Source organism: Dipteris shenzhenensis, chromosome 24 (genome assembly GCF_047967505.1).
Source record: "Dipteris shenzhenensis isolate YYH24624 ecotype China chromosome 24, Dip_SZ_1.0, whole genome shotgun sequence".
NCBI classification, from domain to species: domain Eukaryota; kingdom Viridiplantae; phylum Streptophyta; class Polypodiopsida; order Gleicheniales; family Dipteridaceae; genus Dipteris; species Dipteris shenzhenensis.
In genome coordinates, this window is record NC_141619.1 from 42,145,957 (window position 1) to 42,290,135 (window position 144,179).

At 44.4% G+C, this 144,179-nt stretch overlaps 2 protein-coding genes and 1 pseudogene across 7 annotated transcripts; 1 reads left to right on the forward strand and 2 right to left on the reverse strand.

Annotated features, from left to right (window-relative positions):
* Positions 1-22,836: 22,836 nt before the first annotated feature.
* On the reverse strand, positions 22,837-119,473 carry LOC147886615 (3-phosphoinositide-dependent protein kinase 1-like). Of its 6 annotated transcripts, none has more exons than XM_087395603.1 (15): positions 119,293-119,473; positions 118,598-118,759; positions 74,703-74,790; positions 74,130-74,301; positions 43,236-43,416; positions 41,760-41,812; positions 41,436-41,537; positions 41,024-41,129; positions 40,720-40,798; positions 40,435-40,600; positions 40,180-40,317; positions 39,830-40,073; positions 39,583-39,655; positions 23,304-23,526; positions 22,837-22,974 (listed from the first exon to the last, which is right to left on the reverse strand). In XM_087395603.1, the coding sequence occupies exons 3-15, from the start codon at positions 74,780-74,782 to the stop codon at positions 22,867-22,869; spliced, it is 1,725 nt and encodes a 574-aa protein (XP_087251729.1). In that variant the 5' UTR covers positions 74,783-74,790; positions 118,598-118,759; positions 119,293-119,473; the 3' UTR covers positions 22,837-22,866. The 6 variants fall into 6 exon arrangements, with proteins under 6 accessions (XP_087251729.1, XP_087251727.1, XP_087251724.1 ...); XM_087395601.1 differs by lacking the exons at positions 22,837-22,974; positions 23,304-23,526 and adding exons at positions 23,952-24,879; positions 118,842-118,936 and having other exon boundaries at positions 39,830-40,076; XM_087395598.1 differs by lacking the exons at positions 22,837-22,974; positions 23,304-23,526 and adding exons at positions 23,952-24,879; positions 118,842-118,986 and having other exon boundaries at positions 39,830-40,076.
* On the reverse strand, positions 54,515-55,772 carry LOC147886616 (uncharacterized; annotated as a pseudogene).
* LOC147886617 (uncharacterized) lies at positions 97,380-98,147 on the forward strand. The gene has a single exon (XM_087395286.1). The coding sequence runs from the start codon at positions 97,380-97,382 to the stop codon at positions 98,145-98,147; it is 768 nt and encodes a 255-aa protein (XP_087251412.1).
* Positions 119,474-144,179: the final 24,706 nt, after the last annotated feature.

The following is a 144,179-nucleotide window of genomic DNA, read 5'->3' on the forward strand; positions in this document are numbered from 1 at the left end:
AGTGCTTCCAATGATGTTGGGAGGTGTCCTTCAGATTGAATCCCATGAAATGCACATTCGTAGTACATAGCAGGCGAATCCTGGGTCATGTCATCTCGACGGAGGTAATTATGGTTGATCCAAAAAAAGTGGTTGTGATCATGCAAGCGCCTGTACCAACAATGCCTAAAGAGTGCTTGTGGTTCCTGGGTCAGATCCGATGGCATGGCAAACATTTGCGGTTCTTAGCTCATATGGCTATTCCCTTGAATGCACTAGCTCATGTGGAGCCAAAGGCATTTTTGTGGATAGAGGAATGCGACAAAGCATACTAGCAACTCAAAATTCAACTCTCACGAGCACCATTGTTGATGTCCCCCGATTGGGAGAAGAATTTTCATGTGTTTGTTGATGCTTTAGATAGGGCCATTGGCAACATCTTGATGCAGGAGGATGCAAACAAACAGTATCGCCTAGTCTATTATGTGAGCTGAGATGACTTTTGGCCAGCTAAGAAGAATTATTTTGTCACTAAATGAGAAGGACTGGGAATGATCTATTCAGTCAAGAAAATTTGGCATTACCTGTTTTGGCATGACCTTTTGTGTTTCATGTTGACCATTCCACGTTGTTGTACTTAGTAAAATAGCAAAATCTTATGGGTCGATTGGCACATTGGGTGTTGTTACTACAGGAATGTGATTTTGATGTCATTCATTGGCCAAGATCACAACATGCGGTAGCTGACTACTTATCTCGACTAGATTTTGGGGAGATGCCAACTGGAGTGGAAGATGAGTTCCCTAATGCTGTGCTTGCGGCTATCTTCCGGGCATATCCGATTGACGTGGAGCCCAAGGTGGTTTCAGAAGTCCCGTGGTCTTGGTATGATGAGATGCTCTCGTTCCTGACTACTAGGGTGATGCCCAAGTACCTAAATCGAGATCAAAGGAACCGATTGGCATTGCAAAGCCAATCTTTTGAAGCAATTGAGGGACATTGCAAGGTTTTGGGTGGACATTTTGAGGGTGCTATAACCGCAAAGATGATTCTACAAGCAAGCCTATGGTGGCCAACTATGCAAAAAAATGGCCGATGATTCGCAAAGAGTTGCGATCTTTGCCAACATTTGGGTCAACCATACATCACGATCGGATGCCACTAAACCCCATCTTACCACTTGAGCATTTTTGAAATGGGGTCTGGACTTTATGGGTCCATTCTGGCTAGCTATGGTTGCACGTAGAATTGTTATGGGGTCTGGACTTTATGGGTCCATTCTGGCTAGCTATGGCTGGCTGTGGCTACACGCAAAATTGTTATACATTGGTGGCAATCGATTATTGTACCAAATGGGTGAAGACATGGGCTCTACAAGATAACACCACAAATTCTGTTGCAAAATGCCTCTAGCACGATGTGTTCACATGGTCTGGTTGTCCAATCAAGCTGGTCAGTGATAGGGGTACCCACTTTGTCATCAAAGTCATCAAGCAGATGGTGATTCACAAGAAGTCTTCTCCCTACTATCCACAGGCTAATGGATTGGTTGAATCGACCAATCATACATTTAAGTGGATCATTTTGTTGCTAGTGAATGAGCACTGCACAGATTGGGATGCAAAGTTGTTGGTAGCATTATGAGCCTACCACACATCCTTCAAGGTGGCAACGGGGTTGACTCCTTTCAAGTTGGCATTTGGGATAAAAGCAATTACATCGATCGAGCATGTAGTTCCTAGTTTGCGAATTGCGATGGAGGATAATCTTCTTCCATTAGAGTCGATGGTTTTCCATCCGGATGTACTTGGTCAGTGGGACAATATGCGGTTGGAAAGCTATTATTTGACTCTAGAGGTTCAAGAAATATGGAAGCAGAGGGTGGATTTGGCTTTGGAAAAAAAGCTATTTGAACGCGGGCAATTGGTGTTGCTGTTCAATAGTCATCTAAGGCCGATGCCGAGGAAGTTGAAGTTGCAGTGGTTAGGACCATTCTAGATATTTCATGGGTACAGGTATACAAATGGTGGCTGAGTTTGGCAACCCTGCTCAAGGTGAGTACAAGCTAAGCGCTTGTAAATATGTGCAAGTTTGTGATCTTTATCGCTGGATTCTGGAGTCCCTCTGTTTTCAAGCAAAGACCTATACAGTCACTCCCAAGTCTCATGGTATGATCGCGGTAGCCTTGGGCACGTGTTTTGAAGGAGAGAATCCATGCAGAGAGGCACAGAGGGTGGCAATGGCAGTAGAGAAGAAACAAGCTGTGAATTCAAAGATTGGGCAGATTTTGGAAGTTTTGTTTCCCTTACAGCTTGACTCTACTATTCCTTGAAGGAATACGGCACTAGTTCTGACCCTTGAGCCAGAAGGACCTCTGGAGGATGTGGTTGAAGGTTTAACTCTCTATTTTATGTATTATCAGTTGGACATATCACCTAAATTGTGCTCAATCAATTATCTATTGAGGACTATGTTTGCATTGTTTATCTTCATTTGTTGATTTACCACTCTTTGTAAAGTTTATCTTCCACTCATGAAGGGTCGGTCAAGCTAATGTTATAGATTTCTTAAAAAAGCAAAAATTGTGAGATACTAACAATATATATTACCTTACAAATATTTCCACACTTTTTTTTATTAATACCATCAAATGGGCCCTTTATCATATAAAATCTCATATCCTAAGGTGATATATATGAATTCCCAAGTCAAAACATTTATGAGGAATTCCTATTCTTACTACTTTATATAGCTTCAATCTGCTTTCCCACACGATCAAGATTGTACAAACAAATATTAGCATAGAACAAAATGTGGGCTCTTTGATTCAACAGATTGTCATGAGTTTAAGCATGGTTCTTTAACACAAAAACGAGCTTGGAAAAGGCATACCTAACCATAGTTTCAACACACAAAGAAACACATAAAAAATGATAGGAAGGTACACTAGAACAAAGAAAATTTTTTGTTTTCCTTCCCTCAAGACCTTCTTGAAATGAAATTATCATCCTTAGTTGAAGGTCTCACTACTGTAACTAGCCTTTGGGATCTCCAAAGGGTAGTGAGAAAATATAACCAATAAGTACTCAATTTACAGCCACTTATTTCTATAGCAAACCAAATCAAATTAGAACACAACACCTGAGAGCTAGATCGCTCCCATCTTGCACCAGACACTAGATTCGCCCCAAACACCCCTTCCGGTATTCTTTATCTTTTATTCAAAAGGCAGGCAAATACAAGTATAGCACCATAGTGCATCAGCCCATGGACAACCAAATGAATAATCCATCCACAAGCACTTCCATCCTGCTATGTAAGCACAGATTAGGCATGCTAGTCCAGTGCAACATTCCATGGCAGCCCTTCATCCAATCCTGGCTAAAAGTCTAACCTGGAAAGTGTGATACCGAAGTCTTGGCAGGAGAGAAATCAAGCCAACCTATCTTGGCATCTGTGAATACCCATCAAGGGAGTCCTAGCAAGATAGAGGCTAGCAAAATAACCATACTTGGCTATTCTTGGCAAACAACAAGGCCAGCTACACAAAGCAATAGGATCTAAAGGTTATGAGACAAACCCCCTCTTGAAATGTAGCAAATGTCCTCATTTGCTGGTTAAAACAATAAGCACATAAATAAAACAACTAAAAATATTGATTGGCAGACTTGGCCAATATTACAGGTACCTGTTCAAATATGTGCTTGAAACATCAGAAAGGCATAAACATCATAGAAAAAGTCAAAAATTTTATACAAGGGATGGCTCGGTAGAGCTTGAGATAAGTAGCCATTCCAAATATACAAACAAAAATTGATAGTGTCTAGCACACTGATCTAGAAGTCTTGCGGTAGATATACCGTCAGCAAGCAATACCTTGGGTGAGACTAACAGTGTCACCAAATGACCTCTAGATATCAAGAGTGATATGAACCAAGGGACTGGATGTGCTGCCCCAATAGGCAATGCTCTAGACACATGCTCTACTGAGCTTGAATGAGCCCCAAGTTGGATCAAGCTGAAACACCTCAGGTAGAGCTGTAACAAGTGAGCTGAATGTGCTAGTTCACCCTCCTCCCTCCACTTCACATCAATACCTGGACAATTTAACTCGATAGCAATGGATAACTCTGTCATTTACCTTGCATTCCTTGTGTGCAAGAATTTATTCCAAAACCAATTCTTCAACTTTAGGCTGATCTTAAGGAGGCATATCCTTTGGCACATCTCCCTAAATGGTTTCAAAAGACTCACATGGAACACATTGTGAATCTTCCAATGATCCGATAGCTTCAGCCGGTCAACTACATCATTAATCTTTTATAGGATCTAAAAGGGACCATAGTACATCATATCAAGTTTAATACCGAATTTGAAAGGGACCATAGTACATCATACATCTTGTCCTTCCCGTTCCCCTTCTTCTTTTTTAGTCATGCTTTTTGAAAGTGTAAGAGAACCCAATCATCTTCTTTGAATTGTAGCTCATGATGATGATGACCAATGGCTCTCTTTTGCTTGTCCTGAGATCTCTAGAGAGCAATCTTGATTTTCTTGTAAGCCTCATCCAAGTTTTCCACAAAGCTGATACGATGACGGTCAGTGGCTCTGTTTTGGTTGTCCTGAGATCTATGGAGAGCGATCTTGATTTTTTTGTAAGCCTCATCCAAGTTTTACACAAACTTATCAGCTTCAAAGATTTTATCTTTGGTGTGTAGAATGGGCAAAGCTTCCTGTATCCTTCTACAATCTTGAAAGGAGCCTTTCTTGTAGAAGTATGAACCATGTTGTTATAGGCAAACTCAATGAGTGGCAAGTATTGCTCCCATTTTTCTTGTGATCTAAAACATAGCACTTCAAGGGATTAGGGGCGGTGCTATTCGCCTTCTTGGACTGTACATTAGACTATGAGATTCAACGTGGTCCCCATATTTTCAAACAATCCTCTCCAAAATAAGCTTGCCATCCATGGGTTTGTGCCACTGATGATAGACTTTGACATTCCATGGTATTTGAAAACATGAGACATGAAAAACTTTGCCATCTAATCTACTGAAATTTTCTTCCTCACTGGAATAAAATGAGCATGTTTACTGAACCTGCAAATAATTGTCCACATACCATCATGACCTGACGGTGTGTGAGGAAGATCAAAGATGAAGTCCATAGCAATACTTTTCCATAGTCTATCTAGAATGGGGAGTGGCTATAACAATCCAGGGGTTTCCTGCCTATCATAATTCACTTTCTAACAGGTGATGCATGTCCTGACATACGCATCAACATCACACCATGGATGTTTTTATCGAAGGTATATATATATATAAATATAAAATCTTGGAAAAAGTTTATCAAGCTATTTTTTTAAGTTTCACAATATTGATAGCATATAGCACAATTTTGTATATTTTCTTTTGAATTTTGAGATAAAATATGTAAATCCTAGCGAAACTTCCAAAATTTTTACATAAAAGTTTCAAATCTTGGTGAATGTTTCTTGAACATTTATTTTTATTAGGGCAAACAAACTTTCGACACCAATATAAAAAATTCACTTCTTGATGAAACTAACATGAAAAAATCATCCAGCTAGCTAGTAAAAGAAGTGCTCAACAGCCTTCATAGTTGCGTCAATTCCTCTGTGTCCTGCATAAGGTAGAATGTGACTTTTAGCCATTACCTTGGCCCTCAACTTCTTTGTGCCACACAAATGGCCATGCCAATAGAAAACCATCTCAAAGAGCATAATGATAATTCCTCTATCCCTCACACAACTGAGCACATACCCATGCAAAGCCATCATTCGTAGCATAATGCTCTTTCATGGCATCCAATTCATCATGATAGGCAATAGAAACAAGAGAAAATTGTGGTTTCTTGGATACCGCATCTGGCAAAGGCCCTCTAGAGAGTGCATCTTCAACAACATTCTTGTTCCTAGGAACATGCACAATCTAAAAATGAAACATAGATAGAAAACTGGCCCAATGCATGTGCTTCTCATATAATTTTCTCTATGTGAGAAAATACCTCAGTAAAACAATGATCCGTTTGAACATAAAAATTAGCACCCAAGAAGTAGTGCTTCCACTATTTGAGAGCATGAATTACAGCAAGCATCTCCTCTTCACAAATCTAAAAATTCATCTCTATGGGCTACAACACCCTCTTCTTATAAGCAACGACCCTTCCATCCTGCATAAGAACTCCACCAATGCTATTACCACATGCATCACATTGGACAACGAAGGGATTTCTCAAATCTGGCAAGATTAGGATAGGGTCACAACACAACTTTTCTCTCAGCTCTTCAAAAGTTGCTTTGGAAGTCCAACAAAAAGATGCTCCCTTCTTTTGCAAAGAATGGCTGTAGTATGAGCACGACCCAAGAAAGCTCCATACTTCATGGATACTCCTAAGTGGTGGCCAATTCTTGATTGCTTTAATCTTTTCTGGATCCATACAAACGCCATCTTTGGATATGATATTCCCAAGAAAGTGAATTTTTGGCATGAAGAATTCACCTTTCTTTGCATTATAACCACCTTATGTTTCCTCAACGCTTTAAACGCAACTGTCAGATGCTTTCGATTCTCTTCCTCATTTTTGGAGAAAATGATGATGTCATCAAAGCATGTGCCCACAAAAGACGAGTGTTCTCTAAAAATCTTGTCCATCATTTGGCTGAAATCATTCATGTCAAAGGCCTCAAGCAACTTGGCCTTCAATGGATCCCGCTCATAAGTGGTCTTGCTAGCTAGTAGCATATCTTCCACATAAACTTCCAGGAGTATCAGGCTATTATCCTTAGCCCTTTTAGTGTAGAGGCAGTGACCAATCTCACTTCTTATGAAATCTTGGGACCAAATGAAAGCATCAAACTTCAGATACCATTATCTAGGCACTTGCTTAAGGCCATAGAGACTCTTTTATAGCTTGCAAACCAAATGTTCTTTGCCCTTTTCTTTAAAGCCTTCCGGCTGTACCATGTAGATTTCCTCATGCAGATCCCCATGCAAGAAAGTTGTCTTGACATCCATCTACATAAGCTCCACATCCTTTGCTGCCACAAGTCTAAGTATGCATCTAAGTGTGTTCATCTTCACAACCAAAGAGAAGGTCTCATCAAAGTCCATAGCCTCTCTTGCTTGAACCCTTTAGCAACCAAACGGGCCTTGTACTTAGGCACATCATCACCTGTGAACTTCATCTTGTAGACCCATTTACAAGGCAATGCTTTCTTTCCATGTGGCAAAGAAACAAAGTCCCAAGTCTTATTCTTCATGAGTACCTGTGGGAGTACCTTGTGGCACCATTTCCTACACATTCAGTGCATAGACAACTTGCTGTCTATCAACATATGCAAGTGGATTCACATCCTAGAAAGTGATTCTCCTCATGTCCACATCCCTCATGGGTGTGTTATGCATCTTCTCCTCATTGAATACCACATCATGGCTTCATACAATCTTCTTTGCTTCTGGATCCCAAAGACAATAGCACATCTCTCCACTTTCACCATAACCCAAAAAGATGCATTTCCTAGACTTAGGATCTAGCTTCTTTTAAAGCTCTTTTGGCACATGTGCATATGACTCACACCCAAATATACGCAAATGAGAGTAAAAGGGCTTCTTGCCACTCCATGTCTCTTCAAGCATACCACCATCCAAACTCTTACTAGGTGATCTATTGATCACATGCATTGCAGTCTTCATGCCTGAACCCAAAAACCACCAAAAAGACTTGCATTGGAAAGCATACATAGTAACCTTTCCTGAATGATACAGTTCATCTTTTCTGAAACTAGATTTTGCTCTAGAGTACGAGGGGATGTGAGCTCCCTCTTGACTCCCACGTGTATCACAGAAATGTTGAAAGTCATGAGAGAGATACTCTCCACCATTGTCAGTCCATAGGCATTTAAGCGTTCTACCTGACTGATTTTCAACCAAAGCTAGCCATTTCTGAAATATCTAGAACTTACCACTCTTCCAATCCATTTTTGAAACACCTAGAACTTATCGCTCCTTTAAGCCATAGCATAAGCCCACATTTTCCTAGTTGCATCATCAATGAATGTCACATAGTATTCAACCCCGCCTAATGACCATGTAGGCATGGGACCACATATGTGTGAATGCACCAAATCAATATTTTCAAGCTCTTTCTTTCCCCTCCTTTTATGGGATGATTTAGTCTGCTTCCCATAGAGACAATGCTCACAAAATTCAAAATTAAAAAAACTCAAATGCGATACATAACCCAAACGGCATATGAGTTTCATTCCACTCTGGCTTATGTGCCCCAACCACCAATGCCAAAAAAAAGTACTTGGCTTCTCACTTATTGCAACAACATGATCAGATAGCCTTGATACATGTAAGGGATGCAATGTCCCACACTTGACACCTCTTACCAAAACCATAGAGCCCTTCTGAATTTTCCAACTCTAAAAGCCAAAGGTAGTCTAAAAACCAACATCATCTAGTTGACCCGCTGAAATGAGACTCTTGGTCAGCTTAGGCACATGTCTCACATTTTTCAAAACAAAAGCAGAACCATTTGCAAAAGAAAACTTTATGTCACCTACTCCCACTATGTCACATGCATAGTTATTTCCAAGATGCACACAACCTATTTTCCACTGTCATAAGTGGAGAACCATTCCCTATGGGGAGTAGCAAGGAATGAAGCACCCGAATTCAAAATCCAATCCTGTCTTTTCAACTTGTAGCAATCCTTTTTTATGTGGCCCTTCTTGCCACAATGGTAACACTCAATGTTCCATACCCTGGATTTGCTACTACGAGACTTCCCTCTTTCTTGGGACTTCCCCCTGAACTGTGATCTGCCCTTTTGCACATTTAAGGCTATAATCCTGCTTGTTGTCATCCATAGACTTTCATCTAATCTCCTCAGCCAACAAGCTATCCAGAACATCATCAAACTTCAATACTCCAACAAATGCAGAGTTACTAAAGCTATACAAAAGCTATTCCATGAGGATGGCAATGAACACAAGAGAAATATTGCCTTAGTCTCCACATTAAAATTTAGCTTCTGATCCTAAAGCTTGCTGAAAATAATATTGAATTATTCAAATGAGAAGCAATGGAGATCCCTTCCTTCATTTGTAGCTCAAACAACCTCTTCATGAGGTAAACTTTATTAGAGGCAGTTTCCTTCTCATAAGTGGCACATAATTTCTTCCACAAATATTCCATAGTCTTTTCATTTACTACTCTAAAATAAACTAACTCTACAAGATGAATTCTAACAATAGACTTTGCTAATGCATCCAGCTCATACCAATCATCCTTAGACATAGTTGCAGGCTTAACTACAATCCCTTCCAAGGGTTTAATCTACTTCTTTTGAATAAGCACATTCCTTATATGTTCTTTCCACATAGAAAAGTTTGTCCCATCAAACTTTTTAATTCTGAAAATCTTTTTTTTAGACATGCAAGAGGATGCCATGATGCAAGTAAAACAAAATCCCAAATGCTAGTGCCTAAGAGAAATCACACCAAATACCAAGTGCACCCAAAATGTATGCCATAATAGAAGGTAGTATCACCAAACCTCAAAGGCTCAAAGCATCAAAAAAATGCAACTGACTCATGTGCATATACTATGCATGCATATGAGCAAATGTGGCCCAAAAGAAAAGTGTCAACCTGCAATGACAAAACAATGGCAAACCCAAGGCCAATAAGAGCCAAATTTCTCAAGCATAAACACCGTCCATCGGCATAACCATCAATAATGTCTCAACCAAGAGAGCAAAGCACTATCAGTGCATCAACTACAATGTGTTAAAGCTACCCCTCAGCATAAATTAGCATATGTGTGCTCAACGTCCATCAATGAAGCATCCCACAAGGTAAATTGGACCTATCATCACATCTAACAAGGATCACAATGCATCCAAATGGCCTGTAAAGAATCCACTATGACCCAATGCAAACCACGAATGAGTGCACATGGCTCAAACTAAAACTAGAGTGATCTACATAAGGTATGTCCCAAAAATCATAGCCCCATATTGATAATCACTACTACTGAAAATAAAACAGAAGAACCAAAATGACTTTTCCAAAGGTTGCTTCTAGGTCTCTGCACACCAGGATGCAAGTAAAGTCACCCATAGAGCTTCCCATAGAGCTTCTCCTTCCTCCCACAGAGCTATAGCATCTACGTAGACTTTGGGCTCCACGCATGCACACGAACTTAGCTAGACCACCCACAAGCATCAAATAGACTACCTGGGCTCTGATACCAGTTAAGAGTTCACTCAACGGAAGCTGAATGGAAGAGGGTGAGCTAGAAGAGAGCCACACAAGTTTTGGTGGGTGCAAAATACCATAATCTTCTATGTCATCCATATATATATATGTGTGTGTGTTTGAGTATTGTACATAATCGAGGTTAATAAGGCACAATGGCCTTTAACCCACACAATACTTAGCAGTATTTTATGCACTATCTCAGAAAGGCATGGTCTAGGAGTATTTGCATTGATTCTCGAGACTTTCCCTTTTTGAGCATGACAAGGTTTGCATCCCTCCTTGGCCTTCGATGTGAGGGCTCATGAACCTCAAACCATTGAGCAAGCTGTCAAGCTCGTAGAAGTATTTGAGCCTAAGTATTCTAACAAGTACAAAAATCTTATGGGTAACTCACATAAGACTACATTTGAGGTTGAAAAGAAACCCAAGATGCTTGAATGGCATGACCGGAAGGTTGTAGCAGCCCCATTTCCCAAGTTCCCTACAATATCGTGCAACAAAATGCCATACACAAGGCCTTACAAGCACCCCAATGCAAAGCATGGAGGGAAGCCAACTTCTATAGTAGAAAAACTAGATATTAAACAAAATCTAGAGCCATCATTTATAGCCAAAAGAGGGTAAATCAATGCTTTAAGTGTGGTAAGAAATGGACTTCCGAGCGAGATATGAAAAATGCAAATACTAGGACAGCCAAACTGAGCATAATAATTAATCTCTTTTATGATGAGGAGGACTTGGTTAATGCTCCTGAGATCCTTGATGTGGCTCATGAGGAGATAGATGGAGCACATGGGGCAAAGAAAAAATCCAAATTGCAGAGTCAGGAATGGTCCAAAGTTTTCCTTTGATCTAGGCAGTACTACTCAGCTTGGAGGGCACTCCTATGATATACAGGGCTTAGCCTAGCAAGGGCGTTCCATGTCATGTGCCTAGAGTCTCTTTCATTGAGATGTGTTGTTGTACCATTCCATGCAAGGAATGATGCTATGGAATGACCTTGTGGATGATGAGGAGCAATATTGGAATGCCTAACGAGTACTTTACTTAGTATCTTTTGATGCATTCATGGGTGCTAGGAGTGCCGAGATACTCAGATTGAAAAGTGGTATTAAGGGCAGGACTGTTCACATGCTTGTACAATTGCATCAACACTAGGACCTTGCAGAAGGTGGGACTTTTTACCATGGAGATAGATAATGGGCTGAGAGTGGTGGAGGTTGCTAATGGACAACATATGATTACCAAACTATGTTGCCAGGTGGCTCTCTCATGATTATGAATTTGCATGTGATCTCTTTGCATTGGACATGGTTCCGATTGATATTGTCTTGGGATGTGAGTGGATGAAATCCCGAGGAGTTTAATATTGACTTGAATGCCTCCTTCTTCTTCCCCTCCCTCCCTCCCTCCCTCCCTCCCTCCCTCCCTCCCTCCCTCTCTCTCTCTCTCTCTCTCTCTCTCTCTCTCTCTCTCTCTCTCTCTCTCTCTCTCGCAATCGTTTTGGCCACTAAGGCTCTCAACATCAAAGTCTGTGAGATCCCACGGATAGAGGTCACACCGATGGACAATGCAATCACCTTTGTTGTACCACTTTAGGGATTCTTGATCATGCTATTGTGGGATCATGGAGAGTGGGGAGAGACCCCAACAGAGAGCCTCATTATATGGTGCAGAGACAATCAGGGACACTTGCCAGCTTTGTGCCACAGATCGTCCTTACGAGATCACCCCTCGATATCCATGGATGAGGACCTGATACCTCTATCAATAGAGGAGAGAAGCTAAGTAGAAAAATTCAAATTCATGATTTAAAAAATTTGGGAAATTCGGATGAATAATTCATTTGGGAAAAAAAAAACGAGCAAAAATTTGCTACCACATCACGTTTTTTCCACAATTCACCACGTCATCCATCAATATTCGTACAAATAGGTATTAGTACGAATAGCTTATTCGTACGAATAAACCTAATAGTACGAATAATTTCTCCTATATAGGCCAATAGTTGTTTGTACTTTGCTCATCTCGCACTTGGTTCTCTAGCTGAGCAATAGAGATCAAAGAAGGAAAAGAAAACAAGGAAGGCCTCTTAGATCGCTCAAGCAATCTCTAAGGTCTAAAATAAGATGGAATATTTCTTTTAGTATGTGTGAGTTCTTAGGAGCTTTTTTTAAAGCTCTTAAGATCCCTTGTGTGAATTGTTTTTGTATTTTTGTTTGTTTGAGTTTATAGGATCTCTTCTGTGATATTTTTTTGTGTTTTTTTTTGTTAGAGTTCTTAGGATCTCTTTTTTGAGTCCTTAAGATCTCGTGTAAAATTTTTTTATGTTTTTGTTTATTAGAGTTCTTAGGATCTCTTGTGTAAATTGTTTTTGTGCTTTTGTTTGTTATTAGAGTCCTTAGGATCTCTTGTTTTTTATTTCTTAAGATCTCTTATGTAAATTGCTTTTGTGTTTTTGTTTGTTGAATTTCTTAGAACCTTTTGTGTAAATTATTTTTGTGTTTTAATTTGCTAGAGTTCTTAGGATCTCTTATTTGAGATCTTCATCTCTTGTGTAAATTGTAAATTGTGTATTTATTGATATTAGTTTAAGTTATCTATGTGAAATGTGATTGTTTGTGTTCTTTCTTTTGTGAAAAAATATATAAGAAAATTGTTTCGGTTGTAATTGTAATTCTCTTATGTGAATAAATACTAGATTATTTCTTATGTGAAAAAAGTTTACGTGAATGAATTTTGTGAAATAAAATTATTTCTTATATGAGTAAATAAAATTTTATTCTTATGTAAATAATTTTTTATGAATAAATTCTATGAAATAAAGTTATAAACCATTAATGTTGATAACTTGGTAGTGCATCATTTGTATAAGTCTATAATAAACACCTTAGTAAATATATTACTAAATAAATACCATAGTAATTATAATATAAAATATATTAATATAAATTCAAATATTTTGTTAAAGTAAAATAACTTCATTGAATAGATCATAAAAAGTTACACACTTTTTCCTTTTGCAGCTCCTTGATCCAAGTTGTAGATCACATGTTATGTCCATGGAGATCCCTATGGACATAACTTGAGATCGATAGCTTGGATTGAGGAGCTCTAAAAAGGGAAAGTGTGTGGTTTTTTATTATCTATTCAATGGCCCAATATATGATTCAAAAAGAAATACTTAATGTTTTTTACAAATAAATTAGGAAAAATCGTTGAATTCATTTTAAATCAGGAAATTTGTGATTTTTCACGTTTTTTCAAATTGAAAAAAAAAATCAAGCAAATTAATTCAACTTAGGAGAGAAGTTCTTGCTTGTAGTAGCGAAATGTTGCTCACAAGGAGGGAAAGGCAGTAGTGCAAGACGGATGTCCCCACCAGTCCTCCCACATAGGGGAGCAGGGTCTATGAGACGCAAGATACCTGAGATCCTTGCTTGCACCATTTGGAACTATAATGGTACCCTATGGTCAGAGCTTGGAATTTCTCAGATTCCTACATGGAGACATAGTTTTCTACACAGAGACACATCAGAGTCTAGAGCATCCCTTATCGAGTGTTAGTAAATACACTTCGTAGTCATCTTACAGGGAGGACATAAGGGAGACATGTGGAGTACGTGGTTTAGGAGGACTGGTAGTTCTATATAGATCATCTCTCATTGGGGGTGATTTCAATTGAGATGAGGTACATGCACTCTAGGTTCCTTTGGATCCAGCTACGATGTGTGACTAATTGAGATCTGTTCATGGCGATTTTCTACTTTCCATTAGAGACATCACACTTTGCCATGGTAGTGCAGGAGGAGGCTAAGACATCACCATACACACCCCTTCACCAGGATATCATGGATTTTTTAAGCCATGGAGATGTTCTAGTTGCAGACTTTAACACAAGGATGGGAGAATGTCAGGTATCATTGCTAGATTTTCAAGGGATGCAGTTCTACTTCTTGACATAGATCTTGCCGATGTTGGCATATCACGAGTGTTCACTGATAGGTGGACCCATGTTACCTCCTATGGGCATGCACTTCTTGATCTAGGTATGACACATGACCTTATTCTTTATAATGGTCCTGAGTGATGGCCCTCATCTGATGGCCTCACCTTCTTTCCACATGGAGGAGGGTCTAACTACATCTTGGGATCCCCTGCCTTCACATCACACATCATGGTCTTCTCTATTTCACCACCTCCACTTGGGATTGATCATACATATCTTTTCTTTAGCATCACCACTACTCACCCTGCCACACCACCCACCTACACAACCTATCATGACATACATTTCTATCACAACCTCTCACGAAGATACTCCGCATAATTCTACATGTTACTCACCTATGTTAATCACATACCTCTTCTAGAGGACCGTACTACTCTGATTAGCCGATCAGTGCACAAGGCTACCCTTCATGTCTTCTTGTACACCACACACTCCACCCATCCACCACCTCTGGGTTGTGCGTCATGCTATATTTGGTACGATGACAAGTGTAAGGCTCTTTGCCACTGACAACTCTAATTCGAATCCAAATATGGCCTCTTGAGTGAACTAGACACGATACGTGAGTACCATTATCTATTTCACTAGAAGAAATGAGCCTTTTTTTTGCCAAAATGAGGAGGAATTATTGAACATTTTGTTTACTAATAACTCCAAGGACTTTTGGCAGAGGTTCCTTGAATGGTAGTCCCCCTCACCACTCACAGGTACTGAGGTTTGGCACACGTATGTCCGCACATTATATGACATCCCCAATCAGCCCACTCTGATTTATCGCACATACCACAACCCACCTCTTGCACTCTATTCACTAAGGGGGGCATTAAGGATGCCATAATGATGCTTCACAATGGCCGAGTGAAAGATCGTGAGTACCATCATCTAGTTTGCCGGAAGAAATAAACCTTTTGTAAATTGCTAAAATGAGGAGGAATTATTGAACATTTTGTTTAGTAATAACTCCAAGGACTTTTGGCAGAGGTTCCTTGAACGGTAACCCCCCTCACCACTCACAAGTACTCAGGTTTGGCACACCTACATCCACACATTACATGACATCCCCAATCAGCCCACTTTGATCTCTCGCACATACCACAACCCACCTCTTGCACTCTATTGACTAAGGGGGGCGTTAAGGATGCAGTAATGAAGCTTCACAATGGCCGAGAAAAAGATCATGAGGGTTTATGCACCTAGTTTGTTTCATACAAAATTGATATCCTAGCCTATATCCCAGCAAATCTATTCAATGAAACCGTTTGCCTCAGTTTCCCTCGCACATATACCCTCAACACCATCACCTATTCACAAGGCAGGGGATCCATGAGTCGAGAAAACTACAGGACCATTATGATTGGGCATGTCATGTCTAAGATATATGCCCCAAAGTCAACATGGAGGTTAGATGTTCTATGCAGAGATGCAAGGACGTAGAGCAGAGGGGTAGGTAGGTTCTAACATGATCATGGAACCATGGACCACATACTTACACTCAAGAGTGTCATAGAGGAGGCCAGGACATGGAGGCATAGGGTTTATTGCTTCTTTTTGGATATCTGCAAAGCCTTTGACAACACAGTACCACGAGCACGTCTCATCCGGTGGTTGCAGGAGCTAGGCTATAGCCAGGAGATATTCTAGGATGTTATGGCACTATAAGAGAGGGCTTTTGTAGAGTTCAAATGAGGGATGGATGGACAGATGACATCATGAGCACTGTTGGGGTCAAACAAGGCTACTTTCACCGACGTTGTTTGGCCTTTATTTATGAGCTTAAGTCTCTTATGAGGACCCTAGGGAGAGTTGATTGCTCTCTTCCAGTTCCTTGCTCTAGATTCTATCATATGCTGAGGATGTGATGCTCTTATCTTCATCTACCACCATTGAGGGGCTCAAGATACACCTAAATGCACTAGTGGCTTTTTGGGAGTCCCATGACTTGAAGGTCAGCCTAGGTAAAACCAAGGTTATGATCTTTGTCATTTCCTGAGTAGCTATAGACAGAGAGCAGTTTACTTTTGACAGATCACCAGTTGAGATTGTCTCACCATACACATACCAAAGGGTTCTATTTTCTTAAGCAATCTTCATGATGAGACCGATGATGCAGGCCCGCTTGGGTAGAGGATACGCCTCCCTTGCCCACCTAGAGAGACAGTGCTTCCACTTGCATTTCTAGAATCCACAAACCAAGGTTCTCCTATTTGACTCCTTGGTCGGACCTGCAAGCATGTATGGTATCCCTTGTTGGGACCAAACCTGGTATAGAGTGGACTCATGTAGAGAAATTACATGCTCTCTTATCATGAATGATCCGTAGTAAGCCATCTATTCCCCATTAGATCATTCAAACTAAGCTCCGGGCATCCCCATTAGAGTTAGATGTGGCATTTCAAACTATCAGTTATCTATACCGCATGCGAGATTATGGCTCATGTCCTACTGGGGGCAATGCAAACTACCTTGGTTGGTGCTATCCTCTTCTATGGCATTAGCAGCTTAGGGTGACCATAGATGGTTGTATACACACACATGCACATGGTTTGAGAGACTGGGTATCCATATAGATAGGCTACCACCCTTCCAATATAGCATTGACGCTCCATTCATCCTGTTTTCGGGGAAACGAGTTCAATCCGACCGTTTGAGAGGATCTTTTATCGTTACACACATCAGGACCTAGTTGGCACAGACTGAGCTTCCTTTGAATCTTAGCTTCTATAGGGACCACTACTTAAGCATCTCCGAGAAGGGTTTCATTATCTTGCTAGGGTATACTCAAATCCTCCTACCATAGTTGTTTAGGATTGCCATCGGGCAATTTCATGTGTCATCACACTGACTCTGTGTCAAGAGTGGATGAGCTGAGGGGATCCCCCGAGAGAGTTGTATTTGCACACTATGTGATCGGCATGAGGCCCAGTCAAAGGAGCACTTCACCCTTCATTGCCCAGCCTACTGCAAGATCCGTGGACAATACCACTACCTTTTTAGAGACAGCTTTGAGGGCCTTTCTAGACTTCTCTCATACCCAGACCTGAGGTTCCTCACTGCTTTCCTTCATGAGGAAGTATGACATAGAGAGTGTCTCATCAGATCATGGATACAAGGTAGGGAGGCCTTATCTAACCCATTGAGTGTGATCACATGGTTCTCAGCCAGAGCATGCTGCCAGGATGGTACGACAGACAATTTACTCTTCTTTAACAATCGTGTTGATGTTTAAGGTTTCCAGGGTAAATACATTGAAAATTAGGATATGTTTCTCTAAAGTTTTGCATGTTAGTCGTATAATCGATAATTTCTTATGGTAACTTCAAGAGATAGGTCAACTACATCAAAAAGTTCCTCTGCTTTAACAATTGTGTCGATGCTTAAGGTTTGTACATGAATGAATCCATTGATAGTTAGGATCTATTTCTCAAAAGTTTCATATGTTAGCTATACTTTTTGTGATAGATAATTGATTAGTTTGCAAAAGTTATGGTATAACATGGTGTTTGATGATAAGGTGTTTGTAGATGTCATCGAGCACCTCAAATATTGCAATGCAATCACAGATGTTATTTTTAGCTTCTTGAAGACATTTATAGAAGATCCCCAAGGTAGAAAGATTGTAGTAGGGGTGATTGTTAAAAACATTTAGTTATTTTGCTTTCTTTGCATTGTCCTACATCCCACTCCTTAAGCCTCGAGGATTTTTGGAGTGGTTACGAAGACAATTTCATCTTATTAGGGACATGGTTGAGACAAAAAATATAGGTGGATTGAGGAAGTGGCAATGATAAGAGGATATGAACTCCAAAAGTGGGAAGAAGACAAGGAGAATATGCAACTATTAGACCTTGTTGTTGGCTCTGAGTTCACCTAGTCTAATAGACGGATTAGAGATAGAAAGAGAGAGAGGCCAAACTAGATATGATGCCATGTTAATGGCTTGTGCATGGTACTTTGGAATGGGTTAAAGGTCTCAGTCATAGTTTAAAGGGAACTCTAGCTTCTTCAATATTTAAGGTTGTATAAGAGCAATTCAAGCATCTAGGACAAGATCTTTACACCAAAGCTGATTTTTGGGCTGAAGCAAGGAACTCCACACAAAGATTCTCGAAGGATGTGAGAAAAAAAACCACAATAGCTAGAGCTAAAAGAAAGGATCAAATAGAAGAGAAGGTCGATCATAAAAGTTTAAGTCAAGGCTTAGACTGGGGACGTATAGGATCAATTGGACCTCAAAAATTGAAAAGCTTCCTGAAGTGAAAGGAATAGAGGCTCATATTGGACCAATCCAAGCGTTGTACCTCAAAGAATGGTGGAATAAAAAGATTGACAAGCCCACAAAGGAGACCTTCAAGGTAATGAAGAAAAGCATGCCAATGAAGAGATTCCCCTATTGATGAGGGAATATGGGACCACATCTACTTCCAAGGAAGATAATGCAAAGCTTATTCTCAATCATTTCCAAGAGCTACTTTGCTCTACCTCTGAGGTGAATGATGTTCTTCTTCAGGCCAAACAAAAATCCTAGCAAGCTAGGGAAAGGGCAATTGCAAACTTTGAGAAGGTTCAATTACAATCACCTCTTACCTAGCAAAAATCAAGGAGCAAAATTCAAGGATGTAGTAAATGCCACGCCTGGAAGAAAAACCTATCAGGTCCTACAAAGATTTTTGGGAGAGAGTTGGGTTCACACCTCCTTGAATTGAACAATTGAAGGCCTCTTACAATGCTCAACCATTGGCTACAAAATCCATGTTTCTTTAGGCTCCTACTCACTCATGCTTCAACCAAAGTCAACATCAATGGGGAGCTTTCAAGTTCTTTCCAATTGAAGAGCTCAATACGGTACGGATGCCCTATTGTTTTCAAGAATGATCAGCTTAGTAATGAGAATGTACCTCAAGCTTGATCACTTTTTAAAATGGAATGCAAGTTGAGATAAAGTGGAAGCAATACTCAAGCATAAGGAAGAAGTTTTGTCTCAACAATAGAGACAAGGAGCTAGTTTGCCAAAAGCTAGGTCTATGGGCAAGGAAAGACATATGGAGGGGAGGTGACCAACTCATTTTCAACACAGAGTTTAGATGTGTAACCACCAACTCCCTTCTCCTATACCCACATTCAAAGAGGACGCTACTAAGCTGATTAGAACCCTCATTGCCATGCGGTCATACTTCATTGTCTCGTGGTACAGCATATTAAAGACATATGGCCCAAAACTATACCTAGGAAAATATTTGTCCTTATGTGGCTCATCTTACACAAAGCTGTGTGAATAGACTTCAGGAATATAAGGGTAGGCAAGACAACGGACAATAACGATGTTTTCCACCTTGCTGTTTGCATACTTGCAAGGAGATTCTGGAAGAAAATTCCATTGCTTGTGAGATAACCACTTAAAGGGAGGCTATTCTTCTTGGAAATGCTTGCAAAACTAGCAAAGAAGAATGAGGAAAGTTAGACATGCACTATGATGCGAATAATGTCCTAAAATATATTTTCTGTTTTAGTTTAACAAGAGGACTAAAAATGCTATATAGAAGACACCATCCTCCAACGTAAGCAACTAAACTAATGCAGCTACTACTACCTTTCTTGCAGTTCCTTCTACTAATTGACATTGTCTCTGGAGCTGTAGGTACAGCTACCACTAGTGCCACTAGTTTCTCTGGAGTTGCTACTATCTCCAGAGCTATTGATACTACTACCACCTTTACTACTACTACTGATCTAGCTTTTTGAAGGCACCATACAAAAGGTTTTGGAATGTCTAGTAGCTCCTGTGCCGCCTATCTATATAGAGGGCTTTTGGATATCCACTGGTGCCTTTTGGGCACCTTTCAATTTGCTCCTACATAATATTTATTCTCCTATTACCAAATACTTTTGTACTTATAGATATTGATGTTAAAGCTTGATATATTTACAAACAAATCCAGTTGTAATCCAAAATATCATGTAAAACTATTTTTTCAATATATACAACAAAAGAAAGAGAAAATGGTGAAATCAATAAAAGAATACTAAGAGGCAAAAAGTAAAAAAGAAGGTAAAAGAGATTTTAGAAGAAGCAATAGAGAATGACCTTATTTAGATAAGTTAGCTCCATTACCAATAAAATGTGAAACCACATGGCTTGAAGAGATAAAATTGTAGGCTTGTAATAGATGAGAAATAGTGAGAAGCAAGAAACAAGAAATTACTTAAAGTCATAATGTCATGCTTCTATGCTAATCATGATGAGAAGATTGAAGTCACATCCATATAAAATAATGAGTTAGATTTTGTTGGAACCATATAAGATACCATAAACATGAGTTTTCGAGAGATATGTTGAATGTATTTTTGAGAGACCAACTTGTTTATATTGAACACGAAATGGTTTGTAGCTATGTGTACAGGTACTCAAGCACTTATGAGACAAGCCTCAGGTGTTGTTTTCCATTGATTCAATTAAAATTCATGATGGCCTTATAGACATTTTTTCAATACCTCACATTATAATCAAGTACTTTTTGTGCTACCATATTTTTTAAATAGCAACAAAGCGAGTTAGTATTGCAGAATTACAACTTCATGATGCGAGCAACGATATAATTGGCTATTAACGTAATTTTCCAACAAGATCACTTGGTCGCAAAATGTTGGAATGCGATTTAAATTGTTATGAAGGAAGCGACATGGCTTTGAAGATGTGCAGGTCAACAAAGAGATCCATAACGTCACAATGGACGATACAAAAGCAAAAATATCTTTAGTAACCTATTCAAATGCAAAACATGCACTTACCTCTTCACCACTTCACCGTGAAATATGTAAAGGGCACCACGTCCACTACTATCTGTTAAATAGATCCTTTATTAAACGTATATACTTTGTGAGATGATCATTTCCATCACAAAAAACAAGCTCTTTCAAAGATGATACACGTATTTGACACTTCGGGCACCTTTCATGCGAAGCCAACACTAGGAGTGTGTGATTCCCTTGATACACCTTTAAGTATGGGGACATAATGGCCAAAAAAACCCCAAGCCTAGTAGAAGATTTGCTAACCTAGCCTAACCTTACATGTCCTACCCTACCCTACCTAACCTAATAGCCTAGTTTAGCACAACCTAACCTAGCCTAACATAATCTAGTTGGGCAAGAAAAGAGAGGAAAGGAGAGGGGAAGCTGAGCAGGAAGGAGACGAAAGGTGGAAGGGGCGGACAGGAGGAAGGGAGAGAGGTGAGGCTGAGAGATGGAACGGGGAAGGAGATGGAACGGGGAAGGAGAGGGGGGGGGCTGAGTGACGGAAGGGTAGGGAGAGAAGGGGAGGGAGAAGGGGGGGGGGGGGGGGGGGTGAGCAACGTAAGGAGGAAGGGAAGAGAGAGGGGGGGGCTATGCAACGAAAGGGGTGATGGAAGGGAGAGGGGGGAGATTGAAAGATGGAAGAGGAGGAAGAGAGGGGGAGGGCAGCCGTGCAGAGAAGAAAGAGAGAGAGAGAGAGAGAGAGAGAGAGAGAGAGAGAGAGAGAGAGAGAGACGGTTGCCCAGGAGGAAAAGGGTTGGGAAGGAGTTTGAGGAGTTTGGGAAGGAGGAAAAGGGCTGGGAAGGAGTTTGAGAGAGAAAGAGAGAGGGAGGCCTTTGGAGAGGTGCCAAAGGTAGAGGTGCCAAAGGTAGGGGTGACACACCTTACCTTCATGAAGGATATTTGATTTTTCATTTGAAGGCGGGACACATTTCACCTTGTAAGCATTTTCAACTTCTAACATACCTATCATGTGCTTGCTATGTGCTTGCTAGCATCTAAGGATATTAACCATATATATATAACTTGGGAAGGCTAGAATATATCCAATTGTACAAATTCAGATTTTTGATGTTCTGAAGTCCAAATTTCTACAAAGAAAATACAAGAGAGAACGGAAGAGGAGAAAAATAAGGTAACAAATTTTTTTTTTGAAAAACATAAGGTAGACATACTTAGCAAGCAAAGCAACACTTATGTTATCATCATAGACTAAAGTGGTGGTGTTTAAGAATAAGCGTCTCAGAATTTTAGAAAGAATCCCATATAACTAAACTCATTTAATGGGTGTTAATTGATATGATTGATTATACCATCTTGATCTCAACTTTGTAACTCCCACATCAAAACCATGTAATTTTTTCTCATGCAAAAATTCTCATTTCTTTCTAATGCATACAAATGGAGATCTATTTTTACAAAAGCATTTGCTCAAAGTAATCATCCTGTTGAGTTCTGACCATTTTACGCATCAGGTAAGGTTGATTAAAATTTGGAGCATTTTAGAAGAGCTGATGAATATGACAACGGTGTATGGAAAACTAAACGTTCTACTTCACAGCCTTCTACGCTTTTGATGAGTAAAACCTGTAGAAACCAAAGCAAAAGTGAACATCTTGATCAAACCGAAACTGAACTACAGAACAACCAGAGTGAAAGCACTGTCTAGCTTGTCAATAGCTTTGTACAAATTTTTCACCTCTGGAAAACTTTTCAAACATCAATCACCACTCACTCATCTAGAATCTGAGACATCAGAGGCTGAATCTGACGTGAAGCACATCACATGCTTTCAAAGAATTACTCCCGAATGCCCTAACCGCTTTTGAGCTGTTTCGATTGCATCCTTCCACTGCCATGCCAATCCTCTTAGATCTTCAAATCCATAGGTCTGTTTTGGCTGCATGCAATTATAAGCTTCGTGTCTGAGATGACCAACTTCTAATTCAAAGAAAACTAACAAGACTAACGATAATCAAGCAAGCACGCATGCGCACATAACCCATGGCACAAATACACGCCTATATAGACGCATGGAACTGTGCACAGACACATATGAGGTCATAAATGAAGACCTATGAAAAGTGTAGGCATGCAAAAGACACCCCAGACATGGGGTGTCTCAAATCTTATTTTCTGATGGGGAGAGATCTAAGTGTAGCATCCTCCACAGCTCACTCACATCATAACCCAGCTCTCCTAAGACTTGGATTATATCGTGTCTATTACCGTCCAGATGATAAACTTTTTGTCATTCTCTGGGCACACAAAGAGCTCAACAGCATTCCAGGACCACTGTATTTCCCCTTTCTGAACCTTTTTTTTTGGATCTATGTATATTAGTCTTTGCTTATCTGTCAGTATCAACATCCTCCTTTTCTTGGAGAGCTTTTCATATTTCTTCACCAATGAAATCATTCTTATCTTCTCCTTTGGAAAAAGGAACTTACTCCTGAGAGAAAAAATTAAAGAAAAACCACAAACCAATATTTATCAGGCAAAACCACTGTCATCCTGCTCGACACAATACAAACCTGGACTGCAATGATGCCATGTGCAGGAATCTAACAGATGACTGAAGTATTCAAATGGACAAGGAGAGAACGTAAAAAACTTTCTTTATATGATGTAGTGCAAAACCTTCACTTGGATATGACAAAGACCCCATAATTAACTTTCAAGTCAACAGATAGCATCAAAACAGTCTTTACAGAAATACCATTAGCCTTATGCTACCCTCTTAATGTATAGAATTAACCACCTGAGCACTACTGCAAGCAAAAATGCAGGACATGCCAAACACAGTTTACTACAAAACCTTCCCCTCGGCAACAAGAATTGAATGCTGGAATTTACGATATTTGTAACTCGCCATATCTCATGAAGTATGGCTGACCAGCAGACATTTTATTGAGGAGATATTCAATGCTGCCAGAAACTCTAATAAACAATTTTCCTTTTGAGGTACATGCTCCACACAAACTGAGAAGCTGGAAACAAAACAAAGGTGCCTAGCATCCTCATTAGCAAGCATGCATCAGTAGGCTGGGAACCCAGAATGACTAGGCATTCCAAAACGCATCTCTATTTTCTTCCATATATTTCCAAACCAAAGAAAGTTTGTTATACAAGTAGTGGAGCCATGCTGCCATTTCCTTTTGACTCATGGTTTATCTTTCCAATTTGAACCTACTAATAAAACAATTGTGCAATAGTTAACAGCAAGCATCATTCAAAAGAATGCAGACCTTATGACAAATATTAACATTGGCTATGGAAAAATTTCCCTATTCGATAATATAAGAGAGGAAAGCTATATTTTCCTATGAACCACTGCCCACCATAATGTGGCGCATACTTCCTTTGTATTGCCAACAATTGCAATCATTGCCAAATGAAGCAATCCGAGCTGGACATACCACTGTCTTCCATCATTTCCATATGCACATATTTGTGTTGTGCTTTGTGATGAAACAGGTCTTCATTCATCGCCAACTAAACAGATCAATTGTCTTTAATTGTGATTAAATACTCGAATAGTCGGCATACATGGGGCAGAGGCATCAGGACTGGGCCCTGGCAATGACCATTGTCCAAGGATCATTGTCAAGGTGCTGAATCCATCCTCTACTCATGCAGAAAAACCATCGGAAGGCCAAGATGAAGATGCTCAGATACAACCCTTCTATACAAGCATTCCACCATGAAAACTGCCAATCACTCTCTTCATTAGCCACTAGCAACCATGATTCTTGCTTGAATGCCCACATTCCTTATTCCACAGCAGCCCTCTATTAACAATACTCTGCAAAATGCCAAACAGCTCTAGCATTGTCTCATCAAAATCCCCATCCACCAAAAAGTTGTCAATATTGCAACACCCAAATTCACATGCAAAGGCATCTCAGTTGAAAACTTCAAGAACAGCGATTACATTTTTGACTATCAACCTTCTGCCTTCCATGTCTGGATAAGCATGGTTAAATAATCTAGCAATACATTCAAGATCCCCTTCCACCTCTAAGAATCAATTATGGCAAACCCAATGGCATATCCAGAATAGTCAATGTGCAACACAAAATTTGCAGGCAAAGGCATCCAAATAGACAGCTGAAACCTTCAAGAACAGCAGGTACATTTCCGAATATCAACCTTCTACCTTCCATGTCTACATAAGCATGGCCAAATAGTTGACAATTCATTCAAGATCCACTTCCACCCCCAAGAATCAATTATGGCAAACCAAATGGCCTATTCCAATGTAATAGACCTTGATTTTCCTAGTTATCCATTTTTCAGTTTTGGATCATTTACTTATTATTTACTTTTCATGCGCATGTTTAATGATCACACATGTGAGCTTGTGTGAGTTGATTTATAGGACTTCACACGTACCAGCTAAGTATCTTCAGCAAATCGAATGCATGAGTCTTCATCAGTTATAGAAGGTATCTATTTCCTCATTTTCCATGAAACTACACCATCCAGCTACGGTGGTCGCACCTTGCACAAGGGTAGCCACACTTAGTCGCTGTAGGTAATGGGCTGTTGGAAGCTAGTGCATGACTTAAATTCCACGAGTGGAAATATAAGCTTATTAGGCTATTGGATCACCCTCCACCTAATCATGATAATCAACACGCTATACCATAAAGAGAAGCCTTTAAGATTTCCCCACCCACTAAGGTTTTAACACTCTTCAGTTAGTATCATAACACCTTCATACTGAGCCTTGGATAGCCTTGGTGTGCTCAACATGAATACTTGGTTTATCAAGGTCATAATAAGATTATTAGCATTAATCTACAACATCGACATAGTCTCCAGAACCACATAACTGTGAGTTTTTTTCCTATAATCTATAGACTTACCCTGATTATTCATGCGCACACTAGGTAGAGCATTTCTAGATTTAGGTTTGTTAAAACTTCGGGAAAATCTGACTTTTCTAGCCTAAGTTGCTGGCCTAGGCTAATGTGTTTGCTCTAGGCCCAACTTCGATTGATTGTGTGCATGGGTAGAGGAGTCATGGGGCAAAGTTTTGAAAGAAACACAAATTTATAATTATTCAATTTAATTCTATTTATTAAAAGCCTAATCATTATTATCAACAGTACTCCAAAAGCTAAATTTTAGCTTTTCACAACTTTTCTTAGCTTTTAGCTTTGCTTGCTTCTATTTCCATGTTCTACCTCTTTTTCCACATTCAGTTAGTCTATGAAGAGAGATCTGACGGTCAACCTTGGAAAAACTAAGGTTATGATCTTCAACACCTCACGAGCAGTGACTAACCGACTCACTTTCACCTATCGTGGTGAACCAATGGAGATAGTACACTCATACACATATTTGGGAGCAGTCTTCACAAGACCCATCTTCACGATGAAACATGCAGCCCAGGCACGGCTCACACAAGGGCGTAGTGCTTTGGCTAGACTAGAGCGGCAATGTTTCCAAGCGCACTTCCAGGATCCACTGACGAAGGGCTGGCTTTTCGACACACTAGTGCAGCCAACTGTCATGTATGCATCACCTTTCTGGGCGTGCGATCTTCCGAGGACAGACTGGAGGAGTTTCGAGCAGCTACAGGTGACGATGGGATCCAGGATGATGTAAGCCCTCAGTTCCACATGAGATAGTAGAGGCAGAGTTCGCCATGACACCTCTCCAGGCTGATGCCATCTTTCAAACAGTGACTTTCATCCACAGAGTGTGGGACTTACCCCATTGGAGACTTCCGAGGTTGGCCCTAGAGTCACTCAGACGACTCGCAGAGAGCGGAGCAGACACATGGTATGCACGCATATCTACATGGCTTGCCACGCACGGTATCCAGATGGATAGGCTTCCCACCTTTCAATATAGCATGGATGCACCTCCTGAGTCGATCCCGCAAGATGAGATCAACCGTATCATACGGTTAGACCTCCTCTAGCTTCACACATCCCGGACTTGGGGGAGGACCAGGAGCTCCCCACCAAAACCCAATTTTATCGCGACCACTTCCTGAGAGTATCAGAGGAGGGATTTATTATCAGACCCCAGTATCTCGAGGATAGAGGAGTATCTCATGCACTAAGGATTGCCATTGGTCAGATGCGGGTTTCATCCCATCAACTGAGGATTGAGGCAGGGAGAGCAGCGGGTCTGCACGCTATGTACGCTGGGGGCGGTTGAGACAGAGGAGCATTTTCTTTGTGTTTGCCCGGCCTACTACAAGATTCGGGGACGCTACCACTGTCTCTACCTAGAGGGGAGTGGCTTCGGTCCTTTGTCACGACTGATTCTGTATCGAGCTTTATCTGATGGAGATGCGGCGACACAGGGAGGCGCTTCTACGACAGATGAGAGAGCAGCAGGGGATGGTCAGACCACTACAGGACATAGAGGGTGACCAGGCATAGCGGCACGTCACAAACTTCTATACATTTGAGTCAGCCCCTTGACACAGTGGAGTGGAGGAAGAGGAGCTAGCCGATATGAGAGCAGTCTAGATGAGCAGCCGGCACAATACCACCGAGAGAGGGACGCAGAGGCCACATGTGCGACAGAGAGCCCCCAGAGTACACTCTATTGAGGTCCGACCTATCACAGCTTTCCTCAGGGGAGACCGACACAGACAAGGGGTCACTCTAGACATAGCCCAAAGAGTCCAGAGAGCGAGGAGACCGTGCCCCCCACCACAGCGCGAGACACCTCGACAGACGCAGATACGAGAAATTTTCGCAGCCCACTAGAGAGCCATCACTATACCACGCTTCAGTTTCGTCCCAACGCCTGGATAGATTGATTGATATGATTATGACTATAATTATGATTATGTTAGCATAGACTAGTACTCAGCAAGGGTCCTAGCGTGAGGCTTGTATGAGTTCGCTTTTCTATGCACTTTGTCCCATAGACCCGCAAGGTCTCCCGTGGACGTTAATATATCTTTCTTTCTTTCTTTCTAAGGCTAGATCTTCTACGTTACCTGCATCCTGCATCCTCTCTATTGTTGCCAGGTGCTTGCCTAATTCTTGCATCTTTTCAATTGTTTTTTCAAACATGAGTAGTTGTGTCTAATCAAGCAAAAAAAAAGGAGATAAAACTATGTCCACTACAAAATCCCATTACCCCCCCCTACCCCCCCGCCCCTTTCCCCCCTGCTCCCCACGTCAAGGTAGAGCATTGCAGATTGTCAAAGGGAGCCAAGAACCAAAACAAGTTGGATGGGCAAAATCCCATAAAGTTGCAGGATTGGACAAGCCCCATCAAGGTATTCCAAACTATAACTGCAATATATGTCGCCTACAGCCAATCCCTGCCTCACACATGTACATGCTCCATTGGTAGGTTGATATTTAAAATTAAACTGTTCTAGTTGAGATTCTGCTCCCATTATCACATCTCCGAACTCCATTGCATCAATATCTTCATGCAAATGGTATATCGCAGCTAACTGCCTTTCTTCATGGGGATCTGCAGGAAGAAGTTTATGTGACACAACCTCCTGTCTTTGAGGTTGTTGGCTCTGAAAACAAGGTATGCCGGCTGAGAAAAGCCCTTTATGGTTTGAAGCAGGCACCCCAGGCATGGTATGCCAAAATTCATGCACACTTACTATCCCTTGGTTTTTAGAATAGCCCCACAGAGCCCACTCTTTATGTCTGTGGGAGTGGATCTGATTTTTTAGCACTGATTTTATATGTGGATGACATGCTGATCACGGGCCCTGATACTCAGCATATTGCAACTTTCAAGGCTGATTTGCAGCAAGCTTTTGAAATGTCAGACATGGGACAGCTGCACTATTATTTGGGCATTCAGTTTGCTCATATTGAGGGGGATATCATGATACACAGTCCAAGTATATTGGACAGCTCCTTCATCGTTTTCAGTTTGAGGATTGCAAGCCAATCTCTACTCCAGTGGACCCTGGCTTCAATTTTTCAGCTCATGATGGGAGCCCACCATGTGATATCACTCTTTACCAGCAGGCTGTTGGATGTCTCATTTACTTATGCCACACTAGACCTGACTTACAGTATGCAATATCCGAGCTCAGCAAGTTCATGCACATGCCCAGTTCACAGCATTGGCAAGCACTGAAGAGAGTCTTTAGATATCTCAGAGGCACTCAGGATTTAGCCCTCTTCTATGGTGATCAGGGTGCACTTACCATGCATGCTTACACGGATAGTGACTGGGCAGGTTGTTCCGACACCAGAGTGTCACATACCGGCAACTGTTTTTTGCTTGGCAGTTCATGTATCTCTTGGCTCAGCAAGAAGCAACCAACAGTTGCGACATCCAGCTACGAGGCTCAGTACAGGGCAGCCTTCACCGCTACAAGAGAGTGTGTCTGGCTTCAACAGTTACTTACAGATCTTGGTATTTGCCAGACATCCTCCACTATGGTCTACACTGACAGCCAGAGTGCTTTGGCCATTGCGCGTAATCCAGTGTTTCATGTGCGTACCAAGCACATTGAAGTTCACTATCATTATGTTCGAGAGCGGTTGTCAACAAGAGACATATAGTACCAAGTATTCTGAGACGTTTCCAGAATACCTCAGCCCATACCATGTAGGGGGGTTTGTAGGCCATCTTCTCTCGGTCGTATTCATGCCCTCTGGGCCCCGGTATGTTCCATGTAGCTTTAGTTATTGGCACTTAGGTCACCTAGTACTTTTAGTGTCTTATGACACCTAGTACTAGTGGTACCGCTAGGACACTAGGTCCTAGGGTTCTCTTTTATAGTACTTTGTACTTTCATTTTCATTATTCTAGTTGATGTGACAGCTTCATCTTCTTGCTCCACTCTTGTGCATCCTTTTGCTTCCGTTAGCCTCTAGACTCTCAAGGAGAGTAGGCTTGAGGCACCTTTGCCTGGCAGGACTCATAGTGCACACATGGTTGCTATAGACTCTCAGGAAGAGTAGGCTTGAGACACCTTTGCGTGGCAGGACACATAGTGCACGCGGGGGGGGGGGGGGCTCTTCCTGTTGAGACAACTTATGTAGGTACTCTTCTTGATGACGAAGAACCTGACTCTTTTGAAGAAGCCAAGAATAATGTGCATTGGATGCATGCCATGCACAATGAACTACAGTCCATTGAGAAACATCAGACTTGGGATGTTGTGGATTTGCCACCAAGGAAACATGCCATTGGTACCAAGGTCCAAAAGGGTTTTCAAAGTAAAAAGGGAGCCAGATGGGTCCATTGATAGGTACAAGGCACGCCTCGTTGCCAAAGACTATGCTCAAAAAGAGAGCATAGATAATGAGGAGACACTTGCTCCTACATCCCGGATGACCACCATAAGGTCAGTTATTGCCATGGCTGGAAATTTTGTTTGGAATGTCCATCAGTTGGACATAAAAACAGCTTTTCTTAATAGGGACTTGAAGGAAGAGGTTTATGTCAAACAACCTCCTGGATTTGAACTTTCTAGCAATGCACTTCAAGTTTGCAAGCTGAATAAAGCTTTGTATGGGCTGAAACAAGCCCCACGTGCATGGTATGCCAAGATTGATGACTGGGGTTACACAATAGTCCCACAGAAAGCACCCTCTACATCAAGAAGGATGGGGGGGATATTTTGGTCATCATTCTTTATGTAGATGACATGCTGCTCACAGGGTCAAACAAGGAAATAATTGCAGATTTCAAAGTTGAGTTGAAAGCTGAATTTGACATGACAGACTTGGACATGTTAAATTTCTATTTGGGGATCCAGTTCACACAAGACAAGCGTGGCATAGTTATGTCTCAATCCAAGTATGTGCAAAAGCTCTTGGGTAGGTTCAACATGCAAGATTGTAAGCCTATAGCCACTCCCATGGAGCCGGGGATCACGCTTACTATGTATGATGCAGGTGAATCAGTAGATGTCACACTTTACAGCCAGGCTGTTGGATGCCTCATTTATTTGTGCAATACAAGGCCCGATATTCAATATGCAGTATCTCAGGTGTGCAGGTATATGCACAGCCCAAAGACAACACATTGGCAGGCTGTAAACTCCTAGTACAAACGAGCTGTGAGGGTGGAGCTACTAAACGAGCATCCACACCAATGCAGAATGCAAAAAATGCAAAATGTGTGTGTGCACGCGCGCATGTGCACCTATGCACGCGCACATGTGTGAAAGAATGAAGGTGTAAATGTGTGTGTGTGTGTGTGTGTGTGTGTGTGTGTGTGCATTTTGCTTCTTTTCCTACAGCTTGTTATCGGTGTCGTCAGGTTGGTCATTTTGCATGTGTTTGCCCTTCTTCTTCCATGACCACTCCTCCTGCTCCTTCTTCAGTTGTGAAGGTTACTCTTCCTTCTCCTCCGGTTTCTGCAAAGGCTTTTGCTCCAAAGCATTATTGGAGGAAGGTAGAAAAATCACAGGCCAATCTTTCTCTTGCTGAAGAAGTTCAGGATCCGACTCCTGTTGGCATCATCAGCCTCCTCCTCCTCAGGATATGGATGTGCCCCTTGCAGAGGCGATCGTACAGGATGCTGCACATGCTCTTTCTCAGGTTGATCCTCGGAGTGAAGCTGAAATGCTGAGTCCTGCTTTATCAGATGCAGCTCTTTCATCGGAGGATACAGATGTTGATCTAGCTCCTTTGCCTCTGATGCATGTGCCAAAGTCTTCTTCTGTTCCGGATGCAGATGTGCCATTTTCACTGGATTCTTTTCATCCCATGTTACAACATGTTTTTGACCTTGTGATTCAGAAATTTCCGGTGCCCGGCTATATTAAGAAGAATCACAAGGGCAAAAAACAGTTTTTGCCCTTGTGGCTTGTACACTGCATCAGTTTTTACAAAGCAATAATCTGAAGCTAGAGGATGTTGTGTTTGATCCTCCTCCAGCTTGATATGTAACTTTTTACTTGGCTGCCTCATGACTTTTGCTTTGAGGCTTTACTTGTAAATTTTTCATTTGTACTTATTGGTGGGTTTTTACCTCTTTTGGGGTTTCCCACACAGAAATATAAGATTTCACAAAAAAGTGTGTGTGTATGTGTGTGTGTGTGAGAGAGAGAGAGAGAGAGAGAGAGAGAGAAAGTTATATTAACGTCTTCAGGAGACCTCGCGGGTCTATGAGACAAGGTACAAAATATATGCAACCCATACAAGCCACTTTCGGCTGAAGCAAAGGGCTCACTAAGGCCCTTCTTGAGTGCTAAGTGCTAAAAATGCAAAAAGCTAGTACAAAATAGTAGGAAAAGAGCAATCAAGTCCTGCTTAGAACCAGAGCTCCAAGTACATGTGCAGACTCTATATAACCCGGCTCCCTGATGACCCTTTGATGTGATGCAAAGAGCTCACGTATCTCTATCTACCGGGTTGTCTCCTGCGGTGGTGAGGGATGCGTGCTCTCCTGGATCTCTATATCCGATGGGCTACATCGACAGTAATGCCTTGTCTCTGGTGGCCCCCTCTGAGGAGGACTGTGATAGGCCGGACCTCAATCGTGCATGCTCTGGTCACCCCACGTGCCATGTGTGGTCTCCGCATCTCTTGTCAAGCCACATCCTGGTGACGGGTTTCACTACTGATCCATAGTGCTCTCGTCTCCTCAAGCTCCTCCCCCTCGATCTCATCTGATGCTAGCTCGGATGCGTAAAAATCAGTGACGCGTGTCTACGTTCGGTCTAGCTCGATCCTAAGCATCAATTGTAGCTGATCTCTGGCCTGCCGCACAAGGGAAACTCTGTGTCTCCGCATCTCAATCAGGTAGAGCTCAATGAAAACCTGGTCAGGGAAATGTATCAGCCGTGTGAGTGGTCCAAAGCTGAGCCCTTCCTAAAAGAGACAGTGGTATCGCCCTCGGATCTCATAGTAGGCCGGACAGACACATAGAAAATGCTCCTCTGCCCATCGTGCATAGTCTATAGACCTGTTGCTCTCTAAGTATGCCGGCCGCTCTCCCTGCCTCGATCCGCAATTGGTGGGACGAGACTCGTATCTGTTCGATAGCAATCCACAAGTCATGTGAGACTCTCCTATCCTCGAGGTATTGGGACCTAATGATGAGACCGTGCTCCATATCCTCAGAAAGTGGTCATGATAGAACTAGACACCCACGCTATCAAACCATGTGGACACCCATGCATACCATGCTGTATCAAAGCCTCTCTCTGCCAATCGTCGAGATGACTCCAATGCCAGTCTCGGTAATCTCCACTAAGGTAGCGCCCAAACTCTATGTAGAAAAGTCACAGTAGAAAAGTCACAGTCTGGAAGAGGGCGTCCACCTGAAGAGGTGTTAGCGAACTTTGCTTGGGGAGCTGAAGACTTACTCCGAATCATCCTAGATCCCATGATCACCTGTAGCCTCTCAAATCCCTTACAATCAGTAGCTGAAAGGTCACTCCCCCAAAAAGGTGCTGCATACATGGCAGTCGGTCTCACGAGAGTGTCAAAAAGCCAGCCCTTCGTCGGTGGATCTTGAAAATGCACCTAAAAACATAGTCTCTCTGATCAGGCCAAGGCACCCTTCCCTCGTGTGAGTCGTGCTTTGGTGGCATGGATCATCCTGAAGACTGGTCCACTGAATACTACCCCTAGGTACGTGTAGGACTTCACTATCTCCACTGGCTCCCCTCGGTAAGTGAAACTACGTCGACATCGATGTCAATGAAGCACTGCTTGGGATGTCTTGAAGATCATAACCTTGGTTTTCCCAAGGTTGACTGTTAGGTCGCTCTCTCTGCAAATCCTCGGCTGAGGACGAAAGGAGGACTATGTCATCTTCATATAGTAGTATATGTACCATCAAGTCAGCCAATAGGGAGACCTCTCCTCCTAGGCGATGCTCTCAACCCACTCTGATAGAACCCCACGAGCATGGACTCACCCTCTGATGGACTCATATAAACTCATCACTCCCCAGATCATGACCTCTGCGAGATGCAGCTCCTGTAGTCGCCTGATCAAGCGAGAGTGAGGGACTGTGTCGAAATCCTTCCGAAAGTCCACGAAGCAAGTGTATACCTTCTGGCGCCTCGACTTCGCCTCCTCCATGATGGCTCTAGGGGTAAAAATGTGGTCCAGTATGGAGTGTTGTCTCCGGAAGCCTACCTGCCCAAGAGCCTGCTGTCCATGGCCCTCTATATGGCTACCGATCGCCCTCTCCAGTACCGATCCATATATCTTAGCCAGAGTGTGGCCAATCATGAGAGTGCGGTAGTTCCCAGTATCCATGGGGTCCCCCACCTTATGTATCGGTACAATGGTGGTAGTACTCCAAGTAAGTGAAACACTGTGGCATACTTCATGGTTGAACAGATGCGCGCCAAGACCTCCTGTCCATGCGCAAAGTGCTCTGTACATAGCCCCTCATGGTCTGGTGCTCTCCGGTTATGCAGACGGAGGAGGGCATTCCTCACGTTCTGCGCAGTGAACAAGTGATAAGTAGTGGGTCTGGGCATAGAGGACATATCTGGTGGCATCTGACCTGGGATGTCGTCTAAAGAGCATGCATATATGTGCTAAATCTCTGGGTCCGTGATGGGAATGGGCCGTTTCCCCTCTAATAGTAGTCCCAAGCCGATAGTCGGGTCTCCCCCTCGAAAGGATCCGACCACCTCATCAATCCTGCGAGTGAGAAAAGTCTGCTTCTTACATCATGTCATCCGACGTGAGATGCGATGTGCCTCAGATGAGGTCAGGTGTCCCAGGGCCTGCTCGCGTGTGAGGTGAGCTCTCATCTCTTTACATTCATCATCGTACCAAGGGTTATAAGGCATCTTCCCAACGAGGCATGTGTGGGGCGAGTCGTAGGGAAAGATATGATGGCAGCCTCGTGCACCAAAGTGGCTGAAACCTAAGCAAGATTTACCTCCGCTCCATGTAGGGTCGGAAGCTCTCGAGCTAAGTGACTCACATCAACTTGATCGAGAGTCCGATCAAAGTGAACATGGGTCCGAGTAGGTGCATGAAGGAACTCTCTCTGTGGCTGGCCTGTGTGGATATACAAAATGTCAAGTATGAATGGCACCAAATGGGGGAGGGGGTACTAAAAAGTCGTGAATATGAGATGCGAAGGCAAGGGAGCCCATCACGTAGTCCACTATGCTTGTCCCCCCCCCCCATGTGGAAAACAAGTGAGTCCACCGGATGATGGCCATCTTTGAAGAACATTGTATATGATCAAATCATGTACTACTCCCATCACAAGTAGGTGCTGTCCATACCTTCTCACGTGTGGAGCATTTGCTGAGTGTCTCACTATCCTGAGCTCAGCTACATCTAACTCTGGTACTATGAGGGAATCGGATGCAAAGTCAAGTAGTCCCACTTGGTTGTCCCATGTGCGTGGATTGAAGTCACCAAGGAGGAGGGTGTCACCCTGTCTAGAGAACTTGGTGATATCATCATGTATACTCTCATACGGGTTGTTCCCCTTTGTGGCAACCTCACGTGCATAGGATGATGTATCCGGAAAAAAGTAGCACACCACAATGAAGATCGGTCGTGCCTCTCGTAGCTGAATTCTAATCCACATGTGCCGTGCATGTTCCTCTTTCCCAACCACTAAAAGGAGTGGCTTGAGAGCTGATTTAAAGAGGACAGCCACACCCTAAGAGCCTCGTAGAGTCGTACTCCACTATCCCTCCTCAGTTCCCTCCTATGGGCAGACTCCCATGCGTATCCTGTCACAGTGGGCAGCCCTCTCTATGGACTCTTGTGTGTCTCGGTATAGAAAACTATGTCCCTATCACTGTATGTCTCCAGGAAACCTCCTGTGTCAGACCAGGGGGTGCCATTGTGGTTCCAAACTACCATTTTCAATCCTCCTTGTGCAGAGAGATGCGAGCCCACCTCACATGGGAGCGAGCCTTGGGTCAGTTGATGCCACATGAGGCACACAGGATCTTTCAGCGGTTGACACGCCACAAGTGACGAGCCTTCCTCACACAGAGGATGGATGAGATCATCAGATCATTTCACGGAGGAGACACAACCACTAGGTGGGGATTCCTCTCAGAGGGGAAGCCACCCATCTCCATCACTGATCTGGGCGTGTGGCACGCTTATGCATGCTCCTGAGGCAGACACCGCCAGACATGTCCTCTATGCCCAGGCCCACCACCTGTCATCTATTGACTACGCAGAATGTGCGGGCTGCACTTCGTCGGCTCCACAACCGAAAAGTACACGATCACGAGGGCCTTCGGACAGAGCCCTTCGCACATGGGCAGGAGGTCCTAGCACCGATCCTTGCACATATGTTTAACCTTGCAGTTTGTCAGAGCTTCCCACCAACAGGAGCACCACTACTATTGTACCGATACACAAAGCAGGAGACCTCATGGACACCGGGAACTATGGCACCCTCATGATTGGCCACACACTGGCCAAGATCTATGGATCGGTACAAGAGAGAGAGATCAGCAATCATACAAAGGCACGGGGGCAGCGAGCACTAGGGCAAGCAGGATCCAGGAGGCAACACTCTACTCTAGACCACATTTTCACTCTAAGGGCTATCATTGAGGAGGCGAGGTCCAGACATTAGAGAGTCTACACATGCTTCGCAGATTTTCAAAAGGGCTTCGACACTGTTCCACGATCCCGCATGATCAGGAGACTACAGGAGATGCAAATCCCAGAGATGCTTATTTGGGATGTGATGAGCTTATATGAGTCAGTCAGACGTAGGATCCGTGCCCCAGGTGGTCTATCGGATTGGGTCGACAGCACCATTGGGGTGAAACAAGGTTGCCCTCTCTCACCAACTCTCTTTGGACTCTACATTGATGAGATCACATCTTTCATAGATCGCCTAGGTGGCGAGGGCTCATTACTAGGGGATCTCCTCATACAGATATTGTTATATGCTGATGATACAGTCCTTATATCCTCTTCAGCGGAGGGGCTGCAGAGAGATCTAGAGGCATTAGAGGTGTTTTGAAGAGACAGACATATGACGGTCAACCTTCAGAAAACTAAGATTATGATCTTCAACACCTCACGAGCAGACTCACCGACTTAGTTTCACCTATCGTGGTGAGCCAGTGGAGATAGTGCAGTCATACACATATTTGGGAGCAGTCTTCACAGGACCCATCTTCACGATGAAACATTATGCAGCCCAGGCACGGCTCACACAAGGGCATAGTGCTTTGGCTAGACTAGAGCGGCAGTGTTTCCAGGCACACTTCCAGGATCCACTGACGAAGGGCTGGCTTTTCGACACACTAGTGCGGCCAACTGTCATGTATGCAACACCTTTTTTAGGGTGCAATCTTTTGAGGACAAACTGGAGGAGCTTTGAGCGGCTACAGGTGACGATGGGATTCAGGATGATCCGATGTAAGCCCTCACTTCCACATGAGATAGTACAAGCAGAGTTCGCCATGACACCTCTCCAGGTTGATGCCATCTTTCAGACAGTGACTTTCATCCACAGAGTCTAGGACTTACCCCATTGGAGACTTGCGAGATTGGCCTTAGAGTCATCCAAACGACTCGCGGAGAGTGGGGCAAACACATGGTATGCACGCATATCTACATGGCTTGCCAGGCATGGTATCCAGATGGACAGGCTTCCCCCCTTTCAGTACAACATGGATGCACCTCCTGAGTCGATCCCGCGGGATGAGATCAATCGTATCATACGGTTAGACCTCCTCCAACTTCACATATCCCGAACTTGGGAGGAGGACCAGGAGCTCCCCACCAAAACCCAATTTTATCGCGACCACTCCCTGAGAGTATCAGAGGAGGGATTGATAATCAGACCCCCGTACCTGGAGGATAGAGAAGTCTCCCATGCAGTGAGGATTGACATTGGTCAGATGCGGGATTTGTCCCACCAACTGAGGATCGAGGCAAGGAGAGCAGCGGGTACACCCAAAGAGCAACGGGTCTGCACGCTATGTATGCTGGGGGCGGTTGAGACAAAGGAGCATTTTCTTTGTGTTTGCCCAGCCTACTACGAGATTCTGGGATGCTACCACTGTCTCTACCTAGAGGGGAGTGGCTTTGGTCCTTTGTCACAACTAATCCATTTCCATGACCAGGTCTATATCGGGGCTTTATCTAATGGAGATACGGCGACATAGAGAGACAATTCTACGACACATCTAAGAGCAGCAAGGGATGGTCAGACCACTACAGGACATAGAGGGTGACCGGGCACAGCGACACGTCACAGACTTCTATACATTTGAGCCCGTGAGGCCTCCCGCGGACTTTAATATATCTTTCTTTCTTTCTCTTCTCCTGGGCCTGACACCGTCATGTGCTGTCTATTTCTCCTTCTTCTCTTCCTTCCCTTTCTCCCCTATCTGCTCTCTCTCTGAGGGGGGGGGAGATAGAGAGAGAGAGAGAGAGAGAGAGAGAGAGTAAGAATGAGGGGGGGGAAAGTGTGTAAGAATGAGAGAAAAAGAATGATTCAATCAAGTATGCGAGATGAAAGAGAATCAAAGAGCAAGTATGTGTGATAGGATGACAGTGTGTGCATGTGTGTGTGTGTGGGTGTGTGTGCGTGCGCACAAGCGTGTGATGGTGTGTCTTTGTCGATGAAAACTGCAGATGTGGCTGTGTGTGTGCAATATGTGAGTCAAGCATGTGTGTGTCGACAGAAGGAGAGAGTAGTGGCAGAGTGGGCACAACAACGGAAGAAAGTGGGCAGGCAGCGGATGTGGCTCGGAGCAGTACAGCCATCTGTACTGAGGCAGTATTGCTTCATACAGCTTGTATGGATGGCTGGGTCGTGAGGCAGACGTGGGTGAGGGGCAGCGATGCACTGAGAGAAGGAAGCGTGACCGGTGAGGGTCAGGGGCTGAATAGAGGGATGGTGAGGCTACAAAGTGAGGCAAATAGCTGGAACAGGAAGGGAGGCACGTGAGGTTGAGGTTGGAGAGGATAGAGGGGTGGCCAGGTGGAAGGCAGAAAACAGGGGCTGAGGGCTGGAGCAGGAGGCAGGCCGCTCAAGGGCTCATTTTAGGAGCTCTTTGTAATTGTTTTCTACACATTAGAAGATGCATTTTTCTGCAGAGGAAAAAAAGAAGCATCGTGTGGAAAGACCATGCAGAGTATCACCGATAGACTTCATGAAAGATCCACTTTACCATGCTCATAAAACAATGTGGAACAGCCCTCCTTCCTGGTAAGTATCATATCAACAAGGAGCTACTGACTACCGATTAGTAAGAGTGATAGTTGCAAAATCTACATCAATGACCACATCCTCTGCAGACTGCCCATTGGCCTTCTCTTATTATAAATCTCATCTCACACTCAGCAATATCAGCTAGCATGGTACTGGATCAGTACACTGAGACTCTGTAGTTATGACTTCTAGATATCAATTAGCATCCAGGTGTGTCATCTGGGCAGGTTTACTTCAACGATCTATCCTTCTAGAATAACTGCCTACAAATCTATTTTCAATTTCTAAACCACAAATACATCCTACTTAAACGCTAGCCCGTAGTCATTTGTGGTTGCTCATAAACAGTGTGCAAAACAATAACTGACAGAGAGGGAGAAAGGGCTGAAGAAGAAAGACATACCACTCAGGACTGTCATCACTTGGGATATCTTCTCCATTTGAAGTTACTGAATTCCCATGATAAGGAGAGTGTCCTGAAAGAACCACACCTCTGGATGGATCAGCAGAACTCCGTAAACTTCTGCTTTTCTGACAGTCTAGCTCAACAAGAAATATCATTTTCCTTGCATTTGCACACAGGCAATCATTGATTCTAAATTTAATAAGTCGTTGAAAACATTCAAGTGCCCAAAGAATGGGATCCTTGCCTGTCTCAGCATGTGACCGGAGCGGCTCATTCATGTTAAGATGGACCAGCTTTGGCACAAGGTCCTCTTCCAAAAGGGGAGGTAGCTCCTCAGGAACAACATTTGGTGAATTCTGTATACCATTTTCTGGATTTGAAACTTTTCCCTGTATATCCTTAGTACTAGCCCCTCCTATGTGAGCAAAGTCCCACTCTGAGTCCAAAGTGTCATCATCATCAATTGTATTCCCACCTTCAACACTCTCCTGCTAGTCAGATCAGAAACAAGCACAGGGGCCAACCATTCAACAGAACAATAAAAAAGTCCTTGCTCAAAACTGACTTTACAATGGATAAAGTTTGCACGATTACTGGAGCTGGTGGAAGAGCAACAGGTGGAGCAGGAAATTTTCGCAATTGTGTCCATTCAATGCCATGAAAGAATGGATGAGCCTTTAAAGCCACATATCCATCTGGACCTGCACCTGGTCTTTTGTTGGGATCCAAGTCCTTAAAACCAATACACAGATCTCAGAATCGCATGAGCCTCACATGATTGCTTATAAGACTAGCACAGCAATAGATAGTACTGGGTGCTAGTAGCTTTGGACGTTTTGAAATGCTCACCAGCAAACGATTGATGAGGTCCTTAGCTTCAGGAGGAACATAATCTGGGAGCTTGAAGTCTCTAGCCATCACTTTCTGAAATGTGAGATACTCGCTGGCACATTTAAAGGGTGGCCTTCCAACCAGCATCTGGTATAAAATGCAGCCCAATGCCCATAGATCGACTCTGTACAGGAAAAAACATGTTTAAGATGACCTGAGTAGTGACAAGACGGTGCCTAGATCATTGCAATGCCCTCCTGAAATAGCTCAAGCATAAAAGCTAATAATCCAATAGGTACATACGCAATTGTAGCAGGGTAACTGTTGAGAACTTCAGGAGACACATATTCAGCAGTTCCCACAAAGGTACAGCTCTTATCATCTAGAAGCATTAAAACAGGTATCAAACCAAAGTTTTCAACTTGCATCAATTCAAAAAGATAAAAACTGTATTGTCTCAAGGAACCCACACAATGCATGGTTTATAGATACACAAATCAACAAATGCTAGAGGTGCAAAATGAAATGCATCTCCCGATTTCAAGAATCACGTATTCCACTGACATTTGGTCACAATGAGCAGGATAAGTAATACACATTTGCTTGCCTGGCATGTTTTGTATAATTCCATTGGAGAAGGGTCGTAGAAGCTTTGCACTGCCGAAGTCAGCCACCTTTAGGTGGCCATCATTTGTAAGAAGTAAATTTTCTGGCTAGCAAGGACCAAAAGATGATTAGTCTTAAACCTAAAACAACTCTGCCAAAAGGATTTGATACATTGTGTCCCAGAATATAAGCCATGCCAACTACTATACAGTCCGGATATTCTGCACAAACCTTCTACCACATAGATATACAGTCTAGATACTCTGCACAAACCTATGCACATTCTACCACTAGTATACAGTTAGATATTCTGCACAAACCTATGCACTTCTACCACATAGTAAGAATCCATTCAACATCATAGAACCATAACAAAAGGAGACTCAACATACCCAATATAATACTAGTCTCACCTTAAGGTCTCTATGTATCAACCCCTGTCCATGAAGATATTCCATTACTTCCACAAGTTCAGCTGCATAGAAGCGAGCCTCATCTAATGGAATACTTTTTTTCTGTATCAAAGAAGCGGATCAAAAAAATGTGATCGGGATAGCATAAAGAATTATAAAAATCATCCAAATTAATAACAGCTGCGTTTCCAGCCCCTCATTGGAGAGGTCTTATTTCCAATCTGCTTGAACAGACATAAAGCTTTACGAATAGTGAGTTTCCAGCGTGCTAAATGTGACATTGAATCAAGCTTTTCGGAACAATGTGACATAACGAGAGCTTACCCTTCGTATTTGATCAAAGAGCTCCCCACCATCACAACATTCTAGGCCCATGTCTGTAGAATTCATGTCAAGAAACTTGAAGAATTTAATTTGTCACATGCCTCTAGCAGAATTGGTGATGTCTAGTGTGTGAGAACAATAAGCCTACACCTTGGTTGTCTAATTATGCATCTGTATGTGCGCAAATGTTCCAAATTCTTGCACTAAGCTTACACCTTGGGTGTCTCTAATTACACATCGGGGTGTGTGCAAGTGTTTCCAAATTTCAAAGCAATACGTTACATCCCAAAGGGCACCCTTATCAATCAGCTAAAAAGGGAGGGGGAAGTATAAACTCTTCTATTGGGAGTACACAAAGGTTGAGAGCCTACCAAAGAAGATGATACTTCAAGGCTAGATCCTGGTTTAAAGGACAATTGTCCTAGCTCCAGCTATTAATCTCTACTAATGGGTCTCTCTACTTCTAAAGTTCCTAACTAACAATTTGCAGCCACAATCAATTGTAATAGGTTCCTAATTTCCTGTAGAAAATTCCCAGCACGAAACATCCACCACTCTCCCTGCGCCTCTCCTGCTCTCCCTCACTCATTCATTATGCGTATAACCTTCACTATATGTTTTAATTAATCAGATTAACGTTACATACTTCAATTAACCTTCAGCCCTACCCTTCCTCCTCCGCTCTTCCTTTGCCTCGGCCGACCTTCAGCCTTCCTTGACCTTCAGCCCTGCCCTTCCTCCTTTGCCCGCCCTTCACCTCTGCAGGAGCCTCTCTCCCTCCACTCTCCCCTCTCCCTCTCCCCCTCCCCTCTCCCTCTCCCTTTCCCTCTTCCTCTCCCTCCACTCTCCCTCTACGTCTACCTCTACCTCTCCCTCCACTCTGTTCTTCCCCTCTCCCTCCACTCTCTTCCTCTGCTTAGCCTGCTTGACTCTCCCTCTTGTCTCCCTCCCCCTCTCCCTCTGCTCTCTCTCCCTCCACTCTCCCTTCCACTCACCCTCCCTCTCTCCCTCCCTCTCTTTATAGTTTCTATGGTAGCCTCTGAAATGTTCGCGAGTCTCCACAAGCTTCGCGCATCAGCATCCATTAATTTTTTTCGTATGACTTACCTTAATCGCCCGTTATGCACTTCAATAGCAAAAACCTTACCTAATCGAACGTCAATTCTCCAGCTACTAATTAATTCCTGAATTAAAACTCATCATGGGATCCTACTTTTGCTGTAAAAAGTATCCTTCCGATAGGAGCTCATCTCTATTTGGTTTTTAAAAATCCTCTATATTGGGTGTAATCTACTTGTGTCTAATACACAGAATGACTACATAATCCAGCAGTCGTGAGCCCTGGTCAAGACTCACAAGTCTAGGTCAGTCCAACCACTGAGCTGTGTCATCCAATGTCATCTCATTGACAGCTATAAAAGAGACTCTGAAACTAAAGCATAGACGGAGCATAGACGGAAACAACTGTGTGGATACAGAGGTAGTGAGCATCCTGAAATGTGAAGAAAAGACGAATTACTCCAGGATGATCAAGCTGATCAAGAATAACACGCTCCAGCTTTACATATGATGTTTTATTTTCTTTCACAATGTGTAATTTATCCATTATCTTCAAGGCATAGGTCACCCCAGTATCCTTTTTGGTTGCCTTTACAACCTGCAATGCAGAAATAGGTATATCAGCAAACCATTTACTCATTATAAACAGGCACAACATTACATGCAAACACAGAAGCGCAATGTCCAGATATCAGTGAACAGAAACTTGACAACTGCTCAAACCTCATTGCCAGACTACCAGAAATACGGCTTTACATAGAAGCTAACACACAGGGATTTTGAAATCATGTCATCATGCTCTTTCTACATAATATCAGGCATGATTACACAAGCACCTTTATGACCTTATTCATAGCATGATCAAAGGCTATCTGGTAACAAGTCAGCTTAGCGCCGATGTATGGATTTTTACAGCTGGTAAACAGGATTATATGGCCAGTAAAGAAAAATAAACCATCGGAAAATGGCCTTATGATGTGCGTAAAGGACCTTACATCACTAGTTTTTTTCCCCAATTTCTTAAAAGCGTATTTTTGGCATTGTAATGCCTGTAAACAGTACTATACTGGCGGCTATTCTGGATTTTACCAGCAGTATACATTATTCTACCAGCAGGCAATTGTAAATCAAAAGACTTATGGGCTAAATCCAATATGGCATTAACTAGTTTCAATCTACGTGCTCCTGTGAAGCAAAGAAGAAAGAGGATGGGTAGATACCCGGATCAATCAAATACATGAATATACAAACTGTATGAATACGTTACACATCTACAGTTCGGGCCCACAAATCAAAGTATATGCGTGCGGAATACAATAAGCTTTTTGTGTAGCATGTACTTATTTCTCTTACGTACTGCTTCCAGGAACAAATGCCAGCAACCGCATACTGAATGAAGCATACAGCATCAGTTACAATAGTTTCAGGGTATCAGAAGCACCACTGCAAGACAGGGACACATGAAATACACCATGTAGAACAGGAAATGAAAGGACAGCTTCAATTTGAGCAAAAAACACAGCAGCTTTTGCTACAATTTCACCTTAAATCATAAGTAAGACAGGGTATAGCTTAGACTTACATGGCACTGCTTGCCCTGATCCGGTTTCTCAACAGCTCCTCGCTGAGCTCGAAAGATAGAAGTCAGATAGGGTATAGCTTAGACTTAGATGGCACTACTTGCCCTGATCTGGTTTCTCAACAGCAGCACTTTCCATTGAAATAAAAGAGACAACCAAGATGAGTCAATGGATCCAGTTTGGTCATTGAACGTGTGAGAAGGCAGGTTGCCTCTATACAATGATAGTTTGCAAGACAGGTTGCCCAATTCTCCTGTGATTTTTTTGGGGATAGGATGAGAAACATGGTGAAGCCCTCAAGAACCAAAGAAGGCCACAAGACAATATTCAATTTGGGGCATTGATACATCCATTCCTGCCAAGTACTCACAACTTCTTGACATGGATGTCAACCTTCAACTACGGAGCCAATGCCTACTTAACCCACAGTCGTTACGGAGTACTTTGTCTCTGAAACTCACAATGCATTTGGGGATGTAGATATGACCTTCTTCATCCATAGGTGGCAAAGGACGGAGAGCCCACAGGTGGTTTAATACAACATAATCAAATCAGATCAGATCTAATTACATGACAGACATCTAGACCCTTGGTCAGGTGGAAGCTCAAGGGGGGGCCAACGATCAATGAGGCTGTTGATAGGCTAAAATCTGTAAAAAGTTTTTGAGCACTGTTTATATTGGAGGGTAGGCACATAGCTATGCACATAGCTAGTGGGTGGTAGTTTTGAGTCTATGAACACTCTCATCATGAGATCTATACTGATGTAAATATTTTTTTGAGATTGTAAATGCTTTTTACAGGGACTATGGGATATAATGATAATACAGTGTGGTTGCCCCAGGGTACCCAGAGCATGATATCCAGTGTGCGACGGTGTTTTGTTACGGGATGACATGTGCTTCTTGTGATTGTCCCAAGCCATATGTGTATGGGCATTTTTTTGTTGAGGGCGTCGTGTAAATTTCCCAGTGTGTCAGGTTTGGGCTTATATGTGAATAGTCAGTGGGCAATTAGATACTAAGTGCTTGTGGTATGCATAATTGTGCACAAAGTCTAAGTGTGGTGCATTAATTGCCTTGGTCTAAGTTTTGTGGGGAAGCTTTGGGAGTGGTAAAAAGGCAAAAGTCAGGTGGCTAATCAAGGATGACGTGGCTGGAATCAAGAAAGGCATGCATGCAGCTGTGGCTACGTGAGGATGAAGGGGAGCTTCTGGATTGCGATCTGTGGCTACATGAAGATGGTAGCTGAGAGCAATCGGGCTTTTGTTGGAAGGATCTTACGTTGCACTCGACGGAGGCTTCCTGAAGAGAAGGCTGAACGATCAAATTGATGGCGGAGGCTCAAAATTGAGGAGAGGTTGCGTGAGTAGGAGGCCGAACGTCCATTGTGTGAAGACCAATGCGGGTGACGGTCTCTAAGAGTCTTGGCGTCTCGGTTCATTGTGTGTGACGAAGTGAGTTTTGTGAGCAATGAAAGCTACGGTAGTGACTATGTGTATGTGACGGGTGTGGATTTCCGACTGCATGCTTGGCACAAATAGACTCCAGGTGCTCCATGATGACCAGCTCGGTGGTGCAGGTGGTGCTTACTGAAGTCCTGTAGAGTCTTGGCTGTGTAGTTGATGGTGCAGTTGGAGGAGAGGACTTTGGGCGATGGAGTCCATGAGCTCCACGATTTCTTAGAGCAAGAGAATAATCACGATGCTCAGACTATCATCGTGAAGGTGAGGCCGTGTCCAAAGCTGGAAGAGCCGGAGAAGAGCTCTGTGTGTTGAGCAGAGGAGGTAGCTGTGTTGGATCGTCACGCAGCAGCAAATGACCTTAGATTACGGGCTTTGCTGGGACGTGGTCTGTTGCTTCTGGAAGGGAGAGGAGCTTGACGACTGAGAGGCAATAGCAGTTGGTTGTGGCTGGAGGATTCTGGGCGTCGCTACTATGTGGGTTGGGAGTACCAAACGATGGGAGAAAGGCAATATATACCATGAGCATGAGTGAAGCTACAAGGCTGCTATCATCACAAGAGAGAGTGCTTCGGACGGCAAAGGGGTGAGCTCTGTGAGCAGAAGGATAACCGCAATGCTTGATAATGATTATGTGAAGGCATAGATGAGCGACAAGGTGATGCAGCAAGGAAATGGCGAGCTCTTGGCAACAAAGCATGATCGTTGTAGCTGCGTTTGAAAGAACAAGAATCGAGTTGTTGTATATGTCTCGCTTTGGATTGTGGGTTGATGTCTTGAAAAATCACGAAGATAACCTTCATGTGGGCTGTGGGTTCATAGTGTTTTGAGGCTGACTGTTCTCTGAGTTGTTGAGGGAAGTTCAGTTCTAAGTCTGCTTGTCTCGGGCTGTGTAGTCTTTTGGTTCTCTCTGAGTTTGTGTGATCCATTTTCAGTCAGTTTTTGTGGGGGGTTTGTCTGGGTGCCTAGTACAAAGATACATGCTCCGGAGCCCGATGCATTAGCTCATCACTTGGAGCCCACACTGTCCTGGTTCAGTTTAAGTATTTTCTTGAAGTTGAATATGATTCTGTCCCTGGAGTTTGATCAGATGTACTCGGAGTGTTTTTTTATGGTTTTCAGGTTGAGGTTTTGTTTAGTGAGATTCATGGAGGTTATTGGTCGTTGCTTCTACGAGTGATAGAAGAAGAATGGGTGGGGGTAAACTTGATAGATGAGGAGGATCTTCCTGAATGTATTTTGCATCTAGAGTTTTTTGAGGAGGAAGACTTCATGTGAATGGGCATTGAATCTTTTGGAAAAGATTTGATAGTCTTCTGAGCTTCTGTCACCCTTGTTTTCCACTCTCTCTATCTTCTTTTCTTGTTTGTATCACCGTGATGACAGGAAACCTATGATAGACACTGACAAAGTTCGGTGCATGTGACCCACTGTGGTCTCCTAGCAGTGGCACTATGTCTGACAAGAGCCATTGTAACTGTGAGAAGTGCAGCGGATCCGGACAGAAATGGAGAGAGAGAGAGAGAGAGAGAGAGAGAGAGAGAGAGTGAATTTATTAAAGTCTTCGGAAGACCGATGGGTCTATGAGACTGTGAAAATCCTGGTACAAACGAGCTGTGAGGGTGGAGCTACTAAACGAGCATCCACACCAATGCAGAATGAAAGAAATGCAGAATGGTAGTACTAAGTACTAAATACAACATAGTCATGTCAATGGTCGACTACATATCAATCTCATCATCATCATCATCATCAAGACATCAGGGTGTATGAGGTAATGGAAACATGAAATCGGCGATAAGAGTGCTGTTGACCACTCAAGGGTGCGGCCCTATGACGTCTCACAATTGAGAAGGAAAGGAGAAAGCATAAGAGTGCAAGGGATCTCAGGATAAACCCCCAAAACAGTGGCTGCTAAATATGGCACAACTGCTCCACAATGAGATGATAACCAAGTGTGAGAGGGGGGACTATATATAGGCAGCCACCCCCCCACCAACATGCTGGTCTATGGGCCGCGACCCCTGCTGTAGGTGGGTCGACCCCCTTCCTGCCCATGGGGCCTGCCACACAAGAGCTGGCACTAAGCCCTAAAAGAGGGGCTGCTCCCCTGCCCAACACAGCCCGACTGAGGGCTCTACAGGCCGACCCAGCAGCCATAAGGACCAACCCCCTCAGCCCTACAAAAGGGGCCACTACGCAGCCCTCTAGGGGCCTCTACCCCTCCACCCACTGGCCGACCAGGTCAACTCAGCCTGCAGCCCTATAGGGTGCTGCCATGCAACCATAAAAGGGGCTGAACCCCCTGCCAATAGGCCGACCAGCAAGACAAGGTGGCCGACCATCAGGTCGACCCACCTCAGCCTACAAAGGTCTCCATAGGAGGCAGCTGTCAAGCTCCGGGGACATCACGCAGTCCCCAACACCGGGCTGACAAGTGGCAACCATGGGGTCCAAAAGAACCCCAAGGTAGGGCCAGATCTGCCTACCCTACTCTACCCTCACACAAGGGGTGGGCACACCCACAACAAAGGCCCTCACTCAACCTAGCCTAACATCTCATGGGGCGGGCACACCCACAAGCAAGGCTCTCTCTCCTCTCTCCCCCACTGACCAGGAGGTCAACCGGCTCATTCGGGCGGATCTGCTCCAGCTCCACACCTGGCGGACATGGTTTCTTCACTCCGAGCTTCCTGTGAAGCTCGACTTCTACTGCCGACACTACCTCCAGATCTCACAGGAGGGCTTCATCACACCTCCGGGTTACACACAACTTCATCTACCACATGCGCTCCGGATCTCCCTCGGTCAGTTTAGGGTCTCGTCACACCGATTACGGATCCAGAGTGGACGCGCAGAGGGTATCCCACGGGAGGACCGCCTTTGCCCACTTTGCGACTTACAGGAGATCGAGTCGGAGGAGCATTTTGCTTTCAGATGTCCTATCTATTATGCCATTCGAGGCCGATACCACTGCCTCTTCCGCAACGGATTCGGCTCCCTCCCACACATGCTACAATTCCCGGATCAGCGGTGCCTTGCCGCTTTCTTACATGAGATGACCCGCCACCGAGATACTTCTCTCCGAGCACGGTGACACGAGCAGTACACACAGCGTGAGGACACCCAGCGGCCTATCACTGACTTCTTTCAACCACAGGATACCTCTTCTCAGTCTAGCCGACGACGCAGACGTGAGCGAGAGCCAGAGTCACGACAGCTGCGTCAGCGGACAGACTCACACATCCAGGTCCATGACATCTCGTCTCTGCTCTCAGCCCGCCCCACTGGGGTTACGGTTGCCCTCATCCACAGGGCCACCCGCCGCCCCCGACGACCGAGCTCGACTAGGCCGCATGACGTCAGAGGCCAATCATCTATCGCAGGGTTTTTTCCAACTTCCCATTTGACGGCCCCTCTATGATTGGTCTCTGACGATCACCACCTGCACATGTATACTGTATCTCCCCCCTCTGCCCCACTTTTTTGTGCCCCCCCCTTCTTCTTCTTTGTATCATCTGGAGGTAGACACATATTTTTTGTATCAGGACTAGACACATAGTCCTTCATAACCTCTTTTTTTGTAGAAACGGTTGGTTGGCCCGTTTTGAACCACCACCGTTATGCTCATTGTATCAGTTATCTTTAGTCTCATAGACCTTCACGGTCTCCCGAAGACTTTAATAAACTTTCTTTCTTTCTTTCTTTCTTTATTTCTCTCTCTACACTATGACATCAAGAGATGTTGAACTCCCAACACCCCTTCTAGCTCTTCTAGCTCCTGGATGGAGCGTGATCTCCAGGGAGGTAAGTGTGCCACTGGAACAACTGGAGGAATCCGTCATATGAAGACCACCACAAGTAGTGTCAAAGAAGCCCCCTCTTGGCACGAACAGTCTTAGCACAATCACTAGAAACCTGGTACTCTTGCTCCCAGGCCACAGTGCGAGGGATACTCCTCTGGTCTGGTACTTGGTACAATAATCCATCTGGTATAACAATCCAAATGATACTGCCGGCGGTGGAAGGTCTGTTTCCCTGCATGAGCACCTGTATCTCAGAGCTATACATCCCCCCTCTAAAGCTTTGCCACCGTCATATGCTTCAGGTGATTAATCACCTGAGGAGTACAATTTAGAAATATGAACGACCTTACCCTCACATTGACACGGTCCCACAGCTGAGCCAAGGTCTCAATCTTGCAGGATCCCTAGATTGGACGCAAGGGGTCGGGCCTGTTAATTCCCACCAATTGAAATCATATGTGTAGCACAGCCTCCATCATGACCCACCAAACACCGTAATCGAGACCATCCAACTAACGGTCGATCAGGAAGGTGGGCAAAACTAGAATTTATCCGCCATCTCGACCAAGGTAGACATTTTGGAGTAAAGAGAAAATCAAACTGGAAGAGAGAGTGGATGGGAAAGACAGTAGAGAACGGGAGTGACGGAAGAAAGGAGAGGAGAGGGCTCAAGGAGATGATGAAGAGGCTCAGAGCCTAAGTACCTTCACACCTTCACCGTCCCGACCCTTGAGAACTCCTCTTTTTGAATCTGAAAACATCCTTTAAAGTCACGCCTTTGTTGACACCCAAACGGTTTACACTTCCCACTAACACCTCCAAACAGCAGCCCTAGAACTCCTCTCACTTTGCTGGCACAACAATCCCTCCACTCCTCGGGTCTCTATCCAACCGTGGCTCTAATATCATGTGAGAAGTGCAGTGGCTCTGGACAGAAATGGAGAGAGAGAGAGAGAGAGAGAGAGAAGAAAGAAAGATGTATTAACATCTGCAAGAGGCCTCGTGGGCCTACGAGACAAAGTACAAGCCAACCTCTGGCTTTGGGAGGGTAGAAAGAAAGAAAAGAAAAAAAGAAAAAGAAAATTTATGAAAGTCTTTGGAAGACCAATTGGTCTATGAGACTGTGAAAATCCTGATACAACAAGCTGTGGTAGTGGAGCTACTAAACGAGCATCCATGCCAATGCAAAATGCAAAAATGCAGAATGGCAGTACTAAGTCCTAAGTACAACATAGTCATGTCGATGGGACCCTTGAGGAAGGTCTAGTGGGATCCGGGGGAGTGGTTCTGGCCCTCCAGGGGCGGCCTTGTCGAGCAGATAAATGAGATGCCCTTCTTCTCCTATACCACACGGATTGGCAGGAGGCTTTAGATGGACTCTTCGAGGTGGACCCCCTCGAGGAAGAGGCATTGGGTGACCCAGAGAGTGCCCCGAGATGTCCGTTCCCGATTTTGGACACGGTTATGGTCTAGTTTGCGACCGAGGAAGATATCCTACTTCTAGCTAGCCGCCCACGAAGGCTTGCCCATCTGACCGTGGTTGGAGCAGATGCGAGTGGAGAGGCAATGCCATTGTTGCTCAGGTGGTTTCCTGGAGACGATCCCGCACTGCCTCTAGAGCTGTCGCAGAGCAACGAGGATCTAGATGGGAGCCCTCAGGATCATGACCCGCATGCAGAGTCTTCAGAGGGACTACACCTAGGGGATGGTGGCCTGGTTGATGGAGGGAGGACACACGTTCCAGATCGATGAGATCTCCCCAGCCTACCGGATACAGGGTCAGAGCATACAGAGGATTGAGCTCCATGAGGCAGCCTCTCCTGATAGCCTAGCTCCCCTCTCTCCTCCGAAGGACAGCGTTTGGGAGGTGGTAGTCAGTATCACTGCATGGAACATTTGGGTGGCTCGTTGCAGTCTCGGGATGGGTGAGCATCAGGTTCTACCCGCGGCTACCATGGTCGCCATTTGGCAAGATATCATCTATACTCTACGCTCCACTTGGGAGCGTGGGACTCCAGAGGCTCTGGAGTGACTATTAAGCGGCGTGCTCGATTCTGCAAGGCTTGGCCTGCAGGAGTCTTCTACATCTTCACTCCGCGAGGGATTCGCTGGTTGTATAGTCCCCCCACTTGGCTGTTAGCCCCAGTACCAAAGATTCCCTAAGCAGTGAGCTGGGTTTATCTGGAACAAGCCGATTTTTCTTTCAGCCGTTTCCTAGTTTTTTCCATACTCAGCACCTTCAGGGCTGCTGTTTTGTATAAAGTCTTTCAAGCATTAATAGAAGGTTCCTTTCTTTGGAAAAAGAAAAAAAAAATAGTGGCTCTCTAATGAGATGTGAGGAGCTCTCGAATCTGTGTCTATCGAGTTGTCTCGCGACGTGGGGAGGGAGTGGTCTCCTCAATCTCTGGATCCAATGGGCTACGTCAAGGGTGATGCCTCATCTCGGGCGCGGTTGCCTCTCTGAGAAGGGCTGAGACAGACCGGCTGAGATAGACCAGACCTTGATCGTGCTTGCTCTGGTCCCTCTCCGTGTCACATGTGGAGTGTGTCCCCCTCGTCTTGCAGCATCATGGTGGACACTCCCAATGCTAATCCATGATGCTCTCATCTCATTAAGCTCCTCTCCCTCAGCCACACCAGCAGCTGACTCAGATGCATAGAAGTCTGTAACAAAAGTCTATGATCTGTCAATCTCGATGACCGTGCACACACACAACTAAGAAGGAAAGGAGAAAGCACAAGAGACTACAAGGAATCTCAGGACAAAACCCACAAAACAGTGGGGAAAACCTTTCTTAGGACTTAGGACTTAGTACTACCATTCTGCATTTTTGCATTTTTCATTTTGCATTGGTGTGGATGCTCGTTTAGTAGCTCCACACAACTAAGAAGGAAAGGAGAAAGCACAAGAGACTACAAGGAATCTCAGGACAAAACCCACAAAACAGTGGGGAAAACCTTTCTTAGGACTTAGGACTTAGTACTACCATTCTGCATTTTTGCATTTTTCATTTTGCATTGGTGTGGATGCTCGTTTAGTAGCTCCACCACCACAGCTCATTTGTACCAGGTTTTTCACAATCTCATAGACCCATCAGTCTTCCAAAGACTTTAATAAACTTTCTTTCTTTCTTTCTGCTATATATGGCAAACTGCTCCACAATGAGATGATAACCAAGTGTGAGAGGGGGGCATATATAGGCAGCCACCCCCAACCAGCATGCTGGTTTGTGGGTGGCTGCCACACAAGGGCTGGCACTCAGCCCTATAAGAGAGGCTGCTCCCCTGCCCGACACAGCCCGACTGAGGGTTCTACACGCCGACCCAGCAGCCATTGGGGACGCCCCCCTCAGCCGTACAAAAGGGGCCACCATGCAGCCCTCTAGGGGCCTCTACCCCTCCACCCACTAGCCAACCAAGCCGACTCAATCTGTAGCCCTATAGGGTGCTGCGACGCAGCCATAAAAGGGGCTGACCCCCCTGCCAACAAGCCAACCAGCAAGACAAGGAGGCCGACCATCAGGTTATATACCTAGATGAATCCAGGAACATTCCCAAACTCATCCTCTACAAACACAACATAGTACAGTTTCAATCTCGTCATAGTCACTCATAAGGTTGAAAACTATAAACTCCATCACGCGTAGCAGGGACTAGCTACTATGGCATCCCCACTGACGTCATCAGCGCCCAACAGTGGGTATAGACCATAGTATAAAAATATGCTCTCACACATACAAATCCACACACCCACACGTACTTGAACATCCATCAGGTCAGCCCACCTTAGCGTACAAAGCATAGTTGCCAGCTGAAACGGAAACGGCAGAAACAAAAATGGCAAAAATGTCAGAAACGAAGTTTCCGGCCCAAGCCGAAACGGGGAAACAAGAAACAGCAACATACAATTTATGTGTAAAAATTATCTTTTTATACATAATACAATTATAAATATAGTGCAGCGTGCTTAAAGTGACAAATTATGCTACTTAGCATCTGCTTAGTCACTAGTGCTATTAAGTCATGACTTATGCAGCATGCATGATGCTTCAAGTTTCAACATCTATGATTCTATGATCTATCATTCATAAATGATGCTTCAAGATTCAAGAATCAACAACAGTTACAACAATCTGAAACGAATTACAATATTGCAACTGCATAAGTAAAAAGCATCATAGTATCTACTATTATCCAGATTCCAAATTCATGAACCAAGTGACGTATCTATGTCTAAAAAATAAAAGCACACCCATAGAAGCTACTAGCATCCATGATCATGAATCATGTCCAAAAAAGGTAGCCACGTGCCAAAGTAAACTCAATACTACATCAATAATCATCAAAAAAAGAAATAGCATAGTCTAGACTCTAGAGACTAAGACGCATCTGAAGTGTCCCTAAGGCCTAATCTAGTAGTACTCGGCTAGCACTGTCCAACTGAAGGTACAGCACTAGTCTCATCTCCATCATCTGCATCATCCATCGACTCGGCATCCTCTTCCTCGTCCTCAAATGAGTCATGGGTATCACTGTCTGAAGAAGAAGAAGCATCATCGGGTGCAACTGAAGTGCTAGCACCATCTCTAGATGGCTACGAACGTGTGCGATTTGCTAGTGCCGACATCTCCTCGTACAACATGGCATATATGTTCAGCTCCTCTCGTGGAATATCTAGTATGGCCTTCATCTTCTCCACGTCCACCTTGTCAACATCCACTTGCAAAGTTAGGGGGAGTTGGCGGAGTACTCAAGAAGGCGGAGGTTGCAATGGCAGAATACCAACCGCTCCAATTGAGCTGTGCTGAATCTATTCCTCTTCTTTGTGTGGAAGAGGGCCCAAGTGCTTCAGTTTCTCTCACAAGGACCCGAACTGCAGTCCTGGGAGAGAACTCGTATAGCAAGGCGTTTCTTCCATAATCCATTCAAGCAAAGATAGGTATCAGTAACTTATTATTTATACAACTTCAAACTGCTTCAAAGTTAAGTTACAAGTAGTGAAGTTTCAAGTTAGGTCTACCAAAGTAGGAACACAGTTGCCATATTTCTCCCACCAAGAGACACGCTGCAACTGTGTCTCTCGAAGCCTATCTGTAGGTCGACCAAATGAGAGGCTGTGATTGCGGAACAGAAGAAGATCATCCTCCAATCTTCATTGCATTTGCACATCACCATCTGTCCACTTCTGTAGGTATTGTTGCAGCCCCTCCTCCAACTCCTCATTTTCATATTGATCCTGAGCATGCCATAGAGGATGCAATACGTGTGCCACCACATGGATTGGGCAGTGGAACCAATTCCACCTGTAATTCCACACTCCACGGATGTCCTAGATCCTAAATCACACACAAGATACAGAATTCATACATAAACTAAAAATTGCAGCAATGAGCTTTAGCCTTTAATAGTAACTTAGTGATTGTAGTCTTTCTTGTCAGGCGATAGGGAAGTGATTCTGTTGAGGGCCTCTCCAATCTTGTCCATAAACTCGTACAAGATCCCTAACGTGCTTCCCTCCATGTTCGTGATGCGAAGCATTGTGTAAATAGGATTTACAGCTTTGACTAATGCCTCCGCCTCATGCCACCAAGCTTCATCCATGATCATGCGTGCAAACTTGGTAGACTTTGCATGGCCTTTGTCATCCCAATCATTCCACTCCCGAGACACAACCGTGCGTAGCAAGCCTTGGCGCACTCGCACAAGCCTCTCCACCACTATGAACATATAAGCAAACCTCGTGGTTGAGGATTATAATAGCTCAAGGTCACTGTAGGCCCGATAGATGGTGAGGATTTTGGGTCTCTTCGTGACAAACTTCACGATACTACAGGCAGTGGAGAAAATAGCACCAATCCAAGCTATCTTTCCTAGGTCCTCAATCAAAAGATCAAGGCAATGTGAGGCACATAGTGTCCACATAAATCTTTGGGAACCCATCTTGCAACATCTCACCCATAGACACACAATTACTGCCATTATCTATCACTACTTGCACCACATTGTCTGCACCTATCTCCAAGATAGCTGCACGCATGTGGTTCCAAATGTACAATCCTGTAATCACTGTACCTCCGGCAGAGGCATCTATGGCTCTCAAGAACATCATCCCCTTGCAAGAAGACACTAGAATGTTGTACACACTCCTCTTGCATACATCTGACCATCCATCACATAAGAGTGTGCACCCATACTTTACCCAAGCCTGTTTCAAGGGCTTCATTTGTGCTTCCACATGTGTCCTCTCTCTTCTTAGCTCTCTTGTCCTGAAGGCTTCACATGTAGGCCCTTCCCATTCATACCCAATGCGACTGACAGCTCTCATGGTCTTCTTCCATCGCAAAGTCTTCGCCACATGAAAGGGATTGCACATTGTATAAAGAGCTTCGTGAGCTCACTAGTGGCCTCCTTGATTGCTTGGCTTTGCATCCTTGAATGCTAGACCTTTGTAATGAGCCTCTTTTTCCCACACTAGCATCCACATTACTTGCTCCATGTGGCAAGGGTGTCCTCCTAGCATTAGGACCCACGCTCGATGTTGCTGATGCCCCTCTACTCCTCTTTGAACCCAATGTGCTAGCAGAAGCATCAAGCAATGGCTCCATGTCCTCTGTCTCTTCTTCGTCTTGATTTGTTGCAAGAGCCACGCGCTTACACTTCCATTCTTGAAGGCCATTCAGCACATCAAGAGGCACATGCTCACACATACCTATATCCTTGTTGGGAACACCCGCCAGATGGTCTTTCAACCATGTGACGGACCCCATTTTGCTGATGCCACAATAGTTGCATTTCCACTTCTTGGAGCCACCACCTCCCGCATAACTATCAATAAGTGGCATGTCTCCAATACGCATCTTTCAACATTGTGGAGAGGAGTAGGTAATCCGTATTTGGGAGAGGAGGAGGAGGAAGAGGAGGGAGAGTATGAGGAGTAGGAGGAGGACTCAAGGAGGGGGTAGAGTGAAGAGGATAGAGGAGAGTAGAGAGTGAAGAGGATAGAGCAGGAGGAGAGTGAAGAGGATAGAGGAGAGTGGAGTGGAGTGGAGGGTAGAAGAGTGGAGAGTAGGTAGGAGAGATTCGAGAAGAGTGGAGTGGAGTGGAGGGTAGGAGAGTGGAGAGTAGGTAGGAGAGTAGAGAGTGGAGGTAGGTAGACGGGAGAGCAGGCTACAGAACAAACCGGCGCAAAAATGCGAAAAAACCCAATTTTAGGGTTTTTCAAAAAAACAGGGAGACAGAAACGACGTTTCATTCGTTTCCATTTCCCCAGCGTTTCCGTTTCTGTTTCCGTTTCCTGCCGGCGAAACGGCATTTCGTGCAACTATGGTACAAAGGACTCCAAAGGGGCAGCCATCCACCTCTAGGGACAGCCACGCAGGCCCCCAACACTTGGCTGACAAGTGGCAACCATTGGGCCCAAAAAAACCCCAAGGTAGGGACTCCACAATGGGCAGATCTGCCTACCCTATTCTACCCTCACATGGGGCGGAAAACCCACAACAAAGGCCCTCACTCAACCTAGCCTAACCACTCATGGGACGGACACACCCACAAGCAAGGCCCTCACTCTCTACGGTGTGACATCAGGAGATGTTAACGTCCAACAACCCCCGTCGGTCATGCCCCTAATCTAGTCAACATGGAGGCAAGATCCCCAAGAATGATCCATATGCCAACCCGCTCCCGAGTCTATCATGTCCTTGGCTCTGGATCTCGGCCTCGCCCAATGACTCAAAATCTACTGGTCCGTACGATCTCGCTCGAGAAACTCCGTGATCATGCTCTAGGTTGAGTCTGGCTATGTGCCTTGACCCCGCCTCTATATCCTAAGCAAGCGCTCTCTGTGTCTGACAATTTCATGGAGGAAGGTAGCAAAGCATCTCTAAGAGAGAAAGTTGGAGAGGGATCTGGAACCATCTCTCATAGACAGTGATAACAACCTCAAATCTCATAGTACACAAGACACTTGAAAGCGAAATGCTCCTCCGACTCAATCTCATGGGTGCCAACCAAGTCCTGAATGTGTGTAGCTGTAGGAAGTCCTCTCGAATGACCTGGTTGACTTCATGCTATACTGTAATCTATCCATGTGTAATTCTTATTCTTCAACAATCAATGAAGCCTCTTCATAAATAGGACGTATAGGTAGAGGTCCTTTGAATGGCTTTAAGAGACTGATATGAAAAGCATTATGTATTTTTCAATTATCTAGTAATTCAAGCTTATATGCTAGATCATTGATTTTTTGAATCACCTTGAAAGGTCCATTAAAATGTAGGGACATTTTGATTAATGGCTATTTCTCAACGCTCTTTAACCTTCTTTTCTCAATCCGTAGAAATACATAATCACCTTCTTTTAAAAGCACGTGTTTCCGTTTCTTATTAGCTTGTTTTGTGTACTTCTCTTGAGCAACTTGAACCTCTTTGAGAATAATTTGATAGTTTTCGGTAAATGCATCTCCTGCTTCAACTCTATGGGTCAACTGTGTGAAAGGTATAGGTAAAACTTTCCCATAGATGATCTCAAAGGGTGCTCTCCTAGTTGCAGAATGAGGAGTATTATTATAAGCAAACTGTATAAGGTGAAGATATTTGTCCCAAGTCTTCCCACATAAGCTCTTAACATGTCCAGAATAGTACTATTTGTGACTTCAGTTTATCCATTGGATTCTCGATGAAAAGCTGAGGAGAAATCTAACTTAGTGCCTAGATTATGAAATAATACAGTCCAAAAATTACTGCAAAACTTTGAATACATCTTTTCTTATAGTAGGCTAATGAAATTCTCTTGCTATCACTTGTAAAGTGGCAATCACTCCCCTAGGTCCCGTATATGGTGGTTGGTGCTTTCTTTCATTACAATTGGTCTAAAGGGTCGAGTGATGCAGAATTAATTTTGATAAAAGAGGTATCCATCATTGCATGAATAGTCCAACATAGGATTCCAATTATTATTCTGCAATTTGTTCCATATATCAAAAAAGTCCGGATTCTCTTAATAAGAATTCTTCATATCTTCGAAAGGCTAGGTCACTACAGCAGTGATGTGATTAATACTTGGCTTTCTGCTAAGAGCATCAACAACTACATTCTCTTTTCCAGGCTGATATTGAATCATGGGCTTAAAACTTTGTATAAATGATACCCACTTGATGTGTCTATTGTTGGAAAGGTCACCTCCCCATCTATAAGCCCCCATATGAGGAGAGCATGGGGAAGGGAGACCTAGGGCAGTATCCCACAGAAAAAGAGAGAAAGGGGCTGCCACATGGACAGCATCATGGCTGTCATGTGGGCAGCACATCTAAAGAAGGTCCAGGAGCAGATCAGTGGCGATTTGGAGCTCTAGATAGAGGCGAGGAGTGGGTGACACATGGCAGCTGACCTCAGCAGCAGTACAGATCAGTACGGCGCCGCACGGCTGGAGAGAGCCTAGCAGAGGGCAGAACCAGCAGGTCAGAAGGGGCAGAGGTAGAGGCTATGGTGGGCCAGCCACCTGGCCATAGATCTGCCCAAGGGTAGGGCCCAATGGGGGCTGGCCTTGGGGTGCAGCAGCCCAAAAGAGTCCAGCAGCAACCCTTATATAGGGCAGTAAAGTCGGCCCAGGAGGGGCCAAGAAAAGTCGGCCAAGGGGGGCAGGAAGAACCGACCAGGTCGGCCAAATCTAGGGGCATGGGTCGGTGGAGTTCTCAGCCCCTTGGGGGCCTATAAAAGGAGGGCCTCCAGCCCTCATTCATCATTCTTTGGAGCAGCCTTCACACAAGCAACAGGAGCAGTCTTCTACCCATCTTGGAGCCTACTTTGGAGGACCAAGAGACCTAGAGAAGCTGCAAACGGAGCTTGAAGGGTTGCCCACCTAGGCTGATCTATAGGCAGCAAGGTGGAGAGGATCATTTTGGACAGAAAGTCTACAGACGCTCGAGGTGGAGCACGCGGGCTCGAGCCTAGAGATAGCCAGCAAATAGGAGGAGTATCTTGTGGTAAGATCAGATGACCACACCATTGGTGGGACTCTGGATCCATCTCTTTTGTATTGTGTCCATAGCTTTGGACGGAAATATATTATTTTGGTGGTTTCTCTATCTCGCTGGTTCATTCTCTATTGATGAGTCTGCACATATGTTTAAGAAGTTTGTGATTCCACACCCCACACCACACTGTGTGAGCTCCTAGGCTATTCTATCAATCTTCCGCTGTGCGTACCCTCTATTGGGTCATTTCTAACAACTATCGGATATTAGTGGCTGAGTCAACAAATGCTTGATACTTGTTGATCGGTTTTGATAAGAAACTCAGCTCCCATCAAATAATATTTCCACATTCATAAGGCATGCACAACAATGGTTAATTCTCTATCATATGTACTATAATTGCATTCTGCTGGTTTTAATTTTCGGCTCTCATATGCTATATGATGCCCATCTTGCATAAGCACGGCTCTAATTCCATATCCACTAGCATCAGTTACAACTACAAAGAATGGTCTAGAGAAATTAAGCAGTTGAATAGAGGAGCTTGCGTGAGAGCTTCTTTCAAAGCTGCAAAGGATTTACCTTGACGTTCGGTCCATAAGAAATGCTTAGCTTTTCTAAGGTCTATCAATGGATGTGCAATGAATGTGAAATTCTTGACAAACTTCCTATAGAAGCTACACAATCCCAAGAATGATCTTAATTTGTGTATGTCTCGAGGTTTAGGCCATGTGACTATACATTCAATCTTTTTTTTATCTACTCGAATTCCGTCGGCAAATACTATGTGACCCAAATACTCTATTTGATCTTGAAAGAAACTACTCTTTTCAGGATTTATGTACAATTGATTTTCTTTCAAAAGTAAAAAGACTAACTTTAGATGTTCCTTATGCTCCTCATTGTCTTTACTAAACACCAGAATATCATCGAAGAAGAAGAATAGCACCACACAATCTTGGTGTTTAAGAAAGATTTGATTCATCATTCTACTAAAAGTAACTAGAGCATTAGTTAGCCCAAAAGGCATAACTAGGAATTCATAATGTCCCGTTTGAGTTCTAAAGGCAATCTTGTATATATCCTCTTCTACCATACGAACTTCATGATAGCCGGATTTAAGATCAATCTTACTGAAGACTTTGGCCCCTTTCAATTTGTCTAAAGATCATCAATTCTAGGGATTGGATATTTATTCTTCTCTGTGATTTTGTTTAATGCACGGTAGTCTATGCACATTCGATAGGTTCCATTTTATTTTTTGACTAATAAGACAGGTGCCCCATAGGGTGAACTACTGGGTCTTATCATCCTCTCTGTATTAGTTCCTCCACTTGCTTTTGAATTTCCTTTTGTTCTAGCTGATTAACTCTATAAGGAGCCTTGCAAGGTGGAGTATTACCCAATAGGATTTCTATCCTATAATCTTCATCAGGTCGAGAACATGGTAATCCAAGCGGTAAATCCTCTAAGAAACAATCAAAAAATTGAGAAAGAAACTTTTGGTGTATAGGCTTAGTATTGGCTTAGTAGCCGTTACCATATTCACCAAAATCAAATATGTTTTCTCACGTTTCCTAATTGCTCCCTTGGCTTATATATGGTTGAGGGTTGAGTAAAGGACTGACTTCCGTTTTTAGAGAACTCTTCAAACATATTTCTTGTTTGTCCTTCTCAATCCACATCTGATGTGAGTCATAATCTATCTTAGGGTTATACTGATGTCTCCATGGCATTCCTAAGATGATATCAACTCCTTGTAGGGGTGCCACTAGAAAGTCTCGTCTATCCTTGTATGGTTTGATTGAAATTTCTAGATCCTTGACTACACTAGTGCAATTATACTTCGTCTTGGTGAAAGCAGCTTTAACTTTATAATGAGATGGAAAAGCCTCCCTGCTAGCCCCTCCGCTTAACCTCTCCCTCTCCCGCTCAGCCTCTCCCTCTCTGCCTCATCCGCTCAGCCTCCCCGCTAGCCCCTCCGCTCAGCCTCTCCCTCTCCCGCTCAGCCTCTGCCTCCCCTCCGCTCAACCTCTGCCTCTGCCTCCTCTCCGCTAGCCACCCCTCACCCACTCTGCCTCCCCTCCGCTAGCCCCTCCGCTCAGCCTCTCCACCTCAGCCACCCCTCACCCGCTCTGCCTCTCCGCCTCAGCCCCCCCTCACCAGCTCAGCCTCTCCACCTCCCTCCCCCCGCCTCTCTCCCTCACGCTCTGCTCTGCATCCTCTCCCTCTCCCTACGCCCCCTACGCTTAGCCTACCTAGCCACCCCCTCCCTACGCTCAGCTACGCTTATACCCCGCCTCCTTCTCTGCTCCTCCCGCTCCCGCTTCAGCCCTTTGCCACCTTCGCCACCTTTTTTTTTTGAACTTCGGGGAAAAAAAAAACTCCTCGCTATCTTAGCCTCTCCTTCACCTCCTCTCGGCAGCCTCTCCACCTCAGGCTTCCATCCTGCCTCTCCACCACCTTGCACTGGACGTGCCTCCCATTATGGGGAGGGAGCCGGTGCTCCCACTCCCGATCAGACACTAAGACCTGCACCCACACCCCCCCCAAAAAAAAAAAGAGGGTCCAAGAGAAATGGGGGACAAAGCCAAGAAAGACGACAACAACAACCAAAAAAAAAAGCAAACGACACAACTGAAATTGGAGGATGTGAACACACGTTACAACCGAAGTGGACTCGGGATAGACAGCAAGGCAAAGGCAAGGCCCGCCTCAGCTTCTTCAGCCTCTATCTCTACCTCAACCTTAAGTCCCGCTACAGTTTCAGTTTCAGTTTCAGTTTCAGCTCTAGCCTTAGCTCCCTCTATCTCTATCTCTACTTCGACTTCAGCCCCTGCTTCAGGCTCAGCTCTAGTTCCAGTCTCAGCTCCCTCTACATCTACGATGAATGATATAATCATGCCCATGGCGCCGATTGTTGTTCCCTTCCCCTCCTCTCCTGTTACAGCTCTCGCACAGCTTATGACCCCTACTTCGGAGATGTCATACACTGTTCCGCAGTACGCTTCACTCTCCTCTCTCCCTCTCAGTCAACCCATGCTCCCACACCCCTTTGGGACTGCCTCATCCATTCCATTGTCATCTCCCTTCCTCACTCAGTCACCGTCCAATTTTCGGACTCAGTCCCATACTTTCATACCACAGTCACCACAGTTTCAGCATGGACATGGGTGGGCTCATACAGCAGAGGCCTGTGAGACCTTGCTCATGGAGATACATAGTTTCCGTGAGCATGAGATGGAGCTGACTCGCTTCGCACAGAAGCAGGTCCGCTTCAACCAGGAGCACAACCGCATCATACAAGAGCAAGCTAGGGCCATTCGGGAGCAGGCGGGTCTTATTCAGGGGCTCAGACAGGATATCATGCAGCTCCGACAGGAGGTCACAGCCATATACACTATCCCAAGGAGTACCCGGTGGTCGAGGCACAGATTGCAACATAGTTGCACGAAACGCCCGTTTCGTGGGCAGAAACGGAAACGACGAAATGGAAACGGCGTTTCGTCAAGAAACGCCGTTTTGTAAACTCTACTTTTTCCCTAAACCCTAAAAACGGGATTTCGGCTACCTCTCTTCATCTTTCGCCGCCTCCCGCCCGTTCCACTCCTCTTGTGCATCCTTGCTCCTCTCTCCACCTTCTTCACATCCCTCCATCCTTTGCTCTTGGACCTCCATCCTTCTCTCTCCATCCTCTTCATCCTTTGCTCCATCTTCTCCATCCTGCAAGCTGCAGCCTGCAACTTGGCAGCAAGCTCTCCTGACTCCATCCCTCCATCCTTCTTCTCTCCATCCTCTCTTTAATCTTACCTTCTACCTCTCCATCCTCCTTCACTTCTACCTCTCCATCCTCTCCATCCTCTTTTACCTCTATCTCTCCATCCTCCTTCTACGGTCTACCTCCCATCCTTTCTCACTTGTGACCTCTCCATCCTCCTTCTCACCTCTCAATCCTCCTCAATGCCGAGAGATGCTTATTGGGTCCATGTCTCCCTCCTGGATAGTTATAAAGGAGGCGGTGGCTCCAAGAAGTGGAGATGCAACTATTGCGGCATAAGCAAAACGGCATAAGCAAAACGGGGTCTGTCACACGCGTGAAAGACCATCTAGCAAGTGTTCCCAGCAAGGATGTAGGACCTTGTGAGTTCGTGCCTACTGCAGTGAAAGGTGGCCTAACAGAATGGAAGCGTGTGCGTATGGCAGTCTTGGCTGCAAAAAGTGGAGGACAAGGGCTGCAAGATGAAGAAGAGGCTGCTGACACTGAGCCATTGGATGATGCCAGCACATTGGGTTCTACAAAGAGAAGTAGAGGAGCATCAACTACATCAAGCGCGGGTCCTAGTGCCACAAGAACACCCTTGCCACATGGATCAATTAGTGTGGATGCTAGTGCGGGGAAAAGAGGATCACTGCAAAGGTCTAGCATTCAAGCATGCTTGCAAAAGCAAGCAATGAAGGAGGCCACTAGTGAGCTCACAAAGCTCTTCATACAGTGTGCAATACCCTTTCATGTGGTGAAGACTACACGATGGAGGAAGGCCATGAGAGCCGTAAGCCGCATTGGGTATGAATGGGAAGGGCCCACATATGAGGCCTTGCGGACAAGAGAGCTAAGAAGAGAGAGGGAATGGAATGTGTACAATATTTTAGTGTCTTCTTGCAAGGGAACCATGTTCTTGAGAGCCATAGACGCTTCCACTGCAGGTACAGTGATTACATGGCTGTATATTTGGGAGCATTTACGGGCAGCCATATGGAGACAGGTGTTGAGTATGTGGTGCAGGTGGTGACAGATAATGGCAGCAATTGTGTGTCAATGGGTGCCATGTTAGAAGATGAGTTCCCTAAGATTGTGTGGACACCCTGTGCCTCACATTGCCTTGATCTTTTGATCGAGGACCTAGGGAAGATACCTTGGATTGATGCCATCTTCTCCACAGCCCTCAATATCGTGAAGTTTGTCACGAAGAGACTCAAAGTCCTCAGCATCTATCGGGCTTACAGTGACCTTGAGCTATTGAAACCTCCAGCCACAAGGTTTGCTTACATGTTCATAGTGGTGGAGAGGCTTGTGCGAGTGCGCCAGGGCTTGTTGCGCACGGTTGTGTCTTGGGAGTGGGGAGATTGGGATGATAGAGGCCAAGCAAAGTCTATCAAATTTTTTCGCATGATCATGGATGAGTCTTGATGGAATCGGGCGGAGGCATTAATCAAATCGATTGATCCTATCTACACGGTGCTTCGCATCACAGACATGGAGGGAAGCACATTAGGGCTCTTATACGAGTTTATGAACAAGATTGTTGAGGCCCTCAACAGAAACACTTCCCTATCGCCTGATAAGTAAGACTTTTTACTTTTGTAATATGTATAATTATTGCAGTTACTAAATGGCAATTTGTTATCATGAAGCCTGGAATTTTCAGATATATATTATGTATGTACTATTATCTATAGTCTATGAATTTTGCATGCATAATGCATTCTAATTTCTTGTGGCATGATTTAGGGTTGAGTCCATCTGCGCTATATGGAATAAGCGGTGGAATTGGTTCCACCGCCCAATCCATGCGGTGGCACATGTATTGCATCCGCTCTGGCGCAGTCAAGAGCAATATGAGAATGACGAGTTGGAGGAGGGGATGCAACAGTATCTACAAAATTGGACGGGTGGTGACTTGGAGATGCAACGAAGAATGGAGGATGAACTTCTATTGTTCCGCAATCACAGCCTCTCCTTTGGTCGACCTACGGCTAGGCTCCGAGAGACACAGTTGCAACCTGTCTCCTGGTGGGAGAAATATGGCAACTGTACTCCTACTTTGGTAAGAGTCTAAGAGACAAGTTCCAACGCCACTAGTTGGAGCTTAGTCGTTAAGTAATTTGAAGTTTTATCTACTACAAATATGTTTAAAGTTATCAAGTTCCTGATACTTATCTCAGCTTAATTGGCTTATGGCAAAAACGCCTTGCTATACGTGTTCTCTCACAGGACTGCAGTTCCGGTCCTTGTGAGAGGAACTGGAGCACTTGGGCCCTCTTTCACACAAAGAAGAGAAACAGATTGAGCACGGCTCAATTGGAGCGGTTGGTGTTTTGTCATTGCAACCTCCGTCTCCTTGAGTTCACCGCCGGCTGCCCCGAACCTCGCCAAGTGAATGTAGACAAGGTGGACATGGAGAAGATGAAGGCCATACCAGATATCCCACGGGAGGAGCTGGACATATACACCATGTTGTATGAGGAGATGTCAGCACCAGCACACCACACACGATCATACACTCAACCATCTAGAGATGGTGCTAGTACTTCAGTTGCACCCGATGGTCCTGATCCTAATGTTGATGATTCTTCTTCAGACAATGACACAAATGCCTCAAGCTTATCTGAGGACGCAGAGGATGACGATGACGAGGAGTCCATGGATGATGCAGATGATCAATAGTCCTGCTGCTTTTTTTTATATCATCCATGGGTGCTTTTATTTTGAGTCTTGCATGACTCATGAGTCATGAGTCATGATCATGAAATTTGTGGATCATGAATCATGATCATCTATGGAGTCTGGACATTGAATACTTTCAAGTTTCAAGTTTCAAGTTTCAACTTGTGTGCTAAGTTTAAACTTTAAAGTACTTCAAACTTCTAAATTTCAGATTCTTGTAATGCCAAACTTGTTAGTCATGACTCATGATACATGTTGATTTCAGATTATTGAAGCATCATTCAAGAATTTAGAATCATAGAGGCATGAATCATGAATGATGCATTGATGCTTGAAGGCTGAAGCTTCAGCCTTCAAGTATAGATAATTGTAATTTGTATGATGTATGATTTGCACTCTATTGATAATTATATTACGTATAAAAAATAAATTTTTATACATAAATTGTATCATATTGCCGTTTCTTCCGTTTCCGTTTCGGCGATGCCCGGAAACTCTGTTTCTTCCGTTTCGGCTGGTAACTATGGATTGCAAGCATGCAATCTGCTATTGAGGAGACTTCCAGATGGGTTGACGTGGCCAAACGAGAACCCGCAAGGGTAACCGTTTCGGCTACCCTCATGGAGCAGCAGCAAAGAGCCAGTAAGACTCTCAACATCAGAGTATGCGGGATCCCACGCACTGAGGCTACACCGATGGTAGATGCGACTGCGTTCATGGCCGCTACCCTGGGTGTGGCTGAGCACAGGATAGAGAGGGCATGGCGGGTGGGGAGAGATCCCAACCGAGAGCAACCCCCGATCATATAGTTCCATGACACTCATGCACGATTTTCAACTCTACGACGCAGGTCAGTCCTTCGAGATCAGCCAGCGATCTCTATGGATGAGGACCTCACACCTCTATAGGTTGAGAAGAGGTGCTCTTTGCTGCAGGCCCGGAAGGAGGGGAAGTGGACAGTGGTACGAGAGGGACGACTTATTACAGGCCCCCGTAGGACACCTGCTCCCTCCCCTACATAGAGAAGCGAGGTCTATGAGACTCAGATATCCGAGACCCTGTCCTGCACCATTTGAAACTGTAATGGTACCTTACGATCAGAACCAAGAAACTTCTCGGAATCCTATACAGGCCACGACATAGTCTTTTATACAAAGACACATCAGAGTCCAGAGCGCCCTCTTCAAATAGTCTGCGGGTATACATGGAAGTCTGCCTACAGAGATGAGATGAGGGGTACAGGAGGAGTTCGAGGTTCAGGTGGAGTTGCAGTCCTTTTCAGATCCACACTTTGGGGGACCATTTCAGTAAAGCAGAGAGATACACATTCTAGATTTCTTTGGATCCGAATTCGCCACATGGACAGCCGGGATCTGTTTGTCGCAGTTTGCTACTTCCCTCCTGAGACCTCCGACTTTGCCAGAGATATCCGAAGTGATGGTGAGACATCCCCATTTGCTGCCCTTTATCAATCCATCATTGACTTCTCTAGCCGCGGAGAAGTCCTTCTAGTAGGGGACTTCAACGCGAGAACAAGGGCCCGTCAGGTACCACTTCTTGACTTCAAGATGATTCCACTCTACTGCCAAATATTGACCTTGAGGAGGCAGGTATGCTACGGGTTTCGGCTGACAGGCAAGGTCCATTCTCATCTTATGGGCAGGCCTTATTAGACCTCGGCAGGATACATGATCTCATTATCTATAATGGTCTTGACAGATGGCCCGCTTCAGGTGGTTTCACATGCTTTCCACATGGGGGGGGGGGGACTCCAGTGTCATTGATTACATCATGGGATCCCCTGTCTTCACATCTCGCATTACTGACTTCACTGTAGCACCTCTCTCCCCAGGGGCTAATCATACATACCTTTTCTTTAGCATCTCCACCCCCCTTCGCACAGCACCTTCCACCCCACTCAGTGATTACTCCACCTACCACGATATATGCTTTGATCGGGATCACTCATCTTCTTACTCTAGCCATCTACACATACTTCTCGCTTATACTGACTTCATACCCCTTTTAGAGGATCGTGCTGCCCTTATCACCCACTCACTACACGAAGCTGCCATTCACGCTTTCCCCCACACCACCCGCACACCACCCCCTGGAACCGTACCTTGTAATAGTTGGTACAATGATGAGTGTAAGGCTTTACGCCGTCAACTCAGATTCGAAACCAAAAACAGTCTTCTGAGCGCACCAGATACGCTACGTGAATACTGTAGACTGGTACGGAGGAAGAAACTAGACTTCATTCGTCGGAACGAGGAGGAGCTACTGAACATTTTGTTTAGTAACAACTCTAAGGACTTCTGGCGGAGATTTCTAGAAGGACAATCCCCTCCGCCACTCACTGACACTAAAGATCTGGTTGATTATGCACGCACACTTTATGACATCCCAAATCAGCCAATCCCTAACCTCTCACACATGCCTCGTCCCACATCCGGCACCCTCTTCACTAGAGGAGGGGTAAAGGATGCCGTAATGAAACTTAATAATCGCCGAGCGAAGGATCATGAGGGGCTATGCATTGAGTTCATTGCATATGGGATTAACCTCCTAGCCCCGATCTTAGCAAAGCTTTTTAATGAAGCTGTTTGTTTGGGATTTCCACACACCTGGACCATTAACACTATCTCACCCATCCACAAGGCAAGGGATCCCATGAGCCCGGAGAACTACAGGACCATTATGATTGGACATGTCATGTCCAAGATTTATGCATCAGTACTTGACTCCGAGGTTAGCAGACTTGCAGAGTGTCGAGGACTTAGAGTAGCAGGACAGGCCGTATTCCACATTCTCACGCTTAGATGTATCATCGAGGAGGTGAGGTCACGGAAGCAGAGGGTTTATTGTTGCTTTGTGGATTTCTGCAAGGCATTTGACACCATTCCGAGAGCCCACCTCATACGGCGCCTACAGGACTTGGGTTATGACCAGGAGATCATTTGGGCTGTCATGGCACTTTACGAGAGAGTTTCTGGCAGAGTTCGAACAGGATCCGGATGGACAGACGAGATCATGAGCACCATCGGGGTCAAACAAGGGTGTCCTTTGTCGCCTACCTTGTTTGGCCACTACATTGACGAGCTTGAGACAGTGATGCAGACACAGGGGGTGTAGGTTGCTCTCTTGCGGGCACGCTGATCCAGATTTTGCTCTATGCAAATGACGTGGCTCCCTTGTCTTCCTCAACAGAGGCCAAAACCTATCAATGTATATAGAGATCGTTTCTTTGTCGAATTGCCTGAACGTATCCCACTGTTGCCTGGCTTTTTCTTTAAAGTGTGAGGGAAGGAAATCTCTCTTGATAAGCCTTTGAAAAGACTTCCAAGATTTTGGTTGTCTTTTACTGTGCTTAGTGACGTTCCACCCAAGTGCAGCACTCTCAACTAAATGATTTGCAGCACATTTAATTTTATCTTTTTCAGAGAATTTCTCCCCTGAAAAGTAATCGTCTAACTAAACTGATCCAAGACAAGATAGTGCGTGCATCTTTCTTTCCATCAAAATTTTGAAATGAGAAAGTTTTTTCCTTATCTTACTTCTTTTTTTCGAATCCTGTGCTCTCAAGGTAACTTTGATTGTCCTAATAATTGGATCATCTTCAAAATGCGTCTTCCTTTTCTTACCATTGACTTTCTTTTCCAACCTCTCCCTATGCTCACGCTCATCTGCCAACTGTGCCTGAAGTTCATCTAACTGCTCTTGGAGCGTGGGTAGTTGTGGCTGATCACCCATGATAATGCAAATAATACAAATGAGGCGAAGTGTAGGCAATTAGGGATTGATATAGGTGTATGATAATGTGAGCGATTGGGTGATGCGTATGTGTGTTAAGTGTATGATATAAAACAAAAAAAACCACTTATCTCGCTTTTTGATTGGATGTAGAAAAGACTAGAGTGGGAGATATGTGACCGATGATGTCGCTTGGAGTCGCCTTTGCTGTGAAACGCTCTCAAATTAATTGCTCGATGATTTTGTGGTTCTAAATCCCCTTGTTGATTCGAGCTTTCTCAAATTCAGCTGTGCTTTTCACCTTTGCTAGTCAATGGAGTGGCCTCGCACTTTGTGTATTATAGATCGCCGATATGTCATCTTTTGAAAATTTCCCTTAAAGGGATTTCTTGTGAACCTTTGGATTCCCTTGAGAGGGATATAAACCTCTCATTTTTTTAAACTGTAATAAAGAACTTGGGAGTCTTATAGCTTTAGTCAAAAAAATATTTGACTTGGCAGCATGATGATTTCAGGGCTCACCCCCGAACTATTGTAGTGAAGAGAAAACCGATCAGCGAGATGGCGTACATATCCAGAGGTCATCACGAGCTGCAGACGATTGCTGATTGCAGAGACAATGGCATTGATTGCTTCGGCGGCTAGACTCCAGAGTCAAGAGGCAGAGACTGGCATCGACAGGACTTCAAAGATAACGGTAAGAGTAATTAGTCTGCACGGGTCAGGGCACGGAGGCAGAGGCCTTTCTTTTCGACACCCGAGGAGTCTGGAGTCCCTGGACTGTTTGCAAACGGGCACGAGGCTGAGAGAACTCGTGGAGTCTGGAGTCCCTGGACTGTTTGCAGACGGGCACGATCTGCGGGCGCGCAGGTCGAGATACTGCAGTGGCTTCAGTCTCCATGAACGCATGCATGAAGGCACGGCAACTCAAACATTAATGGCCGCAGGCACGGAGCACAATGCACACGACGACAAAGGCGGGCTACTAGCGGGCGTCTGTGGCGAACAGAGAGATGAAGACGACTGCTTCGTGATGGGGCAAAGATACACAAGCGTGCAATAAGACAAGGATGCACGGCACACACGAAGGCAAAGACTTTTCGGGCCCCGCGAATACTAGATTTGATTGCTTGTAGGTGCACATAGTATTAAAGTTAGGGCTGATCCCATGGACTGAGTCCCAAGCCTCGCGCAGTGCACACAACTCATACTGAGGCAAGGGTCGCAGAAACCATGCACCTCTTCTTTCCTCCCAATTCCTTCTAAACAGATCTTCTCACGAGAGATTTTGACTCAATTTCTTTTCTTCCTCCACAAGAGCGTGACCAAAGCTCTGATACCACTGAAACCAAAAGGGGGACTCTTACACACAAATTCACCACACTTAATTTAATTGGAGAGGAAGAACCATGATAGCGACAAGCAGACTGGGTACAATCTCCCCTCCCTAGATGAGTGGCTCACGCTTCCTCATCTAGAGTATTTATAATATTTCATAAAAGCACAAGGAGCCAAAATTATCCCTCTCTTCCAAAATAAGGGATTTGCTTTACATAGCCTCTTTAGGCCCAAAATTGATTTATGTCCTCTCCAAAATATATTACTCATACTTTGTAATATTTAAGAAATACAAAATTGGCCCATGGCCATAAAAGATGCGCCGTGTGACACTTCGATCGGTACCCTCGCACTAACTCCAATTCTCGCTATGAGTTCCATTACCTGTACTCAAGCCGCTAATTACATTAGTTATTAACAATCGATTGAACGAATCACCCAATCAACCGATCCCAACATAACCGCATAACACTAGTGAGATCAGTAGTAACATGGAATCACCCACAATACCAACCATCTAGCATGGCATAACACAAGCTGGTTAGGCCCCCCCAACTAACCACAACGCATCCACTAGGACCCCTACCGCGTCCGATACGCTCCTATGGAATACTTTGCCATAGTCACACTTGACTAAAATAAAATAATATCCAAAACAAGATATATCAAAAATATAATTTTTGTAACATCATAGGCGCCTATTAGCCAACTCGTTACCCTATTTCTTTAAATGCCAAGTGCCATAGGTAGAAATAGTCCATTGGTTCGTCTCTCGAGTAGGAGGCAAAGTAGTTGACACGTGGAAGCATATCTCGATATATGTCAACGTAAAGACAGTTTTTCCTTTAAAAATTCAAGGTAAGGATCTGGTTACTGGCATGGTTGAAACCTAGAAAGAGCTTGGACAAGGCCTAGTGTGGAAAAGGAGAGAATGATTGAAGGGTGAAGGAAGTTCCGACGGAAAATATTTGGTGGGGAAGAGTGACTCTCATCAACCATCAACCAATTGCTTGGGGTAATCTCTCTAGAGCCCATATAAGTTGAATGAAAAGTTTCCATGCAAGAGAGAATGATTGAAGGGTGAAGAAAGTTCCGACGGAAAATATTTGGTGGGGAAGAGTGACTATCATCAACCATCAACCAATTGCTTGGGGTAATCTCTCTAGAGCCCATCTAAGTTGAATGAAAAGTTTCCATGCAAGAAACATGGAGGTTTTGAAGAGTTTCTGAGACGCCATTTATAGTAGTGGGAAATGGCAGGATAGGCTGAGTAAGATGAATTTCTAGTCACATACACAAGTAAGCAATTACAACAAAATATGCACAGTTACAAGCTAGATGTGGGCACAAGACGTGTGTCCATGCAAGGTCATGAGGCAATTGTAGAAAGCGCCCATCATTAAATTGTTGATGAATTAAGAGGGCAATCCGTTAGCAATAGCATTAGTAGAGAGCACCAACCAATCAAATGTCAAGCGATTCGATTCTTGGAGGCCATAGAACAGATGATCGCCTAAGATGCGATTCGTATAGTGCACCGACACATCAGTCGTCACCAATACAGTTTGTCTACTTTTGAGTCCTGCATCACTTATGCTATGTACCTACGTTGATACTTGTGTTCAATATGTCACCATCATAAAGCAAAGCTTCATCGATACAAGATCCTGCCGTCATCTCCACCAATATCCACTCACGTTGCCTTTAGTTTTGGTGGAACTACAGATCAGCCGTTTCCAAAACGTTTCCAAGTTTTGGAAATGCCCCAATTTTGGAAACATTGGGAAATGGCATGTCCTATATTTTTTGACGTTTCCTGCAACTTTGGAGTTCACAGCTTTCAAAGGAACAGAATAAGGGATTAAGAGAGTATTTGGATAAATCCAAACGAGACTAACTGGATTCTATGGGACTAAGATCTACGTTCAAGCTGAAGATGAAAGAAATGAATTGGTAAAGGGATATCACCACCTCATTGGGAGAAAGTTGGCCTTTGAATTGTGTGGTCGCTGCCAATTGGAGGGCTTACTTCTGGCGCTTGAGGAAGGGACCCAGGTTGAGAAAGTTGACTGTGGCTGCCTGCTAATAGATGCCTAGCTGAAAGAAGATCTTCGACTGATCAGTGCAATGACATGTGGGATTCCAGCAAAGGTGTTAACTTCTAAGTGGTGGTAGCAGAGGTTTGAGGTGATTGGAGGCTGTGCCCTTTGGGCACATAAAGGATTTTTATTTGGAAGGTGATCCATAAGTGTCTACCACTAAGCGATTGGATAACCGGATTTGCAGTCGTGTGCTATGTAAAGCAGCATGGGAATAAAAAGCATCTTTCTAGGCATGTCCAGTTGCAAGAACAATGTAAAGGAAGATAAAGGCAATTAGACTCTCCGGGTTGATGCACAAGTATAATTTGCAAGGCTCCAGTCTCCTTTGGCCAGGCTCTGCCCAATTATCTGAGCCTGCGGGATGTATGCGTTATGGCTTGTATGCAAATCCTTTACTACTTCTTTCTATAATAGAAAGTCACCACACATCCCGATCGTTGATGATGCAGCTCATGTGAGTGGTAAGGAAGAGGGTTTGATTAGAGAGATCCTTGTGAGGCTGAGCCACTTCCTTGGATTGGGGTTTCTCTTACTGCCTAGCAGTGTGGATCCAGGCAGTGTGCCCAGTTTGCTGGACCGGTTTTTATATTTCATCTTTTCAAGGACTGACCCCCCCCTAATAAAGTGTGGAGAACACCACCTCTCCTTCATGAGAAAGAGGGGGGAAACTTAGCCCAGATGTCACCATCCATTTGTAAGGCTATACTGATATGCATAATGCACTTACGAATCAGAGGGACTAAACCTTCAAACTGATGAATATTACATTAGGAAAACATTGAAACGGAATCAGGCATAAAATTCGCATATCTGATTAGCAGTAGTAGCAATGTCAGGAGACAGAGTAAGCACCTTTGAATATGAACCCAGACCTAAAATGTGTTCATAAACAAAGTCCTTCGCAGTGAAAGGTTCCTGTGGAGCCCTAAAAGAAGGCCTTTGAGAAGTTCGATTTTGATATTGGGATGCTTCTTTCCGTTCTGTCTCTGGCTTAGAGCTGTTACGAGCCAACGCATGGGAAACCCTGTTATGCATGCCTAAAATTAGGCCAAGGATGACTTTGAACAAATAGCAACTTTCCAGGTCACAAAAATCATGAAATAGCATTTGAAAACGATCGAGCTAAATTGATGAAGTCGTATAAAAAACACACAAGCTGAGGCATATTAAAAGGAAGAAATTCAAACCAGAAGTCAAAAACTGTGACATTCACATGGGTTAGAAGTTTGCAGGGGTAGCAACTGCTAACACCATTTTCAAACCTAATTTGTCGATGCTTGACATACGTATAAACTACGATAAAGTGACAACATACAAAACCAAGCCCAAGACAGAAGTCCTTGCTAGCTAAAATCTGTCAAAATTCTCACGTTAAACTGATAAAATATATGCCACAAAGACTCTGCAAATAGTTTAAAGTCTTACCTTCTATCTGATACCAATTCCTGAGATGCCGAGATTGGAGAACATACTCGAGACTGCTCAAAACTTTCTCCTCTCTCCATTCAGACCCCTATAAAGAAAACGATGTCAGAATCTGAATGGACCCATTTAAACATGTCTCTTTGCTCCTGCTTAATCCAACGAGCTGATTATAAGAGTCGACAAAATTATACATGTAACATACATTATTTCAAGATTTTAACAGAACACATTACTATTACAAGGCTTCATCTTCAACCACCAAGGTCGCCAATACTGCGACAAGACATACTGCAACACTTAGCCATCCAATATAATAGCAGTGATTGCTAGAAATCTTGTTATCTGCTTTGCCCCTGCCCGCTGCAGTTCCTCCCTCTGCTCCTCCGCCCGTGGCAACTCCCTCTCCGCCCTGCCCCTACACCTCTCGCTAGGCCGCTAGCCTCTCCGCTCCCTACCGCTAGCCTCTCTGCCCTCTCGCTCTGCCCCTCCACCCTGCCCGCTAGCCTTTCCGCTCCCTCCCACTAGCCTCTCCCGTAGCCTCTCCACTCGCCCTCTCACTCGCCTCTCCGCCCTGCCCGCTGGCCTCTCCGCTCCCTACCACTAGCCTCTCCCGTAGCCTCTCCCGCTAGCGTCTCCCGTAGCCTCACCACTCTGCCCTGCCCCTCTGCCTCTCCACCCTGCCCCTCGCCTCTCCGCCCTGCACCCGCTCCCCTCCGCCCAGCCCCTCCGGCCCTCTCGCTGCCCCTTCCAAGCTGCTCCTGTTTTTGCCCCCCCCCCACCTACAGCTGTGCTTTTTGCAACCCCTCCATTGCCCGCTACTGCCCCCCCTCATAATGAATGGCAAAGGGGGATGAGGAGGATAGGGGACTAGGCGGGAGACCCTTCGGTCCAAATTCACGTACACGAGGAGATGGGGAAGGGGAACGGTGACAAAGGGAAAACACAAAAGCAACTCATCTTGGAGGACTTCAACAAACGTAGCTACCGGAGCGGTTTGACAGTGGACAGCACCGCGGCCCAGAAGAAAGGGGCCCACCAGAAGCCCATGCTGCTCACCACATCCTCAACCTCTATTCTTTTTTGTATCAGGAGTAGACACACCGTCCTTCATAACCTCTTTTTTGTAGAAACGGTTGGCTGGCCCGTTTTGAGACCGCCACCGTTATGCTCATTGTATCAGTTATCTTTAGTCTCATAGACCTTCACGGTCTCCCGAAGACTTTAATAAACTTTCTTTCTTTCTTTCTTTCTATGGTTACCACCACTATTTCACCACCATCATCCGCCTCATCATCTACGCCACCTCTCTCCTCCCCCTCTCCTGCATCATCATCACAGGTCTCCTCTCCAGTAGCCCCACCACTAGCCCAACCGGCCACGGCTCCACAGTACTTTTCCCTCATATCCCCTCTACCTCTCAGTCAGCCACCCTTCATTACCTCGTCTGGCCTCTCTACTCCTACATACCACTCCCCCGCCCAGATCACGCTGTCCCCACTCCCAATACAACCTCAACAGCCCACCTTCATTCCAACCCCTCCCGAGATCCAGTTCCCACCTAGACCAGGATATCTTGGGCCCCCACCTGATGCTTGGGACTCCCTATTGGCTAACATACACAGCATCCGGGCCCGTCAGGCAGAGCTGACACATTACACTCAAGAGCACGCCCGATACACCCAGGAGCAAGCCCGCATTATACACAAGCAGGGCACCCTTATCCAAGGGCTCAGACACGATATCACACAGCTTCAAGAGGAGCTCGAGACCCTGAGAGCAACGCCTGGAGGGACCCCAGTCACAGAGATGGAGGCACAGATAGCCACGATACAATCGGCTATAGCAGAGACGAGTAGGTGGGTGGACGTGGTGAAACGGGAGCCCGCAAAGGCAACCGTTTCAGCCGCCATACAGGAGCAGCAACAGAGGGCTTCGAAGGCCCTCAACATCCGGATACGAGGGATCACGCGAGATAGCACCAACACCACTACAACGCCCATGGAGGAGGCGATCACCTTTGTGGCCACCACCATGGGGGTCCCCGACCATGGCATAAAGGGAGCATGGCGTGTTGGGAGAGACCCTAACCGAGAGCAGCCCCTAGTCATTCACTTTAGAGATTCACATGCTCAACTAGCGACACTCCGACGTCGAGCCGCTCTACGAGAGCATCCCACCCTGTCCATGGATGAGGATTTGACACCACTACAGATTGAGGAGCAACGAATTCTTCTCCAACAACAGGATGTTGCCCGCAAGGAGGGGAAATGGGCCGTGGTCCGAGATGGTAGGTTGTTGGCCTGATGAGACGAGGGATGCAGGAGGAGTTCGAGGATCAGGCGGGGTCGCAGTATTATACAGGTCTTCCCTCACGGGAGCCATCTCCATTGAGAGGAAGGACACATACTCCCAATTCATGTGGATCCGGATCCGACACACAGCCACTCGTGACCTTTTCATAGCAATATGCTACTTCCTGCCAGACACATCCCACTTTGCCAGAGTGGCACGAGAGGAGGGTGAGACATCGCCATATGCACCCTTACATCACGATATCCCAGCCTTTCAGCCCGTGGGAAAGTTCTCCTTGTTGGGGACTTCAACGCCAGGACGAGCACGCGCCAGGCACCACTCCTGGACTTCCGAGATGACTCCATCATGCTACCAGACATGGACCTAGACGGAGCAGGTATGACCAGGATCTCATCGGACCGACACGGGCTTGTTACACCATATGGACACACGCTCCTTGATCTGGGCAAGATGCATGATCTCATCATCTACAACGGGCTTGACCTATGGCCCTCCTCAAGTGATTTTACTTGCTTCCCACACGGGGGGGCACTAGTGTAGTAGATTACATCATGGGATCCCCTACCTTCACCTCATGTATCACCAACTTCACCGTAGCACCACTCCCTCCAGGAGCTAATCACACATACCTATTCTTCACTATCGCCACCCCACGCTTAGCCACACCACACACACCACATAGGAAGCACGACACCTACCACGACATACACTTTGATCACAGCCTCTCCCCTACCTACTCTGGATGCCTAAACAAACTCCTAACCTACATCGATCACATCCACTCATAGAGGACCGTGCTGCCCTGATTAGTCACACACTCCACAAGGCTACCCTCCAAATCTTTCCCCACACCACACCGTCCACAAAACCACCACCTCTTGGTTCTGTACCCTGCACAAATGGTACGATGCCGAGTGCAAGGCTTATCACCGACAACTCCGACTTGAAACCAAATGTCACCTCCTAAACACACCAGATACGGTACGCAAGTACCGACATCTCGTACGTCGGAAGATGTACGCATTTCTTCGTCGAAATGAGGAGAAGCTGCTGAACATCTTGTACAGCAACAACTCTAAGGATTTTGAGCAAAGATTCCTTGAGCGTAGGTCTCCATCACCCCTCACCGACACGAGAGTTTGGCACACATATGCACGTCATCTTTATGATGTCCCACATCAGCCTACTCCAAATCTCACACACACCTCGCCCCACCACTTGCACGTTGTTCACCAGAGGGGGAGTCAAGGACGCGACATTGAAACTACACAATGGCCGAGCTAAGGATCACGAGGGGCTATGCACTGAGTTTATCGCATATGGGATCGACACGTTAGCCCCGATCCTAGCAAAGCTATTCAATGACGTTGTTTGCCTTGGCTTCCCCCGCAGGGGATCCCATGGACCCGAGTAACTACAAGACTATCATGATTGGACATGTGATGTCCAAGATCTATGCAGCAATATTGGATGCGTCAGTCAGCCTATTCGCAGAGGTGAGAGGGCTCAGAGCAGAGGGTCACGCCGGTTTCAGGCAAGACCATGGGACTTTGGATCACATACTCACTCTCAGGAGTGTCATTGAGGAGGCCAAATCACGGAAGGAGAGGGTATATTGCTGCTTTGTGGATTTCCGCAAAGCCTTTGACACAGTACCTCGAGCTCGTCTCATCACACGCCTACAAACACTAGGATTTGATCAGGAGATCATCTGTGTAGTCATGGCACTTTATGAGAGTGTCTCAAGCCGAGTTCGGACAGGCGCAGGTTGGACAGATGAGATCTTGAGTACCATAGGGATCAAACACGGTTGCCCCTTATCACCAACCCTGTTTGGCCTCTACATCGATGAGCTTGAGACTTTCATGGGGGCTTCCGGAGGGACCGGTTGCTCACTTGCCGGGATCATCATCAAGATTCTTCTTTATGCAGATGACGTGGCACTCTTGTCGTCCACACCCGAGGGGTTCCAGCGACACCTGGATGCACTGCAGGCTTTTTGTTTATCCCATGATTTGGAGGTCAACCTTGGCAAGACCAAGGTCATGATCTTTAACACCTCTCGAGCAAACATGCAACGGAAACAATTTACTTTTAGTTTCGGTGGGTCACCAGTTGAGATCGTATCCTCATACACTTACTTGGGGGTCATCTTCTCCGGCCCGATCTTCACGATGAGACCAACGATGCAAGCCAGACTGAGTAGGGGATACGGCTAGAGAGACAGTGCTTCCACTCCCACTTTCAGGACCCTCGGACCAAGGCTCTTCTCTTCGACTCCTTGCTCCGACCAACCAGTATGTATGGCAGCCCTTGTTACATGTCAGAGATAGAGTGGACACAGGTGGAGCGCCTGTAGATCCTCATGCTCTCACGGATGATCCAGGGGAAACCATCTGTACCACATCACACCATTCAGACCGAGTTTGGTGCTTCTCCACTCCAGCTAGATGCAGCCTTTCAAACCATCACATATCTACACCGGGTTAGATCATATGGGGACTGCACATCAAGGAGACAAAGGTTGCCATGGTTGGCTCTCAATTCCTTCATGACGTTGGCAGCAGAGGGAGACGAGCGATGCTGGTATGCACGGACTCACAGATGGTTTGTGAGACTAGGGTTTCACATCAATAGGATACCTCCTTTTCCGTACAGTTTAGATGCCCCTTCAGTACTCCCACCCACCATCCCGATCGGGCCACACACAAACCAGGTCATTCGAGAGGATCTCCTGCAGCTACACACCTTCAGGACCTAGTTGGAGCCGAGGGAGCTCCCAGTGAAGCTGAGTTTCTAAAGAGATTACTGTCTTCGTATTTCGGAGGAGGGATTCATCACACCACTGGGGTACACTGAGCTTCATATGCCTCACTCACTACGGATCTCCATCGGACAGTTTCGGGTATCATCACACCACCTCCGCATAGAGAGAGGCAGAGCAGAGGGGATCCCCAAGAAGCATCGCATATGCATATTGTGCAACTGTTAGGAGGTTGAGTCAGAGGAGCACTTTATTTTCAGGTGCCCAATGTACTACGAGATCCGAGGTCGCTACCACTGTCTCTTTAGAGACGACTCCGCGCTCCTTTCCAGATTCCTCGCCTACCCAGATTAGAGATGTCTCGCGGCATTCATTCACGAGGGGGTCCGACACAGAGAGTACTTACTCAGGCGACGGGGCTTGGCCACACCATCAGACACCTCTCAGAGCAAGATCACAAAGTTCTTCCCATTAAGTGACATTGATCGTCCAGTGTCTAGCCGCAGACATGACAGAGACCCTGACCTGACGATCGCAACACGACACACGAGATGTCGAGGGGGGACACAGATCACTCTGGGGAACCTCCCGTCATTGTTTAAACCCAGGATACGCCCCACGGGAGTCACGGTAGCTCTAGTCTTACGTCGAGTCTCCTCCAGGAGATCGAGACGCACGGGACTCCTTGATGGACGCCAACGTCCCGTCACCGGCTATACACCAGCTAGGGCGACAAAAATCGAGTGGAATATTAAGATTCTTTTTCAAGGCTTTTCCATTTCAACAAAAATTATAGTTTTAAAAAATGTTCAAAAATTTTGTTTTCTATACAAACTTTTTGAAAGCCTTCATGCTAATCCAAACCTTGAGATTGGATTAGCATGCAGTTGTATGTTAATACGATTCTTGGTGTTTTTCTCTCACCCCTGGGTTTACCACTTCACCCAATGCTTGGATGCAAACAATGCTAATTCTGGGGTGGAAGTTGCACACTCTTGCACTCTAGGGTTGCTTGGTATGTAGGGCTTACTCTTGGGTGCAGAGTTGGATGTTGAGAACTAACATGGGGAAAGGGGGGTTTGTGCCACATTGTGGAGAATGCCACTTCACAATCCATGTGAGTAATTGCACACGTTCCATTCTCCTAACATTGTGTGAACAAACTCTCATGTGAAAAAATCCATTGAGAATGGAACCAATGTCATTCTCCATATACTTACATATGATTTTGTGGAGAAGGGCATTAGTGCCATTCTTCAACAACTTCATATGATTATGTGGAGAATGGCACTAGCGCCATTCTTTTGACATCATGTGTTAGGGTCTTTCAAAATTTTATGGAAAAACTCATGTGAAAAGAGAAACGTGACAAACTCTCATGGAAAATGGAAGCAGTGCTATTCTTCATAGAATTACATGGAGAATGGCACTGATGCTAATCTCCATGTGAGTTTGTGGAGCATACGGAGGATTCCGCTCCGCTCTAGTCTATTTTCTTTTCATTGTCATACCCAGATGTATTTGATTATGTATGATCAGACTTAGGATTCAGCACGGGTGATGATGCTCGTTTTAGTAGCTCCACCCTTACTGTGATTTGTATCAGGTTTTCTTTCAGTCTCATAGACCCATCGGTCTTCTGAAGACTCCAATAAAATTTCTTTCTTTCTTTCTCCTTTTTCTTGCACTTGGACGTTGGGTGTTAGGAGAGGCTCGAGTTCACAAAATGCAAATGAGCAAGCGATGCAATCTTCAAGCTAGCTTTCTCTTCTATGATTTTCAGTATTTACACCATTAGAGTATGCTTCTTCAAGTTGAGATTGTTAGCCCAAGCAGATACTAATTCGGATATTCCCAAAGAAAGGTTAAATTGGAATGTTGCTAATCATGAGACACAGGATGTGAAAATATGAGGCTTCAGAGCATCCCCAAGATTTGTTTGAAAATGCTTCTTCAACTACCGATCAGACCACTATTTTGAGTCATCCCTTGTAACAAAGCAGAAAGCAGCTGGCAAGAACCTTGAAAGCTCGGGTGGGCATGATCACAGTTTCAAAAGGAATGTGAGAAACATGGACCCTCAAAATAAATGTACCAGATGGAAAAAAACAAGGCAATCAAAAAACATCATGCAGAAATAGGAGTTTGATGAGTAACATATACGCCTCGACAATTGCTGCTGGCGATGGTACCATCATGCAAAATGCAGAAGGACTTTTGGCTGCAGAAACCATCCTGCCTAAACCATACGAAATACTTGGGAAGCCGCCTCGGGAGGTGGCATGGGGTCATTTAGGAAAATGCCAATGACCTTCCAAGGGCGTGGCAAGTGCTACATTCTACCAAGAAAAAGATACGTTGAGGGGGGCAAAATGCATCAGACATCACTGATCACTTCGAAAATCATCATTCCGTGGTACTTAGAAAAGTTCTAGAGGCCGAACAGAAATCGAATCAAAATCGACATTTAATGAAAAGTTTGATTTTGTAGAGGGCGCAAGCTATACATTACTAGTACAAAATGAGAGACGGGCCTTCCAAAAAAGCACAATGTGGGTACTAGTCAATTGTAAACGAGTCGACTAACAAGGCAGGTGTAATGAGAAGGCTGTTTGTTCTGACGACGACGACGACGACGATGATGATGATGATGATGATAAACGATGCAACACTTAGATCCTTGATCCTTGCTTGGATTGTGTATCATCATTATCACGTGATACATGTGTCATCATCACATCATGCATGCATCATCATATCACGTGACACATTTAAACATGAGTGCCACTTTCAGCCAGTCCCCATGCACTGGCTCGCGCTGCTCTTTTTCAAGATCGTGTGATCGAATTCTGCGTCCCCGTGGATTGATTTGACAACCCGCTGTGCCTTCTGCGGACCCAACCAATCAAATGATGTTTGACCCTCGTGTCTTGTGAGTACATGGATGGAACAAACTTAAAATACGTCCATGCAAAGTTTCGTTACCACGCAACAAATACACGTATGGTATCAGCATATCGATGCACAATGTTTTGGCAATTATACTCCATGAAAACAAGAAAATGTGCAAACGATGTCCTACCCTTATGAAGATTTGTGAGTATATGGAACGAACTCAAACAAAAAGTCTATGAAAAGTTTGGCATGGTATGTTTGAATCGATAGTGGCTTAGCCACTTCTTCACATAGAATCAAGGCATTTGAAAGCTGATCATAATGCCAAACTTCCTATCTAGCTCATACAACACTCAGAAAAACTGAAACAGAGATAGGACAGAAACTCAGATATATTCCTCCACAAAAGTGGGTAAACAAAAGCTCAAGGATGAGCGTGTACAAACAGCCCGAGATGCAGTCAGTGATGCTGAGCTTATTCCTCTCCCTGTGCGCTTGCCTGTGTGCAAGGCAGTCCGTGCAAGTGATGAGGAATGAAGGGGGGGATGGGGGCTTTTTATAGGAGGGGCTAGGCCCCCTCAAACTGGCCGACCAAGGAGTCGGCTCCCTACCCAATGCACCGACCTGCCAGCCCACCAACCGACCAGACTGGTCGGCCTTTGCTGGCTGATCAGGCCGGCTTGGGCCAGGCCTATGTAAGGGCCCATAAGCCCTGCTTATGGGCTGCTGTTGCAGCTCCCAACGCTGCCCGTGTGCAAGTCCAAGAGGCGCCTAGGATGCCACGCCATCTTCTTGCTGCAGCGCGCAGCGCAGGTTCCCTGCCAGGTAGGTCTGCTGCCTTTTACCTTCCCCTACCCCCTATGGTCTTCTGCCCCCTTGTCCCCTCAAATCGGGGGCTCACAAGTGGGGCCGTGACCTTCTAACAAAACTTGGCAATCGTGAACAATCCTTGTCCTCTCAATAGGATTCCATGGTCAAATCTCATTACTAATACTTACATGGAACATTAATTGCAGTGATCTCCAGCTCAAAAGGAGCCAACTAGCAACTATCTGCTCTTATGGGGTTATCTGAAAAGATTACATAGTAATCTGATGTAGCCTCTAGTAAGAGAAAATCAATTATAGGAAACCAAGGTACCATGGTTTTCCATAGCATTGGTGGAAGAATCTTTCAATTGGTACGTAGACCCATTGCAAATGAATGAGAAAATCAAGGTTCCGTCAATTTAAGAGAAGATTCCAAATCGAAAGATTGCAAATTGATCTAGCATTAAAACTTCGAAAATTTATATATATATACCTTTGTAAGACTAGAATAAGTCCAATCATACAAATTTAGATTTTTTGTTGTTCTAAAGATCAAAAATCTACACAGAAAAAAAAAAGAGAAAATAAAAGAGAATATGAAAGAGAAGAAAAAAGAGGTAAACAAAAACTTTTAAGAAAAACAATAGGAAGACATACTGAGCAAGCAAAGCAACACTTATGTCGTCATCAGTGCCCAAGCATAAGTAGCTATACTGGGTTTCTAAAGACCCGCGGAGTCTCTTGGACAAACCCAGTGCTTACTAAAATACGTCAAATAAACAACAGAGAAAGAAAACAAGAAATAAAGAAGAAAAGAAGCAAGTGACTAAGCAAAAATAAACAAGAAAGTCAAGAAACAAAATCTTCCAAAAAACTGGAATATCGCTCTCTCTCTCTCACTCTCACTTTCACTCTTATTTAAAACATAAAAAGCTAAATGGTCCTTTACACTTATGTATTGTTTCCTACAAGAGTCAAAAATACATTTCTAACTTAGAAAGCACAAGCATACTCAAACAAACTCTCTTTTGAAACTAAAAGAAAAACGGGCTATTCAGCTCCCCGCTTTTTGTTTTCAGCTTATGTTCAATCATTCTAAACATACCTAAGGCTGATACACCATAGATAAAAGACTTCATTATTTTCCTTGGATTATACCTCTTGTGTAATAGTAAAGTGATCAAATTACTACATTGAGTGATAAAAGACTCCTTGGTTGTACAAAGGCAGGAAAATCTATGGAATTGGGAAGAAATGACTCCATATTTTGCCAAATCAGAAATGTTTTGAGCCAATGTGAGGCATTTTTATAATGTGTAAACCACTATATTCAGGTTGTTCACGTTTATCGTATATATCAACCTCTAATCCTATGGTAGATTGAGAAATTCTAAGATCTAAGAAAACACAAGAATCCCCTCTTGAAGTGCAATTCAGTTCACAAGAGTCACGAGGATAGATTCCTTCTCCAAAAGCACTAGCGTCTTTGTACATAAAGTCTTGAAAGTTAGTAACATCTGGTACAAATAAATCATCTATAAAACGCCTAACTTGGCTAAGCTTATGTAAAATGATAGGGCAGGTATTGATAGAAATAAGACATTGCATAAACTCAAATTCATAAGTGAAAAGATAAAAGTTTGCTAAAAAGACGGCACAATTAGTGCCCATGGGGACTCCTATAATTTGTTGAAACAAAGAATCACCTATTGTGATGTAAAGATTATCTAAAAGAAAATCTATCCAAGAGCAAACATCTTCCACACTTACTACCTTTGTGTATCTTTTCTTTTTAGAACCTATGTCATGATCTTTATTTTTTAGCCACAAGAAGTCAAAGCATAAGGCTGTTTTCTCAACTTTTAGCACTTTGCATCTATCTTTGTCAAATCTCAGATTGAAAACTTCAGCCACTAGCTTTTTTATTATAAACTTCAGGTCTTCCAGCTCAATCTTTGTGTAAAGCGTCGTAAAATCATAGGTTTGAAGGAAAATAGGAGACTCTTTTTCCTGAATGCTTCGAGAGAAATTAAAAAATTTTACAACAGAAATCACTCCTACAGAGTCATTTAAAATCCAGCTTGAGTGCGAGGGGACATCTGCCTCTTTTAATAAGTCCCTCCAAAGTTCATGGACACTAGGCAACATAGCTTTGAAGCAGTAGCTTAGCCATTTAGAGACATCCGTCAAAGTAGTCTCACAAGCAGCTGCAATAAATCTTGGCTTTTTGGGAGTTTTGTGAAACTTCCAAGCAGCACAAAGAAAAGGTATACTTGGATTGCAAACAAACCCAAAAGACTTGCAAAAACTCTGATGTTTTGAGATCAAATCCTTTTGAGAAACTAAGGCAGGGGCGTTAAAGTTTTGGCAAGCGAGTTCACTTCTCTCAAAAGACAAACTTTTTGCAAATAAAAACAAAGCTATTGGAACATTTGTCCATATAAGAAATGACAAAATTCCTATGGAATTTTCGAAGAAGAGTTTCATCTTCTTTAGAAAGATGGTTACTTTGCTTTGAGCAATTAACCGAAGGGACTTCTTCTAGTTTCAAAGCAACTTTCTTCAAAATCTTCCCTTTCCATTTTGATAAGATATTTTGAACTCCTAAACATTCTTCTAATTGCAAAACAAACTTTGAGATTCCCTTATTGATAGCTTTTAAAAGGCAAGACTCTTTAAAAGGGTACAATCGAAATTTCGTGCCTTTCATGAAAAGGTCTCTTAAGTTACTAGAAAGCAAAATTGAGGTATCAACTGTGACTACATGTCCTAAATCAGCATCAATAAAACTTTGGAATCTCTTACTTTTACAACAACAAGGTTCTCTAAGGATAGAAGATTTTGAATGCTCTAAAAGCCTTTTCCCTATCTCTCCATAGTTGAAAGCCTTTTGTCCTAAAGTTTTTACATACTTCCAAGCTACTACTGGATGCTTCCAAATTCTTCTCACAAAATGAGGGAGAGAATCCATTACTTCACGAGACTTCAAAATTGAGTTTAAGCCTATCTTGTCAAGTGAGGGAGAAGTAAAAATACAAATCAAGAGTTCCTTATTTAGATAGACTTCTTTGCTTTGAAAGGAAGCTTTTACTTTTAAGAAGCGATCCAACGAAGTTTTGAGTTGTATATAATGGAGCTTATTTAGATTCAAATCCTCAAAAGAGAAGTTTTCCAAGATATATTGAAGTTTAAAAAGAACTTTGACATTATATTTTTCAAAAACTTTTATTGAAAAAAGACCCAGAGACATTAATCTATCTAGGTAGAGTAGTCTTCTTTTATAGTCTCGAGAAGCAAAAACTCTTGGAACTGAGGAAGTTAAAGGAACTAAAGGAGGGGGAAGTGGAGGAAGAGGAAGTGAGGGAGGCAACTCACGAACAACATGTGAGATTGCAGGAGAGCTAGGACAACCTCGTAACATAACTTTAGGTTTCCATACAATGCTAGGTGTATGACTATGTTGGTAATGAGGAATGTTAAAGGGCTTGATATGAGTTCTCCACATCAAAGGGTTCTTTTTAGAGGTTCTTTTATTTTTAGGAAGAGTTGATTTTCCTTCCAAATTAAAACCTCTTGGGAAGAAAGTGTGTAACGTTCTCATCCAAAACATTTCACAAGGACGAGCAGCCTTGTAAAAATCCTTGGCATTATTAAAATGGCCCTCTATATGCTCAATGGAAAAGCAACGAAAAGATTCGAAACCAGACTTTGCCATTGCCGCATATAAGGGTTTTGAATTCTCAATTAAGGAATTCTTACTATGAACTTTTCTAGCTTCCCTAACATGTTCTTGAAAACGAATAAAAGCTGTCCTATAGGTTTGTCCTACATAAAGCATAATACTACTATGTATGTTATAGACAACATAAATTACTTGCGTGGCATGAATAGGACTAATAGAAACAAAAGTCTTTATATAGGGAACAAAACATATATTAGACGAACAAAATGGTTAATAGCTAAGTATTACCCTCGGCTAGATGACAAATATTTAATAGCATGATGCCTAGCTAGACTAAAGACAACAATTCAAAAAGAAATGAAGAAGATAAATAGTTATGAGCATTATAGTATAGCACACAAAGCTATAATTGAATGGACATCGAAGATGGCATGATTCACTCGAAACTGGTATCGAGGATGGCAAAGATGGTCCCCATGAAGATTTTCTCATTGATTTTTGAAGGTGCACCTTTGATTGAGTGGTGGTTAAATTAATGTATCGATGCTTGGAAACACTAGCTCTCTAGCGTTGTCTTTTACTCCCTCTATTGATTGAAGCCATGCTTTTCCTTGTTCCACCCATTTTCAAAGTGCTTGGTCTCCATTTTTGCATTTGGATATGCATCATTACCAACAATCTTTGGGTGTTGATGTGCTTGCTTGATCTTTGTTTGGCTTTATTGTTGGCAAATCTTGTTCTTAGAGATAAATTTGGGTTTTGAAAATAAGGTGTTTTAACTTGCTTTTTCTTTTTGTCTTCTGATAACCACATAGTGATAACACTTCATCATGATCATACCTATTAATAGTCTTTCTTTGCATCATTGGCATATTGAGGTTTTATCCATAGTGGATAGTCCATGCAAGCATGACCCTGTCCACAATCTCTACATAATGGCTAGAATTGGGCTAGGTTGGCTCCTGAGGACACTTTCCTATTTTGTGAATTTCAACATCCAAAGCACTCAATGGGTGCTCTATATGCATTTATCTAACTTGGTTATAATAAATTAGAATTAAGACTATATAGGACATTGGATGTTTAGGTTCAAAATCAAATTAGGTTCCAACTCTTCAATTGTATCTTTGCACGTGTACTACCATTGGAGCTAGACTTGAGGCCCTTGAACATGGGTAGATTGTGTTCTCATTTGAATGGGATTTGTTAGTCCTTTGTATATTCGTACTAATGCTAGCTAATACTGCTAAGCTCTAGGGTAGGTAGCCTTCATGTTGAAAAGCATGTACTAACCTCAAGGCCATGCACACTAGATTTGGCACCACAACCTTGGTGGATGGCTTTTTTTCAATCTAAGTCTTAATCTTAGTACAAGGAATTTGTGGTTGGCCACATCATGTAAACACCAAACATTCTCTCTTCTTGGATAGGTGGGTGTTTTGGGTTGAGTTACTCTCTTTTCTTTTTTTTGCAGAGGGGGGGGGAGAGGGTGACCTTTGCTAGATCATGGCTAGAATCATGGCTAGAACTTCCTCTTTTCTTTGTGGAGTTTTCTTCATGGTGACCATCTTTGCCATCCTCGATACCAGTTTCGAGTGAATCATGCCATCCTCGATGTCCATTCAATTATAGCTTCAAGTGCTATACTATAATGCTCATAACTATTTATCTTCTTCATTTCTTTTTGAATTGTTTTCTTTAGTCTAGCTAGGCATCATGCTATTAAATATTTGTCATCTAGCCGAGGGTCATACTTAGCTATTAACCATTTCGTCCGTCTAATATATGTTTTGTTCCCTATATAAATTTTCCAAGTTTTAATGCTAGATCAATTTGCAATCTTTCGATTTAGAATCTTATCTTAAATTGACGGAACCTTGATTTTCTCATTCATTTGCAATGGGTCTACGTACCAATTGAAAGATTCTTCCACCAATGCTATGGAAATCCATGGTATCTTTATTTCCTGTAATTGATTTTCTCTTACTAGAGGCTAGATCAAACTACTATGTAATCTTTTCATATCACCCCATAAGAGCAGATAGTTGCTAGTTGGCTCCTTTTGAGATGGAGATCACTGCAAATAATGTTCCATGTAAGTATTACTAATGGGATTTAACCATGGAATCCTATTGGTTCTATTGCAGCCCCTTGGGGACCTATAAAAGGAGGGCCTCCAGGCCCTCATTACTAATCACTTGGAGCAGCGTTTGAGGAGCAGAAAGGAGCAACACCAACAGCAGCAGTTGGGCCTTATCCTAGAGTTGAACCTGGTTGGAGACCTGTAGACTTAGCTCACTCAGAGGGCTGCCCACCTAGGCTAGTTTACAGACAGCAAAGTGGAAGAGATCTTTGGATGGAAAGTATACTTACGCTCGAGGTGGAGCACACGGGCTCGAGTCTAGAGATAGCCGGCAGATGGGAGAAGTACCTTGTGGTAAGATCATGTGCTCACGTGCCATCTCAACTGAGGCAAAAGCTTGAAGACAAAGCTATAAAATGCATATTCATTGGTTACGTCACACAGAGCAAGGGATACAGGTTCCATCATCCCAGCACGGGCAAGGTCATTGTTAGTAGAGATGTTTAAATATTTTGAAAATGTGCCTTCTTTAGCTGGGATGTAAAAGATACCCTATTGTTAATGCCTCACATGTCTTTGATACATTGTTGCCTCTCTTTCAATCCCCCACAGATACAAAGAAGCCAATGCGGAGTGTTGTGCCATATGCTTCTAGCAATGCACATTCTCCACCAATATTTTGATTTCAAAATCAGCCCTTCAAACTTGGCAAGATCAATGTGAGAAGGTTCGCAAAAAGTTAAGGGAGCAGCAACCGCCAAGAGATGACAAGTTTGAGCTCATCACAGAAGATGTCAATGATAAGCCTTTAATCCGTATTTGGTGTCATGAATGTGGACGCGCTTATGGAACAGGACTCATTGGCAGTAAACAATCACCGTACTCATGCTTGTCTAACTTCATAAGATTTCACATCCTAGATAGCCAAGCACATCAAAAGAGATATCTAGCTAATCGAGGGTCAAAGGTTGAAACACATCTTACTCATGAAAATAGTACAAAGGACTCCCAAGATGATTGCGGAGATGCACTGACAATTCTTGGAGCTATTAAGGAGATGAATAATTTCAATATCACTCATGAAGGTAAGCAAATACCCCTTTGCCTAAGGCTACAAAACTAACATTTTCTTCATATTAACTCGTGCACGAGATAAATTCTACTTAGAATTTTATGTTTTGGTTCAAGAGTATTTGCTTATGCACATGCCGATTTGTAGATTCTTTGCTTATGTAGGGACTGATTTTCAGCTTATTAAAGCAACCTTGAATCAATACAAAGATAAAAGGCTTGTCAAATTGGCTTGTAAGCATGATGGAAAGTGGCTTCCCTTGTGCCCTCAAGGTTCAGATTTGAAGACAATTTTAGCGCAACCAAGGGAAAGTTCACATTTTAGTATGTAGCAAAGAATCATCCAATCGTGCACTTCCAGCTATAATAGGACTTCCAGGGCGACCAAGAAAACATTTTGACAAAGATCCACGTCAACAATCTTTGAGTAGTTTCTCGCATCAACCAGTTTGAAAATTAAGAGCATCTTTTTCTTCATGGTGACTATCTTTGCCATCCTCATTACCAGTTTCGAGTGAATCATGCCATCCTCGATGTCCATTCAATTATAGCTTCATCTTTTGAAAATTTCCCTTAAAGGGACTTTTTGTGAATCTTCGGATTACCTTGAGAGAGGTATAAACCTCTTATTTTTTTAAACTATAATAAAGACCTTGGAGTCTTATAGCTTTAGTCAAAGAAATCCGCTATACTATAATGCTCATAACTATTTATCTTCTTTATTTCTTTTTGAATTGTTTTCTTTAGTCTAGCTAGGCATCATGCTATTAAATATTTGTCATCTAGCCGAGGGTCATACTTAGCTATTAACCATGTCCGTCTACTATAATCATCATGCTGCCAAGTCAAAGATTTCTTTGACTAAAGCTATAAGACTCCAAGGTCTTTATTATAGTTTTAAAAAATGAGAGGTCTATACTCCTCTCAAGGAAATCCAAAGGTTCACAAAAAGTCCCTTTAAGGGAAATTTTCAAAAGATGAAGCTATAATTGAATGGACATCAAGGATGGCATGATTCACTCGAAACTGGTAATGAGGATGGCAAAGATGGTCACCATGAAGAAAACTCCACAAAGATGCTCTTCCATTGGCAAATTGGTTAATGTGAGAAAACCACTCAAAGATTGTTGACGTGGATCTTTGTCAATATGTTTTCTTGGTCGCCCTGGAAGTCCACTTATGGCTGAAAGTGTACGATCGGATGATTCTTTGCTGCATGCTAAAATGTGAACTTTCCCTTGGATATGTTGCATTAAAATTGTCTTCAAATCTGAAACTCGAGGGCACAAGGGAAGCCACTTTCCATCATGCTTACAAGCCAATTTAACAAGCCTTTTATCTTTGTATTGATTCAAGATTGCTTCAATAAGCTGAAAATCAGCCCCTACATAAGCAAAGAATCTGCAAATCAGCATGTGCAGAAGCAAAGACTCTTGAACCAAAACATAAAATACTAAGTAGAATTTATCTCGTGCATGAGTTAATATGAAGGAAATGGTAGTTTTGCAGCCTTAGGCAAAGGGGCATTTGCTTACCTTCATGAGTGATATTGAAATTATTCATCTCCTCAATAGCTCCAAGAATTGTTAGTGCATCTCCGCAATCATCTTGGGAGTCCTTTGTACTATTTACATGAGTAAGATGTGTTTCAACCTTTGACCCTCAATTAGCTAGATCTCTCTCTTAATGTGCTTGGCTATCTAGGATGTGAATCTTATGAAGTTAGACAAGCATGAGTACGGTGATTGTTTACTGCCAATGAGCCCCGTTCCATAAGCGCGTCCACATTCATGACACCAAACACGCATTAAAGGCTTATCATTGACATCTTTTGTGATGAGCTCAAACTTGTCATCTCTTGGCGGTTGCCGCTCCCTCAACTTTTTGGGAACCTTCTCACATTGATCCTGCCAAGTTTGAAGGACTGATTTTGAAACCAAAATACTGGTGGAGGATGTGCACTGCTAGAAGCATATGGCACAACACTCCGCATTGGTTGCTCTGTATCTGTGGGCGACTGAAAGAGAGGCAACAATGTATCAAAGACATCTGAGACATTAACAATAGGCTATCTTTTACAATCCAGCTAAGGAAGGCACATTTTCAAAAAATTTAACATCTCTACTAACAATGACCTTGCCCATGCTGGCTGATAAAACTTGTATCCCTTGCTCTGTGTGACATAACCAATGAATATGCAGTTTATAGCTTTGTCTTCAAGCTTTTGCCTCAGTTGAGATGGCACATGAGCACATGATCTTACCACAAGGTACTTCTCCTATCTGCCGGCTATCTCTAGACTCGAGCCCATCTGCTCCATCTCGAGCGTAGGTAGACTTTCCATCCAAAGATCTCTTCCACCTTGCTGTCTGCAAACCAGCCTAGGTGGGCAGCCCTCTAAGTGAGCTAAGTCTGCAGGTCTCCAACCAAGTTCAACTCCGGGATGAGGCCCAACTGCTGCTGCTGGTGCTGCTCCTTTCTCCTCCTCAAAAGCTGCTCCAAGTGATGAGTAATGAGGGCCTGGAGGCCCTCCTTTTATAGGCCCCCAAGGGGCTGCAATAGAACCAACCAGCCATGCCTATTCTGGCCGACCAGTCAGCATGCTGGCCGACTTGGTTGGCTTGTCCAACCAGCCCTATAAAAGAGCGTTTGGCAGGCTCTTTTGGGCCTCTACCTTTGCGCCTGATGCAAGCCCCAAGCCTGCCCATGTTCTCTGCCAGATAGCCCGCCATGCAGGCACCTGCAGCCTGCTCATCTGCTACAACATCTCCGCCTCTGTTCAAGGCCCTTGCAGCCCTTTGATCCCACGCCACTGTTCTGTACAAACAGCTCCAAAGCTCCGTACTGTTGCAAGTCCCTTCGTGGCAGATCCATGTAGATCCAGGCTTCCAAAGCCCCTCCAACCTTCTAGGTATGTTCTAAGGTGTGCTACCCACATGGCAGCCCATGTGGTGCCCATGTGGCAGCCCCTCCTCTCCTTTTCTTTTGGGCACATGCCCTAGGTCTCCCTCCCCCACGCTCTCCTCATATGGGGGCTTACACATGGGTAGAGGCTGAAGAGGTCGACATCTCTACTGCTGCTAAACCACATAGCAAAGTCGAACAAACTCAACCTTCAATAGACCAGAACTCTGAACGCACCTGACTGAACCTGAGTCACCCTCCTTCTCGCAAGGGTACTGTCCTCCAGTCATGGAAGTCGATTCCCAAGAGCTTCTGAATCAGGGTCATCCTTCAGCAAGGTCCCTACCTTCAGGCTCCCACACTTGTGAACCTCCTACTTGGGCTCTGATACCATGTTAGAAATGACCCAACAGAGGGTACGAACAACAGAAGACTGATAGAATAGCCCAGGAGCGCACACAGTGTGTGTGGGGTGTGGAATCACAAACTTCTTAGCTTATGTGCATAGAATAGATGTGCAGACTCCTCAATAAACAATGAACCAGCCAGATATAGAAACCACCAAAATAATATATTTTCGTCCAAAGCTACGGACACAATACAAAAGAGATAGATTCAAAGTCCCCCCAATGGTGTGGTCCTCTGATCTTACCACAAGATACTTCTCCTATCTGCCGGCTATCTCTAGACTTGAGCCCCCGTGCTCCACCTCAAGCGTAAGTAGACTTTCCGTCCAAGATCTCTTCCACCTTGCTGTCTGCAAACCAGCCTAGGTGGGCAGCCCTCCGAGTGAGCTAAGTCTGCAGGTCTCCAGCCAGGTTCACCTCCAGGATGAGGCCCAACTGCCACCGCTGGTGCTGCTCCTTTCTGCTCCTCAAAAGCTGATCCAAGTGATGAGTAATGAGGGCCTAGAGGCCCTCCTTTTATAGGCCCCCAAGGGGCTGCAATAGAACCGACCAGCCATGCCTCAGCATGCTGGCCGACTTGGTTGGCTGGTCCAACCAGCCCTATAAAAGGGCGCTTGGCAGGCCCTTTTGGGCTGCTGCCTTTGCGCCTCTGTTCAAGGCTCTTCCAGCCCTTTGATCCCACGCCACTGTTCTGTACAAACAGCTCCAAAGCTCCGTACTATTGCAAGTCCCTTCGTGGCAGATCCGTGTAGATCCAGGCTTCCAAAGCCCCTCCAACCTTCCAGGTATGTTCTGAGGTGTGCTACCCACATGGCAGCCCATGTGCTGCCCATGTGGCAGCCCCTCCTCTCCTTTTCTTTTGGGCACATGCCCTAGGTCTCCCTCCCCCCCACTCTCCTCATATGGGGGCTTACAGATGGGGAGGTGACCTTTCCAACAAAGGTGAGGGTGGTGAGGACGTCATAGTAGCTAATCCCTGCTAAACATGATGGATGGTGTTCAAGCTTATGAGTGACTAGAATGAGATATATGTTGGAAAGGTCACCTCCCCATCTGTAAGCCCCCAAATGAGGAGAGCATGGGGGGGGTGGACCTAGGGATGTATAGACTGCCACATGGGCAGAGAATGGGGCTGCCACATGGGCAGCACATGAGCTGTCATGTGAGCCGCACAAGGAAACATACTTGGAGGTTTGGGGCCTGTATGAAGGGAAGAAGTGGTACAGGACAGCCACGTGGCTCCCAGCAACTGACAGGACCAGATCTGCTCAGGAAAACAGCATGGAACAGTGCAGGACAGATCACGCTGACATCAGCATCTGTAAGGAGGTGTACGGCTGCCTTCTGGTGACTGTACGGAACTAAGACACAGGTCCTCTGGGCTGGAAACGACCAGGACAGAAGCGGGATGAGCAGAGGGTGTAGGCGCCTGCATTACATGACCATGGAGGAGGTCATGGGCCTGGAAACAGGCACCTGGTTGGCAGACCATATGGAGAGGCTTGTGGGCAGATTGTGGACCTGCAACAGACCCTGCAAGTGGCACAGCAAGGAGGGGCAACCAGCAGCAGTTTGGTCGGCATCATTGGGGCCTGGTTGGGCTGGTTAGAGCCATCCAACCAGGTTGGCTATGGGCTGCACAAAGGGGCTGGACCCCGCACATAATAAAGGGCCTTTGTGCCCAGTTTTTGGAGGACCCCAAGTCAGTGGGGGGGGGGGGAGTAATGAACCGACCAGCAGTCGGCCAATTTGGGTATGCTGGGTCAGGTTCATTGGCTAGGCCTTGGGCCTATATAAGGAGGACATTCAGCCCTCAACATCCTCTGGAGCAGAACAGACTTTTGAGATAATACTCTTTGATTTGTCTTTCAATTTTATCTAACTTACTACAGGAACAAGGAGATGTAAACATAGGCAAAGGTGGGGGGGAAAATGGTATATTTATGTTCACACATTGTCAAACTCATTTGATAGTTTGGTCAGTTTCCTTTACTTTCTCTTTTCAAAAGAAAGCTTTACAACAGAGCATAAGGTGGCATGACTAAAGTGGTTTGCATGACTACCTTGCCTCAAACTACCAATGGTGAATTGGTGAACCTGCCTTGAGCATACTGATGGTGAATTGGGCACGTTTTGTTTCTGGTAGAAGTAATGGTTTTACATAAATAGCTCCTTTGCAGAGGATGAATAATTTGTGCTATTGTCTCCACCAAGCACCACATAGGTGTTATTAAGAGCAAGACTTGGAAACTCAAGGTTTCAAGCTAACCCTGAACTTCCAAATCACCTTGAATCATGGTATTTGAGACTTTTGGGGGCATTGGCCTCCACCCCTTCATGGCATGGTGTTGGCACCTTGGGCCTGTGAGGTGAATTGGTACATAATTAATATGAGGCTAAGGGCCCTAATAATAAACGCTTAAGTATATGTGGCTAAGTGGTGGGGGCCTGAGGATCCCTTACATGTGGCACGACCTCTTGGCTTGTGCCTCTTGACATGTGGCTACAAGCACCTGACTCTACCATTGGTATTAAAGCTTGGCTATGTGCCTTTTGTGAACTAACAACTGCGGGGTGGTCACCTGCAGCAATAATGCTACTATCTTTCTGGGACCTCCAAGTGTGCCAACAGTCACATTTTTTGCCAATGGTATTCTGTTGCTCCAGCAACTTTGCAAGCGCTCATGAACAAGATCCTACAGCCCTATCGCTAAGACCTCGCTGCTGTCAGTGCTGGGAATGTCTGGGACCTTGCTGCTGTCAGTGCCCTGTCCACGCAGTCATTTCTTGCTGGAAACCCTGCCCAGGTCTGCTCTTTCCATCTCTGGGCAGCCTCTGGAACTGTGTCTACGAGATCTGCCCTCTATGGGATGGGAGAAACAAATGCCCTGTGCTAAGGCCCTTAGACTTCAAGCCAAAGAATAAAGACCAATTGCCTTGTGCCAAAAATCTATTCAAATCGTCGTCCGTAACGCATGCGAGAATCAATGTGTCGAGTGAGAATTCCACTCATCGCTTCCCCATCTCTCTCACTCTCTCTCTTTCTCGCTCATCGATTTCCACACCTCCGTTTGATCTTCCAGTCCTCAGACTTTCAAGGTATTCCTCGCTTCTCACTAGTCGATGTACAATCGAGAATTCTAGTATGCTTGAGCTTTTCATGATGGCTTGATTTGCCGACTCAGAGCTACGTACTTTCAGTCGGAGCTCGTTTGCGTCATTAAAGCAGCAGGCACGAATTTATGCACAGACAGACTTTGCTTTTGGTTGAATCATCCCAAAAGCTGATAAACCAACTCATTTATGAGCAAAAATTATTAGCACTTTTGTGTGAAAAAACATGTTTGAGGGGAGAGAGAGACAGGTATAGGTTAACCCAAGTGCCCTTAACGTGTAGTGCAAGTGCAAAGACACCTTATCCGTACATACTTAACAAGGTGCATGCATGCTTATGAAATTTTGGAATCTTTGGAAACTTTGGCATCCTTAAGGTGTGTTTGGAAAGCGTATCCACCTTTCCCATTTCCTTGGGTGCTCTCCCCGTCGCTCTCCCCGTCGCTCAGCCCTGTCGCTCCCCTCGTCGCTCAGCTAGTCGTTGCCCAGCCCGCCGCTCTTCACTTCCCCACTTCCTCTCCCCACTCTTGGCTGGGCTGTACCCCAGGCCCAGCCAAGGGGTTAGTCCAGCCAAAAGGGGGATAGTCGATATGGCCAGCCCATCCTCCCCTCATCCCCCCAAGCTTTACTCCGCCATGGTAGCCACAACCCCTGCTCCCTTCGACAAGACGTACTCTAGGTATAAGATTCAACCTCCCCTGATGCCGACCAAGCCGCAAGAGCAGATTTACCATCTCCAGCAAGAAGAGCGAGACCTGAGGTCGCAACTCACCCAAGCCCTAGCTCGTATTGCAGCTTTGGAAGGCCCAAGGAAGCAGGAGATTATTGCAGCAGCCGTACAAACATGTAAAGCTGAGCCCCCAACATCACAGCTGATTTCCACGGTTAGAGAGCTCATCCAGGTGAAAGTGACAGCTGAACCCAAGGTTGACATCCAAACAGAGATCCAAGAACATCACCTTCGGAAAGAGAATGCTATGAAGATTCGAATAGGGGGAATACCCGATTGGCAGCACGAGGATGACACTTTCGAGGAGGCAATCGACAGAATCAAGGCAGTAGTCCCGGCCATTGATTGGTCAGCAAGCCCAACTGATGACAAGAATGATGATGAAGAGGAGTCTTCCCCAGTTTATTTATCGCCCAGGAATGGACACGTTGTCATCACCTTCAACTCGAAGACACTCAGGAAGAGGATTCTACGACAATCCTATAAGCTGAAGGGGACAAAGATATGGATTGTTGAGGAGCTTACAAGAACCCAACTGAAGAACAAAGCTACCGAGCTTGCTAAGGTTCGGGCAGCCAGGGAAACAGGAAAATGGGCAGTATATCGTGACGGTCTTGCAGTGATTAGAGAATTTAAGACAAAATCTAAAGACCTCAATCTTAAACTGATGTAATGGCCACTCCATAGCCTAGTACTTAGTTCCTTTTATGTTTTATGTTCTAGGTGTTTTGTTTTTTTGGAGGAATCTGATGATACTCCCAGGGAGGTTGCCTATGGCCCTCTCTGTACTGATGTATAAGCAGGTCTCTTTTGTCCCATAGACCTTTTTAGGTCTCCAGTGGACATTAATAAACTTTCTTTCTTTCTTTCTTTCTCTCTCTCTCTCTGTTGCCCATGTGGCAGCCCCATGTCCCAACCTATCATTCTATGGTCCACCCCCTCAATGCACTCCTCATGTGGGGGCTCACAAGTGGGGAGGTGACCAACCCTATTCCAACAAGAACACCACTCCGCTAAGGGATTTCTTGGACTAGCATCCTTCTATAGAAGGTTCATTAAATACTTTTAAAAAATAGCAGCACCCCTTACTAACCAGCTCAAAAGGCTTTTTCTAGACAGCTACTGCAAAGAAAAGTTTCCAAGAACTGAAGGATGCTCTGACCTCACCTCCCATCATTGTGTGTCTACATTTTGCTCAACCATTCACCATTGAAGCTAATGCTAGTGGTAGGGGCCTTGGGGCAATGCTCAAGCAAAGCCATGGAGTAATAGCCTATGAGAGCCGGAAGTTGAATGAGAAAGAGCTGACCTACCACTTTTATGCCCAGGGAATGCTAGCCATATTGCATGCTATCAAGAAATGGCATCACTACATATATGTGAGTCATCTTAAGGTAAGGACTGATGATAGAACTCTCAGATATTTCTTATCTCAGTCCAACTTATCTCCCAAACAGAAAAGGTGGCTTTCCATTGGACAAAATTACAATTTTGTCATTGAATACAAGATGGGGAAGAAGAATGTGGTGGCTAATTCACTCTCTAGTATGTAGGCCTCTATTACAGAAGTTTACAAGGATTGGATACATGGAATTCAAGAGGAATACCTTTCAGACCTAGCAGCTGCAACTCTATTTCATGACCTGCAGGACCCCAACTGCCTCGATCATCCACATTACAACCTAAATAATAGGCTGATTTGGTTCCATGATAGGATTTGCCTCACTAAAAACTCAGTGTACAAGCTGCTGGTGCTTCAAGAGCTGCATTCATCCCCAATGGCTGGTCACACAGGGTCATTCAAAACCCATGAGAGAGTGAAACAAAGTATTTATTGGAAGGGGCTTTGGAAAGATGTGTACAATTATGTATAGTGCTGTAAGCCTTGCCAGCAAAACAGAGAATTAAATCTCAGCCTAGATGGTCTACTCCAACCTTTGCCTATTCCTGAAGGTAAATGGACATATATCTCCATGGACTTTATCACAGGTCTACTTGTGACTCCTAGAGGTTGGAACAATATTTTGTGGTGGTTGATAGTGTTAGAAGGTCACTGCCCCACCTGTGAGCCCCCGATTTGAGGGGACAAGGGGGCAGAAGACCATAGGGGGTAGGGGAAGGTAAAACGCAGCAGACCTACCTGGCAGGGGACCCGTGCTGCAGCAAGAAGATGGCACGGCATCCTAGGGCCTCCTGGACCTGCACACCGGCGGCGTTGGGAGCTGCAACAGCAGCCCATAAGCAGGGCTTATGGGTTCTTATATAGGCCTGGCCCAAGCCGGACTGATCAACCAGCAAAGGCCGACCAGTCAGGTCGGTTGGTGGGCTGGCACGGAGCAGACTCCCTGGTCGGCCAGATTGAGGGGGCCTAGCCCCTCCTATAAAAAGCCCCCCTTCCCCCCTCATTCCTCATCACCTACACAGACTGCCTTGCACACAGGCAAGCACATAGGGAGAGGAATAGGCTCAGCATCATTGACAGCATCTCAGGCTGTTCGTACACGCTCATCCTTGAGCTTTTGTTGCCCACGATTGTGGAGGAATATATCTGAGTTTCGTCCTATCTGTTAGAAATGAACCCAACAGAGGGTACACACAGCGGAAGACTTTTAGTAATGCCCAGGAGCTCACATAGTGTGGTGTAGGTGTGGAATCACACACTTCTTTACTTATGTGCATACAATAGATGTCCAGACTCATCAATAGACAATGAACCAGCCAAATAGAGAAACCACCAAAATATATATTTCCGTCCAAAACTATGGAGACAATACAAAAGAAATAGATCCAGAGTCCCACCAATGATGTGGTCCTCTAATCTTACCACAAGGTCCTTCTCCTATCTGCTGGCTATCTCTAGACTCGAGCCCGCGTGCTCCACCTAGAGCTTCTGTAGACTTTCTGTCCAGATCCCTTCCACCTTGCTGTCTTTGCACCAGCCTAGGTGGGCAGCTCTCCCAGCTCTCAGTCTGCAGCTCCTTGTCACCTTCTTCACCTCCTGATATATAGGCCCAAGAGAGGGTTCCTTGGCTGCTCCAATCTGCTGGTTCCTGCTGCTGCAAGTGATGATGATCTCAGCACCTTGCTGCCCTAGAAGACAGCCAAGGTCCAGCCCTTCCTGGCTAAGTCTGCAGCCCTTCAAGACCCTCTCACCTCCTGGATATAGGCCCAGAGTGTGGCTTCCTGCTGCTCCTTTCTGCCTCCTGGATTGCTGGCTGCTGGATATGAAATGAGGCCTGAGGCCTCTCCTTTTATAGGCCCCCCAAGGGGGCTGGAAAAACCGACCAGCCTGCCTCATACTGGCCAACCAGTCTGCTGCTGGTCCAGCGCTTTAAGGGCTCTAAAACCGGGTCCCTTTGGCCCAAACTTCTAGGGCCTTTGGCCCTCCAATTAAGGCAAGGGCCCAGCCCTATATAAGGCATGCCACTGCCCACTAGCAGCCCCATTTGCTGCTGCTGGAGACCCTATTGCAGGCTGTACACCTGCCCACAGACCCCTGCCATGCTGCAGCCCTTTTCCGGCACCATGTCCTTCCCGTACACGTCCGTACTGTTGCTGACATCATCGCGCCTTTTACCTGGGACACCCCGCCATGTCTGCTGTTCCAGATTCACCTCTTCCAGGCCAGATCCTGATGCTGAATGCCTCGCCATCTGCTCCTGTTGTTGGCACCATCTGTTGCAGCCACCTTGACTACAGGTGTGTTCCCTTAGCTGGCTGCCCACATGACAGCTGCTGCCCATGTGGCAGCCCCCCCTCTCTCTCTTCTCTGGGCATCTTCTGGGCATCTTCTGCCCTAAGTCTCCCTCCCCCACGCTCTCCTCATATGGGGGCTTACAGATGGGGAGGTGACCATTCCAACACTATCTCTCTTTCAGTTTTTCTAAGTGTTGTATGAGCTAGATAGGAAGTGAGGTGTGAGTGATTCTATCCTCTATTTCCAACATGGTATCAGAGCTAGGTTCACAGCTCTAGATCGGAGCACCTCTGCTCGAAGGCGACTCCAATCGACACTCAGGTTTGCTGCGTGGTCAAGTTCTCTGCTGTAAATTCAGTTTACTGTTCTTTATTTTAGCAAGGATGGAGAACAAAGATTCTACTGTTGCCTCTTCAGCCCCTTCTCTTCCTTCCTCCTCCTCCAGATTCCTCTCATTCACGAATCACAATCCTGAACTTCGGAGAGTCAGGGAAGCTAGACGGGTCAAACTACCCGATCTGGAAAATGAAGATCCGGAGCCATCTTGTGGCCCAGATGTTGTGGAAGCTAAATGATGGGGGTGGAGGCAAGACTGGAAGACTTGTTGGACAACAAGGGGAAGATTCTCATTCCAGTGGATGGTGAAGAGCTTGAGAATTGGGAAGAGAGAGATGCCCACTCCCTAGCATTAATCATTGGGACCACGGAGGACTCTGTTCTTCCGCACATCTAGATAGCCGAGACGTCTGTAGAGGCGTGGGCTATCCTGAAGGATTTGTATGAAACGGACAATACATCTCGGATTCTGATGCTCCAACACCAACTGTACAATCTGGACATGAATGAGGCAGACAATGTTCATGACCATCTAACAAAAGTCAAGATGGTAAGGGACCAGCTCGCGGCAGTTGGTCAGAAGGTAGATTCAAGTCAATTGGCACTATTGATCTTACACAAGCTACCTCGAAGCTTTAAGAGTTTCGTGACTACGGTCACTGCAGGACAGAGGACCAAGCCTCTCGCCTTTGAAGAGCTTGGGCCTTTACTATTACAGGAAGAGGCTCGGGAAAATTTGTTTACGCAATCGGACGAGAAGGCTCTCGTGGCGAGGGACAAACCCGGCAAGGGTAAGTTCAAAGACTCCAAGAACAAAAGCAAGACCGAGGATGCACAGAAAAAGAGGCAGATGAAGTGCTTCTACTATGAGAAGCTTGGTCATTTTGCTAAAGAGTGCCGCAAGAAGAAGACGGACCTCAAGAAGGAGGAGTCGGAGTCCAAGTCCAAGGAGGAGCCAAAAACCGAATCGGCAAACGTCATGACCAGCGCTCTCTTCATCATCACTGAGTACTGCTCCACTTATGCAGTCAGTGAAGGAGAGGAAGGTTGGTATGTGGACAGTGGAGCTTCAAAGCACATGTCCAACAAGGAGTGGTTCAAAACCATGGAAGGTACGCATCTCGATTCCAAGGTCATTGTTAGGGATGACCGGTCATGCCCTATGAAGGGTGTCGGTGGTATTCCGTTCATTACAACTGCAAGAAACGAGGAGTTGATTTCCGGTGTACTGTATGTGTCGAATTTGTGCAAGAACATATTGTCAGTCAGTTAGATGACAGGTATTATTTGACAACGACAAGGTCACTGTCACATCCAAGGCAAACGGACAGGTGGTGGCTCAAGGTGTCGAGGAGCATGGGCTATATCGGCTCAACGCTCTGTTGGTGCACGCGGACCATGGAAGATTCAGATTATGGCATGAGTGGTTCGGTCACGTCAACTATGGCACTCTCTCCGAGATGCAGAAGACAAAGATGGTGGATAGACTTCCACCGATTGGGGCAATGATCATGTCTGCAGGGCTTGCGTGGAAGGCAAGCAACACAAGTATAAGTTTCCACAAGAGGCCTCATCACGGGCCAAGAAGCCGCTCGAGTTGGTTCACGCCGACATCTACGGCCCAAAGTCGACAAATTCTTTCGCAAGTTCGCAGTATTCTCTCTTACTTGTTGATGATTTCAATCGCATAACATGGGTATTCTGCCTGGCCAAGGAATCTCAGGCTTTCGAGAAATTCCAAGACTAGAAGGGCCAGGTAGAGAAGGAGGACAAGGAGGTAATCAAAGCCTTCCGCACTGACAGAGGGGGAGAGTTCACTTCTACCGAGTTCAATGGATTTTGCAAGAAGCAAGGGATTAAGAGAGCTCTCACTACAACTCGCACATCTCAGTAGAATGGAGTTGCTCAGAGGAAGCACAGGACCATCACAGAGACAGAGTTGACCATGTTGCGAGGGAAGAATCTCTCAAAAGCCTACTGGCATGAAGCCGTGAACACTGCCGTTCACATCCTCAACAGAACCAAGACCAAGGCTGTTGATGGTAAGACTCCATACGAAGCTTATTATGGTAAGAAGCCCATCATATCTCATCTGAGGGTTTTCGGTTCTAAAGCATTTGTGCATGTACACAAAGATGAGCGAACAAAGCTGGATCCCCATAGCCAGAGCTGTATCTTTGTGGGATACAGCGAAGAGTCCAAGGCCTACTGCCTATTTGACCCAGACAAGAAGATCCTTATCAACAGGATGTGATCTTGGAAGAGAGCGAGCCACAGCCTGCCGAAGAGGTTCCATAACTTCCAGCATTACCCCCACCCAAAGTCACCATCCGCGAGGTGGAGCCGACTGAAGACCCCAAGGAGGAGGAGGAGGAGGAGGAGGAGGAGCATGCCATTCCAAAGCGAGCTCCCAAGTCAACTCCATCCAAAGCACCTCCATCTGAGAAGAAGCTACCTCAATGGTATTTGAAGACATTGGCAGACTCACGGGTCACGGACATACCGGAGAGCAACAGTTCCGGAGCGCGGCGATCTCAAAGAAACATGAAGACTCCCCTCGTGAACTTCGCTTTGGTAGCTCAACTCGCAGAGCCCCGTTCCTTCTAGGAAGCGAAGGATGTACCAGAATGGCAAGGAGCCATGAAGGCAGAGATGGATGCCATAAAATGACACCTAGGATTTAGTGCCCAAACCAACCAAGTGGAAGGTCATCAAGACTAAATGGGTGTACAAGCTTAAGTTCAAGTCAGATGGGAGCTTGGACAAGTACAAAGCAAGATTGGTAGTGAAAGGCTATGCACAGTCAGAAGGACTTAACTTCAACGAGACCTTTGCCCCCACAACTAGAATGGTGACTATTCGAACAATCATTGCCTTGGCTGCTCATCACAATTGGCCTATTTTTCAGATGGACGTCAAGTCTGCATTTTTGAATGGTAACCTGGAGGAGGAGGTATATGTGGCACAGCCACTAGGATTTCAGATTCCAAGATCCCCATCAGTGTCACAAGAAACGTTTCTAGAAACGCGTTTCGAGAAACATTTCGAGATTTTGACAAACGTTTCATCTAGAAACGTGTAAAATTAGTGTATTTTATATAAATTATTTTATATAAATAATAAAAATAGTGTATTTTTTATTTTTTTTAAATCAAAAAAACTTTCATGTTTCGCACGTTTCTTAGAAACGTTTCGGGCAGAAATGTTTCTTCACCTTTCTACTACCCAAAACGCGTTTTCTGGTTACACTGATCCCCATGAAAAGTCTGCAAACTGAAAAAGGCCTTATACGGGCTGAAACAGGCCCCCAGAGCTTGGTACCAGCGGACAGATGTTTTCTTTCAGAAGATCGGGCTTCAGCGGGTCCATCAGAGGCAAATCTCTATCTCGACACAGAGGGGGATTTACGGCTGGTATTGATTCTATATGTGGGTGACCTCATCATGGGGATCATACGAAGAAGATTGCTCATGTCAAGAGACTTCTTATGAAGGAGTTCGAGATGACTGACTTAGGCATACTTCACTACTTTCTTAGTATCTTTATTTCACAGAAGAAGTATTGCAGGGAACTAATCAAACGCTTTGAGATGGAAAATTGCAAAGCAGCAGTGACTCCCATGGAAACTGGTCTGAAGCTGAGTGTGCGTGATCCATCTCAGTTGGTTGATTCATCACTATATCAACGCTTGGTGGGGAGTTTGCTTTACCTCACCAATACTCGACCAGACATTTCCTTCGCAATTGAATTGCTCTGTCAGTTCTCCGCCACACCCAAGGCGGCTCATTGGGACGCAGGTATGAGGATGCTAAGGTACTTGAAGGGTACCTGCACCTACGGCATCACTTATACCAGAGGCATTGAGTTGGGAGGTTTCTGTAATAGTGACTGAGCAGGTGACATTGATACCTGGAGATCGACCTCTGGATATTATTTCTTACTCTCATCAGGAGCCGTGTCATGGCTGAGTAAGAAACAACCTACTGTCACCCTTTCATCTTCAGAGACGGAGTACAAGGCAACGGCATGTGAAGCATTGCGGCCCAGGTGGATCTTGGAGGACATGAATGTGGCCCAAGAAGATGCGACTGCAATTATGTGCGACAACTAGAGTTGCATAGCGATCGCCAACAACCCCATGTTTCATGCACGGACGAAGCACATCAAGGTACACTACCACTTTGTTCGAGAACTCATCGACGAAGAAGTCATAGAGTTAATATACTGCCCAACCAACGACAACATCTCAGATGTCTTCATGAAGGCACTTCCCAAGGAGCAGTTGGAACACCTCATTCAATGCATGGGGATTGGCCCACAGTTGTGACATTGAGTGGGGGTGTTAGAAGGTCACTGCCCCACCTGTGAGCCCCCGATTGAGGGGACAAGGGGCAGAAGACCATAGGGGGTAGGGGAAGGTAAAAGGCATCACACCTACCTAGCAGGGAACCCGCGTTAGTACAAAATTGTGCATATGCAAGAACATGTGCACGTTTGTGTGTGCAAGAACATGAGTATACCTAGGTGCATGTATCCATCTTAAAGAATACATGCTCATACTCATGCATGTACAAATATGTGGTACATCAATAAAATTAGGTGCATGTGTCCACGTATATACATGTGTGTGTGTGTGTGTGTGTGTGTGTGTGTGTGTGTGTGTGTTCATCAACAAGACATTGAACCATTAGCTTGTTAAAGTGACTGTATAAGGATATTGACATATTACAACTTATTACAAGATTGAGCATCATTAGGATGTTAGCAATCTCTCTATATATATATGTGTGTGTGTGTGTGTGTGTGTGTGTGTCTATTGTATTGGAATGCACCACAGGCCTATCTGGAAGAAAATAAAAGATCTTCTGCAGCCTTTATTGCCTATTCCCCAGTTCTCACATGATAACAAGTTAGCTGACTGGAAGTTATGTCCCAAAGGGCTGAATATGCGCCCTGTGCCTATCAGCAAACTCACCTCTATGACAACATACAGACTTCTGTAGCCCATGCCGTGGATACACACTCATGCAAATTATTTATGGCATATGCAAAAACCCCTCTCTTGGTGGTCAAGGAACTTGAGTATTTTATGGAAGGCCAAGCTGCCTCTCAAACAAAGACTATTTCTTTGGCGTTGCATTACTGGAACATTGCCAGTTGAAACTACTTTGGTTAAGAGGAAGAGCATGGAAATAGTTTATTTGTGTTTTTGATTTGGGCTCTCCCCTTTTAGGAGAGTCTCTTTGTACAATATTAATCTTCTAATACAAGTCCATGGAATTACCAAAAAAAAGTGTGTCTATTGTATTGGATCAGACTGTGTATCTACATGAGGATGATGATGCCAGGATGGCTACATGTTTATGGTGGACATGTACTATGATATCACTAACTATGTCTACACACAGTTTTCTAACATGGGTTAGGATGCTCACTTATTTCTCTCTCTCTCTCTACGACACAAGGATGTCATGATTATGGATGACTACCACAATGGGAGATCAGAGAGCAAATAAAGAGCTACCACATGGCCAGCATCCAAATTTCCATGTGGGACAGCAAATCCCGTATCTATGGCTACATGCGTGGGCTGCACATGCTCATCAACAGAGGCCCTGGAAGAGGGTAGAGGTGCTAGTAGCAACAGCAGCACATGGAGCAAAAGAGTAGGCTACAAGGCTTGCCACAAGGTGCCCACCCCCCCTGTGAGGATGAAGTAGGGTAGATCTACCTATTGTTAGAAATGACCCAACAGAGGGTACGCACAACGGAAGACTTATAGTAATGCCCAGGAGCTCACACAGTGTGCGTGTGGGATGTGGAATCACAAACTTCTTTACTTATGTGCATTCAATAGGTGTGCAGACTCGTCAATAGACAATGAACCAGCTAGATATAGAAGACACCAAAAACTTATATATTTCCGTCCAAAACTATGGACACAATACAAAATAGATAGATCCAGAGTCCCACCAATGGTGTGGTCCTCTGATCTTACCACAAGGTCCTTCTCCTATCTGCCGGCTATCTCTAGACTCGAGTCCGCGTGCTCCACCTCGAGCGTCTATAGACTTTCCGTCCAGTTGTTCTTCTCCACCTTACTGCCTGTGAATCAGTGTCACGATCTGTGACGTATTCCTTTCTTTATTTCTAGACTTGTGGATGGTTTGATGAATGGACACTTGTGGAAGGGTATGCCCTTTCGACGGGACACTTCCTAAGAGGCACAACCCTTCACAAGAGACATCCTATTGAAGAGACATTTCTATTGTAATGTACCCTCTCATCAAGGGTCACACCCTTCACAAGGGGTACACACCTCTTCATGCACATACCCTTTGGAGTACACACCTTTTCATGTGTGACTCTTCACTCTCTATATAAGAGAGGCCCAATTGTATGGATGACATAACATCTACCCTACAGACATTCAAGCAATACAATTATTCCTTGTTCTCTGCTACCTCAGTCTCCTTTCTGTTCCTTAGCACATTTCTAAATATAGTAAATCTAGGATTTCTTACAGTGGTATCAGAGCAAAATTCGCTCCTGCCTGTAGGAAATGCCCCCCACCTTCTAGCGCCGATCTGATACATCTTTTCTGCTAGAAGGTTATCTGTGCACATTGTGCATGGAAGAGATGGAGAGGATGAGCGTAAAAATTTTAAGCGCCAACCTTGCCTAAAGTCATCTATGGCCTCTCCATCTCCCTCACATCACAAGTTGATGTGAATGGACATGACAAAAATCGTGTCCTTTCAGGTGCTTGGGCTGTCCCGAAACCAAGGGACGCACCTTTTCCACCATGGGACACACCTTTTGGTGACGAGTCTCGACTCCTCACTCATGGGACACACCCCATCGTGGACAAAAGGACATACCTATTCATGCAGGGTCATAACAATAGGGACATACCCCTTCATGAAAAGGTGCACCTATTCCAAGGGTCACACCCCTTCGAATAGGCACACCTTTTAGGCCCCAAGTAGCTACAAAAGGGTACCTAGAGGGGTAAAAAGGAAAAAAAATAAACCCATCCCCTACCCCTAGGATTACCCTAGCTACCTAGGGTTAACTAAACCCCCCCATTTAATTTTTTGGGGCAACTAACCCATTAGGCAGCCCCAACGAAAAGTCGCCTCTTCTCCAACAAAAAACTGCACGCACGGATTTCCGTACCACCTGCGTCAGCCCGTACGGCCAGCCATCACCTCACCGTACAGCCCTGCGCAAGCCCTCGCCATTCTGCCTTCCAGCCTGCGCCGTACCATCCGCCAGTCTGCCGTACAGCCTGCGCCAGACCTGCAGCCAGCCGTTGCCTCTGCCGTACAGCCTGCGCACGCCCTGCAGCCAGACCTTGCCTTTGCCGTACAATCCTGCGCAAGTCCTGCAGCCTGCCACAGCCTTGCACCATTCTGTACGACCAGCCCTGCACACAAATCCTTGGCCTCGCCAGCCCCCCCCTCCTGCGCAGTCCTTGACCCGCCAGGTTCTTTCGCTCCTGCCTTTCCTGCGCAGTCCAGCCCTGGGCAATGCTCTAAGCCTCGCCATTGACAGCTCGCAGCCCCTTGTTTCGCCATTTTTGGTATTGCCAAATCAGCACCAGTTGCAGCTCCTCTCGCGATGAAGACAGCCTGTTGACAGCCCGGACCAGACAAGTATCGATCGCTCCTCGCAAACCGTTGCACCATGGATCTCCGGACACCGATTTGCAGCCTTCTTCTACGCAATAACTTGGCAGATTAAAGTATTGCCAGGTGGAGCCTTTCCAATCTGCTTTTAAGGATTCTCTTTAACAAATTACAGCAAATGAAAGAATCCACATTAAAGCATGGAAACCCCTGGTAATTCACCCGGCATTTCAAGGACACCTCAGGCATCAGCTACCACACAATATCGTGTTCAAATTGCACAGCCAGCCCATTTCGGAGCCTTTGCATCTTGGGTCTTCTGTGTCACGTGCCCTCCTAGTGACTTGGACCACATCCTCTACCTTCTGCGTGAAGCATCTCAGTTACATTACTTCCTCAGCACAATACAGGTTGTGTTCCACGAGACACGAAGATATCGTGAACCCGATATTCCTCAACAGTTTGCTGTCCATTTTTGGAGAGAATTTTACCCCTCACCTTCGGCATCTCCAGGGTACTCTCCACCTCCTTCAGCTCCCAGATATCCTCCTCTACAGGTTGTACCTTCTCCAAGTCAGTATTTACACTCTGAAGGCACTCCCTCTCCTAGATATCCTCCACTTTCGACAGCAGCTCCTTATCCCTTTTCAGATCCGTGGACTCTGCTATCTACCCCGGTCCTCTCACGAGCAGTAACACCACTTTCAGCATCACCAGTGTTACCTCAGACAGGACCTCCCTTACCAGATTTCCACGGGTGGTTCCATCCTGCCTCGCCTACCCCCTCCAACATGAGCAACCTCAGGGAGCAGCCCGAACCCTCTTCCAGGAATGGTACAAACTAGAGTGCAAGTTCGCGCTTTTCTCACAGGGATCTCCGCTATGTCGCACCGCTCGCGTGAAGTCTCTCCAGAGATCAAAGAATCAAGTCCAAAAAAGACCCCTGAAGTCAACGTACAAGGCGAATCACTATTGCAACTTCAAATATCCCAGCTTCAGGACATCATCTCCGACTTGTTTCAGAAAGTTCAACAACTTCAAGATTCTCGAAGTACCACACATACAGAGGATGACGTGACGCAACCAGACGACTATGCGGACTCCTTCCCACCAGAGGTAGAAAACACTGAACTACGTGCCCTCTACCGATTACTTCAAGCTTCCAAAACTAAAAGACTTGACGTCAAACTTCCGGAAGCCTACACTGGTCAACGCAATCGCCGAACAGTTGACCAATGGCTCGCAAAAATGCGCATGTATTTTGATACTGTTGACCTCACTGAAGGCAAAAAGATCGCCTTGGCAGTCTCCCTCCTCAAGGATACAGCTTTTCTATGGTGGCAAAGACGCTTAAAGGACGGAAAAAGTGTGTTAACATGGGAACGTTTTGAACACGTGCTCCGTAAGCAGTTTATACCTGCCAATGCGGACTTCCAAGCACGTTCAAAACTTCGACAGTTGGAGCAAACGGGTTCCCTGTCTTCCTATATCTCTCAGTTCACCACATTGGTGCTGGAGATTGATGGTTTAACTGAGGATGATCGCCTTCATGCTTTCATCTCAGGCCTAAATCCCTCGTTACGCATTGATGTTCTTAAAGCAAACATCACCACCACAGATGGCGCTATTGCTTATGCAGAGCGCATTACAGATTTCCTAAACACAGGGAAGCAGAGTGCTAATCGCACACAGTACTCTCCTATGGCCAAAGGTGCTCGCCCTCAAGATAACACCAGGTTTCAAAAAAACTTCGGTAATCAAGGTCAGCGACAGTCTCAAGATCCCCAGAAGCCTCAGAAATCATTTGTTGGATTCCAACAGAAGCACCCCTCCAAGGATCGCGCTTCTTTTTCTTCACAAAGTCATTACCGACATCCCCAACATAAAGAAGCGGCTACTGACAAGAAGAGCAGCTCCAGCACAAAAGGACTTTGTACCATCTGTACAGGCGACCATAGATGGTTCGATTGTCCCAAGCGACCAAAGCAAAATTCTAATATGGAACCTAGCACTTCCCAAAAAGAAGATGCTACCTCAGCACAAGACAAGAAAGGCAAAGTTGTTCGAATGGCGAATACCATCCACCTGAGCCTTGCCAGCAACCCCGAACCTTCCCTGGCTACTCAAGTACTTTGTGTTCAAGGATCGATTCGTGGAACAACGGTCACCATCCTCATCGACAGTGGCTGTTCTCATAATTTCCTAGCCAGTTCTGTGGTCGATAAACTTCGGTTGACCACCAGTCCTAGTCTCGTGGACTATCAGATTGAACTCGCAAATGGAACAACTTTCTTGTGCAACACCAGGATCAAAAACTTGTCTTTTCGCATCCAACATTATACGGACAAGTTGAACTTCGACATCATGCCTCTTTCTCGGTACGATGTCATACTTGGACAACAGTGGCTCTACAACTATGATCCATCAATCAGTTTTCGCAGCGATACAGTTTGTCCACCAAGGAAAACTTATTGAGCTAACTGGTTCTAGGGACTCTCCTTCAACACCAGTTGCCTCTGTCCTACAAGTAAAGACGTGGGTTTGTAAACGTCAAGTAAAGACTTCACTTCTGTTGGTTACGGCAGTAGAGGAGACACCAACAAAGGATCCTCCTGAATACCTCAACCAACCTTCTTTCCAGCCCTACCTGGACCTTTTTCCACAGGAATTGCCAAAGCAGTTACCGCCTCGACGACCAGTGGATCACCCAATCGACCTTATTCCCGGAAGTAATCCACCGTCGAAACCTCCTTATCCGATTTCTCACACTCAAAATGAAGAAATCCAAAGACAGGTCACCGAGCTACTCGACAAAGGTCACATTCGGCCCAGTCGCAGCCCTTTCGGATCTCCTGTCCTACTTGTGGAAAAAAAGAAAAAGTCAATGCGCCTCTGCATCGACTACCGAGCCCTCAACAAGCTCACTATCAAAAACAAGTATCCATTGCCTCGCATCGATGACCTCTTCGATCAACTTCTACATGCAACACACTTCTCAAAGATTGATCTTCGTTCAGGTTATCATCAAATTCGCATACGAGAAGGTGATGAGTACAAGACAGCTTTTCGAACAAAGTATGGACACTATGAATGTTTGGTCATGCCTTTTGGGTTAAACAATGCCCCGGCCACATTCATGACATTAATGAACGACATCTTCAGGCCTTTCCTCGATAAGTTCGACATCGTTTACCTCGATGACATCCTCGTTTTCAGCAGATCCCTACTTGAGCACAAACAATATCTTCACCAAGTTTTTGAAGTTCTCCGCGCAAATTCTCTCTACATCAACATTGAGAAGAGTGAGTTCTTCAAGACCCAACTTGAATATTTGGGACATGTTATTTCAGCTCAAGGCATCTCTGTGGATCCCAAGAAGGTCGAGGTAATCCGAAATTGGCCCACTCCTAAGAATGTTCATGATGTCCGCTCTTTTCTCGGATTGGCAAACTTTTACCATACAAAGGTCTATCAGTTTTCCGAAATCGCAGCTCCTTTGTCCGAATTATTGAAAAGCACATCAGTTTTTCAGTGGCTTCCCGAAACAGAGTATAGTTTCCAACAACTCAAGCAAGCACTCACTACCACACCAGTTATGGCTATTGCTGACCCAAACCTTCCATTTGAGGTCATGACCGATGCTTCCAACATCGCTACAGGAGAAGTCTTGATGCAAGAAGGCAGAGTTATTGCTTTTGACAACCATAAACATTCTGATATCCAAACCCGATATCCGGTTTATGATAAGGAGTTTCTTGCTCTTGTACATGCTTATCGCTCTTGGAAACATTATCTCATGGGAGCCGACTCTGTGGTCAAAACAGACCATCACTCTTTAAAGTACATCTTTACTCAGCCAGTCATGAACGCTCGACAAGCACGCTGGGTTGAGTTTCTGGCCAACTTTCACATGATCATTGAGTACATACCAGGACTACGCAATGTAGTTGCAGATGCTCTCAGCAGGTTACCTCTAGCATCAGCCATGGTAATCTCTACATTATCTGTGGATGTTCCGAATTCATTCAAAGGAAAGTATTTCAATGATAAAGACTTCGGCACAGCAGTACAGGTTCTTTCCAAAGATCAACCTTCGACTTCCGAACAGAAGATTTTCTCATCCTATTCTTATACAGACGACCTTCTGTATTATCAAGATCGCGTCTGTGTACCACATGACAAGGATGTTCGACGTCTTTTGTTAAAAGAGCATCATGTAGTTCCTTATGCTGCCCATCCAGGCATCAATAAGACTTATCGGTTACTCAGTGCAACATACTACTGGCCTCAGATGAAAAGAAGCGACATCAAAATGGTTACATCTTGCTTATCTTGTCAACAAATGAAAGCAAGCCGACGACTTCCAACAGGACTTCTTCAGCCTCTTCCAGTTCCAACTGAAAGGTGGGAAAGTATTTCCATGGATTTCATTACAACACTACCACGATCCTCTAGAGGTAACACTCAGATTATGGTAATTGTTGATCGATGGTCCAAAATGGCACACTTTGTTGCTTGCAAAAGTAGTGCACAGGCTCCGGACATCGCCAAACTTTTCATACAACACATCTTCCGACACCATGGATTGCCCAAGAATATCATATCCGACAGAGATCCTAAGTTTACCAGTCACTTTTGGATTTCCCTGTTCGAATCTTTGGGTACAACTCTACTGTTCAGTTCAGCTTACCACCCAGAATCAGATGGCCAGACTGAAAGAGTCAACCAAGTTCTGGAAGAAATGCTTCGACATTATGTTCAGTCACGCCTAGCAGCTTGGGAAGAGTATCTACCACTCCTTGAGTTTGCTTATAATAACTCTTTCCATAGCGCCATCAGCATGACTGCATTCCAAGCAGCTTATGGACACACTCCGATTGTACCAACGAATTTTGTACTTCAACATCGAGTGGCCCTAGCTGATCAACTGGTTCAAGACATGCAAGACATTCTACTGCAAGTCAGGGATCATATGCGAAAAGCGCAAGAGCGGTATCAACGGTCTGCCAACAAACATAGACGTCACCTGGAATTTAACACTGGTGACATGGTGCAATTATTTGTAGCCCCACATCGCTATAAGACGGTTAAGTCTGTGTTTCCTAAGTTGCGACCAAGATACTATGGACCTTTCCGGATCGTCAAGAAAAATTCACCTTTAAGTTACAAATTGGAATTACCACCATCATGGGGTAAAATCCATTCAACATTTCATATTTCTTGGCTAAAGCCGTACATTCCAGGCGATGAAGCAGTTCCTCCTGCAGGTGATTATGTCCCAGAAATCGAAGACGATTATGTTCTCCTTATTCCTGAGCGTATTCTGGACCATCGACAGCGAGAGACTCGACATCGACTTATCACGGAATTCCTTGTTCTTTGGCGAGATCTGGACGACTCAGACGCTACTTGGCAGTCTGATGAAGACTTACAGCAATACCCTGACCTTTTACAGCAGTATTTTCAGAATCTACCGTGATATTTTCTACATCAGTTCATTATCTCCACCAGGGTCTTCTTTTGAGTGAGAGGGGATGTCACGATCTGTGACGTATTCCTTTCTTTATTTCTAGACTTGTGGATGGTTTGATGAATGGACACTTGTGGAAGGGTATGCCCTTTCGAAGGACACTTCCTAAGAGGCACAACCCTTCACAAGAGACATCCTATTCCTTTGGAGTACACACCTTTTCATGTGTGACTCTTCACTCTCTATATAAGAGAGGCCCAATTGTATGGATGACATAACATCTACCCTACAGACATTCAAGCAATACAATTATTCCTTGTTCTCTGCTACCTCAGTCTCCTTTCTGTTCCTTAGCACATTTCTAAATATAGAAAATCTAGGATTTCTTACAATCAGCCTAGGTGGGCAGCCCCTGCCAAGCTTTGTCTGCAGCACACAGGTCCCTGTTCCACTGCTCCAACCTGCTTGTGAATGACTGCTCCAGAAGGTATGATGATCTCAGCACCTTGCTGCCCTAGAAGACAGCCAAGGTCCAGCCCCTTCCTGGCTAAGTCTGCAGCACTTGTTGCACTCTCTCACCTCCTGTAGATAGGCCCAGAGAGTAGGCTCCCTGCTGCTCCTTTCTGCCCTGGAACTGCTGGCTATGCTGGATGATTAATGGGGCATGAAGCCCCTCCTTTTATAGGCCTAGGGGCCTGTCAAAAACCCGACCAGTCTGTCCCAATCTGGGCCGACTGGACAGACCAGGTTGGCTGGCCCAACCGACCTAGTTGGCTCAGCCCAACCAGCCCTTTAAGGGCTCACAAAACTAGGCCTTTATGGCCCACACTTTTAGGGCTTTTGGCCCTCCAATCTAGGCAAGGGCCCAGCCTATATAAGGGCCTTAGCCAGGCCCTTTTGGGCTGCTGCTAGGCTGCGCTGCTAGGCTGCCCTTTGCTGCTGCTGGAGACCCTTTTGCAGGCTGTACTCCTGCCCATAGCCTCTGCCATCTGCCCCATATCTTTCTTCATGCAGGCGCCTTCCTGCTGCAGCATCCTTGCCTCCTGCCAGGCCTTCACCAGCCCCATACAGCCACGTATGCATACCGTACCCTTCCGTACTGCTGTGCTGTCTGTCCTTGCTGGAAATCCCTGCGCAATCAGGCTGCTGCACGTCCCTGATGTCCACCTGTCTGCCCTGTACATCAGGAGCTCCACGACTTGCCAAGTACCCTTCTTTCTTCTTTTGGGGCACATCCTGCCCTAGGTCTGCCTCCCCCACGCTCTCCTCATTTGGGGGCTTACAGATGGGGAGGTGACCTTTCCAACACCTATGCTAGCAAGAGCCTTCGGGCCAAGATCCTAGGCCCTAGCAGCCCCTTCTTATAGGCTGCTGGGTCAGCCCTTTCACCAGGCTAGGTCAGCCATAGGCGGGGGGGCCCAGCCCCCTTGTAGGGCTGCTAGGAGCCCCTTATAGAGGGCAGGGGTCGAGCTGCTAGTCGGCCCTGTAGGCAGTCCCTCTTGTGGCATGGGCAACCCTTTATAGGCAGCACCTAGAGGGCAGAGGTCGTCCCTCCCATTGCTGCGCGGTTGCCTAGGGCAGGGGGCTGGCCATGAGCCCCCCCTACTGGTCAATTCTTTAGGGAGAGGCTGAAGGCTATTTATAGGCCCCCTCTCAGCCCTCATTCTTCACTGGCTGGAGCAGTACTTTCAGCCCCGTGTGCGCCTCTGCTGGAGCTATGAATCCAACTGTGTTGTGCATGTTCTAGAGCAGGGTTGTGGAGCAGTTCTTCCACACCTATGTGCATCCTATGGTTGAGGTTGTTGAGTAGTCCTATGGAGCTCTTGAGTAGCCTGTTGTGCAGAGGTTTTCCCCCAGTTGTAGCGGGGCTTTTGCCAAAGATCACTTGTAGTTCTCTTGTGTCTTTCTCTCCCTCTCAGCGTGGTGTGTGTGAGGCATGCTCTCGCTCTCCATTTTTGTTCATTTCCCCTGCACTTCTCACATGCTACCAGAGCCACGGTTGGAGACTGGAGGAGCGAAGGGAGTGTTGAGCCAGCACACAGAGAGGAGGTTTAGGGTGTTGTTCGGAGGTATCTTTGAGGAGGAGCAAGTGCGGGGTGTGGACTATTCGGGTGCACAGCAAGGGAAGGGTGTTTTCAAATCAAAGAGGAGGTGTTCCCGAGGGATGGATAGCAAGGAGTGAAGGTACATTGGGCTGTCAGCTCCTTCATCCTCTTCTCCAACCCACTCCTTTCTTCCACCTTTTGTCACTGTCTATCCCATCCACCCTTTCTTTCAGCTCAGCTCTCTCCCCTACATGGTGACTTTGTCCTAGATGGCAGAGAAAAGACTAGAATTCCAGTTTTGTCCACGTTCCTGGTTCACCGTCAGTTGGATGGCTCAATTACACTCCATGGTAGGTACCTAATGTGGAAGTCTGTGTTACAATCATACGATCTGGCAAATTTTATATTGATAGGCATTGCCAGACCCACTACATGGAACAATGTCTCATGGAGATCCCACGACGTTCTTTACTGAAATGCCTATGTCGAAAATGCCACAATACCCTTTACTAACATAAACGGGACAATGTCTCATGGAGATCTCATGACAGCCTTTACTAAAACGCCTATGACTAAAGCTCTAGTGCTCAAATTAAAAATATTAAACACACTGGAGCCATCTACTTGGGAGGCAAGATAGAAGAGAGAGAGAGGGAGAGGGAGCTATGCTACTGAAACAGACTGACCAACCTCAATTCTATGGTTTCCAACCCCGGTGTGTAGATGCTGCCACCAATTGTGATATGGATGAAGACAGATTCATTGCTATGCTAGGGCCCATACTAGAGCTACGGGAGGGCTGGAACAAGGTTGCAGGCTGATTGACTGAATGCAGAGCTGAGAGCCCCCCCCCCCCCCCCTTATGTAGGGGGCTGTAGGTCCAACCCAACCAGCCCAACAGGTCGACCAACCAGTTGGCTGGTTGGTAGGGCTCAATTGAGCAGCTCTATGGTCCGACTTGGGGAGGGGCAAGGGCAGCCTATAAAAGGTCCTTTACGGAATCCCTAGTCTGGTTGGATGGCTGGTAGGGCTCAATTGAGCAGCTCTATGGTCCGACTTGGGGAGGGGCAAAGGCAACCGATAAAAGTTCCTTTAGGGATTCCATAAGCCCTTGCTTGGAGCTACCTTTGGGGCTCCCACCTCCTTCCCTCTTCCATAGGCCACTCTTTTGGGCGTCAAAATCATGCAAATTTGTTGCATTGGGGTGCTGCAAGATGGTGAGTGTGGAGCCAGTTGTACCTGCCACTTGTGCTTTAGCCAACGGATTTCTTTGCATGGTTGATTACAGCATGATTGGATTTTGATGACAATTCTTCTTAGGAAGGGATGGCTTTTAACATCAGTGTAATTTCTATATGGGTAGTTAGATAGGGCTTGTCAAGTAGATGGCTCCAGTGTGTTGATGACAATTCTTCTTAGGAAGGGATGTCTTTTAACATCAGTGTAATTTCTATATGGGTAGTTATAGCCCCCCCCCCCCCCCCCCCCCCCCCCCCCCTCCCCCTCTCTCTCTCTCTCTCTCTCTTTTATCTTGCCACATTTTTTTTCACATTAGTGGCTCGGCCCTTAAACACTTCTTCTGAGGTAGGAGGGTGAATCTCAGCATCTCTCTCTCTCTCTCTCTCTCTCTCTCTCTCTCTTAAAAAATGAACCATATACAAAAAATCGCCTTGGGCCATGCTGAGAACACCCCTTGAGGGATGATCTAATGCAACTATGCATAGAAAGTCAAGAAGCAATGCATTACTTGTAATTGTGTCTTTCAAGACTTGACGGATGAATTTAGACAATTTTACTTATCCCGAGAGCAAGATACTATACTAAATATGCAAATCCACTTCCGAAGCATCCGGCTCCAGGTAAAGATAACTGAATAAGGAAAAACATAGCCATCTTTGCGCTGCATTCAAAGAATACAGACCTTTCTAAAGTGGGTTTTGCTACCTCGTATTCAACTTGAGCAGGAAGGCGTTGCTCGAGTTGCAGGTGGGCTCGAACTTGGAGCTGTCAGCAGGAAGGCACTCAGTGGGCACGAACGGTGGCTTTCCCACATATCTTTGGGCGTATGCGCTCTTTCAATGCTCTTCATGTAGAGATAGAGAATCCCTGTAGACAGTAGCAAAACATCAAATGTCCCGTGATGTTTCTAACGCAATAAAAACTTTTAACGACTCTGAGGGAGGACAACCATCATGTTCCCTGATTGTCGCAGAGCAGCTGTTGGCGAGAGGGCAGGAACTTCGATTGCAATGCGAACGATAGCAGCCGTCCAAAGGAAATAAACTGGCATTGTTTATAGATTTCAAACAATGGACGTCCACAGTAGATCCCGGCTACATCAAAGCAGTAAACAAGATTCGGGAAGCGAGAAGCCACGGTTGAAGAACGAATCACTGGCAAACGGACCTCCAAGCAAAGCCGATCGTTGACACAAATCACAGGCAAACAGACATCCAAGCAAAGCCCACAGTTGCTCAAAGCTCAAATCACATTGAGCTGCTGCGAGAATGTAAATTGTCTTACGACGCATCCTGGGTTTGTGAAGTTGGCCACTTTCAAGGGGCTTGGAAACACGATGATATAGTTTGAAACTGGTTAGCAATACAATATTATTGTTCCTTCTTTGTGATGGGACTCACAGACTAGGTGAAGCGCACGGTGGCTGAAGCGGTCCAACGTCCCACAGGATTCTGTCCTCGGGTGTATTGAAGACGTAATGCAGGGGCTACCGTTAGTGACATCTCAAACCTGTTTTTCTGCGGAATATTCTCCCTTCTCTGCGAGAGAGGCATTGCAGGTGGCTGGTCCGATCTGGGTAGGCAAATAATAATGGTTTGGTTTAAATAGCAAATATGCAATGAGGCTAATGTTTTGACCATTTCTTTCAACCAATTGATCTCTTTCCGGTGTGCAATGAGGGTATAATGGTCAAGCAGGATTGGATGATGAATACAAGAGATCATGGATAGAGGCAAAGGGTGAAGTTTGACATCTTGGAGGTAGAAACTGAAAGGAGATGCATACATGCAACTGAGTAAAATATGACTTCCATGGGCTCTCGTGTAAATATATATATATGCAGGTTTTAGTTGGACAGTTGAGTGACTCGAAACCCCTTTGTTTCCTGAAACAATAATGTTGATTGCCTGACACTATATTTGTGGAAGCATTGAAAAAATCAAAGCTAGTTATGAGATGGAAAGGAGCTAGAGCGGGTGAAGCGCATGAGCTGGTGAGAGATTGTGAGAGACTGTGGCGTGGGCGGGAAAGGAAAGTAGAATGGAGCGTGTGGGTCCAAGAACTCAAGATATTTTTCTATATTCAAGCATCATGTGAACTGGCCTTACCATCAGACTCTCTTCACCCAATTCAATAGAGGTGGTGTTTTGGCCTCACACACACACACACACACACAGAAGACATGAGATTCTTAGATGGGAGGTTGGCCTCCAACAATAGTCAGCAGCCCTATAGAGGGCAGAGCACGAGCGGCCTATAGATGCTTGGATTTAGGAGCACCTTGCTACTGCAACAATGGGCTTATCAGCACGTTCTTTTGGATCAGATACTAGAGTATGCCTTTTATGCACAGGAGTCATTTTGCACTCAGTTGGGACGAAGGTTCAATAAACACTTTTTGTATACTCTTGGCCCAATACATGGTAGAGAAAGTGTTTCTCAACTTATTGACTCTCACGAGGTTTTATAGTTGTGAGGTGAATGGGGATCGTCAGTATATAGGAACTTTAGAAATACCATCTACATCAATGTTAAGCAATAGAATCAAGTGCTGCTGCAAACCAATAATCGGTACTTAGTGGTCAGCGGTCCTGGCAATGAAGTCTCCAAGAAGGAGAACTTTCTTGCAACTGAGAAGTCCATGATATCTAGCTATAAGGCAGCATTTGGAGATTCCTCTTGCTCCTTTCGTAGCTCCCTAGCAAAGTATGAGGTCTCTATGTGGAAAGTAGCAGCCTACAAGGAAGGTATCTCACTATGATGTGCTCCTGATCCGAATCCAAACTAATCTGGTGCAAGGATCGCACCACTCCACACTGATCCCCAGTGAGAGATGATTGGTATATAACTACTACACCCAATTTGTGTACCCCTCCTATCTCTATGTTCCTGCAGGCTGATGGTAGTGGGCGCTCAAGACTCTGATGGGTCTCTGTGTAGAATACAATGTCTCATTATGATTCCAAAAAGTTCCATAAGGTTCCATTATAGATCCAAATAGTAAGACTCCCTTACAAATACAAACAATAAGATTCCATTATAGATCTAAATAGTACACATTAGGGTCTCAAACTTGTGAGTCTCATTGACCATGCCTCCCTAGTGGGGGTGTCCATGAGTCCTTGTATAGGGCCATCAAGAGTTGTCTCTAATATACCACTACTCCCTTTCCCGCCCTATGCTCTTGTGAGATCCTGTCTGATGTGCCAAGCCTCCTCAATGCCATCCTTGGGTACCCTTAGGGTGGAGGTCACAAAGTTGGTGGCATTTGAAATAGCAAAGCTAGTGCATGGAACTGATGTTGAGATCCTAAGTGGCTCTCTATTGCTACTCAAGTAGTGTTTGAATTGCCTTTGTGGCTCACGTTTCACAACATCCACCCACTTGGAGGTACCTCAATAGCCATCTACATTATGGCAATCCTCACCTCTATTGTAGGGCTGCTCCTTGGGGCTATCTCTAGCAGGTCTTCTACCTCCTTTGGGAAATCAATGGCCTCTACTTAGGCCATGACAAAATTGTGCCTGAGAGTATCTATCGCTCTCTACTACTACACCTCTCTAACTCGCATGTGTTGTATCTCCATGAGGAGGTACTGCACTATATCTGAAAGAGACCATGGGTTGCTATGGAGGGTAATCATGTAGTATAGACGTGGAGGGCAAAGTGTGATCTGGACAGAAACCAGTCATAGTCTACTACGACATGGGAGGGGTGGATGGGACTCGAGGAGACAAAGTGTGAGTGGGAGATGTGACAAAAGAGGGGGGAAAGAGGACAAAGTCAGAGACTAGGAGGAGCTAGGACCAGACCATCTTAAGGGCCTTACGGCCAAGTGAGTTGTCAAGGCATGGGTGAGTTGAGGTGGATCCATCACTGTATATAGTTGCACTACCCGATGTAAACTCCGTATTCAACTGGTCATTGGTACTAGCAATATCCATACTCTCTCCCTTTTTGTGTCCTCCTCTTTTTGGTCTTTCAACTTCTCTTTCTTTTACCGCATCTCAAGCCATGTGGGAGAGTCTAAATTAAGGGATAAAGTGGATAGGAGGATGTCCACTTATCATGTTCCCAAGCTCTTAGCTCACCATAATGCAAAATCAAAGGGGGGCCAATATGACAAAAGCTGAGGAGTGGGGCCACCCATACCCAAAGTTGATGTCTGTGACGAGAAAAAATAAAAACATCGTGATGTCGCTCTAGGAGAGAGAGAAAAACCAAATAAGGGAGCAACAAGAGGAAGCCCCTAGTGATCTACCAATTGCTTAGCTATACATCCGAGCGACTGGGACCTATGTATGCTGTCTATGGGACAAACTCCACTCGAAAATTGAGGAGTGCTCAAAGAGTACAGGGGGCTGAACACCAACTACTTTTAGTACTAGGTAGACCTATGTACTCGCAACATTATTCTTGACTATTTATCCAACATATGTAAGTCCTCCTTTAGCTCTCAAATCGGTCCCAACATAAGAACCATGGCATGGGCTTTTTATCAAATGGAAAAAGATACTAAATTAAGGAACATAATGGAACCCAAGAGCCTGGATTCACCCATGTGATTTTCAATTGAAGGAGTACCTTAACAAAGTTTGATTTTTGGCCAGCAATACAACTATGGCAAAGTGCACCAAAAACTTGTAAACATGTACTCTTAGCAGTAATGGTAGAATTGTTGGGATTTCTCTCCCATATGTTGGTGTCCACGAAGATTGTACTTGTTGTGAGGTGGATCATTTTTGCTAGAATGCATAAAGTTGTGTCTGGCTATGCTCATGAACATTTACATTGAAGTGCTTGTTTTTAGCCTTGATAAAGCTTACTTCTAAAGCTTTTGGAATAAATAGACCCTTATGTTAGTTTGACAGGGCTACATATTCTCACCCCTCCTGTATTTGTAAATATGTAAGTGCAAACAATAAAATAACCCCTCCTTTTGAATGCACATGCTACACTAACGCATTACAGGGTGCACCCCTCGAGGGTAACGAACACCAATGTAGCTCAACAATAACAACTAAAGGGAGCTTTTGAGTTTCTATCTCTACATAAAGTTTATGTCAATGATCTTTTAGGTTTACACAAATTGTATATCACTACACAAAGTACATGTCAGGATTAGGTTTACACAAATTGTATATCACTACACAAAGTATATGTCAGGATCTTCTATATATCTCTACACTAAGTGTATGCACTACACAAAGTATATGTCAAGGATCTTCTATAGATCTCTACACAAAGTGTATGCCACTGCGCAAAGTGTATGTTTAAGCATCTTAGTCTCTCTATCAAAACTTCTAGCCTTTCTCCCTCTAGACCTTGATATGCAAAAGTATGTCCATGAACAAATATGGAGACAAGAGAGGAGAAGAGTGGAGATGAGGAGAGAGGGCACAGCTAGAGAAAACACCACAAATGACTAACTGTACACTAGATTTAGTTGAAAAGAATATATTCAAACCCCTTTAGGGTTAGGGTTAGGGTATCCAAACCTTTTGCCTTTTAGCACTCTTTTGGTTAGTGCTATGTGCAATATCAAACATGATGTTGATACGATTCCTCAACACCTTCCCTCAAGATCAATGTCATGAAGTGGGCCTTCCCTCAATATGATTACGGGGAATCGAAGAAGGACTGAGCATTACATTCTATCACACCCCTTTAATGGGAATGTCCTTCATGTCAAACCAAAAGCTTGTTAACATTTTGTAAGTGCTTCTCAAAAATCTCTTTCCTAAGTGGTTTGGTAAAGATATCTGCAACATTCTCTTTGCTATCACAATGTTGCAATGTGATGTCACCAAGTAACACTTTGATGATGAAGTGCTCTTTGACATAAATGTGCTTTCTCTTTGGATTCTTGGTTAATGCTCGATTGATTATCACGAATTACAATATATTGTTGTTGGCTTTGACTCATCAAAGTAATCTATTTTTGGCAATAGTTTTCTGAGCCATATAGCCTCACATTTACCTGTTGTGAGTGCCCTTTATTCTACTTCAGTTGAAGACAAAGAAATAGTTGGCTACTTGTAGCACCTTGACCAATGAAAAATGCATATCCTTATGTGGATCTCCTAGTCTCATGATCTCCTACATAGTCACTGTCACAGTATCCATGCAACCTTGGATGACTTCCTTTGTATTCAATTCCAAACTATCTTGTACCTCGAATATATCTCAAGACTTTTTTGGCTACATTCCAGTGAGTCTGTTTTGGATTTTCCATAAATTGTGCAAGTGAGCTTATTGCATTTTAAATATCTAGCCCCGTGATAGTCAGATATATAAGAGATCTTATGAGCTACCGATAGTACTTCTCATTAAATGTAGGCTTTTCTGGATCTTTGGTAAGTTTCAAACTTTGCTCCATGGGAGTGGCTGCAATCTTGCAATCTACCATATGAGACTTCCCACATATTTCTAATGGATCATGAAGGTGTTGTTTGAATTAATACCAAGACAAGAATGCATGTCCAAGATCTTTCGTGTCAAACTCTACAGATAAGTTTCTTGATGAAGGCTTTATTGCTTCATATCACCATCAGAACATCTACAGACAAAAGTGCAATAGTAATGTCTTCCCCTTGATCTATGTAGTAGAGAGTATGATATGCATTGGACTTCATGTATCCTAGATTAGCAAAATACTTATCAATTTTGTTGTATCACTTCTGGGTGCTTGATTAAGCCATAGAGAGTTTTATTGAGATGGCAAACCTAATGCTCTTTCCCTGGTTCAACATACCCTATTGGTTGCTACATGTAGACTTCCTCGTCAAGGTGACCATTGAGAAAATCATTTTTTACATCTACCTACTACACATTCCATCTGCCGAGTGTAGCTAGTGATATCAAAAACCTTATGGAATCCATCTGTGCTTATGGAGCATAAGGCTCATATTGCAACTAGTCTGGCTTTGTATCTTTCAATGCTTCCATCTAGATTGTACTCCACTTTGTAAACCCATTTGTTTGCAATGGCCTTCTTTCTTGGTGGAATTTGCCATTCTTACTTATCAACTATGTCCTCAAAGTACACTTGCTCTTCTGTGGCCATGACGGTAGTCATAAAAGCATAATTAGTAGTTTCAATCTGAATTGCTTTTCCTTAATCATCTCTTGTATTGTTTTCCATTCCGATTCTTCATCAAAAATTACATCTCGGGGTGTGGGTCTTAAAATTTTGAAACTGATGGAGATAGAGGATGGAGATGGAGACGGGGATGGACATCTTTAGACTAGATTCCCCTGCCCACCACTTAGACTTGACTTTGGAAATGACCTTGGAAAAGAATTTGATGAAGACATGGAAGAAGAAGATAGAAATGACGGCCAGTCACGTCCGGATCTTTGATCCCATAAAAAATGGTCTGCTGATTTAACATTCGAGGACGTTTTCCCTGAACTTGCCAAAGAGAATACTTTCTCAACTAAACACCGCCAGTCGGTTCTGAAAAGTGATACAAGGGCCCTTAGGCGAGACAGAGCATCTTCCATCTTGAAAGAAGCTCGAGCACCACATGACAGAAATGGATGCTCCCCGTCAGTTCTTCGAGCTGGGAGAGGGGGGGCCACGGTATCTTACACGGCAGCAGAGTAGAAAGCTAGAGGCGAATTCATCTCCCTTCCAGCGTGAAAGGATACTACTTCTTGCTTTGCCAATCCAAGACGGACAGAAGTCGAAGGCACAGAAAGATGAGATAGTTTCGATGCATGCTACAGTGGCTATGGCTTCTACCCAATATTGATTTGGAACATGCTTTTCACTAAGCATTGCTCTAGCATTGTCTGCTAAAGTACCATTCTTCCTTTTAGCTCTTGCATTCTACTGAGGAGTATCTACATAAGTGAATTGTCTTCAAATGCTATTACTTCTACAAAAAATCATGAATGCTGAAGACATGTATTCACCTCCTCTGTCTGATCTCATGACTTTGATCTTTTTGCCTGTCTGGTTTTCTACCATGGCTTTGAATTCTTGAAATCTAGAAAACACTCCAGATTTCTCTTTCAAAAAGTAGACCCAATAATATCTACTGTAGTCATCGATGAAAGTCAAGTAGTAAAGTGAACCATTGATGCTGCGGGTTTAGGCATAACCCCATACATCTGTATGTATCAAATTAAGAATATCTCATGCTTGAGAGGTGCTTTTGCCAAAGTTGGTTCACTTTTGTTTGCCAAATAGCATGCCTCGCAAAATTTTCCCAGAAATTGTAGCTTTGGAATCCCAATTGCCATATTCTGATTCCTGAGATCTAGCAAGCTCTTGAAATTGACATGGCCATATCTCTTGTGCCATTTTGCGGATAGTAGCATCTATTGTGGTTGAGTTGACATGGCATGCAAATCCGGTATTGTAGCTAGCATTCTGTACAAGCGTCCTTCCTTGACACCTTTTCCTACTAGCTGAAATCTTACCTATTTGTCTCTGATAGTGCATTCATCTCCATCAAAGATGACTTCTTTAGTTGTGTTCTATCATTTGACCTACTGACAAGGGGTTCTTTTGCTGAGCTTCAGAACGTAGAGTACATCTTTCACCAATCCTTTTGTAGTAGTGAAATTGTTCATAGGGATAATGCCTATCCCTTGAACTGGATTTGGTGTATTATTTGCTGTGTAGTTGACATTATTTTGACCTTCTAATGGTTTCAGCTCTGTTAACCATTCCTGATGATTTGTCATGTGAGATGATGCACCACTATCGATGTACCAAGGATCCTGTTCTGCTTGGTCGACTTGATAGCTGAAATCCTCTTTTGTATTGAAATCAGTGTCTAGATACACTGTATTAATCTTCTACATTTCCTCATTTGCAAGAAACATATTTCCATGTTCATTTGCAAAATGATTATGACTAGAATGTCCACCACGATGATTTCCTCTGTTGTGAAAATTCCCTCGATTACTGCTAGATTGACCGCCTTGGTTGTACTGCTTCTTATGGCAATCTCTTTCATAGTGTCCAAACACATGACAATAGTTGCATTGAATGTTTGACACATTGGTGGATGCATTCCCTCATCCTTGAAATCTTCCTCGATTTGAATGATTTCCTCTTTGCTGATTCTGATGTTGCTGAGGATGATGCTGATGACTTTATTGCTGATGATGACCACTTCTTTAGAATGATCTACCTCTACCTCAGCCTCAGCCTCAGCCTTTACTTCTGTCTGAAGCTATGAATGCATGATCATTAGAATGACCTTTGCATGCGTAAATGGCTTGCGCCCTGAGTTCTTCACCAAGTAGAATTGACTGAAGTTCTTCCAAGTGTCAGAATTTGCTGTTGAATGGAAATACTCTGGACTAGATTCTCATATCCCTCTCCTAGTCCATTCAGGATGACTTGAACCATTTTTGGTGGATTCATCATCTCCCCTGCTGTACGAGTTGATTATTGTAGTCTTTGATCCGGAGTACATAAGCATGACCGGTTTTGCTACTATTGCAGAAACTCTGGTTGATTTGGTTTCTCAGTGTGAGAATGCTGGAAGTGTTTTTATACTCTAGAGAGCTGCAAATATATCCCATGCTTCTTTGGATGTCTTGACGGTGTTGAGCTGTCCTAGCATTACATTTTGCACATTCCGCTTGATCAGATGATATGCATACTTATCTTTCTTATCCCATTCTACATATGCTTAGGCAATGGCAAGATTTGCTACAAGTGTGAAAACTATTTATGTAGCCAGAGACCTCATTGCTGGTGCTGTGACAATAGGTGGAGTAGAGCTACTACTGGCTGGATCGTCCAATGATCTAGGTGTAGCTCCATCGACATACTCCCATTTGTCTTAAAGTACAAGAATGGTCTCCATTCGGTATTTCCATGTGCCATAATTGGAGTTGTCTAGCTTAGTAGATGCCTCCAGATTGAGGTTGCTAGTCATAGACATGATGCAAGGAATGTACTCAAAGTGTCATGAAAATCACTGTCTGAATCAACTACAAAACAATGACTATGGCAAGTGAAATTTGAACTGTCGATGAAGGTAGAACTGCAATATATAACTCGATCTGAATTACAAGGCTTGTGGCAAATGATGCTGGGAATAGCTAAGAGGATTTACAAGGCTGAAATAATGTGCACAATGCCATGAAATAGCCGAATAGGCTTTATAATGATGGCATATGTGTGTGAAATCAAATCATGTGCTATCTCCCCATTGATCAATCGACAATGCCTCGGAACACTCTGAAGTCTACTCACTGAACTGATGAATGTTAGGTTTCAGGTAATGTGATGATGTGAAACCGTATGTGAGTGTAGGGACTGACTCCGAGTAGGAACTAATTGGGAATTTTGGGCATGGCTTAGATTGGCAACTTGGGGAAATTCAAAGCATCCCCTCTATGGAGGTGATCTATTCTACTCTAATATAGATCCATACCAATCGTTGATTGATGAAAGAACATCAAATAATTTTTTTTCTTTGGTTCTTTTTATGTGCTGGGTTAGATGCATCAATGTAGAGGCTGATGTGTGTGTACGGAGTGGTTTTTTCAGAGAGGCTCAAAAGTAAGTAATACTTGCACCAAAATGAGTGTGTGATGTGACGAGCGCGGAGCATGAAAAATTGATTGTTTCACCTTTTTGTAGCACCCTCAAACTCTTCCTGGATCAAGAGATACGACTTGATCTAGGTGGAAGGACAAAAGGAGTGCAAATGTGCTCAATGATGATGTGTCATTGTGAGTCACATGCAATGATGATGTTGCATTGTGCTTAGCAAGAGGTGTGCCTGTGGGGCACTGTGGTGATGTGGAAATTAGGTGCACATGAAGTGCCTATGGAGCAATGTGTGTGCTTGCAAGAGATTGCCATGTGGCACTATTGACTAGGATTGCTAATGTGGTAGTCGGCTGCCATGTGTCAGATGACGTGTCAGATAAGCCTACATGGCAGATAGGATCAGATGTCACGTGGCATCTTTGTGACCAAACCTTGGGGTGTGACCTTATCCTACCATGTGTCATTGTTGTGACCTTGGTTGAGGGGATAAGGTTCCAATGACGGAATATGAAGAGGGGGGAGGAGAAGAGTGGAGATGAGGAGAGAGGGCATAGCTAGAGAGCACACCACAAATGACTAACTGTACACTTGATTTAGTTGAAAATGTAGAATATATACAAACCCATTTAGGGTTAGGGTTAGGGCATCTAACACTTTCCTTTATAGCACTCTATTGGGTTAGTGCTATGCACATATGATCACATGATGGTGGTATGCACATATGATCACATGATGTTGAGCGTCATCTCTCAATAGTCCTTGCCTTGCTAGTGAGTGGTTTCAAAGTTCCTTCTATCTTGTGGGTTGCACTAAAATGAGTTATATGCTGGTGATTTGGCACAATGTTGTGTGCCTTTGATGTTGAGAATATGCAATACTATATGTATAGGCTTGGCATATTGATAATGGTTGGCATGGGCTCTTCTTTGTTTTTTACTTGGCATGTAGATCCTCATGTTGATAGGCCTTGTGACTGGTTATCTTGTTTGGCATCATTTTTGGCTCACAAAAAAGGTTCTTGATGTATTCTATTTGCATAGAAAAGAGGGCTCTTAGGATCCTATAATTTGATTCATTGTTGATTAAGAGCATTTTTTGTAAGCGAGATAAGGGTGAGGTTGTCAATGGTGAGGCTTAAGATTTTCCATTTATAGCTTTAGATGCCGTGGGTAACATTGGATTGGTGGCATGAGATTGTATTAATGGCATTTGAGCATTGCGCTGTAAGTAGCTTCCAATTTTCATCTATGGATTGTGATGGTGCCTTGTGCAACCTAAAGTATATATCTAATAGGATCACCAATTCACCTAAGGACTCCTGTGGCGAATATGCCTTGATTTTGAGATTGAGTGCTTGACATATATTGTGCCCTTGTCTACTCAATGATGTTTTAGCTGTGCATCTTCCATGTTCATATGTGGGAAGCATGTGTGTTCTTGTGCACTTAACCTATGCTTCTACGGGTGTAGACTTATAGCCTTATGGGATTCAAAGATCTTTATTCAAATTTTATTCATTTGCTCCATGGTTGTAAAACCATACTATTATTCATGGTTCGGTCTCCCAATGAAGTTTTATCAAGTGCCTCTTCTTTGTTTGTGTTTCTCTTGATTTTATTGAGGCTCTTGTAGCCTTATACTTGAGTAGAGAGTAGTATTGGCATGCTAGATGACTATGGATAGTGAAATTTGAGTTCACATATGATCCTATCATTTTGGAGCATTTTTCATGGGGGTAGGTCGGATTTTGTTCCACCATCCTAAAGTTATGCATGCCTCTATTAATGTATGTGTCTCTACGAGGTCTTTATTGATGTAAGTGCCTCTATATCTTTTGTACTTTGAACCTCTTGGGCTTGATTATTCTCATGTGTGGAAAGTATTCCATTTGGGATTGGAATGTGATGTAATGTTTTGTTGAGGATCATTTGTGGTTGATAACTTCATGCTTAGTCTATGTCTCAATTTTAGGGATGTAGAGTCATTCCTTGTAGGATCTACATTTTGTCATTGAGGCACCCATATTTCATTTAGAACATTGCATGGTCTATCAATAGTTGTAATTATTGTTGAGACTAGGGGATTCTTAATTTTCTTGATACACCTTTTGGGGATTCATGCCCAACTTAATATTCTATCCAAGTGTTAATGTTAATTTGGTTACAAAAATACTACAAGTTTTTATTTTATATTTAGATAGATTGCTTCCTTTGTTGTTTGGATTTTATCACAGGGTATGGATTGGAACAAGAACGTTGTTCACGAATGACCTCTCTTTGATAGGGCTGTGTTTTTTCCTCAAGTTGTAATTTTGACTAAGGGAATCTTTTTGTATCCTCATTGACTTTTATTGTTGAGCAAAGAGTGTCTTGTAGTTGGCTTGGTGTTGTTGATGTATGAGCTATGTCATCTATTACTGCCAAGCATCTTGGAATCTATTCATTACGTTTATTTGCTCTTGGAAAATAGCCTTGAACTATTCTAGATTTTGCGATGGATTCTTTTCTATTTGTGCTCCTCTAGTGTATGCACAATATGCAATTTCTCTTTCATGACTGGCATCTATGATTGAGAACTATCAGATAGAATATTTTGGGGATGGGCAAGAAGCGAGTTTTTTTTGGCAACCACCACATTTTGTTCCACCTATTCCACTTGTGACCCCCCCCCCTCTCTCTCTCTTTCTCTCTCTCACTCACTTAGCGTAACCCCTCTCTCTATGATGTCTCTCTCTCTCTCTCTCTCTCTCTCTCTCTCACCTTAGTTGGACGCAACAGACATGAATTCATGATTGTTATACCCAAGCATATGTTTCTCTTTCTGCCTAATTGCATGATGTAATCTCTCTCTCTCTCTCTCTCTCTCTCTCACACACACACACACACACACACACACATTCACCTATTAATTGCTCTCAACATACACACTCACACACACACACACACACACATATACACACACATTCACATGATCATACTTAATACATGCTTTAGCGTGTGCACGTGCGCGCACACACACACACACACACACAATTATTGTATTTTTTCACATGCACACTTATACACTGGCACCCCTATTACAAAGTGCAGTTATTTCTAAAAGATTGTGTCCAGATGTTGCAGCTTACCTAGTGGACAAGTATCAACAATGCTTGGTATGGAGAATGGTGCCTAACATCATTGTAACTGGCAACTACTTTCTGTTGGATCCTTTGTACAATTAATTCTAAATTCTCAAATGGATTACTTTGCATATTGTGCCCCTTAATAGTTTCCAGGAAGAAATAATTTCTTTAGTATGAAAAAAATATTTTAACCCTAACGTGGGGAATTTAAAATATGCTCCATTCAGATATCCCTCAATTTAATAGTTGGATAAGGATAGACTTATCTACTTTTCAGTGCCTTCACCTTCTTCACCTATTTAACTACTTCACAATCGATGTATACTCTCCTATTGACCTCCTCTATGCCCTACTTATTCTCTCCTTCATCTTCTGTTGCCACTACCTCATCTACCTCTACACTTGCCTATGCTCTACTCCCTATCCTCTGCTTTTATTCATTCGTGCTATACAACTCAACCAATGACTTGCTATGTCTAAGCTATGGTGTCTAATTAGGTACATGACCTTCACTCTCTTAGTTTAGTTGCTTGCACTATATGTCACACTCTCTAGACTTGCTATTCTACACGCAACCCGTGGCTATCTTGCGCTCCTCCATGGTGACTCTCTAGTACCTACTTCTGCCTTTGCTAGCCTTTGCTACTTCTCCCTCCCTAATCTTCTACTCCCTAGCTCTTTCACTACTCTCTGGCTCTAGGTTTTGCCAACCAATACGTTGATGCCCGTAAGAACTCAACGTAAATTTTGTAGATAATCTGCATTTTATCCAAACTCCTTGTCTAGCGTACGTATTTGTATCACCGAACCATTTGATTGCTTCATACTTTTGCACCTCTGGCACGTAGCTGTGCTTTGCTCTTCCTCTTACTGGCATAGGCTTTTGCGATGGCAGTTTGTCCCTCCATGTACATTTTACTTCCTTAATACACGATGCTATATACACTTCACTCACATTTAGTAACTCTGTGATAAGGTGCTTGCCTTTAGAGTTTTGCTTGTTTTTGCCTCTCACCATTTTGTTGTTTTTAATTGCTATTAGTGCATATGGGCGGTATGTATATGTGTTTTGATTAAGTGGATGCAACAAACATGAATTCATGATTGTTAAACCCAAACACATGTTTCTCTTTCTGTCTATTTGCATGATGTAATCTCTCTCTCTCTCTCTCTCTCTCACACACACACACACACACACACACACACATTCACCTACTAATTGCTGTCAACACACACACCCCCCCCCCTTAGTTGGATGCAATAGACATAAATTCGTGATTGTTAAACCCAAGCACATGTTTCTCTTCGTATCTATTTTGCAAGATGTAATCTCTCTCTCTCTCTCTCTCTCTCTCTCTGACACATGTATGTGCTGCTTGTTGAGAATACATTTCATTATTTCACTAATGCAAATGAAGAAATCACATGCAAGCACTAGACATAAGTACATGCTACTTGCTTTTAAATAAAAATTTTAGTACTTCGAGTCTCAAACAATAATAATTTTATTGACATTCAAAGTAGCATTACAATTCTATTTATTCTTCCATGGGTAGTACATGGAAGGGATTTTTGGACACAAAATCCTAAACTATCCCACTATGGTTTTCTAATCTGTGTAGATAGGGTAAGAGACTTGAGTGGAGAACTATATCCATGCAATCCCCCATAAAAGTGGGTGGGAGTATGTACGTGTTTGTGAGATTTTGATCCATCTTCTCCACATTGTCATCCAAAAACAACATTGCCAAAGGGTCAAAGTGTTGCCAATCGATGTCGGCCAAGTGCTTCCCAAACATGGGCTTCACACGCCCTTGTCCTCTTCCTACATCTATGACCTGTGTGGTACAACTATCCTAGTTGTACAGAAAGACAAAGAAGCCAATGGCTTGGTGACATTGTCCCTTCAGCAGGCCCAACAATCTCTACAGTGAGCTTTAAATAGCCACATCAAACTACCTGCCCACCTCATGTAGGAACTCGACCACACTAGGTCTTATTAGGACCTAGTGGCTCCCCAAATCTAAAGCCTTGGTCGGCAAGGCACCCTGAGTCTTTAGCCTCCTATGCAGCAACACCCCATTCAAATAAAAAATCACCAGCTTCCTCGAAGTAGGGGGCAAGTGTTCATAGCCACAAGCTCGATGAGATTACAACAGTGCAATATTGCATAAAGGAAAATCCAAATTGTACGTAGTTGAATTTCAACAAACATTCATGCAGATGTCAGACTTGAATCTATACTCTACCTCTTAGAAATCATGCTTCCCCTCCCTCTGTGGTGAGGCACAAAGTCCGCCCCTCTTACACGGAGGGTTCTGCCAAATCTTTGCACCCTGCATTGTAATCGAGGAGCAAGTCTCCATGTTTTGAGAAGGCCTGCAACAACCTCATCCCAAAAAATTGTCCACATTGCATGCCACCTACCACAACACTAAAATTCAATCCAAGCTCATCTTGTGTTTTGAAATTTGCCAAAGCTAATACACAATTGCTAAGCAATACCTTGCATGGGGATATCATTCGCATCATGCACCCATTCTGCGGTGTTGATCCCATCCTCCACGAAGTCATCCAAGGGGGTGGCCCTATCCTCCTTATCTTGGTGCATGTACACCATTACATGCATCATGTGGACCTGCATATAATACATACATGAACAAATCAGTATATGTGTAACATATGCACCACGTGATCATGTCTTGAAAAACCCTTTCATGATTACATCACATACATCTATCTTTCCTTGCACACATATTGTGGTTTGTGAGTGCACCACCTGCGAACAAAAAGACCTCCACTACTGGCGTCCTATTGCTTCACGTAGACGCCTATCCTCCCCAATCTTTATGAGAAGGGTCTCCAATCCTTTCATTGTACCTATGAATATAAGGACACCATTGTATGCAAGCACTCGATCTGCAAGATCGAATGTGTTGTAAGCATTTTCTTCAAAACCGTTCCACCATTTGATGGCAACCCCCAGTCCAAATGTCAATGATGCATTAGAGAGGTGAAACACCATGATTTTGCATGAGCTGTCTGTGCTCTGACTATCTACCTCTGAACACTTCTCATGGTTCACATCCTCTAGAGACTCCAATAACCATTTGAAGTTCTCGTAATTCCACTCGTTCCATAGCAAACTTCTTGCCTGGAATGGATTGCATATAACAACCTGCCATTTTGGTGGAATGTGCTTGGTGGATATCTCCATGTGCATAGACATCTCACATGCAACATCAAGATGCCTCTTTTTGACCTCCTCGCCCCTAGTTGTGTTCAAAAACCTCACAGTAACAAGTGCCTCAACAACGGATTATTGATTTACATGGATCTTGTTGCTTCTAGACCCTACTTACAAGTGGATTGTTCACACTCTCTTGGCAGGTCCCCCTTGTTCTCTTTGCATCCACCTGATGCTTGTATGTTTGCAATTGTGGCTGCGGTGGCAGCTAATGAAAATTATGTTTTAGAATGCTGTTTAGGACAATAATTAAAAAACAAAGGAGCATGCTACTTTCCTGTCTTGGTTGGATGTGTGGATGTAGCTGCACTAGTGGATTGAGGGCCAACTGACAGTGGTCCCACTTGACTACTTTGTGTTGGTAATTTGTTAAGTGCCTGCCTTGCTACGTCTAGGAATTCTACCACAAAAAGCTCCTCCTCACCTTGATCTCCACATTGAGCTTCTCCCCTTGCACCTCTTGTTTGGATGTCTTGTACCTTTAGGTGTGGGACTATCCAAGTCTATTAGGTTTATTTGGCCTCCTGATCATTTTTTCTGCCCCCTCATTCTTTCAGCAACAAGTGCCTCAACAACGGATTATTGATTTACATGGATCTTGTTGTTTCTAGACCCTACTTACAAGTGGATTGTTCACACTCTCTTGGCAGGTCCCCCTTGTTCTCTTTGCATCCACCTAATGCTTGTATGTTTGCAATTGTGGCCACGTCAACTGTGGCTATGGTGGCAGCTAATGAAAATTATGTTTTAGAATGCTGTTTAGGACAATAATTAAAAAACAAAGGAGCATGCTACTTTCCTGTCTTGGTTGGATGTGTGGATGTAGCTGCACTAGTGGATTGAGGGCCAACTGACAGCGGTCCCACTTGACTACTTTGTGTTGGTAATTTGTTAAGTGCCTGCCTTGCTACATCTAGGAATTCTACCACGAAAAGCTCCTCCTCACCTTGATCTCCACATTGAGCTTCTCCCCTTACACCTCTTGTTTGGATGTCTTGTACCTTTACGTGTGGGACTATCCAAGTCTATTAGGTTTATCTGGCCTCTCGATCTTTTTTTCTGCCCCCTCATTCTTTCAGCCGCGTTCTTTCTCGTTCTAGTAGATGCATGCGCCCCCACCTTGCTTGCTTCACTTTCCTGTAGTGTAGAGTCCTTTGTAAGTTCATAAAATAACTTGGAAGATAAGTCTATTGGGGGACACTTGAGTTTGTATATGCTATCGTTGTTGTAGGCTTCTGTGGTCATTTGGGCCCTCGTAGTTTGTTGTACATCATGTACATTTCTTTCTCCTCCCATGGGTGATCCCCTTTTGGGTAGTCCAAGAATAGCGGGCACTTCTTGTACACTTCCTCCAGTCACTTTTGATCCAACTGGATCTCCTCATACATTGATGTGTTCAGATCATCTATCGTGGCCCAATCCTCACTCGCCCGGCAAATGCCTCAAAGCTTGCTTCACCACTTCTATAGACATGAAACTGGCACGTCCAAAAGGCCAAGCCTACTCTATGAAACACAAATACATCTCACAAAAAAATGTGCGCCATCAAAGAATACCAATACACATGCCTCCAGCTTGCGAGTTTTGCACCTTCTTGGGCTATCAAGGCAGTACCGGGCTTGAAATTTTTGTGGACGTACATGAAGAGGCACTCCTTGTGTTTGTGCTTGGTTTCCTATGTGTGTCTGAAGAACTTATACTTGTCGCACTCAATTGAGTAGAAATTTCTCCAACACTGTAAAATGTGGAGTCCAGTTTTATGCATTTTGGACCACAGTGTCTCCTGCCTCAACCAGGTCCTAAAAACCACATTTCCATCTGGAGAAAAGTGCCCAAAACAAGTGTTCATCAATTGAGCAATGACAACATGATTCAAAAGCATTTTGTATCAAGAGAGTAGTAGTACTATTGCATTCCTAGTTTTTCATACTTTAAAAAACAAAAGTGAAAGTAATGTGGACTGATATCACCTTTTAGAGCATCACCACGCTTTTGTAGAAGATGTTGAATAAATCTCATCCAATCATATGTCCTTTTGATCTTGGAACATATAGTATTTTCCTTAAGCCACTAATTTTCCTCCCACATCTCCTTATCATCTATTGTCTTTATAGCCTTGCATTTCATCTTCCTTGGGATTGTGCTAAATATTAGATCAATATCCTCATGTGTATGTCCAACATACAAAAATACCACTTCGATCTCATAGGAGATTTGATGGGAAACTAGCATTGAGAAAAATCTATTTGAACTCTCTCTCATCGGAGCCAATGATATGATATGCAAACGGCAGAACCATTGTGCTAAGTGAGGATGACCCCGTGATAGGCAAGGACATTCGTGTGATGGCCATCACACATGTAAATAGCTGCCTGCAGACTACACAAGTGGAAACCATTCAGATGAGTGGATCGGGGCAGTTGTACATGTTGAACATGGAGTTGTCGCATGACTATGTGCTAGAGAGAGGAAAGAGAGCACCTACCCACACTCCACCCACAATAGATCTCACCCAAAGCCCAGCCAATTTGAGGTAAAGACCATGTGAGTTGGACCCATCATTCCGAGCACAAGGGAAGGCAACCATTGCACAAGTTACACCCACAATTGATCTCACGGCTAGCCCAAGAAGCTCGGGCTCAAGGCCGAGTTCAAGCCATGTTGAACAACCATTAGGAGGCCATGGCACGCTATTAATCAATCGATGATGACAATGATATAGTAGCCGCAACAATGGAGGGTCCTCAAGTAGTCATTAGCATGTCATCATACATCAGGTCTTATGGGGAATGTCATCGACTGCAGCTTCAACTATTACACAATTCAACCATAGTGGAAAAGTTGATAGAAGTTTCGACAATGTACACCGGGAACATTTAGTTCGAGTTGCCACCCATGCCACATCGAGCGAGTGCAATGGATAGCATGGACCAAAAGTATGACGGCCATTGCTAGACGAAAATAATGTCGACAACAATGACATTTCCTGGCAAAGTTCAGGGGCATTAGAGTGTACAAACCCCCTTTGCTCCGGCAGGTCGATTAACGGATTACCGAAACACACTGCATGGATAGGTCGGTCCATGGCACACCCACTCTTTGATTGCACGCTATAATCTTCACTTGTCTCATGTAGGAAAAATGAAGAACAACATTCCGGCTATTGGAATGCTTGCTATTGGCTTGGGAACCTTGGCCTGTTTCTTTTGCAAAAGGTCCCCCATTCTTTTGAAGCAATGCGAATGTGTGGCATACTACGTGATGGCGGGGCCCGAAATGACGACTCTTTTTCCACGTGGGCATGCACAATCACGAGGTGCAAAGAGGTAGGTACTTGTAGAGCCCACATAAAATACCTTAGGTGCATGGTCAAAGAGATGGTGAAGGGCTTTAGTGCAGCAGGTCCCAAACACCTACAAATGGTAGTCACAAAAAAATAGACTCAAGTGCCCTTATCTGTGACCCGGGCATTACCCTTACTGATAATGAGTTGATGGCAATGCTTGAGGAGTTGGAGCCTCTTGTCCAAAGGCACAAGTAAACCATATAGGCCAACCAATGGCAAGTACACACAAATGTGTGTTCTTTGCATTCTTAGAAGTAACATAACACGTAGTCTAATGGACAACCTGGCTCAGGTTCAAGCATATGTACATGGTGCTTGTGCTGAAAGTCATGATAGCATGGAGTCCAGACTCTTGAAGTTGAAGCAAAGATGTGCTTACAGATTTTGCCATGGGAGCCTCTTCCCCGCTCAAGCGGTCGATGATGAAAGCGGATGCTTTATCTTCAAGATGTCAACAATTGGGCCTACTTCTTCTACCAATTTTCCAATGTTAGTGGAGCTCATTCCAATTGAAGAAGGGTTGTGGAGAACAAGGTGGGAATAATAAGCTGCTCAGAAATAGGCTATATGTAGAAGCATGGGGTAGGGTCCTAGTAGGGTGAGGATAAAAGTTCCGAAAAAGAGAGCCTTAGCTTGGCATCCTAGTGGTTAAAATTTTAGATTGGCTAGTTGGATAGGAAACCAGTTGGTCAAAATTTTAGATCATATTGCTAGTCGATTTCCAACTAGGATTTCACATTTGCCAGTTTGAGTGAGCTTTTTCTTTCCCCCCTCGAACAGTGGTGAGGATGGCATGTGAGAACTCCCAGAGATAGGAATGAGCTCTAAATGAATGGATGAAGCTATCGAGTTGGATAACCCCTGATTTTAAGAGGGATGAGATCCCACGAGCTCTACTACCACCCAAATCTTGATCTTCATCTTCATTGTCTCCTTCATTTGCATCACCCTGTGGTTGAGGGTGCAAAACGAGAAAAGAGAGCCTGAATTGAGCATCCAGTCGGTTACAGTTACAAATCGGCCGGTTAGATAGGAAACCAACCAATCAAAATTTCAAACTATTGAGTTATATGCTAGTCAATTTTTTACTAGGATATTTCATATTTAACAGTTTGACCACCTGCCCAAACCCGAGAATGCTAGTAGTGAGGATTGGTGAGCATTAGTGTAATGGGAGGTGAGAATAATAGTGAGGATTGGTAAGGATGGCAGGTGAGAACACTTGTGAGGATTGGTAAGGATGGCAGGTGAGAACCACAGTGCACAGAAGACCTACAAACTATATACAAATGAACCTACAACATTTTCATTTTTACCTGTAAAAAATATTCGCATTCACAGAAGCTTGCAAACTATATGGAATTGAATGGCCTACAATATTTTCATGTTCACATATAAAAAATATTTTCTCAATTTTGTAAAATTGTTAAATGTAGCAAAAAAGAGTTGCAAAGTGTGAAGAAAAATCTTCAAAAAATGTAACCGTGATACATTGAGAAAAATGATTTGTGGAGTGGTGAGAACTCCTAGAGGTGCGAATGAGCTCGAAATGAAGGGACGCAACTCTAGAAGTGGATGACCCTTGCTTTTGAGGGGATGAGATCCCACGAGTTCTAGTTCTACCACCCAAATCATCTTCTTCATCTTCATCTTCATCTTCATCTTCATCACCCTCCAAATCTCATCACATCGAACATTTCCTATCAACATGCCACCCTCCGACTCTTCCCAGGCTTGTCACGCCCACCAGGCCTTCCTCGTCGGTCGCTACCTCAAAGAAAATCGCCTCCTCCATACCCTCGATTCCTTCCTCGCAGAGACCCCCGTTAAGATGATTCCCAAAGTACGTCTCGTACATTCCCTTCTCTCATCCGCCTCCTGTTAATGCTCCATTTGGTATTCGTTATTTACCGCAAAACGACTTTCGTGTCCACCAGTTCTGTTTCGCAGCGGATTTTTCTGAATAGAACTGTGATCTACGCTCTTGTACATTCAAATAGAATGTTGGGTCGTTCTACTGTTGGTGATAGAACTGTCCCCTATGTCAATCGTCGATCCATCTGTAGCTGCTGATATACTCAGAAATCTGTACATTCGAGTAGATCAATGATAGGTAGAGTGCAGCCCAAATCCAAACATGGAGCGACAATTTCCTGCAGGACCACGTCTGACGAACATTGATAGAAGGTGTCATGTAGTCTATCACGTAAATTTTTGTAGAATGCTGCATAGACTCGAGCCTTCATAATTGCAAATATATGGCCGCTCGGTTTCCTGATGAGGTTGCATGCTAACTGGAGGGGACAGATGGAGGAGAACATGCAATCGTTGCCTCAAATTCTTAGAGACTTCCGATTGTTGCTTCAAGATCGAGACGAGCTTCGTGAGCAGAGAAGGCGGATGCATCAATACGAGGAGATATTGAACCTCCTTTTCGATGAGCTTCGCGATGTGTACAATTTCCAATCACCGGAAGAATGCCGCATTGACGTTGATCATCGAGCGGCTGTTCCAATCCCGGATGATCTCTTGGAAGATTATCGTCCGCAGGAATTTCGTGTAAAGAGTCCTCTGGTAACAACGGCATCTGGTACGTATAAACATTTGATGTCCCAAAAGATCTCAAAAACCGATTTTGACGAACTCTCCCTCGATATATGCATCCCAGATTGTCAAAATCAATCGTTCCTTTGCAAGCTCTATCGCAAACGTGCATGCCAAACTGCCGTCCTGAGAGTCATTGACACAAGTTGCAGGCATCGTTCCGGTGGTTTTGCCCAAATCCGTGACTGGTAAAGTGGCACGAAAGGAGAGCCCATTGAGTGAAACCTCGATGATGAGCAACATTCCCAGCGGCAAAGCAGACGCTATAAGTCGCAAAGGTTCCAATAATATAGCGTTTGCTCAGGGAGAAGGAGATCCGCGGTCAACCCCTAGCCACAGTACCGGGAAGACGCCTGAACGTATGTGATCAGCGTGGGTTCAGCAAATGCCCTACTAAATTCTTGCTCGCCTCTTCAGTTGAGTATGAGAAGTTCAGCATGACAAACAAAGACTGCTTGAAACTCTTTCTCAGATGAAGAAGGTCGCCTGTTGACAATAGAAAATCGGGTACTTTGATCCGTCTTTTGTGCTTGAAAAGTCCCATTGATCTTGATAAATTTTGTAGATCATCCGGACGAACGGAGTACTACAAGCAACCACGGTAGTAACGCATCCATTCCTGGCGGACTCCCTAAACCCAGCTCTCCCACAACATTTGTAGCATACTCTTCCTTGCCACTAGGATGCTCAGAAGCTTGCGCAGTACATGGCCGACATCACAATCAGGTAGAACAACAGGAGAAAACGCCACGAGGGAAACACGGAAGGGAACCAAACATTCTAGTATGCCGATCATCAGCGTCGAACACTAGGAGCAGATTGCCTTGCGATGATGCCCAACCGTATTCTCCATTCACCGAATTAACGTCCAAAAATATTAACCTGAAACGGCCTGCAAGAAAAGAGTCTAAAGGTTCGGATCCATCGCAGGATCAAGCAAGTATTAGAAATTACAGGTCCAAGCACTCGGAAGGCTCACCTAGAAACCCTGATCGAGATGAATCTTCGTCTCCACCACAGACTGAGAAGCTGGGTGTCAATCCGTTTGAGCACTCATCCTCTACATCTACCAGCCCGTCCACGAGTGAGGCTTCCGCCAGGGATAGCTCTGGTTCTAAGGAGAGGCAAAGGTCCAAGAAACGGCAAGAGCAGCAGCAGCAAGATGCCAACAATGCAACTGTACTGGCAGCAGAAACTGCGAATCTCTTGGAGCGCTTGCTTCCGATAGTTTCTGATCCTGCAACAATGAAAAACTTCATCAGCAACCTGCAGTGTCTGTCGCCAAGGCCAACCTCAGCTAGGGAAGCGCGATGTACAACAGAATTCTTCGGGGATGAAAGGTGCTTTTCTTCAGCTCTTGGTTCAAAACCACCAAAAAGTGAAATCTTTGCGTCCAGCATGTCTCTATGGTTCTCTCTTTGTCCCATCTCTACATGAACAATTCACGCAATATGCAACAAATTTGCATGGAGAGAATGCCTAAATCTTTGTACTCTTCATGAAAGAATTCAGATAGCAACAAGGAACTGATCAGACAATTATTCGCTGATTATTCAAATGCTCCACAATGGATTCGTGCAGGCAATCTGATCAATTACGCGCCATAGGCTCAGAACTGGAATCTGATGAAGATGACGAATCCAGCGTGTTGGCCGAGCTCGAGGAAGCTGTGGGCAAAACGGTGGACGATATCTTGGAACGTTATAGCACTGAAACATAAGGCAACATCCCTCCAAATGCGCCGAGCCCAGTTGCAGCTGCTTAAGGATAAAGAGCTGATTCGGGTTTCGTGGATTCCTGAGACATGTTTTTACGTGTAATTTGCGTACTGGGTGGAACATGTTCACATCCAAATGCAGAGTTGTCTGTTTTGAGTCTTTTTTTATGTTTTTGGGCATGATCCGATAGTGTTTTGCATACGGTTGCATCAACGGGTAGACCAAAACACTACTAATGTGCTGATCTGTTATTTCCGACTGATCATCGGCTCATGAAATTTACGTTAAGACGAGAGAATTCCAATGGTTCATGCCAGCAATTTACGTACAACCAAAGCCAAACTTTCAGGACTAGCTGCGCATTTCAGCCCACATCTGCATGACAAGCAAATGCGTATCAAACTGATGATGAACGTATTGTTGAGGCGTATAGTGAACGTAAATGTACATATAATCCAAGGGAAAATGTACGTATAATCAAAGAAGATAATACTTATGATGAACGTATTGATGAGGCGTATAATGAACGTTTTTAATTCTTTGAACGTATAAAAAAGTAGCTTCATTATTTAGGCTAGATGTTGTCTTTCCACGTTTGCTCTCTTCACAAGCTAGTTATTGTCTACTCTTAGTTTACTTCTCATAGGATGTGTGAAGGTATGGTGTAGCTTAGCATGGCTTGCAAGAAAACCAAATAGAGGCTCTAAGATAAAATGTTGAACGACTTAATTAAGGTACAAGGCTCGGTGGAGCAACAAATGATGTAATATCCAAACAACAATGGAAGAAAAATTGCAGATTGAGAAACAATGCCAAGGAAAATGCCACTTCATAGCCTCAAAGATAGAATTAGATGCATGCATTTGACCATTGCCATTAGAGCAAGGAATACAAGTTGTGGTCTCAAAACTAGTGGAATCATTTTAGGTAGCACTATTAGGTCATTCAAGTGACCCCCAAGCTTGTATCTTCAGAAACTTTACCTTGCACCTAAGGATTCATCAAGTGAACTCTAATGCATTAGGAGTTGCATGCCCAAGAGACTATCCTCTCTACATTCAAAGATGGTTTGAGAAGTGGATTTTCTTAAAGTGAACTAATTTCTTAGTGTATTAGAAGTCCATTTCCTGAAGCTTTAACATAATATCTTTTTTTTTAAAGGGCAAAAAAGGTGATTATATTAATCTCATAAAAAATTATACATGATCAGAGTCTATCTCCTTGAAGTCCATCATAGGACATACAACACAACAAAAATTTCAAAAAGGGAACACAAAAAGATATGCTAGGTACTACTTCATGCCCTCCTATAAATGCAAGAGGGGACTTGAAAGGAAAAACTCTTTGCAACATCTTCATTGAATTTAGCTTTCTGAGTACTTGAAGTAGCAGCACTTGAGAAGGTAATCCCTGTAAGGGTGAAGAGAATCTCTTGTTCTTGATGCAAGTCACAATGGGTTTGTAGCACAACATTTGAAGAAGGGGACTAAGTAGCAGGTCTTTAAGTAGCATTGTTTTGAACAGCTGAATGCTGAGCTTCAGCTTGATATGGAGGCTTCCTCTAGAGGTAGGTGTGGCAGTTTGTCATGTTCTTCTTTCAAAAAACACCTGCTTTTGTGTTTAGCCAGATCTGCACTCAACTTGGTGTTTTCAAGGTTGTAAGCACTTATTTGGAAATCCAATCTCCTCTTTTCTCGTCCCACATGCAACAAACATAGCA

Bases quoted from the DNA above. Each gene is read 5' to 3' on its own strand.
- LOC147886617 (XM_087395286.1), top strand. From the start codon at position 97,380: ATGGTAGCCACAACCCCTGCTCCCTTCGACAAGACGTACTCTAGGTAT.
- LOC147886615 (XM_087395603.1), bottom strand. From the start codon at position 74,782: ATGGAGAGAGGAGAAAGTTTTGAGCAGTCTCGAGTATGTTCTCCAATC. The intron at 43,417-74,129 runs GTGCTTACTCTG...TCTGCATTGCAG, and splicing joins GTCTGGGTTCATATTCAAAG to GTTGTAAAGGCAACCAAAAA. The intron at 22,975-23,303 runs GTAATAGACACG...AATTGCATGCAG, and splicing joins AAAAGTTTATCATCTGGACG to CCAAAACAGACCTATGGATT.